The 143,342-nt window shown below is 43.2% G+C and overlaps 6 protein-coding genes across 9 annotated transcripts in view; 3 read left to right on the top strand and 3 right to left on the bottom strand.

Moving 5' to 3' along the window:
* The window catches only part of FAM13A (family with sequence similarity 13 member A), a 161,113-nt gene extending 152,740 nt beyond the window's left edge, over nucleotides 1–8,373 (top strand). For all 3 annotated transcript variants that reach the window (XM_087724101.1, XM_087724102.1, XM_087724103.1), the window contains 4 exons: nucleotides 883–966; nucleotides 4,000–4,196; nucleotides 5,044–5,145; nucleotides 6,820–8,373. In XM_087724101.1, coding sequence (XP_087580227.1) covers nucleotides 883–966; nucleotides 4,000–4,196; nucleotides 5,044–5,145; nucleotides 6,820–6,946 — 510 coding nt within the window. In that variant the 3' untranslated portion in view covers nucleotides 6,947–8,373. The remainder of the gene's footprint in view (nucleotides 1–882; nucleotides 967–3,999; nucleotides 4,197–5,043; nucleotides 5,146–6,819) is intronic.
* A 13,445-nt stretch (nucleotides 8,374–21,818) lies between these two features.
* LOC106541283 (putative E3 ubiquitin-protein ligase HERC3) lies at nucleotides 21,819–84,129 on the bottom strand. 2 transcript variants are annotated; one of them, XM_087724096.1, is made up of 26 exons: nucleotides 83,996–84,129; nucleotides 80,375–80,507; nucleotides 70,267–70,531; nucleotides 64,173–64,332; nucleotides 63,142–63,218; nucleotides 60,808–61,029; nucleotides 57,914–58,005; nucleotides 55,925–56,055; nucleotides 54,713–54,873; nucleotides 52,941–53,017; nucleotides 51,250–51,374; nucleotides 49,763–49,822; nucleotides 45,469–45,580; nucleotides 44,002–44,191; nucleotides 41,226–41,389; nucleotides 38,836–38,949; nucleotides 37,579–37,602; nucleotides 37,401–37,490; nucleotides 32,610–32,780; nucleotides 31,460–31,603; nucleotides 30,435–30,601; nucleotides 28,743–28,809; nucleotides 26,668–26,750; nucleotides 24,811–24,994; nucleotides 24,101–24,203; nucleotides 21,819–22,071 (listed from the first exon to the last, which is right to left on the bottom strand). In XM_087724096.1, exons 2-26 carry the CDS (start codon nucleotides 80,402–80,404, stop codon nucleotides 21,863–21,865), a joined length of 3,222 nt encoding a protein of 1,073 aa, XP_087580222.1. In that variant the 5' UTR covers nucleotides 80,405–80,507; nucleotides 83,996–84,129; the 3' UTR covers nucleotides 21,819–21,862. The 2 variants fall into 2 exon arrangements, with proteins under 2 accessions (XP_087580222.1, XP_087580223.1); XM_087724097.1 differs by lacking the exons at nucleotides 80,375–80,507; nucleotides 83,996–84,129 and adding an exon at nucleotides 78,095–78,209 and having other exon boundaries at nucleotides 49,763–49,825.
* Nucleotides 84,130–87,549: 3,420 nt separating this feature from the next.
* Nucleotides 87,550–130,429, bottom strand: LOC106544239 (E3 ISG15--protein ligase HERC5). The gene is made up of 24 exons (XM_087724098.1): nucleotides 129,911–130,429; nucleotides 126,852–126,972; nucleotides 122,673–122,749; nucleotides 121,663–121,884; nucleotides 119,284–119,375; nucleotides 117,969–118,099; nucleotides 114,679–114,827; nucleotides 113,838–113,911; nucleotides 113,410–113,510; nucleotides 111,047–111,106; nucleotides 110,101–110,203; nucleotides 108,197–108,371; nucleotides 105,675–105,841; nucleotides 103,567–103,668; nucleotides 102,185–102,223; nucleotides 100,966–101,070; nucleotides 100,781–100,888; nucleotides 96,248–96,391; nucleotides 94,128–94,294; nucleotides 92,876–92,942; nucleotides 91,349–91,431; nucleotides 89,532–89,715; nucleotides 88,899–88,998; nucleotides 87,550–87,984 (listed from the first exon to the last, which is right to left on the bottom strand). The coding sequence occupies exons 1-24, from the start codon at nucleotides 130,269–130,271 to the stop codon at nucleotides 87,770–87,772; spliced, it is 3,147 nt and encodes a 1,048-aa protein (XP_087580224.1). The 5' UTR covers nucleotides 130,272–130,429; the 3' UTR covers nucleotides 87,550–87,769.
* On the top strand, nucleotides 97,995–99,411 carry PYURF (PIGY upstream open reading frame). Its single transcript, XM_087724100.1, has 2 exons — nucleotides 97,995–98,216; nucleotides 99,270–99,411. Exons 1-2 carry the CDS (start codon nucleotides 98,029–98,031, stop codon nucleotides 99,409–99,411), a joined length of 330 nt encoding a protein of 109 aa, XP_087580226.1. The 5' UTR covers nucleotides 97,995–98,028.
* Nucleotides 99,453–100,397, top strand: PIGY (phosphatidylinositol glycan anchor biosynthesis class Y). The gene has a single exon (XM_014060463.2). The coding sequence runs from the start codon at nucleotides 99,453–99,455 to the stop codon at nucleotides 99,666–99,668; it is 216 nt and encodes a 71-aa protein (XP_013915938.1). The 3' UTR covers nucleotides 99,669–100,397.
* Nucleotides 130,430–136,987: 6,558 nt separating the features above from the next.
* The window catches only part of LOC106555465 (putative E3 ubiquitin-protein ligase HERC6), a 35,086-nt gene continuing 28,731 nt past the window's right edge, over nucleotides 136,988–143,342 (bottom strand). The window contains exons 19-23 of the mRNA XM_087724094.1: nucleotides 142,691–142,757; nucleotides 141,920–141,990; nucleotides 138,787–138,970; nucleotides 137,978–138,080; nucleotides 136,988–137,320 (exon numbers count right to left, since the gene is read on the bottom strand). Coding sequence (XP_087580220.1) covers nucleotides 137,097–137,320; nucleotides 137,978–138,080; nucleotides 138,787–138,970; nucleotides 141,920–141,990; nucleotides 142,691–142,757 — 649 coding nt within the window. The 3' untranslated portion in view covers nucleotides 136,988–137,096. The remainder of the gene's footprint in view (nucleotides 137,321–137,977; nucleotides 138,081–138,786; nucleotides 138,971–141,919; nucleotides 141,991–142,690; nucleotides 142,758–143,342) is intronic.

The raw sequence follows: 143,342 nt of genomic DNA, 5'->3' as shown, positions 1-143,342 counted from the left end.
AGGCCTTGAGTTTGACACCCCTGGCCTAGAATAATGATACCATACTAGCGTGTTGATGTGGGAATTACCGTATTTTTCAGAGTATAAGACGCACCTCCCCCCCCCAAAAAAAAGAGGGTGAAAATTTGGGTACGTCTTATACACTGAATGTAGCCCCACCCACCCACCGGCCCCCACGTTTTGGCCTCTGCCTTCCAGCAATTTACCTCTTTACCTCTGGTCAACAGTGGGCTTGCAGAGGCTTCAATAGGCTATAGCAATCCCTGCAGCCTGAAACAGCTGATGATCGAGAAATTGAAAGTGAAACTTGCTGTTTGCTCCACAAGGCAAATTGCTGGGAGGCAGATTTTTTTTTCATATGCTAATCAGGCTGTTTGCTGCAAGGAGGTAAGTCAATAACTATAAATACCTATAGAATGTTCAATTTATTAGATTTCTTTTTTAAAAAACTGCTTTATTATTATTCTAGACAACTTAACAAAATTAAGAAGCATTTTAAAATACTGTAAATGCTTGATCTGGAGAGGCCCAGTGCTATTATTTTAACAAGTGCTATTCTTTTAAATAGCAGAGAATAACTATACTTCCAGAAAGCACATCAATTTTAACAGCATCTGTACAAGTATAGTCTGAAATATAACACTACAAACAGTATATATTATCTGTTCTGTTTGCTGTTTGTTGCAAGGTGGCAAATTGCTGGGAGGCAGAGGCAGATATTTTTCCCTTGTTTTCCTCCCCAAAAGCTAGGTGCATCTTATACTTAGAAGCGTCTTATACTCCAAAAAAGTACAGTAATGTGCTGCAGGATGTGGGGAGAGAATAAAGTGGAAAAAGTACAGGTTGTAATATAATATAACCTATTTGAATACCTATTTGCAGGGTTCTCCCTCTAGCAAGCGGAGAAGTCCTTTGCTACAGCCAATAATTGAAGGAGAAACTGCTTCCTTCGTCAAGGAGATAAAGGTAAACTGAAAGATGGACTTTGCTCTCCCCTCTCACATTAATTCATTTGTTCCATTTACATCAGTTCTCCTTTTCCACTGTGGGGGATGATGATAATAATGCTTTTCCTTCATCTCCATGTTTCTAGGAAGCAAAATCAATAGATTGGAATAACTGCAGCTCAGGGTTGAACTGGAGGGGTCCTTGGTGCGCTCTGAGCTGGGTTGTTTTCATGCCGACGTTTCATTACCAAACTAGGTAACACCCTCAGTGCACCAAGGACCTCACAGCAAAAGCAACAGCTGTTTTTCTCAGTTTGCCCACATTCCAATTACTGCTTTTAGAACGTACTTTCCGATATAACAGTTTTGTATCCTAGTTCCTGGATTTCTAAAATCACCCCACCCATAGAAGGTAGAGATCAACTAATACAGTCTGATTTAGAAAATTATTTTATTTAGTGATATACTGCAACATTACAATTTCTCTAGACTTTTAATCTATGTAAATGATGCAAGACCCAAGTTTGTCTAGAACAGGGGTGTCAAACTCAATTTCTTGGAAGGGCCACATCAGGGCTGTGGTTGGCCTTGGAGGGCCGGGCAGGCATGGCTGACTGGGTGGGTGTGGCCAGCTTGACACCACTCATTGGGTGTGGCCGACTGGGCATGGCCAGTTTGATGCTACTTCCCAAACTACTGGCATGTTTTCTATTCGCACTGGGTATCCTGGGCCAAAGCCACACAGGCCCAATGTTTCCTCTTCGCATTGGGTAGACCTCAGTGGTGGGTTTCAAAAATTGTTCGAACCTACTCTGTGGGTGTGGCCTCCATTGTGGGAGTGGCTTGCCGCCCATGTGACCGGATATGAAGATGCCAACGACACTTGTCAGAACCACCTTAAATTACCTCACACACAGCACTGGCATGCATAAGAATATGATCTAAACTTGTTTTTTAAAAGGCATCTTTGGTTTGCTTTAAAACAACTTCAACACACACAATGTTCTGATTGCACCACAAACGCAGTAGTCATCCTTACCTTTCACAGAGGCACTGAGTTTTATAAATATGAGCATGATAGTGTAGAATAATCATATCCAAGGACCAGTGGTGGGTTTCAAAAATTTTGGGAACCTCTTCTGTAGGTGTGGCCTGCTTTCCGGGTCCACTGGTGGAACCTCTTCTAACCAGTTCGGTAGATTTGATGAACCGGTTCTACTGAATAGGTGTGAACTGGTAGGAACCCACCTCTGGTAGACCTGGCCGAAGTGTCGTGGGCCAGCCCCTTACATTTTCCAAGACAGCCCCATAAGCCGGATCTGACCACATTGCAGGTTTGTGTTTGACACCCCTGATCTAGAAGAATGTTCTGAAAGTTCTAATATCATTTTTTTTTAATCTTCATGCTCTTGCAGTTCTGTCTAACCTCATTTGCCCACTGCAAAAGGACATATTCTGGCAATAAGATAGTATAAATTGTTATGTTGTCCTTTCCCTTCCCCAGTTTTGGAGTAGCGTAATGCAAAAGTTACTTGGCGTAACAACCACAATTTGTCAGTTTCAGGAACCTTCTGCTTCTTATGCCAGACATTCAATTCAGTAAGTGGTAAAAGTAGCAAAATAGTCGCTTTACTCATACAAGGTTCCAGATTTATGTTCAGCTAAAACAGGGGTGTCAAACTTCCACCCAGCAGCCTGGATGCATCACACACTGGCCACACCCACGTTTTAGTGAAGGGGGGGGGACTCGTGATACGTCACATAACGACGTGACAATGCGCGTTTGACACCCCTGAGCTAAAAGGATTAAAAGCAGCAGAAATAGCCCAAGTCCTAAGACAGCCATTACTATGTCAAGTAAACCATTCTTCTCCAACACGGATGTCCTCCAAATGTGGGCCCTTCAGAATTTTCCACAGTGGACATACTGGGTGTAGACTTACGAGAATTAAAATCTATCCAGCCAGAGAGTGTCTAAATTGGGAAGAGCAGAATAGGCAATGCCTATTGTCTAGATGAATAAATCCTAGTTCCCTAAAATACTTCCTGAGTTCAGGGTCTCCTATGTGCTATTTGGGGATGGTAACATCTACTGTCTTTATGGCATTGTCCTGTTCCTAGAAATAGATTATTTGACAATTAAATGTGGCCACAGTATAAATACTAGGTTCAGTTAACCCAAACGGAAGGTATATTTTGGGTGCTGTCTTAAGTGCTGTGGTCTTTTCACTTGCTGGATTCCAGCTGGCAAAAGAAAATAAAACATTGGTACATCCTTTAGAATGGGGGGGGGAGGTCTGGTCAACGTTAGTGCGTTTTTGTTGTTGTTCAGTTGCTAAGTCGTGCCCGACTCTCCGTGACGATATCCTCCAGAGCAGGGGGTCTCCAAGCTTGGCAACTTTAAGCCTGGAGGACTTTAACTCCCAGAATTTTAGGAGTGGAAGCAATGGTGAAATCTAATTTTATTTCCCACCGGTTCTGTGGGCATGGCTTTGGGGGTGGGGGGGATGTCATGTGACTGGGTGGGCGTGGCCAGCTTTTTTTCACTTTTTAAAACATTTTTCCCCTGCTGGTTTGGCTGAACTGGCAGGAAAAATGCTTTGCGATTCTCGGAAGCTCTTTTTTATTATTATTACCAGTTCACAGAACCAAGGGCAATTGTCCCTACCAGTTCGGCTGAACCAGGAGGATTTCACCCCTGAGTTGAAGTCCTCTAGGCTTAAAGTTGCCAAGGTTGGAGGCCCCTGCCCCATAGCACACTACCACCACCCTTCCATGCCCGCTGTCCTCTATATCGGCCTACTAGCTCCTTTGCAAATCTTAGCCACGTTCACTGTATATTTCTGTATGCCAGCTTTCCTCTTGGTTCCGACAATCCCGGCTATTTAGAAAGCAAGCTAAAGAAGCATTCACAGGATTGCAACAGGTCGATTGCTCTTTCCCATGCTGTGTTTGAAAGTATTTGGTCCATATTTTTTTAAAATGTGAACCGTTTGGATAATGTGCCCCCTACCAGAAGCTAATAACAATTGAAATCAAAATCTCTCCCCAGGAAGAAGAGGATGGATCTGAGGATGACAGCAATGTGAAGCCTGATTTGACAGTCACCGTAAAATCTGACTTAAGCGTACGAAGTTTTTTGGACCAACTAGAAGATGACGTCGATGGTTTCATTTCTCCAGTGGATGATAGGAACCCTTCGAGAAGTAGCCAGGACAGGGGCTTGTCCAACCTTCATGCTGCTTCTATGTATGTCAGATTTTTAGTAAATCAATTCCATGTTCTGGGTATAGTTTTCTTTTTATTGGCTGAGATGTTAACTAAACTTTCACAGTGATATGTGGTGAAATCCTTGCCGTTTATTGACCACTCAGCCAAAGGTTGCATTTCAGTTTTTTCTTGAGAGGGAGGGAGTAGACAGCGTCCTTGTGGAAGTCCCCTCCCTCACATCTCATGCAGGGGGCAGAATTGAAAAAAGCTCTGAACTGCAATTTCTATGCATTGGCCTTTGCACTCTGTGAAGTCAGCCGGTTTCCTGTTCAAAATTGACTCATTGCAGTGTGTTGCAGCAAGAAAATGGAATACCTGACATTTCCCCCTGAAAAATAGGGAAAATGTTGCAACAGTGGAATGGAATGGAATGGAATGGAATGGAATGGAATGGAATGGAATGGAATAGAATAGAATAGAATAGAATAGAATTTCAAGTAAACTGAATTTCATTCAGTTTTAAATTGTTTGCATTTAGTCAAGTATGATTAACTTTATATAATCCAACAGGTACTGGTTAAGTTAGCTAATTGGAATTGGGGAAGTTAAGTGAACTATCACATTGAGAATTAAGCTACTGAAGTCTCAAACTCCATAGGCTTCAGTATGATAATTTAATAGACTTAAAATATAAAGCCCTTTGCTATGTTCACTCTGGAAACCTAGAAGTTTTATTTTTTAAAGAATAAGCCAGACACTTTCTTGTTTTCTGACGAACACAAACAATACTTGGGAGAAATGTATCTTTACTGGCTTTATTTTCATGCTCGTTGGCCTTTTGTCTCTTTTCTAATATCGCGCTGCTGGTTTTCCTTTCATATTGTAGGCGTGAACTTGTGGAGCAGCTTCAAGAAGTCAGGGAAGATAAAAAGAGGATCAGGAAAAAATTGAGAGATTTTGAAGACAATTTTTTCCGACAAAACGGAAGGTAACTTGATATCCTTTTTTTATTACCCCCATCCTGGACTAGTTAATATTGCATGCTATCAGTGGTAGTTTCCGGATCCCGTTGCAACTGGTACGGCGTCCTCCACATGAACGTGTACAGTGCATCTTACCATCCAGCGACGCCTCTGCGACACTCCAGCTGCTCAGCGGAGTGTCGCGCAGGCGCTGTATGTGCCATGCGAGTGCGCAGAAGCTGAGAAGGGTTTAAAGACAGGTAGGGAGCACAGGCGGACGGGTGGGCCCTCTGGAGCACTGTACCGGAACGGTACCGGTGCTTTGGGCAAGCTTCGGTACGCCCGTACTGGGGCGTACCGCCTGCAACCCACCATTACATGCTATATTCTTTTTAACTTCTTGCAAAGGTCCTGCTTACTAATTCAGGAGTCCCAACGAGCGTGTGTACGTGTGTATCCCCACTTGCACGAGCGGCAGGCAAGCATGTACGTGCCCGCTCCATTTGCACAAGCAGCAGGTGTACCTGCCACTCACACAAGTGGAGCTGCACATACTTGCCCGCCACTCATGAGGAACCACAAGCAGCTCTTTAAGCGCTGTTTTCGCTGGCAAAGGCACTGCAGGTCGGTCCTTCGCGGTTTCCAGGGTGGTCCCGCGGACAACATCTAAGTTTTGAGTTTGACACCCCTGCAGTAGAGGTTATTAATATCCAGAAGTCCTTCAGATAGTCCTTCACTTACAACCCCAATTGAGCCCAACATTTCTGTTATTCATTTAATACTGAAGTTTATCCCCATTTTACAATCTTTCTTGCCACAGCTGTTAAGTGAATCCCTGCAGTTGTTAAATTAGTAACACAGTTGTTAAGTGAATCTGGCCTCCCCGTTGATTTGGCTTGTCAGAAGGTCACAAAAGATGGTCACGTAATGCTGGGCCACTGCAACCATCACAAATTTGAACAGGTTGCCAAGTGTCCGCCCTTTGATCATGTGACTATGGGGGCGTTGCAATGATCATAAGTGTGAAAAATTGTTTCAAGTCCCTTTTTTCAGTGGCATCGCATTGTAAATTTGAACAATCACGAAACGAATGGTTGTGATTCAAGGACTACCTCTACTTCCTTTCACTAAGGGATTGGACACACACTTGAATTTTCCTTTTTGTAAAATTCCCTAAAGCCATGATGGCAAACCCGTGGCACGCATGCCACAGGTGGCACCCAGAGCCTGCTCTGCGGACACACGAGCCTTTGCTGCAGCTCAGTTCCACCGCACAAGCACACAGCCCTCCCGCCAGATTTTGGGGTCTCTTCTGCACATGTGTGGGGGTGCACACGCATGTGTGGGGGGTGGCACCCCCTTATGGCCCATTTTTGGTCCCAGGAAGCTCAATGGAGGCCTGCTAAGCCAAAAACGGGGTGCTGGGGGGGGGGTGTTGCGCACACATGCACGGGGAGGTGGGGGGAGCGCGCGGATGCACAAGGGGTGGGGCGTGCAGGGCGGTGTCGCACGAGCATTGCATTATGGGTGCAGGTAAGGTTAGCCATCATTGCCCTAAAGCGTTTTCCCCCTTCCCCAACCAGGACATGCTAAGTTTAGCCTTCTGTTTCTCTCCAATTCCAAAAGGTGAAAAGTGTCCCTTTAAAGGACATGATCCTATACAGGAAGCTGATGTGTTTCATCTGGTTGTGCTTTTTCAGAAATGTCCAGAAAGAAGACCGGCTTCCCATGGCTGAAGAATATAACGAATACAAGCAAGTTAAGGCCAAGCTGAGGCTGCTAGAAGTCCTCATCAGCAAAAGAGATTTAAGTTCCAAGATCATGTAATAAAAGCTACGCTGGATTTGCCACTAACGTTAAGACGTCGATGCAGCCAAATAACACAAAAGAACTCAGCAAGAAGCTGTACTACCACGAAGGGCTTTAGTGGCTCTCCTTGACTGTCGTGGGCAGAAGGTGGCAGTGTGAAGGAGGGATGGTCCTGCATCTCTTGTCACAGACTCGTGACCTGTCCTACTATCAGGACTGGCAAGACCAGAATGGGGGTTGGCCCACTAAAACGACACCGCTTCCCAAGTTTCCTTTTGCTTTTCATCCGTTGGTGGCCTGCAGTTGCTTGGACTAAAACAACGACAAAACAAAGAGACCTCAACTTTGATCTTCTTTGGAGCATCAGTGTAAGGAAGGTGATCCAGTTACAAGTTCTCACGAATCTCCAAATAATAGCCTGTAATTTTCAGACCAATAAAAGCAATCAGGTCTGTTCTAATAATGGGATGTATGTTCTGAGACCATTTGGAGAGGGTTGGTAGGGTCCCTCTTGAAAAATCTCATCTTTTGAGCGCAGGGTTTTTCGTTGTTATTGGTGGTACGTAATTCTTCTCTTAACATCCTCCAACTGAAAGTGGAATTGCCAATTGGTGGAGAACTGTTAAGTGTGGACTGCCTTGGCTTTCAATACAGCTGCTTTATTTTTATATATATAAATATATAAAAACGAAAATACACTTTCTTACTAACGAGCTTTTCAGAAATGTTATTACACAACTCCTACATCCGTTCGACCTGGAGGACAGAAAACATTGTGGAAGTGGACCTTGGAGAAATTGGGTTTGGTTGACGGGACCCTACACAAGAGTAGGAAAAGGAATGGGGTGATCTTGGTAGCCAAGGTATTCTGATATAACCCATAATATAATGGATTTCAGACAATGTCTGGGAAGGGTTTATAATGTTTTATCTTTGTCCTTGATGTGAAGATCGGGAATAATGGACAAGTGTCCTCGAAAAGCAGAACATTGTCACTGGAGTTTTCTTCTGCAAGAATGGCGTTTCCCACAATCTGCTCTTGATTTGTGTCCGATCGTAATGGAATCCACTTTATTGATGCCCATAGTTCTGAGAATTTTCTCTTGCACATTACTGGGGCAAAATGCGCCGAGGTTTTTCAACAAGCTGATTTCATGCAAAAGGTTTCCATAGGCTTAGAAAGCATCAAAATGTGGACTTTTAAAATGAAATGAATGACAATGCCCGTTTGTCTCATACCCTTATAATTTTTGTAACCCAAATGAGGTGGATGTGGTACTGATCTTGGGCAAAAAAATATTTCCCGTTCATGTTTAGTTGAAGCTCTGTATGGCTTTGACGTTGGTGTATACTTTCAAATCTCTTGAGCAAAATGGTAGATCGTAGAACAATGCACTTTAGAAAGAAACTTATATTTTTTTAGAAAATGGAAAACAGATTTTTTTTTTAAGAAAAGTAACCAAATCTGTACCTAAATAAAGGAGAAAAAAAACATTTCATCTACCTGACTTTTCTGTTATGCCATTTTTAAAGGAAGGAAAAATATGTCTTAAAAACCTTAAAATTTGCCTAGACAAATAGGCAGCTGATTGGAAAGTGTGTTTATAGATGCATTCCTTTCGAAGCACCAGCATTAGGAAATCCTTACACGTGTGCTTGATACAATGAATAATATCAGCATTTAACAGAAATGATTTCCACCTCGAAAAATCATGTTAAAAATATAATTATCAAATCCAAAACGATTAATTTAATGCTCAACCAACCAACCAAAATAATTGAAATGTTGGACCCAAATGAATGAAGAAATATAGCTAAAGATTCTAAAATCTAATTCTCTCAGCTTAAAGTAGCTTTAGACTTGTTTTTTTCTCAACAATTAGCCTATTGTGGCACATAATAAGCTGCTTGTGAAAGCAAATACACTTCAAATGAAGAACCAAAGGAAACACTTTGTGCTCTAATAATAAGTGCTTTAGCATAACTCTATATAAAGTTTCCTTTTTACAACCCTGTGATCCTTTAATTCAGGGTGACTGGATGAAGCTGAGCATTTACTGGCCGGATGCCCTTCCTGATGCCATGCAAAGTTCACAGCATTTATTTTTGCTTTGTGCCGTAGGAAAGAAATATCTGCCACTGTGCAGGATTGAACTCTCAACCTTCCAAATGGAAGGCAAGCATCTTTACCACTAGGCCACCACGCTGCTCAGGATAACACTATATATTAACCCCAAATATTTCATGACTTCACTGAGATGAGCTAAGTATGAGAATTAACAGGGGTAATTATTTTCATACTTTTATTTTTAACATGACCTCTCCCAAAATTACTGTTTGTGTGAAAAGAAAGATGAAAACTGACTTATTTTTTTAATTTTTATTTTCAGTGTCTAGATTAAGACTTTAGTCGGAAACATATCAAGTGATAACAGCTTAAGTCAAAACGATGTTGAGGTGTCTGCTCCTTGTCTTTTGAATAATTAGGCATCGCAAGGTGCTAAAACGATATGCAAGCCTCCATTTTAAAACGAAGATTAACAATGAAACTTTTGCAGATAGAAAATTATTCCCAGAATTAAAAGGGAAAAGCTTGTAATTTGCCGATGTGCTTACTCTTGAGTGAACAATTAAGTCACTTTTCCCCCACACACAAAATAAACATGACGCAACCAGCATGTCTTCTAATCTTCGTTAAGCTTTTGAGGTTTAATTTCTTTATGATGTGCTTGTGTCCGTAGCTAAATTTGTCTGTAATTAAAAGGTCAAGTGGCAAAGTCTATCTGAATTAGGTGGCAGCTGGACTTCCTGATAAGTTGGCAAGAGGCAGGCTACCATTTTACCACCAGAATACCAAATCCATTTGCCTTTTTATATGCATGCAATGAAGCAATCTGCAGCAAGAATTTTTTGGCATGTTTTGAGATTCTCCTACTCCTTTCCCTATTCTTCTTGCGACTACTGGGTGAAAGGAGTGGCCAAAATGCTGGCATTATGCAGTTAGTCCTCAAGGTACAACCGTTCTTTTAGTGAACATTACTTTTAGTGATCTGGGTGAGATCATTCGACGGCACGGGATAAAATATCATCAGTATGCGGATGATACACAATTGTATCTGTTCGCCCCATGCCAACTCAGTGAAGCGGTTGACGTGATGTGTCAGTGCCTCGAGGCTGTTAGGGTCTGGATGGGGGTTAACAAGCTTGCACTCAATCCGGATAAGACCGAGTGGCTGGTGTGTTTCTCTCCCACCAATTGGCCAAGTATTCCATCTCTCAGGCTGGGGGGTCAAACAGTACGCCCCTCAGACAGGGTTCGCAATTTGGGAGTCCTGGACCCACAGCTGACTTTTGAACATCATTTGTCGGCTGTGACCAGGGGGGCATTTGCCCAGGTTCGCCTGGTGCACCAATGCGTCCCTACCTGAACTGGGAGGCCCTCGCAACAGTCACTCGTGCCCTTGTGACCTCAAGACTGGACTACTGCAACGTGCTCTACATGGGGCAGCCCTTGAAGAGCATTCGGAGACTTCAACTTGTCCAGAATGCAGCCGCGCGAGCAATTGTGGGTGCACCTCGGTACACCCACGTTACACCTATCCTCCGCGAGCTGCACTGGCTGCCTATTGGTCTTCGGATACGCTTCAAGGTACTAGTCGTCACTTATAAAGCCCTTCATGGTATTGGACCTGGGTACTTGAGAGACCGCCTGCTGCCAATTACCTCCAACAGACCAATTAGATCCCACAGATTAGGCCTTCTCCGAATTCCATCCACTGGCCAATGCCGACTGGCAACCACCCGGAGGAGGGCCTTCTCTGATTCACGTAACAGTGGAGGCAAGACAGTTCTTCAAATGGGACAAAGTTCACTTAACAGCAGTCCCACTTAGCAATAGAGATTTAGGGCTCAATCGTGGTCGTACATTGAGGACTACTGTACATGGTTGAGAATGGGGATCTTGTCAAGATCCTGTGGATAGAAAAAGACACTGAGATCTCAGGATCCCATTGGTCAGCTCTGGTGATGAAGGGTAGCCCTGGGATCTGGATCAGGTTTCTCTCCACCAATTATAAAGCAAGAACAATTATCATCTCAACAGAATTTAATAATCCTATATAGGAAGATGCATACTCTAGAACACGGGTCTCCAACCTTGGCAACTTTAAGACTTGAGGACTTCAACTGGCAGAACTCTGGCAGTTGAAGTCCACAAGTCTTAAAGTTGCCAAGGTTGGAGTATTCGTTAGTCACAAAGTCATGTCTGACCCATTGCAACCCCGTGGAAAACATTCCTATCCTCTACCATCCTCTGGAGTCCATTGAAGCTCACACCGACTCCTTCAGTGACTCCATCCAGCCACCTTATTCTCTGCCGTCCCCTTCTTTTGCCTTCAATATTTCCCAGCATGAGGCTCTTCTCCAGTGAGTCCTTCCTTCTGATTAGGTGGCCAAAGTATTTGAGTTTCCTCTTCAGGATCTGGACTTCTAAAGAGCCATCAGGGTTGATCTCCTCTAGGACTGACCGGTTGGATCACCCTGCAGTCCAAGGGACTCGCAGGAGTCTTCTCCAGCACCAGAGTTCAAAGGCCTCAATTCTTTGTACCTCAGCCTTTCTTAGTTTGTAGGTTGGAGACCCCTGCTTTAGAAGCCTACAGATAATTTCTCAACAATTTCATGTTGACGTCTGTAGTGCAGACATATAAAAAGCTCTCAAGGCTGACTTTTGTCCAGACTTTCTTGCCTGCTTGGTTGAGATTTCTGATTCATGGAACTATTGGTTAAAGAAACACGTTGATTGCATTTTAGCCAAGCCACTGAGGCAAAGAAATGATTGTACAGGTAGTCCTCAACTTACAACAATTCACTTAGTGACTGTTCGAAGTGACAACGGCATTTTAAAAAGCGCCTGTTTTTCACACTGAACGACCATTGCAATGTTCCCTTGGTCACCTGATCCAAATTCAAGCGCTTGGGCAAGTGACTCATATTTATGACGGTTGCAGTGTCCTGGGGTCCATGTGACCACCTTTTGCAATCTTCTGATGGGCAAAATGAATGAAGAAGCCAGATTCACTTAACGCTAATTTAACAACTGCAGTGATTCAATTAACTGGCAAGAAAGGTCGAAAAATGGATATAGGTACAAAACTCATTTAACAACTGTATCAGAGCAGAAATGTTGGGCTCAATTGTGGTCGTAAGTCAAGGACTACCTATTTTAAAATTGTTTTATGAAAGCACAGATTGTTACCACAGTCCCTGCCTATTTTTAAGCTTTCAAATGAACAGAAGCGTGTATGTAAGTTCAATTGCTTTTTCCAAAATGTATTCAGGCAGCTAAACTGCCTTTTTTTCATTCCTACTTTTCCTTCCTGGCACTTATCCTGCAGAATCAGGGAAACTGGGACCTTGGAACTCTATTGCCCCTTTCTATGGTAATTCTATAAATAGAGTGCTGTCCAGGGGTGGGCTTCAAAATTTTTAGCAAGGGGTTCTCTGCCCAATTGCTGGGTGGGCATGGCCTAGTCGGCCTGCTGCACCACAGTGTGGGGGGGGGCATTTTTGCCCTCCCCAGGCTCCGGAGACTTCTTGGGCCTCCGGGAGGGCAAAAATGGTCTCCCCAGGCTCCGGAGGCCCTCTGGTGGCTGGAAACGCACCCGAACGTCCATTAGGCCCATTTTGCACCCTCCCCGAGCCTCCCCACGCGCCCTGCACTTACCTGCATCCAAAACGGGCCACGTGGGGACTCCGGAGAGGGGAGGGGCCAGCCAGGAGTGGAATTTGGGGGTTCTCTGAACTGCACAGAATTTTAGCTAGATGTTCTCCCGAACCCCTGCAAACTCCTAGCAGCCCACCCCTGGTGCTGTCTTTCTTTTTTTTAAAGAAGCCACTATGCCCTGATCAAATTATGTTTCTGCTTCTCTTCTGAAGGGCCACAAAATATTTTTAAAGCACCCCGTAATTACCATTTTAAAACACAATAGAAGGTACTCCGAGCAAATCCTTCCCTAGTATTCTTATTAGTAGTTATCCTACAGGTTGTAAGAAATTTTGCCATGGCAAAATAACTCATAACAGGAGAGGTCCATAGGCCTGAAAACTTCAGTATAAAGTGGGTGCGTTCCGTTTGTTTGTTTTTTCCTTATAAAAAGTTATTTTCCATTCTGTGGAACAATTCAATAGTATTGCTAAGGTGTTCAACAGTGGCTGAAAAACATTTTCAAAGTTGTCTTTTTTGTGTGTGTCTGTTCAACGATCTGTAGGCATGCATGCATGCTTTGATACTTCACTAGTCTACATCTATGTATATTGAAAGATCTAATTGTACTTGGAGCAGGCTCCTGAAGATATTCTGTATACAGACTGTTGAGAAGAGAAAACCATCCCTTACTCTGCAGTTCCCAGTAATTTTTGACAAACCATGTACCAAAGAGATTCCATAGTATATGTGTGCCTTTTTATTTTAGACATACAAACCGCCTCAATTACCGTAGAAAAGTTAAAAGCCAATCATTCTTTAATCATCCAGTTGTAGAAAATCCCTTTGTCAAAAGGCATCTGTGGTTTCGGATATAACGCTACATTTTTTGTGGGTCTCTGAATGATCATTTACTTTATCCCCCTGGTGGGACTTAATGGACACCGTTCTATGTTTACATCACGATAAAATTAACATTTCATTCACCGCAATTTTTTTCAAAATGCAAACTGATTGACAAAACTATATGTGTGCATTTTCGTACATGATGGTATTTTGTATGGAAGAAAGAAATAAACTATTTTCGAGTGAATGTCTCCATAAATCCTTGCTAACAATGGAAGGGGCCCCCAGTACTTCTCAAAGGAATTTATAATCCTCCATCTGTCTGTTTTCTAGTTTAGAGTGAGTACAAAATGTTCGGTTCTCCGTCAACCAGCCATAACGTTAGTTATGGGTTCTCCCAAACCTGGGCAAACCCATAGCGGCCCATCCCTACTCCTGTGGTAGGGTGAGGAGAACTGAGCACAGTTCAGAGGTGGGTTTCCTACCACTTTGGACCGGTTCGGCCGAGTAGGTAGTAATTCGGCCTGCCACGCCCCTGAACTGCTTCTCTCAGCAGAGCTGTAGGCACCACCATCTTGTTTTTTTGCTTCTGCGCATCTGCAGAAGCAATTTTTTAAGTACTGCGCATGTGCACGCAGCGCGTCCCTGAGTGAACTGGCAGTAGCAACAGCTGGAACCCACCTCTGGCACAGTCCTTGTTTAGTCCTCGCACTTACGACTGACAGCCGGCAACAGCCAAGCCGCGCCTGATTGGCTAAGGCGCGGCTGGCTGAGCGCGGGCTGTCAGAAGCGTGCCTATTGGTCGCCCTGCTTGACAGCTCCATATAAATAGCTGTCAAGCAGGCCGAGGTGCTGAATCGCTACTTTCTTGTTATCGTTGCTTCTCTGTTTGGAATAAAGCTGTTAAATCTACCTCAGGCACTCCTGTCTTGTCAATCCCTTGGTTCACTTCAGTCCTATTATTACCAACACTGGAGCCCAAGATCTCCTTAGAGTGAATTTCCACCTTTGGTAAATAGCCTTTCCGGAAACTCATGGGGCTTTTAAGAATGATTGTAGCCACTGTATCAGTGTTTCTCAACCTCGGCCACTTGAAGATGCATTCGCTGGCTGGGGAATTCTGGGAGTTGAAGTCCGGACATCTTCAAGTGGCCGAGGTTGAGAAACACTGCACTATATTAACACTGTCAGTTCAGTATTTGCATTGGTTTCTGTTTTCAGTTATTTGAGGTGGATGGGATTAGTTTGGAAACACGACGATGGACTTTGAAATTTCTCCATGGTACATTTTCCATTCCTGTAAGCCATTAAGAGTTCTGAAAGATTCGCAGCAAACAGAGGGAATAAATAAATCACTAAGTATCCCCCTTACTTAGCCCCAGGACACTGCAACCATCATAAATATGGGTCGGTTGGCAAGCATCTGAATTTTGATCATGTAACCAGGGGAGATGCCACAACCATCGTAAGTGTGAAAAATGGTCATGTCACTTTTTTCAGTGACATTGTATTTTCGAAATGTCACTAAACGAACTGTTGTAAATCTAGAACTCCTGGGGTTTTCTTAGCAACAGAACTGAAAAGCCGGATGCCGCCTTCTTTCTGGAACTTTCCCCAAATTCCCAACATAGCTTGCAGCCCCCAATTTCTCATGGGCTTTCACTCAGGCAGTAAACAGATCTGAGCCTGCTTAACTTTTCCAATTGGCCAATGTCAAACCACAAAGCTTATGCACCTGCCTTCCTCGGAGTTCTGCATGCTCGGAGGCTAAATCATACAGGAATTACTTTACTTTTGAGTTATCATTGTATTTTGTAGCTAAAGCTGTCCTCTTTAAAGCCAGCCACAAAAATAGTAGATCACAGCAGTTCATCTGACTCATTTCTCATCTTTTCCATCTTCTCATCTTTCGTACTATCTTTTATTGGTTTCTTATGATTTATCAGTTGTTGTTTGCAGCTTATGATTTATGATCTATGACCTATGACTTGCTCTTTATATGTACACTGTGAGCTTAAGCACAGGAAATAAATCCCTTGTGTATCCAATCACACCTGGCTAATAAAGAATATTATTATTATCGCAACAACAGAATTGTATCACAGTGGCCAGTTGTTTCGCCGGATTTGGCATTGATTACTAGTCGGGCCCCACCCAGGGGCCTAGGACGTCGTAATGTATTTTCGTAATATGCGTGCAGATCCAAGCAGTGCAGCTTTTTGCATTTGACTGATGGTGATTCTGTCAATTTTTAACTGTTTTAAATGTAATTCCAGTGCTTTTGGAATAGCACCCAGTGTGCCAATTACTACTGGAATTACCACTGCTGGTTTGTGCCATAGTCGTTGAATTTCGATTTTTAAGTCCTGGTATTTTGCGATTTTTTCATGTTCCTTCTCGGCGACCCTGCTATCACCTGGTATTGCGATGTCTATGATTGTGACCTTATTTTTCTCAACCAGTGTGATGTCTGGTGTATTATGCGCCAGTATTTTGTCCATTTGTATACGGAAATCCCACAACATCTTGACCATCTGATTTTCGGTGACTTTTTCAGGCTGATGTTCCCACCAGTTTGTTGCTGTTTTAATATTATAATTTTTGCACAAATTCCAATGGATCATTTGTGCTACTGAATTGTGCCGCAATTTATAATCAGTCTGCGCGATTTTTTTACAGCAGCTGAGTATGTGATCAACAGTTTCATCAGCTTCTTTGCAAAGTCTGCATTTGGCATCATCAGAGGATTTTTCGATTTTGGCCTTAATGGCATTGGTGCGGATAGCTTATTCTTGCGCAGCCAGGATTAGTGACTCTGTTTCTTTCTTTAATGTACCTGTTGTTAACCATAACCAAGTTTGTTCACTGTCCACTTTATCTTTTATTTTTTCCAGAAATTGGCCATGCAGTGCTTTGTTCTGCCAACTCTCCATTCTTGATTTTATCACATCTTTTCTGTATTCTTGTTTCGTCTGTTGGGCCTTCAGTAGATTTTTGTTTTTTACTTCGATTAATAGATGTTCTTGACTTTCTTTTAAATAATCAGCCTGTTGTTGTTGTTGTTGTTGTTGTTGTTATTTGGTTAATCTTTGGTGAGATTCACAGCCTTTGGTTGGTAGCTCAACAGCTCGAGTCCTAACCAAGGACATAGGAACTGTTAAGGTAACGTCGAAGGATATAGATTGTTCCAAGTAGGGTGGTTTTTTTGCAGAGTCAGAAGTCTGATAAATTTAAAATTAATCAATGAGTGCCCCAGGAGGTAAGGACACATGCGTGTGCTGTGCACATGTGCATGCGTGCTGTGTGCGTTCATGTGGTAGATGCCAGGCCCCATTGCACCGTACCAGTTGCACCATTTTGCACACGCAGGAGTCACTTCTGTGTATATGTGGTGTGGTGTTCTGCTCTGCTGGGATAGAAAATTGGAACTAGAAATGATGTTATGGCAAAGTCCCTCAATTTTTCACAACTTTGCTGACTTTTGCTTGGGTTGTTGATCTGTGTGATATAATCTCACAAATCAACGCTCAGATGGGTGTTTTGTATCCTGGAGAAGCTTAGTTGCAACCATCCAACAGATACCCATTGTGTTTCCAAAAGTAAATCCTGCCAGAAATGAAAGCTTTGAGGTATTACGGGAAAATGGTAAGAGCGTTTCTTGGGATTATTGTGTGCTTCCCAGCACTGGTGCTCAACAGGGAAAGAGAGGTTAAAATTTCTCTCAATAATGCTGGCATGTCATTCAGGGATTAGTAGAGCTGAAATCTGCCTTGGAAAGAGACTAAAAAAACATGTGATGTTCCTTTCTGCCAAAATGGGTATTTTTCTGGTTCCACAAATGAAGGTCACCGTGTTAAAGTCTTCTAAGAGCCGTGGTGGCACAGTGGTTAGAATGAAGTACTGCAGGCTAATTCTACTGACTGTCAACAGTTCGATCCTAACCGACTCAAGGTTGACCTCAGCTTCCCGAGGTCAGTAAAACTAGGACCCAGATTGTTGGGGGCAATATGTTGGCTCTGTAAACCGCTTAGATAGGGCTGCAAAGCACTGTGAAGCTGTATAGAAGTCTAAGTGCTATTGCTAATGCATATCTCAGTTTCCCCAACCTAATTTTCTGCAGTTCCATTGGACATTAACATCCAAAAGTCCCAGTCAGCACATGGGAGGAAGAAAGGCTTAATGATTTTAATCTGAGACCAATTCAACTAGTTCGGACACGATAGCCGTGTTCCACTATCTAAGGGCCTGCCACAAAGAAGAGGGGAGGGAGTGTCAACCTATTCTCCAAAGCACCTGAGGGCAGGACAAGAAGCAATGGGTGGAAACTAATGAAGGAGAGAAGCAACTTAGAACCAAGGAGAAATTTCCTGACAGTAGGAACAATTAACCAGTGGAACGTCTTGCCATCAGATGTTGTTGGTGCTCCATCACTGGAAGCTTTAAAAAAAAAAATGACAACCATCTGTCTGAAATAGTATAGGATTTCCTGCCTGAGCTGTGGATTGGACTAGAAGACCTCCAAGGTCCCTTCCAGCTCCATTATACTAAAGGCAAAAGCAAAAAAAGAGCAATAATTAGCTCCAAATATGCACTGGAAGTGTAGAATCTAAAAATGAATTTTGGATTTTCTGAAATCCCGACAGTTGAAAGCCTGCAAAAGTATCCTTACCAGTAACTTGTGTGTAGAAAGCTTAAGGGCTGTGTCCAGAGGTGGTATTCAGCAGGTTCTGACCAGTTCTGGAGAACCGATAGTGGGAATTTTGAGTAGTTTGGAGAACCGGCAAATGCCATCTCTGGCTGGCCTCGCCCCCATCTATTCTCTGCCTCCCGAGTCCCAGCTGATTGGGAGGGAATGGGGATTTTGCAGTATCCTTCCCCTGGAGTGGGGAGGGAATGGAGATTTTACAGTATCCTTCCCCTTCCATGCCCACCAAGCCACACCCCCATGCCCACCAAGCCACACCCACAGAACTGGTAGTAAAATAATTTGAATCCCACCACTGGCTGTGTTCTTAATCCGTTACCTCAGAAGTTTAAAACAAACAAACACAAAATCTGAAAGTAAAAGAAAAGGATGTTAAAAAACGCACTCTCCTTTCCCTCACAGATCTCACCTTCATCTCTCGTGGCACATATCAGTGCTGGTAGAAAAACACACCCCTATTAGTTCTATTATTTAACATTCCTTCGTAACACCGAGAACTTATTTTCTTCTTGAAGCATCATGAAAGCAGTATAAAGCCTGAAGGAAACATTCCATTTATTGCATAATATCGAGCTATGTACACACACATACAAAATAAGCATTTAATAAAGTCCTTTCAAAGTTGCAGTAAAAAGAGGCCCGTTGGCTCCCCAAATAGCAAAGTGACCCTTTAATGCTTGGTTAAAGCTTTTCATGAGGGAAAGTGCAAAACATGGTTAAATTAAAAGGTACACAAGTACAGCAGCTCCATGCCAACCAAAATTGAATTACGACTAAAGTCCACCTTGCTCGCCTGACTGAAAAATATAACCCTCTTCATGGCTGCGCTGGATCAAGATTGCAATTAGCTTTTACCTCCATCAGACCCAAATGGACTAATTCCATTAGTTTCCATGGATTCCGTCATTATCAACTTTATCAACTAAGCTGGAACCATCATATGATAAAATTATTGGGGGCAAGGGGGGGAGGGAATGTTCATTGTGACTTCTATAATAAAGTGTGTGGGGCTGAGAGAGAGATGGGGGAAGGGGTGGGGGAGAGAAAGGAAGCCGGTCATCTTTTTCCTTCCTTTCACCCCACTATCATTTGGCTCTGGATCTACCTCCGTGAGGCAGAGAAGGCCTCCTTCTAAAACAAAAAAACAAAGCATCATCCATTGATAAGACAGGCAGAATGGCAAAGATACGTTCAGTCTGCAAGAAACACATCTTGAGAGACCGCCTGCTGCCAATTACCTCCACTAGACCGATTAGATCCCACAGATTAGGCCTCCTCCGAATTCCATCCACCGGCTAGTGTCGACTGGCGACTACTCGGAGGAGAGCCTTCTCTGTGGCTGCTCTGACCCTCTGGAACGAACTCCCCATGGAGATTCGAACCCTCACCACCCTCCAGGCCTTCCGCAAAGCCCTTAAAACCTGGCTGTTCCGACAGGCCTGGGGCTAAAGAGCTGTTGCCCCCGTCTCAAATGGTATGACTGTCGTGTGTTTTAAATTATGCACTGTTATGTGTCGTTTTTAATTTTTTGTCTGTATCCCCCTTCCCTGGTTTGAGTTGTGAGCCGCCCTGAGTCCCCTTCGGGGGAAAAGGGCAGCATATAAATATAATAAACAAACAAACATCTGCACATATCTGCATACCGAGATGGGAGGAAAACATGGACCGTGCCGGGGGGGGGGGGGTTCCAACTCAAGGCGCTTAAATCTGGCCTGTGGGGCCGCTCTGGAAGCAGCAAAGGACCAGCCTACTGCGCCTCTGCCAGTGAAAATGGTGTGCAGTCCTCCTGGGCTCCGTTTTCGGCCACGACAGCCTCCTGCAACCATCTGCCGGCAAAAATGGAGCTTGCTGCCCCAACCCACCCCAAGCTCCGTTTTCACTGGCAGAGGGCTAGCAAAACAAACTAAAAACAAACTAAAAAGAGAAATATTTTTCCTTTTACATTTGAGCATCCAAGAAGGGATAGGAAAGGAGAAAGGGAAAGGAAAAGACAAAGAAGAAAAGATGGGAAGAGAGCAAGGAAGGGAAAAGGGAAGAGGGGAAGAAGAATGAAGAGGAAAGGAAAAAGGAAGGAAGGAAGGAAGGAAGGAAGGAAGGAAGGAAGGAAGGAAGGAAGGAAATAATGAGAGGGAGGGTCAGAGGGAAGTCATGCCTTAGAACTTGGCCACCACAGGGGCTCCCGATACGAGTGACGTTGAGTTGGCCACGCCCATCCTGGCCCTCCTGAGGACAAACACAACCCTGATGCGGCCCTCAATGAAATCAAGTTTGACACCCCTGGACTAGTCTGTGAAATTCCCATCCCTAGAGGGAAATTAAAAAAAAACACCGCACAGAAACACTAATTGAGCAATTCCTTTGAACAATTAACCCAAAGGCAAAGTATTCAGATCCCGTAATCCAATTCTGCATGATCTCTGCTGCCTCGCAAGCTCTCAGAGAGGAAGCTGTGAGGTCAAACAGAAGATTTAACCTCAATGATCATTTTCTGCAGACGCTAGGAAATGGAGAAATTCTGCAAAGGAGAGAAACGTCTCCGTTTTTCATTTCCTGTCACCGCTCTTCCAATAACAACCTGGGTGCCTTCGAGGCATGAAGAAATTATTCCTGGAGCTGAGAAAGCAGGTGTGGGAGTGAAGAAGGAACTTCTGAGCTGGTGGAGAAGAAAACGGAAAGGAATTCACAGTCACATAGATAAAAAAGACATTCACAGTAGGGCAGAATTTACTTTTTGAAAAAGATGGAGACGCCTCAGGAATATAAAGGTAATTTCCCAGACTTTAGAGAAGGGGGGAGAGAGGGAGGGAGGGGGAGGGGGAGGGGGAGGGGGAGGGAAGGGAGAGAGAGGGAGGGAGGGAGAGGGAGAGGGAGGGAAGAGAGAGGGAGTGAGAGAGGGAGATGGAGAGGGGGAGGGAGGGAAGGTGGAGGGAGGAGAGAGGGAGGGAGGGAGGGAGGGAGAGGGGGAAGGGGGGAGGGGGGAAGAGAGAGAGGGAAGTAGTGAGGGAGATGGAGAGGGGGAGGGAAGGCAGAGCACTCGGTCCACCACAGGTGCTCCCAACACAAGTGATGTCAAACTGGCCACACCCACCCTTGCCATGCCCATCCCAGCCCCCTGAGGCAGTGGTGGGTTCCTCTCCCCAATGCTACCGGTACAATGCTCATGGGGCCATGTGTCCTTTCATGCACACGCACTGCGCACACAAGCGCACTCCACCACCCCTGCAACACCCAGCTGCTTGTCAGAGGTCGCGCAGGCACCGCACGCTGTGCGTGTGCGCACAATTGGCCGATTGCTTTAAAAACTGGCATAGAACGTGGGCAGGAGGGTGGGCCAAACGAGCCACCATACCGTTACGCTGTCAGCTGCTCCCAGCTACTACCGGTACGCCCGTACCGGACCGTACCGGCTGGAACCCACCACTACCCTGAGGTCAAACACAAACCCAATGAAATCAAGTTTGACAGCCCTGATTTAAGAGATAGGTCAAACCTGTGAACGTTAAAATCCCAAGAAACATCAATAGAATTTTTTCAGTAACCTTTATCCTCTCTTTCCCGCCAGTTCCCTCCCCCCCTTCCCCCTGGCTTCCCTGAGCAACGCGTCGCATTTCCCTACAAAAGGAAGAACAAGACAAGAGTTTTCTTTCAGTTTCAAATGGTCTCTGTTGGGGGTGGCTCGTGCTCAGGCCAAGCTGAAGCCCTCGTAGTGGTCGATGGCTTGAGTCAGACGCGTGCTCAGGGTTTCTTTACTGCTGTACTTGGGCAGGTCCAGGAGGTTGTAGCAGGTGTGGGCCACCGGCAGGTACCGCTCATCACTGGAGGTGGACTGAATGACCATGCGTAAACTGGACATGCCGTAGATGGGGATGCGGTCACTGCCAGTCAGGAACACTGTCGGAGGGACACAAGCAGAAAAAAATATCACGTCAGAAAGTCATCAACCAAACAATACCTGCAGAAAACACGCACTCTCCCCACTGCCTCCATTCAAATCTGAGAATCTGCACTCTTTTAAAATACTGTATTTTTCGGCGTATAAGACGCACCAAGGTTTTGAAGAGGCAAATTTGAAACAAAAAAATTTTGCACTCTGCAAACCTCCCCAAAATGGCCCATTTTTCACGAAAATGGGCACCTTTTTTCAAAAAAAAAAGGGGGGGAGGTATGAATAACCCTTAGGAGGCTTATAGAGTGTTCCTGGGGGAGGTGAGAGGGCAAAGAAGAGCAAGAAACAACCCATTTTTTGTAAAAACAGGCCACCAAGTGAATTAGAGGGAGATTGGGAAGCAGAGGAGAGAAGAAAGATAGGAAGAGAGGGATAGGAGAGAGGGTGAAGGTGAGGTGTATAAGGAGGAGTGGTAAGGGGAGAGAGGAGAAGGAGAAAGGAAGGGGAAGTAGAGTAGAAAATGATGGAGAGAAGACAGGATGTAGAAGAGTGGGAAGCAGAGGAGGGGAAGAAAAAGTGTCGGATAAGGTATAAATATGGTGTATGGAGAGCAGAAGAGCCAATAACTGGGTTTTTCTTTTTTTTTTCTTTGGTAGTTGATGGTAAGATGAATTGATGTAAGTACTTAATAATACAACTTGATATTGACTGTGTAATAGTATACATGTGATTGATTATATGCTATGAAAATGGAAAATAAAAACTTTTTATGATGAAAAAAGGGCATTGGGAAGCTTATACAGTGCTCCTGGGGGTTGGGAGGGAAAAAGTGAGCAAAAAAACGGCCCATTTTTTGCTTATTTCTGCTCTCCCCAGCCCCCAAGAGCTCTCTGAAAGCCTCTTACAAGCTATGCACGGACATTTTGGAGAAGGGGGCGGGTTTTGGGAGGCAAAAAATGCTGCATTCAGTGTATAAGATGCACCCAGATTTTCAGCCTCTTTTTTGAGGGAATAAGGTGTGGCTTATACTACGAAAAATACGGTAATTTACCATTTTAAAAAAATTCAAGCCAGAAGAAAACCAGCAGTCTAATTGCTATTTTTCTACATGGAAGAGCAGGAGAGTTATCTAAGCATTTTTCTTACATTTACTTCATTTACTTCACAGTTAAGCTAGAACAGCGATGGCGAATCTTTTCGGCACCGAGTACCCAAACCAGAACTTGTGGGCACCAAAGCGCCAGAAACTCGAAGAGCTGGGCTTCAAGTTTCTAGCACGCGCATGCATGCCAGCCAGATGGTCTTCTCATATGCCAGAGCACCGGAAACACGAAGGCAAGCTGGCCGGTGCACAGATGTCTATTTGGGGGGGTGTTTGGGGGGCATTTTCAGGCCATTTTTTGAGGGGGAGCATTTTCAGGGTGTTTTCAGGGGCTCTGGCACCCGCAAAGGCCAGCTTGCCAGTGTGCATGTGCCCGCTGGAAACCAGAAGAGCAGCTGGCATGCTTGCCATAGTTTTGCCATCATGAAGCAAGAAGAATTGCCCATTACATGGTAGAAATCTATCTTCTGTGTGGTTCCACCACAAATGCGCGAACGAGAAAAGCGCGCCTCACTAAACCGCGGTGACAAAACCGCGCCGACAAAACCGTGCGACGAAGGAGCGACGAATGAGCCCTGAAGCGCGCCGACAACAGCGCGCCGACAGAAGCGCGCTGTAACCTAACCCAAAACCTAACCCTAACCCTAACCCTAAACCTAACCCTAAACCTAACCCTAACCCTAAACCTTACCTTAACTTAAATCGCGCTTCTGTCGGCGTGCTGTTGTCAGCGCGCTGTTGTCGACGCGCTGTTGTCGACGCGCTTTTGACATGGCAGTTTTAGCGCCGCAGTTTTGTCGGTGCGCTTATGACGTTTGCGCTTTTGTCGGGTCACGCTTTTGTGTTATGTTACCAAAGCTCAATGAGAGAATCACCAGTCTGAATTGGGTCTCAGATGAAGAGAATAGTGATAATTCTACATAAATACTTACAAAGAAATTTCTTCTTCTTTTCTAAAGGGAATTCATGAAATGTTTCCCAGAACATTTGTACAGTCGGGTGTGTAGCTGAATAATCTCCCTTGTAACTTGCACTCTGTAAAATAGATACAAATGCAACATGTTCTTTAGGAACAAGAAGAAGAAAAAGATGATGATGATGATGACGACGACAACAACAACAACATCTTTCTTATTTTACAAAAAACCACCCTACTTAGAACAGCTTATATCCTCCGACGTTACCTTAACAGTTCCTAGGTTCTTGGTTAGGACTTGAGCTGTTGAGCTACCAACCAGCCCCAAAGACTGTGAATCTCACCAAAGATGGTGGTGATGATGATGATGATGATGATGATGATGATGATGATGATGATGATAATAATACCACCAATTATGGCACAAACCAGCAGTGGTAATTCCAGTGGTAATCGGCACACTGGGTGCTATTCCAAAAGCACTGGAATTACATTTAAAACAGTTAAAAATTGACAAAATCACCACCAGTCAAATGCAAAAAGCCGCACTGCTTGGATCCGCATGGATATTACGAGAAAATACGTTACGACGCCCTGGGCTCCTGGGTGGGGCCCGACTAGTAATCAATGCCAAATCCGGCGAAACAACTAGCCGCTGTGATACAATTCTGTTGTTGCGATAATAATAATAATAATCTGGGTGGGATTGGTAAAGAGCCGACTAACCTCTTCCAGCTCCTTCCAGTTGTATTTGCTGCTTCCCACGATCATGGCCCTCAGCTCAGTAGGCTGGAAGAGTTCAAGCACCTTCCCACCACACACCTTCAAGAAGCCACTTGAGAAAGCGGTGTACCACTCATGCACTGACACGTTGAAGACGTAATTCACGTAGGCATCCACAAATTCCTGTCTGGGGGATTAGAAGGAGCATCATGTTTCTTTATTTATCCTACAGGTTGTGGGACTTGCTACAACCTATTTCTCTCCAAATAGAAATGATCCTTTGTTGAGCAGGAATCTAATGCTTCTACAGACAGTCTTGAGGGAGCCTATGTGCTGATATGGCTACCAACTCGAGGTTCATGGGAATTGCAACAGAGGTGCAGCCTAATTTTTCATCCCTTAGTTTTATCAGCCAAAGTAAGCTAAACAAGCAGTGCAAAAGATTTTTTAAAGGATGCCATTTTGCTGATATTTTATCTCTTTAAATTGTGGCTAGCCTTCTTTTTTCCCCTTCCTGTGTGCATCTACTACATGACCTATTCTTTCAATCTGGCTGGATTGAAAGGGGGAGATTAGATGGGATCAGGTTTCTCCAATCTGACAATGCCTACTATCTGTTATAAATGCCAATCTGGCACGGCTGGAGAGCACAAAGTCGAACAAGCATGTTCTGTGGAAATCTAAAAATGCAGCAGAATACAATATGCGCTAGAAAGAACAGAAGCTTGAATCCATGTATCAGCATCTGATACAGGCGGCGCGATAGCTCTGTGGTTAAGACGCTCGGCTTGTCAGCTAGAAAGCTGACAGCCCAGGTTCAAGACCCGAGCGTTGCACAATGGGTGAGCTCCTGTCTTTGCCTAACTCCTGCCCACCTCGCACTTTGAAAGTATGCAAATGCGAGTAGATAAACGGGTACCACTTCTGTGGGGAGGAAACAGCGCTCTCCAATGTCATGCTGGCCACATGACAGCGGAAATTTCTTCAGACTGTGTTGGCTCAACAGGCTTGAAATGGAGGTGAGCGCTGCCCCCTGTGGTCAGCAATGACTAGACGAGGAAAATATGCACAGATTCCTTTCCTTCCATTTCCTTCCTCCATCCTTCCATGTCCCCTTGGACGGAGCAAAATCTGAGATAATGAAAGAGGCCAGAAGCAAAGAATAGAACCTGGTCTTTCTTAGATCTCATCATCATATCATCGATTAATTATCGATAGGAAACATGTTTCCTCGTGGCTCTTTTTTCCTTAAGTTTCATTTTTAGACGCATGCCTTCCTACCTGATTAGGCAAATTTGATACTCTAAGAATTCTAAACTGAAGCTGTTGGCCTGGTTCCACCACAAAACCGCGGTCGACTAAAGCGCGCTCGACGAAACCGCGTACCTGACGTCATCACAGCGCGACGAAAAAAGAACGCTGTGAGCGGTAAAGCTAAAATTAACGCGTAAACCTAAACCTAACCCCCCCAAACCTAACCCTAAACCTAACCCTAACCCTAACCCTTAACCTAACCCTAAACCTAACACTAAACCTAACCCTTAACCTAACGCTAAACCTAATGCTAACCCTTAACCTAATCCTAAACCTAACCCTAACGCTTAACGTAACCCTAACCCTAACCTTTAACCTAACCCTAACCCTAACCCTTACCTTTACGTGAATCGGCTTGCTTTAAAAGCGCTTTTTAAAGCGCCCTTTTTTCTCCGCGGTCGTTGTTGTCGGCGACGCGCTTTAATCGGGCGCGCTTTAGTGGACCGCGGTTTTGTCGTGCCACGGTTGGCCTGATGGTGAAGGATCCAAAATCATTCAGATTCCATCATTTAACTTTCTTCAACTTCATCATCACCCAGCACTTACCTATTATTGTTCTGCACAGGTATTTTGTCTCCATCCGGAACAAGATTTTTCTGCTCCACTACTCCATAACTTTCTTTGCATATCTGTATTTCCAACCCAAAGAAACAATGGCAAAGCTGCATTATTCTTTTATCTCTTGAGCAACAGCATCTGAATTATTATTTTCCACCAGGGGCACATTTTAAACAAAACCTTTTTGTCTTTCCAACATGCCTAAAGTAAGAAAGTCTTGATTTATTGCAAATGACAATATCTAATCTGACATACTAGGGTTACGGAAGTGTCATCTTTGAAACAACTAAGTATACAATTCATTCCAAAATCTGTAGGACAAATTTTTGAAACCTGAAAATTCTGCAGATGTATTAAAAGTCCCAGAATTCTCAACTATTTATTCAATCTTGAATTTTCAGGATGGCAGTCAACATTTTTAGAGAGTGCCCATTTAGGAAAGATGGGGATAGGATAGGTAGGTTCTGAGATACTTTCAGATTAATAAAGTTTCCAGTTTGCCTCCGTCTCTTTTTTCGCTTTGCGATAATCCAGTGTGAGGAAGTCGAATTAGGACTTTCAAAACATGCATCCATGAACATGAATTAAAGAACTAGAAGAGACTATCCAACCTATAAAGTTCAACCTTCTGCTTAGTACAGGAATCCAAATTAAAGTCCTAAACAGGCGGCTATCCAGAACCTGCTGTAAAATTTCCAGTGAGGGGATGATTGGTTAAACATGTTCTACAGTTGTAGCTAAAGGTCCATGGAGATTCTCCGTCATCCAGGTCATGGTTGTCCCAATGGTGGTTTTTTCAAAAGGCAACTGGACTTTCTTGTTTTTCTTTGAAGATGTTTTGCTTGGATGAGAAACGAAACGTCTTCAAGGAAAAACAACAAAGTCCACTTGTCTCTTGAAAAAAGCACCCTTAGGATGTTCTACAGTTGAGACATTTTTCTCTCCAGTCAGAATCTGCCTCTTATACTCCAACACGACAACAGATCAACTCCATCAGTGGTGGGACTCAATTTTTTTTACTACCAGTTCTGTGAGCATGGCTTGGTGGGTGTGGCAGGGGAAGGATACTGCAAAATCTCCTTTCCCTTCCCACTCCAGGGGAAGGATACTGCAAAATCTCCATTCCCTTCCCACTCCAGAGGAAGGATACTGCAAAATCTCCATTCCCTTCCCACTCCAGAGGAAGGATACTGCAAAATCTCCATTTCCTTCCCACTCCAGAGGAAGGATACTGCAAAATCTCCATTCCCTTCCCACTCCAGAGGAAGGATACTGCAAAATCTCCATTCCCTTCCCACTCCAGGGGAAGGATACTGCAAAATCTCCTTTCCCTTCCCACTCCAGGGGAAGGATACTGCAAAATCTCCTTTCCCTTCCCACTCCAGGGGAAGGATACTGCAAAATCTCCTTTCCCTTCCCACTCCAGGGGAAGGATACTGCAAAATCTCCATTCCCTTCCCACTCCAGGGGAAGGATACTGCAAAATCTCCTTTCCCTTCCCACTCCAGGGGAAGGATACTGCAAAATCTCCTTTCCTTTCCCACTCCAGGAGGTTACTGCAAAACTCCCTTTCCCTCCCGATCAGCTGAGACTCAGGAGGCAGTGAATAGATGGGGGTGGAGCCAGTCAGAGGCGATATTTACCGGTTCTCCGAACTACTCAATATTTCTGCTACCGGTTCTACAGAACTGGTGAGAACCTGCTGAATACCACCTATGAACTCCATTTATTTTCAGACTTGCAGTTGAAAGAATCCAAAAATAGAGTGTTGGGAGATATAGGGCCGAGAAGAAAAACTACACTAGGAAGAAGGATACAACTTTTCAGCAATATATTCATCCAACGTCTTTTTTGCTATATCCCAAATGCACAAATATCCCCTAATGCCTTCAAATCTGAGCTTTAAGAGAGGCCATCTTCTCTTGATGTGTATTTCCTGGAAATGGGAGAGCAGCGTGTAGAAAAGCTCCTATTTCCAACCAATGTGGAACAAATATTGCTTTGAAGCACTGGCATTCGTTAAGCTTTCACAAACACAAAAAGTGGCTATGAATTGTCCTTACTGTAAAGGAGAGGCAGAATGTTTCTTCAATGTCTTCTCCGGGATAATCTAAAAGCTCTTGGAGGCTCCTAAACAGAAGGATAAAAATAACAGGAAGAAAAAGGGAGGAATTTACTGGTTGTTTTAACTATGTGCAGGTAACCTTTGGTTTATGACCACAATTGAGCCCCAAATTTCTGTTGTTAAGTGAGATATTTGCTAAGTGAGTTTTGCCCCACCACAAACGCCATGTTTGTCAAAGGAATCCCTTGTTTTTCCTCACACTTAGTGAGGTACATTGGGCCAAACTCGACGGGTGAGATTAGGCCAAACTCGACCAGTAAGCCAATCCATGGCAGACAAGAACCTGAGTCTCCTCATTCTTCATCCACTATCTTTCTTACAGATAGTCCTCGACTTACCACAGATCATTTAGTGACTATTCAACGTTGCATGTGCTGGAAAAAGTGATTTATGACTGTTTTTCCCGCTTACCACCTTTCCAACCTCCACATGATCACGTGGAGCCGAGGTGGCGCAGTGGTTAGGGTGCAGTACTGCAGGCCACTTCAGCTGACTGTTATCTGCAGTTCAGCAGTTCAAATCTCACCAGCTCAAGGTTGACTCAGCCTTCCATCCTTCCGAGGTGGGTGAAATGAGGACCCAGACTGTGAGGGCGATATGCTGACTCTGTAAACCGCTTAGAGAGGGCTGCAAGCCCTATGAAGCGGTATATAAGTCTAATTGCTATTGCTATTGCTATTGATCAAAATTCAGATGCTTGGCAACTGATTCATACTTATGACCGTTGCTGTATCCCAGGGTCATGTGATTCCCTTTTGAGACCTTCTGACAAGCAAAGTCAACGGAGATGCTGGATTCACTTAACAACCATGTAACCAACTTATCAACTGTAGTGATTCGCTTAACAACTGTGGCAAGAAAGGTTGCAAAAAGGGGCAAATGTCTCAGTTAACAACAGAAATGTTGAGCTCAATTGGGATCGTAAGTCAAGGACTGCCTGAAGTACACCAAACTGGTTGTCAAATTTTGCACATGTTGGGCATACATGATTCATGGCTCTTTTTCAAAGGTCCTATATATAATCACATGGTTTGCTTTTGATGTCACCTTGGGGGATGGAAAGCTTCGTCTCCAAGGAAATGTACTGAATTTCAGTCTAAAGTACTGTATTTTTCGGAGTATAAGACGCACCTTTTTCCCTCCAAAAAGAGGCTGAAAATCTGGGTGCGTCTTATACACTGAATGTAGCAATTTTTTGCCTCCCGAAACCCCACCCCCTTCACCAAAATGGCCGTGCATAACCTTTAGGAGGCTTCCAGAGTACTCAAGGGAGCTGGGAAGGGCAAAAATGAACAAAAAACAGGCCATTTTTTGCTCAATTTCCCCAGCCCCCAGGAGCACTCTACAAGCCTCCTAAAGGCTATGCATGCCCTTTTTTTGAAAAAAAAAAATGGGGCCATTTTTGTGAAAAATGGGTCGTTTGGGGGAGGTCTGCAGAGTGCAAAAACTTTTTTTTTTTTAATTTGCCTCTTCAAAATCTTGGTGCATCTTATACTCCGGTGCTTCTTATACTCCGAAAAATGCAGTACATGTTTTCTAACTCTTTGCTTTTCCCCCCACAAGAGAGGACATTGTAATTTTATGCTGACCATGCAAATTGGCCAGGATAACATCCCTGGGCAACATCTACCTTCCTTCCAAGGGAGAAAGCTCCTTCAAGTCATCCAGGTCAGGTTTCACATCCAGAAGCTTCTTATATAAAGCCAGTGGAAAGTGGAGGTCCACCACGGTGAAGTTGTAGATAGCCAGACCACAGATGATGCCAATTAGGTGAAACCAGTTGTGCTCAACGAAACACTTGAGGAAAAAAGAAAGCAGCATTAGGAGGAAGTCTAAAACTAAAATCATAGCTGTCAGGTTAAAAAGCTGCTAAATGTACTTCCAAGACTAATATTTGTTTTGCCCAGACTTTCTTCACCGGAGAACTCCAGATGTACTACTCCACAGAGCAATCTGAACTCTAGAGCCGTGATGGCAAACCTATTGCACACGTCCCACAGGTGGCACACAGAGCCGTCTCTGTGGGCACGCCAGCCATCACCGCAGCCCAGCTCCACGCCAATTGCAGATCGCCCTTGACTTACATGGAGCCTCGCCATCCCAATCTTTAAGTCACTACAGTTGTAAATCGGGTCATTGACCTAACTGACCCAATTTTATGATCTTTTCTGCAACAGTTGTTAAACAGACACAATGGTTGCAATGTGAAGCAAATGCCATGACCGTTAACCAAATCAATGGTTTGCTATGGGACATTTTGCCAGAAACTAGAGGAAAATGCCGGGATTTGGCATGTAATTTCTAATGTTGGATTTTCCCCCTTACCAAAGGAAGCCCCCTTGTGGAGTACTGTGAAGCCTTTACCATGGCAACTCCTCTGCACTGTACAGCAAAAGCCATTTTACGGCAGTACAGTAGAAGCCATTTTAAGGCACAACAGGCTGTATCTTAACAGAATACACACACACCGAGGGGTGTTAGAGGCCATAAGTGTTCAACATGAGTTCACATGACTTGGGGAGGGGGGTGGAGAAGAGATTGGCCATTGCAACTTCAGAACCAAGTCATAAATACTCCAGGGAAGTCCATTGTTATTTCAAACGGACGCTAAGCGAGGATTGCCTGTATTCAGAAGAACGCAGTAGCCATACTTACAGTATCCGAGAACCAGAGCAGATTTGAGTCTGAATAGCAGGTGAACATTCCGTAGATGGGATTCAAAAGCTCTTTCAGGAGCAGGAGAAAGAATTCCTTTGTGACACCCCCAGCATCTACAGCTTCCTCACCGTCAAAGATCACCTACCAGAACATACTGAATTGATTTCAACAAGGGCAGTTTTATTTAACTATTGGTTGATAATCTAGCATTCTCTGGGTATTTTTTTATAGGGGGAAAATGTCCGGACCAAATGTAATTTCTAATGTTGGATTTTCCCCCTTACCAGAGGAAGTACCCTTGTGGAGTACTGTGAAGCCTTTACCATGGCAACTCCTCTGCACGGTACAGCAGAAGCCATTTTAAGGCAGCACAGTAGAAGCCATTTTAAGGCACAACAGGCTGTATCTTAACGGAATACAGACACTGAGGGGGTGTTAAAGGTGTCTTACCCCCACAGTATTTTTTTCCAGAGAATACATCCTCTGTGTATCAAGTTTGGTTGAAATTGCTTGAGGCATTCCAGAGTTATGCTGGAACATACACACATACACACACATACACACACAAAGCCATTTTACATATATATAGATTAAACAAATGTATACGGCCATCCACCTCACAAACAGTGCCTTGAGATGGCTTTCATGGGCAAAAGAGTATGACCAATTGTCATTGTCTATGGAGATTCTCAGTCATCCAGGTGCTGGTTGTCCCAAAGATGCTTTTTCAAGAGGCAACTGGACTTTCTGGTTTTTCCGTTCTGAACTGAAGAAGCTTCTTGGACGAGAAGCAAAATGTCTTCAAGGAAAAACAAAGGAAGTCCAGTGGTCTCTTCAAAAAGCAGCTTTGGGACAATAAATTCTCACATTGAAAAATTGGGGTGCCAAGCCATGGCAGGGGATCTCTCACCTCTCTGAGAAAGTCATCGTATTTTATTTTATTTTATTTTTAAAATAAGAATTATACCTCACAAACGGGTTTACCCTTCACAGCATTCTTCATTCCAGGTGGAAGCCATTATTTTGAATGGGTGAAGGAGTCCCTCACGTGGAATTTCACCAGTAATCAGAAATAAAACTCACTGAAGCAGCCCAGATGCGAATCGGATGCTGCTGTGAGCATTAGATCACAGGGAGAGGAGCTTACCTTCAAAGGCTTTTTCAAATCAACATCCGAATGGATGCTCAGTTCTCTCAGAGCATCGCCAACCAAGTTGCTCCTGCGAACATGGAGGACGAGGAATGGGCTTCGAGCCAGAAGGGGCTCCAGGGTGAGAAACATAAAGACATTCTGAAGATTTGCTCCACTAATGGCCACCTAGAAACATGTGAGAAATGGCTATCAAGGGAGAGTTCCTCAACAATTCCCCACCTCTTGTTCACCTGACATCCAAGAAGAGGAGTTATGTTTCTTTAAGTAGATATAAATTGGTAGCTGGGTAGCACAGTGCTTAGAATGCAGTATTGCAGGCTAACTCTGCCCACTGCCAGCAGTTTGATCCTGATCGGTTTAAGGTTGACTCAACCTTCCATCCTTCGGAGGGTGGTAAAATGAATAAAAGGTTAATGGGGAGAATATGCTGACAGTGCAAACCACTAAGAGAATGCTGTAAAGCACTGAGGATGGTATGTAACTCTTACTGCTATTGCCATTATAAAGAGGCAATCTCAAAAGTTGAGGTTATTAGGGGTTTGCATGTATAAAGGTAAAGGTTCCCCTCGCACATATGTGCTAGTCGTTCCCAACTCTAGGGGGCGGTGCTCATCTCCGTTTCAAAGCCGAAGAGCCAGCGCTCTCTGAAGATATCTCCGTGGTCGTGTGGCCGACATGACTAAACGCCAAAGGCGCACGGAAAACTGTTACGTTCCCACCAAAGGTGGTTCCTATTTTTCTACTTGCATTTTTACAGGCTTTCGAACTGCTAGGTTGGCAAAAGCTGGGACATAATGGAAGCTCACCCCATTACGCAGCGCTAGAGATTCAAACTACCGAACTGCCGACGTTTCTGATCGACACTCAGCGTCTTAGCCACTGACTCACCACATCCCAGTGTACCGCATATATACTGAGCTTTAAATATTAACCTTCTAAAATAGGAAGCAGTTACTTAAGACTCTCAACGTTGGCAATTTCCAGTTGGGTGGATTTCTCAACTATGAACATGCTGGTTGTGAAGTTTTGGAAAACTGGAATTGCTGCCCATGGATAGAAAGAAAGGCAGCCTCTGAATTCCTCCATTCTTTTCAGAGCTAAACAGCAAGAAGAATTATACCTGCTATGCTAAAGAGCAAATTTTTGTCTAATCGTCAACACTTTGAGCTCAAATTATTCTTCTTTCCCCGCAAAATCCTATTCCCTAAAGTGTCCATATGCAAATGGAAAGAAAGAAGGGGAAAGGAATATTTCTCTACCTTTAGAAAATTCTATTAATGTTTATGGGATTCTTTCATACTAGATATCAAACATGCATTAAACCTGCAAAATACATTCAATAAGGTTATGTGGGAATTTATCATCCAGCCCTCTCCCAGAAAAATGAAATATCCTAGGAAATATTGAAAAGGCAGAATATTTCTCTGGATGTGAAAAGAAACATGTTTTAAAAGACAGAATAGTTGCCTATAGCTTTCTGCCCATCCCCAGCTAATGGGCCATTAAGATGGCCAGGCTAGCCCACTTTACATAATAAAGACTTCTCCTCACTGCAGCTGTAGGGGGAAGGAACATTACTCAACTGACCACAAGGCAACTGAGAACTCATCACAGCCTAGAGAGTAGCCCCCTGCATGGCACCATGGGAGTCTGACAACCAGTCAGAATACATTTCTTACACAGGAACAGGAAACAGAGAGGTGGGACTAAACAGGGTATAAAAAGCCTAGCAAGCCCCTCCCTCAGCCCTTCTCTTCTTCTCCATCAACATTGAAACATGTGATCCCCTTTTCTGTACAGGGCTCAAGCCATGTGGCCCTGTCCAACAATAAACCATCTTTCCAAGCAGCCTCCATGTCTCCAGTGTCTTCTTCCCCACTTGGAGCTGAACCCAAAAGGACATTTCTTTCAACAGTTAAGAAAAGATCATTCTCAAATCAAATCCAGCCTTCTTGAATGCAACAATTGTACAGCTCTTAAAGGATAGCAATAGCAATAGCACTTAGACTTATATACCGCTGCAAAGTAATTTACAGCCCTAAGCGAGTCAGCCTTTTGCCCCCAACAATCTTGGTTCTCATTTCACCAACCTCAGAAGGATGGAAGGCTGAATCAGCCTTGAGTCTGGTGAGATTCAAACTGCCAAATTGCAGGCAGCCGGTAGTCAATCTAACCACTGCACCACCACGGGTAACAACATACTGTGTGAATATTGAGAGATGCAGAGCCTGGCCATCTCTGCTTTGTTGGCTACTACCAGAAACATGTACCAATAAAATTTAGGCAGCAACAAAGCCAAGAAGGTGGCTTCACTCTGGCAGTCTAAAGTTTTATGAAGATGATGCAGGAGGAGCAGAAGGATTGTACACTTTCCTATGTTTGTTTGTTTGTTTATTGGATTTATATGCCGCCTTTCTCCCAAAGGATTCAGGGCAGCGTACAACATTAAAAAAAAAAACCACATATTACAAAAGTTTAAAAAAAATTAGACAGAGTATCCAAAAAACAAACCCAATTAAGATTAACAATAACATTTTAAAAATTCAATTAAAATTAACAATAATCAATCATTTATTTTATTTTGTTCAGGCCAGGCCGGCTTGCTGGAAAAGCCAACTTTTTAGGGTGCGTCGGAAGGACCGGAGGTTGGGGATTATACGAAGCTCCGGGGGCAGCTGATTCCAGAGGGAAGGCGCTCCTACAGAGAAGGCTCTCCCCCTGGGGGGTTGCTAGCCGACACTTTCTGGTCAACAGCACTATGGAATTCTCCAGTTGAGTGGGGCGCACTCAGGGGTGGGTTTCTCGCCCCGTTCCAACCGGTTCGGTTGGAACGGGGCCGGCGGCGTCCTCGTGCATGCGCGCAGTGCACGCATGCATACTAGCGTCTGTGCGATGCTCCAGCTGCTCCTGGAGGATCGCGCAGGCGCTGTATGTGTCCTGCGCATGCGTGGAAGCGCAGAACTTGTCAAAACCAGGTAAGGAGCGCGGGCGGGCAAGTGGGCCCTTCGCCGTTCCCGGAAGTTACTTACTTCCGGGTTCGCCAACCAACCGGTTCGCGGGGACCGCCGCAAACCGGTTGAAACCCACCCCTGGGCGCACTGTGTTAACCTAAAAAACCTAACCCATTCCTAGGATAAGGGACCACCAGAAGCTAAATCAATTTGTACGCTACAGTAACAAATTGGGGGGTGGGGTGGGGAACCCAAGGTACTGGGATGCCACTTCTATATTGTTGCCACGAAAATCTACATGTCCACAAAGTCATTAAAATAAGCGCAACTTTAAAGAACTGAGATTACTAGTCTTTAAGCCGTCTTGTTAAAAAAAAAAGTCAACTCGTCCTTTTGACTAGGTTCTCTCCAAATAATCTCCCCAGTGCCACACAGGTTGGCAGGAAAGATCCTATGACCATAATTTTCTTTTTTTCCGAGCGGCCTTCTCTTTGGAGGAAAACAAGGTAGCTTAGTCTTTGCACTAGCGCCCTCTCCTGGGAAGTGCAAGCAGTAACTCAGGATGAATTCCTACCCAGGAAAAGCAGAATTCGGCAGTGGATACCGCAAAATTATTGTTCTGCCTTCCAGCGTCACTTCTGACATCACAGTATTTTATACATACACAATGTGGAATAATTTCCAAAAAGGACGGCATTAAGATTTCACAAGAAGAGGACTCCATTCCTCTGCTCACAATAGAATCCCTTATGCCGCCAGGATCGAAATTTTGAACTTGGACAATCTGGAACTGTGCCGCCTGTGATCGGACCTAAGCATAGTACAGAAAACTGTCTGCTACAACATCTTGCCTGTCAACGACTATTTCAGCTTCAACCACAACATTACTCGGGGCAAACAATAGATACAAACTCAAGGTAAACCACTCCAAACTCGATTGCAGAAAATAGGACTTCAGCAAGAGTGGTCAACGCCTGGAATGCTATACCTGACTCCATTGTTACATCCTCAAACCCCCTACAGCATCAATCTTAAACTGTGTACCGTGGACCTCACCACATTCCTAAGAGGTCCGTAAAGGAGGCGTGCATAAGCGCACCTGCATGTCTTCCATCCCTGCCCTACTCAGTGGTGGGTTCCAGCCGGTATGCCCCGGTACAGGCGTACCGGTGGCAGCTGGGAGCAGTGGCCACCATACCAAAATGGTGTTTTGGTGGGCCCGGCCACCTGTGTTCCTCACCTGTTTTAAGCCAACCGGGCCATTTGCGCATGCACACGCAGCGTACGGCACCTGTGCGACCTCCGCCAAGCAGCTGGAGCGTCGCAGCGCAGTAGGTACATCCGGTCCCGTCACAGCATACCGATTGCGACAGGATCTCCGGAACCCACCACTGGTCCTACTGTCTCCATTTATTTGTATTCATTTATTTTGTTCATGTCCATGTTGATACTTATAGCTGCTATCTCTTATATGTTTGACAAACTAATAAATAAATAACAATAAATAAATAAATATTCCACACTATCTCCTGGCTATTAGTTGGAAATGCAGACACTCATTGTTAAAGGACAGAGCATCCCACTTTTTCACATCCAAGATGGGAAGGACTGTAGGTGACTCAGGTTGGGCCCAGCTGATGTAAATGAAGATCCACCTTATTTCAAAGGCAAATCAATCCATCTAATTTAGCCTGGATTGGAGGAAGGAACTAACGTTTCCAGCCTATTGCTCCCAAACACATTCGTGATGTTGGTCAGGTGGCCAATTGTCACATCTGGAGGAGCAAATGCTTCCAAAAGAAAAAGACAGGCAAAGTGAAAGGCGGCACCATACCTGCATCTGCAGCTTAGCATCTGTCTGCAACATCTTTGTTTTGGCTTGTGCATCAAAGATAAAAGGATAAGAGCACAGAGTCACAGAGTCCTGGAAAAAAAGGAACAGTTCACCTGAATGGTGGCAGTGTTAAATTCCACTGAAAACTGCTCCGGCAAAGAGGAACTGGAATATTTACCTGCATGATAGATGGTCTTGCTTTCTGTGCAAGGGAAAAGGGAGAGAAGAAAAAAGAAATATAAATAGCATGAGCTTCCAACAAGCCTGGCTGTAGCCATTCCGTTAAACTTCATCTCATTCTAACAATCACACATACCTGCGGATATAAGATTTAGTACCATCAAAAAGTGTTTAAATTGGAGTGTCCAAACTTTGCAATTTAAAAACCTATGGACGTCAAACTCTAGAATTCCCCAGCCAGCATGGCTACCTGGAGAATTCTGGGAGTTGAAGTCCATAGGTTTTTAAATTGAACACCGCTGATTTAGATATTTTCACCCGTTCAGAACAGGCTAAAAAAATGCAGTACCCCACATTTCCTTTAGGGGACTGGAGGCTAAAATATATAAAGAACGGTTGCAGGAACTGGGTATGTCTAGTTTGATGAAAAGAAGGACTGTGGGAGACATGATAGCAGTGTTCCAATATCTCAGGTGCTGCCACAAAGAAGAGGGAGTCAAACTATTCTCCAAGGCACCTGAGTGAGGGCAGGACAAGAAGCAATGGGTGGAAACTAATCAAGGAGAGAAGTCTGTAGAGATTCTCAGTCATCCAGGTCATTGTCCCAATTTTCAGAAGGCAACTGGATTTTCTTGTTTTTCCTTTTGAAGGCATTTCGCTTCTCACCCAAGAAGTTTCTTGGATGAGAAGCGAAACAACTTCAAACAAGAAAGTCCAGTTGCCTCCTGAAAAAGCACCTTTGGGTCAAGAAAAGAAGCTACTTAGAACTAAGGAGAAATTTCCTAACAAACCAATTAATCCAGTGGAACAACTTGCCTCCAGACGTTGTGGGTGCCCCAACAATGGAAGTCTTTAAGAAGAGATTGGGCAACCATTTGTTCGAAATGGCATAGGCCCTATAGGTATACTGTAGGGTTTCCTGCCTGAGCAGGGGGTTGGACTCAAAAGACCTACAAAATCCAACCCCCTGCTCAGAGAGGAAACCCTATGTTTCTATTCTGTTCTGTTCCTTTAATTTATTAACTACTACTTTGCTTCTTCAATCTATTGCACATTTCCTTTAACTATTTGACATAGTCCAGGTAGTTAAACCTGGAGGGTGGGGGGACTATATGCATACAAGTAACTTGCATAAAAACCTTTCAGAATTCACAGTCGAGTAGTGTTTAATTTTGATTCAAGGCGAACAGAACATTCTAATTTAACTAATTCCTGGAGCATTGCTGAGTTTAGCAATTAAATGAGAGCTTCTTACCACTTTTGCTTGATGCAAAAACCACATCAGGTAGTCTTCTTGAATATCTATCAGATTAGAAATCTCTGGGATATAAAATTTGTCATATTCTATGTGGTTAGCTTTCTGATTTACCTGATGTGGAAAAACAAAAATATCAGAATCACACAGTAAACAAGTTCTTCATAGAATTATTGCAAATCCCCAACCGAAGGCCGATTGTAAGAAAGGCAGACTCTGCCAGATTTGGTTTCCCATTAAGTTAATACCCTCTAGCACAGTGTTTCTCAACCTTGTCAACTTGAAGATGTCTGGACTTCAACTCAGCATTCGCTGGCTGGGGAATTCTGGGAGTTGAAGTCCAGACATCTTCAAGTTGACAAGGTTGAGAAACACTGCTCTAGCAAAGCTGACTGGGGAATTCTGGGAGTTGAAGTCCTCCAGGCTTAAAGTTGCCAAGGTTGGAGACCCCTGCTCTATAGATAGTCCTCAGCTTATGACCTCAATTGGGACCAGAACATCCATTGCTGAGCAGGGAGGTGTCGAATGAGGAATGCCCAATTTTATGACCTTTTTCACCATGGTTAAGTGAAGTACTGCAGTTGTTAAGTGAATCACATGGTTGTTAAACAAATCCAACTTCTCTCGTTGACTTTGCTTGTTGGAAACTAGCTGAGATGATTGTAAAAGGGACTCCAAGACAGTAAAACTATCATAAATACATGATGGTTGCCAAGCAACCAAATTTTGATCATGTGACCATGAGGGGGGGCTGCCATTGTTGTAAGGCCATAAGTTACTTTTTTTCACTGCCACTGTAACTTTGGATGGTGGCTAAAAGGATGGTTGTAAGTTGAGGACTATCTATAGTTTGCATATCAATTTGCATAATAGTTTTTTCAAAGTCAAGACACAAAAATGCATTCCTGTTTTTCAACCACTTCTCTGTTAATGGCACTTTTTTTTTTTTGCTAATAAAATAGAGCATTTATTCATTATCTGGCCTCAATAAATATTTTTAATTTTGGCGGAAATATCTTGTACAATTCGGAAATGTCTAAACATTGAAATTCCTTGTTTCATTTTTCGAATGGGTTCAGGAAAGGCAAAGTAGACATACAATAACAGCAATCAAAACACCCCTAAGAGTCCTAAAATCAATTTGCGGACAGATTATTCTAAAGAAAAATCTATCCATGCATTGTTTGAGAGTTAACAGTGACTTGATGGCACTTAACCAACCAATCAAACAACCAATTAATCTATCTATCTATCTATCTATTTTTCACTCAGTTTAATTTAAAAGTGGCATTTAACTAATGATGGAACTAAAAACAGTAGACAATAAAATCATGACATTACTGCCCACCACAAATCTTATGCCAGCTGGCATAAGTGCAGACACAAGTTGTAATATTGCACCATATATGTAGATCAGGTGTTAAAACTGGTGGCCCACAGGCTGGATGCATCATGCGCAGCCCACGCCCACTCCAGCTCCGCAAAGGGGTAAAATGTCACGATAAGTCACATGACGGCAATGTGAAGCCACGAGTTTGACACCCATGATATTGATGAACATAAATCTGCAGAGTCAAATAGGCAAGGTCTTCAGATTTATACTCTGCATTATATATCTTCCAAGAATGGAAAACCACACAATTCAGAACTTAAGGTATTCCATATACCGTATTTTTTGGAGTATAAGACACCCCGGAGCATAAGACACACCTTAGTTTTTGGGGAGGAAAATAAGAAGAAAAAGAATTCTGCCTCTGCCTACCAGCATCCATGGTATTCGGCTGACACATGGTAACAAGGTCAGCCAATGAATAGGCACAGCAACTAAGTCAGCCAATGAGGGATATTCAGACTCTGAAATTTGCTGTGTGAGCAACAAGGAGACAGGAAGAAGCCTGGCTTAGCTGAGAACTGAAAGTGAAACTGCTTGTGTTTTGCTTGTATTTACTGCTATCTTGAAAAACCTGCTTTTGGTAATGTATTGTATATTATTATTATTTTGAATCTTGCTGAATCAGTTACTGTGCTTTCTGAATGTGATTGCTGTTGCAAACTCTGACCAGCCAGGTCAGCTTCAGCACTTATTGCAGCCTGATTCAGCACAGCTGATTGGCGGGTGGATCGGACTGCCGGAATTCCTCAAATCAGCTGTTCCAGACCACAGACCATTGTTGCCTCCATGCCTCGTGTTTTGGCTTCTGGTGGGGGGGCTACATTTGGTGTATAAGATGCACCCAAATTTTCACCCTCTTTTTGGGGGGAAGAAGGCAGGTCTTATACTCCGAAAAATACGGTATATATACAATGTATAAAATGTTTGGTGGAAAGACCATCAGGGGAATCAACGTCATTAAAGAGCAATAAACAGAGTCACAGAATTATTTTCTTACTTTATGTAATTTCTCCAGAAGTTTTAATGCAGCTGTGATGTAACTGCTGTACAGGACTGGGATCTGGAGTGTTTTTTTCCCGTTCAAGAGATAAACCACGGCATCTTTATAGAGATCCACTAGCCTCAAAAAATACTCTGGGCATACCTGAGACCACCAGTTTTCTAAATAAGGTTACATAAAGCAAAATGGGTTATTGATTTCAGCGTTTATAATAATGGAAACTGAATGAAAAACCAACATGATGGCTGGCTGGGGAATTCTGGGAAATGAAGTCCACCTATCTTCAAGCTGCTGTGGTTAAGAAAGACTTTCACAGATCCTGCAGGTAAAAAAGGAGGGCATCAGCCAGATCCTAGACCAGTGTTTTCCAGCGTTGGCAACTTCATGTGTGGACTTCAACTCCCAGAATTCCCCAGCTAGCCACGCTGGCTGGGGAATGCTGGGAATTGAAGTCCACATATCTTTTTAAGCTTCCAGGGTCTAGGATCTCAAGTATGTTCAATGTGATCAGAGATGTACTTTTGGAAAAACTCAAAAATATTAGATGTAACCCAATCTTAGGGAAGTGAATCCTCCTGAATCAAGCGGATTTACTGGCTACACGAACCAAAGACTTCACTCTTAAATCCAAATGCCTTCCAAGAGTTTTAACACTATCATGTTGTTGAAATGCCTGAATAAAGGGGGGGGACCAGTCCATATTGTCCAATTGGTATGTGGAGTCCTAAAATGAATCGCAAAAAATGAAGAGGACGGGGAAAAAAGGGCTGCAAATTGGATTAGTGATTCTTCCGGCACGAAGGACTATTTCTGTCAAGCACCAGGAAACCGGGAGATCCAGGTAATTCAAATGTGTAAAAGGATTGATTGTAAGCTTAAGCTGTCTACAAGAATCTGACCAACTAACAGTCAAGGGAAATTAGCGGGTGTTAAGAATAAAAAGGAATTCAAAGTGAGCTGAACTTAGCTCTCTTGTGGGCACGAAGGGACTCATGACTGATGAGGTGTTTGACTCCTCCCTCAGACTCAGCCTGGTCATTTCCTACATATTAAAAAATAGTCCTATAGGATGCATTGAAAAGCATTCTTCACCCAGGTATTAATCAGGCTAACAGCAACGCACCATATTGCAAAGGGGACATTAACATTTCTTAAAAGGGTCAGTGAAATTTGGCACTTCACTGTTTTGGAAATCATTTGGTGATTTGGTGAAATCATTTGGTGCCTTCTGTTTAGCTTCTTGATTCAACATTCAACAACAAAACTCCTCTTTTATATTTGTTTTACGAAACAAAGCTGAGGGAATGGTAATCTGGAAGAGATTTGAAGGGCACTGGATGAGACTATTTGCACGCCTTATTATTGTGAGGTTAAAGCATCAGTTAAGGTCCTAAATCAGTGTTTTTCAACCTTGGCAACTTGAAGATGTCTGGACTTCAACTCCCAGAATTCCCCAGCCAGCAAATGCTGGCTGGGGAATTCTGGGAGTTAAGGTCCAGACATCTTCAAGTTGCCACGGTTGAGAAACACTGTTCTAAATGATGTCTCAAGTGATGCTGTTATCCAGGTCATGGTTGTCCCAAAGGTGCTTTTTTAGGAAGCAACTGGGCTTTCTTGTTTTTTGAAGATAACTCTTTGAAGATCTTTCGCTTCTCATCCAAGAAGCTTCTTCCACTCTGACAGGATGGTGGGGAATGGAAGGCTTTAGATAGCTATGCAATTTGGGATGAACACCCTTCAACAATGGTGTGGGAGCTTGAATGGATTTCCAGAAAAAAATTGCAGACTACAGGAGCCATTAGCACTACTCAGGTGACCCTGAGGACACAGATAAATATCCAAGTGCTTCACCGACCCTCAAAAATGACCAACTGTCTGCAAGGAATGTAAATCCTTCCATTCCCCACCATTCAGTCAGAGCTGAAGAAGCTTCTTGGATGAGAAGCAAAAAGTCTCCAAAGATAAAACAAGAAGATCCAGTTACCTCCTGAAAAAGCACCTTTGGGTTCTAAATGATGATAAAAATGCAAGATAAAATGCAAAAAAAAAATGCAATTTGGAAGTGCCATCTAAAAAGGAACTTATAGCTGGAGAAGGGGAATATTGTGAATTGTCTACCACTGGATCCCTCAATTTTGTCTCCTTTACTCATCTTTGACCCCTTAACATAGCCCTTTTTGTCCTCCTCCCCCTGGAAAAATGTGTTGGTTGATGCACACGCAAGTAAGGTGATGATCAGGACAGGTGAAGTGGAAGATGTCCTAAAAGCACCACTGATGATGTCCACAACCAAGGAAGACGAGCCGAGGTGGCACAGTGGTTAGAGTGCAGTACTGCAGCCACTTCAGCTGACTGTTAGCTGCAGTTCAGCGGTTCAAATCTCACCGGCTCAAGGTTGACTCAGCCTTCCATCCTTCCGAGGTGGGTAAAATGAGGACCCAGACTGTGGGGGCGATATGCTGACTCTGTAAACCGCTTAGAGAGGGCTGAAAGCCCTATGAAGCGGTATATAAGTCTAACTGCTATTGCTATTGCTATTAAGACCACAATATTACAACGTGGTTTCTACGAGGAAGTTTTCTCCTCAAGAAAGGGCTATAGCCATAGATGTTAAGAGAAAGCACTTTAGAAGACTTAACTGGGCTGAAGAATAAGTGGTAGTGTTTCCTGGCATTTCACAGGGCTGATATATAAAACCTGTTTTGTGACTTATTTGGTCCTCAAATCAGTGTAAGGCAGCCCGCTCCCAGAAAAAGAGGTGCGCATCTTCTACCTAAAACTTTACTGGGATTTTTCTCCAGGCGCTGTATGGCCGTTGCCAAAGGAAGCGTTAAGGTTACGTAATATTTTGAGTCTTGAAAGAGAGGGAATTCTGGAAGAATTAGATAGATCCTCATGGCTTCAACATCTGGTGGAGAGCTAGGCAGCTGGGGGATCAAGTAGCTTTCAAAGCTCTTCAAGATCTGGAAAAAAGAAGACAGAAAATTAGGCCTGGATTATAGCCCTTATTACTAGCAATGCCACTTAGACTTATATACCGCTTCACAGTGCTTTACAGCCCTCTCTAAGCAGTTTACAGAGTAGTATATTGCCCCCCATCAATCCGGGTCCTCATTTTACCCATCTCGGAAGGATAGAAGGCTGAGTCAACCTTGAGCCTGGTGAGATTTGAACTGCCAAACTGCAGTTAGCCGGCAGACAGCAGAAGTAGCCTGCAGTACTGCACTCTAACCACTGTGGCACTGCGGCTCATGGCTCTTCTATTATGCTTGTATAGTTTCTAAGACTTAATATAGCTTAATTCTGGTAGCAGGAATTCAACCCCAAAAAACTGAAACAGGTAAGTTATTTACTTGGTTCTTTGAATTCTGTGAAGGCATGAGACACCTCAATTGTTCTACAACCCTGTCCATAAAGACGAGGCAGTGAGAGGTACAGGTAGTCCCCAACGCACAATCACAATTGAGCCCAAAATGTATGTTGCTACGTGACACATTTGTTCAGTGAATTTTGCCGCATTTTATGACTTTTCTCAACATATTTGTTAAGTGAACCACCAAAGTTCTTAGATTAGAAACAAGGTTGTTAAGTGAACCTAGTTTTCTAAAGTTTTTTTTAAGAATCGTACAGAGAGTAGAGTAGAGTAGAGTAGAGTAGAGTAGAGTAGAGTAGAGTAGAGTAGAGTAGAACAGAGTTGGAAGGTCTTCTAGTACAACCCCCTGCTCACGCAGAAAACCCTGTATCATACCAGACAAATGATTGTCCAATCCCTTCTTAAAACTCTCCAATCTTTAAGCACCCACAATTTCAGAGGCAAGTAGTCCCACTGATGAATTGTTCTCACTGTCAGGAAATGTCTCTTTAGTTCTAGACTGGTTCTTTCCTTGATTAGTTAATTTCAAATTTGAGATTAGTTTCAAATTTTAAAACCATGGGGGAAAAACAATGGGATGAGTACCCAGATATGCGTAAGAGGTAAAATGCATAATTCTGTTTTTACTTATCAAGGGGAAACAACCGATATGATTATGTCAGAATTAATCCCAACAGTTTAATACGCACTAATGAATCGATTCTTTGAAGTTTCTGTTCAAGCTTTTTCAACCTAATGTCCCCCCGGACATTCCCACAATCTACCAGGCAGCAAGTTGAGAAAAAGAGTTTAATCTTGAGCTTTCGCCTTAAGTATTCCCAGAAGGAAGCAAACCCTCGGCTTAATACTTTTACTACATTTCAGTACCTGATCACGCAATGTAGAATGCTGAGATGCCATTAGCTTATTAAACATCACTCTGGTGCAACTCAAGTCAATCCCTGGAGTTTTGGGACTCGTTTTAAAATGTTCATCTATTCTAGAAAAGAATACAAGCAGATTTATATCATTTGGGGATGGGGTGTTGGAGCAGAGAATTTAATCATGCAATGCACTGGATGTAAAAATAGCAACCTGCAACCTATAGCAATAGCACTTAGACTTATATACCACTTCATAGTGTTTTTACAGCCCTCTCTAAGCGGTTTACAGAGCCAGTGTATTGCCCCAACAATCTGGGTCCTCATTTTACCGACCTCAGAAGGATGGAAGGCTGAGTCAACCTTGAGCTGGTGAGATTTGAACTGCCAAATTGCTGGCAGCCGGAAGTCAGCAGAAGTAGCCTGCAGTGCTGCACTCTAACCACTGCGCCACCTCGGCTCTTAAGTATATACAACTTAAACTTCTCATACAGATATCATTTACAGGAGCAGAACCTTATCCAAAGTAGTAAAAAGTTTCTGATCAGCAACCTAATATTAAGGCATTTTCATTTTTCTCAGGATTATTCTGTATTCCTAAATACCAATTAGAATCCAGTCGGCTACAACGGTTTTCAAATGTATAAAGTTCAACTCAAACTATTTTGAATTCAGAGTATCTTTTCCATACATTGAATAGTCAATGGATTCAAAGAAGTTTGAATTGAAAATAGTTCACCCTTCCTTAATGAGGAGATATAGCTTTATATTTTTTTCAAATTTAGGGTCCCCCCCCCCTTTCCTTTAGATCTGCTCAATTTTGAAGGCAGAAACACCATCATACCAACTAAAAGCAAAATGCAGCTCTTGGCCCAGAGCAAATTGTGCCAACAAATGGAATAAAAGGATCAATAATTGATCCAGTTAAGAAGTTTGGATAGGTCTCTTTATGGAACAAATTGTAATACCGAACGACACCTTCATATCAAATACTGTATGAGGAGACCAGCAAAAGAAACTGCAATGTTACAAATCATGTAACTGAACTGTATATACCTGATGGGCTGTATTAGAGGTCTCCACAAATTAGTGTCTACAACATTTTGCAGTGAAAGAGAATTTGCAGTACCAAATACCAACCTCATGTGAGCTGGTGAGCTTGCAAGTAAATCACTGAGTCAGCTATTAGGAGCTGCAACTACAGCCGATGTTCTCTTGACAGAAGAGGAGGCTCCATTTAATCATATATTTTTACCAATTCCCTGATAAAGCATGCAGATACAAAGAGCTAAACATAGCTTCGGAGACATAAGTACTATTGCCATAACAACACAAGACAAGAGAAATAAGCAGGAAGTCTGTGTCAACCAGTCTGGCTATATAGACCTCTGGCAACATGGCAATTCAGCCAAAATCTGACTCACTGCCCCATCCCCTATACCCATATATTAGATATACAGTATTTTTCGCACTATAAAATGCAACTTTCTTCCCCCAAAAGTGGGTGAAAATGTGTGTGCATCTTATAGAACAAGTATTGTGGTGGGGAGCAGGAAGAGAGAGCAACACTTGAGCCTTCACTGCCGAGCAGCTGATTGGCTGTTGGATCGGCCTCCCAGAATACCGCAGATCAGCTGGTCTAGATGGCGGGGATTGCCACTGCTGCTTACCACCGCCACTGTTCATCGCCGTTGTATGGCAATCGGCAGCAGCAGCAAACAGCGACAGCACCAATCGGCGGCAAATGGCAGTGATAGGCAGTGGCGATCCCAGCTGCCTACAACAGCTGATCAGCGGTATTCCGGGAGGCTGATCCAACTGCCAATCAGCTGCTCGGCAGCGAAACCTCCGGTGTTTCCTGGCGGCGGTGGCAGCTCAGCTCAGTTGACCGGTGGTGGGCACAACGGAGCAAAGCCCTGATGAGCCACGTGCTGGGGCTGCGATAATGTGCTGAAGCTCACCAGGCTGTTTGCTGTTTGCTGTAAACAGATGAATATCAAATGGATGCTGGAAGGCAGAGGCAGATTTTTTTTCTTGATTTTCTCCTCTAAAGCTAAAATGTGTCTTATGCTCTGGAGCATCTTATAGTGCAAAAAATATGGTTAAGTTATCACAGGAATCTTTTGCTTTTCCCCATAAGATATGAAGAACGGTAACTCCATGAGATGCAACATTTTTTCCCCATTTTTAAAAAACCCTGCCTCCTCCTTCTATCAGGATGCTATAGTCTAACATTGGATATACTGAAGAATATTTCTGAACAACAGACTCAGAGGATATTTTTAATACCGTCCACAGAGACATCTGTCTCTATGGAAAGTTTGTGTCTAAAATATATTATGATGTAGGATCATCTTCTCCCTAATAAAGACTGAGTTGAAAATGGATTTACAAATGAAAGCCTACAAGAATGACATGGAAAAAGATGTTACACTAGGTATAAAAAAGAAACTGGCTTAATAATTAAAGGGAACGTGCCAACAATAAATCAAGAGAGCGACCTGAATAATTTCCCTATATTGGATTTACAAAAGAAACTTGGTAACATTTTGAAGAATCTCAAGAGAAAGGATAATGGAGAAAATGAAAAAAAGACAAGTTCTACAACATGATTTGAATGGATTGAAGATTAAGATTGTTAGAAGTAAAAGGAAGGGATATAAAATAGCTTCATTTGATCAGGGTTAATATTGATGTGTGATCTCTGTAACACTTCATCAGTATCTCCTGACACCAGGACTGAAATGACAATATTTTTTGTTGATTTCTTTACAAATAAAAAATGGAATATGGGAAGAAGAGCAGTATTTTAAGAAAAGCTTATAAGTTACTAAAAAAATTATATTTGTGAAAGTGAGAAGTCATTTCTATGTCTTTTTGCTTTTCTTTTCTCCTTGTATTTCTTTTCTTTTCTGCTCTTTCTATTTTTTCATTTTATTTTTCTACATTTTTTAAGTGTATAGTGATTTTTACTGTTGTAATTACAAGTAGTCCTCGACTTAAGACCACAATGGGGCCCAAAATTTCCATTGCTAAGTGAGACAGCTGTTGAGTGAGTTTTGCCCCATTTTGTGACCTTTCCTGCCACAGTTATTAAGTGAATCCCTGAAGCTGATTAGTAAGCCAGTTGTTAAGTGAATCTGACTTCCCCATTGACTTTGCTTGTCAGAAGGCTGCAAAAATGATCACATGACCCCGGGACATGACAACTGAAACTGTCATAATACGAACCAGTTGCTGGCATGTTAATTTTGATCATGTGACCATGGGGATGCTGTAACGGTCATAAATGTGAAAAACTGTTATAAGTTACTTTTTTCAGTGCCATTGTAACTTTGGATGTTCACTTAATTAATGGTTGTAAGTTGAGGACTACCTGTGCTGAACAGGTAGTCCTCAATTTACAACACCTCATTTAGTGACTGTTCAAAGCAGTGGTGGGTTCCGGATCCTGTTGCAACTGGTAGGTGCAACAGGGCCCGGGATCCCCCACATGCACGCGCGCAGCTTGCGTATGTGTCCTTACCTCCACGACGCTCCAGCTGCTCGGCGGAGCATCATGTAGGCGCCGTACGCTCCATGTGCGTAAGCGCCGAAGAGCTCAAATACAGGTAAGGAGCTCGGGCGGGCAAGTGTGTCCTCCGGAGTACCATACCGAACGGTACTCGGTGCACCCGACAGGCACCGGTACGCCCATACTGAAGCATACTGCCTGCAACCTATCAGTGGTTCAAAGTTAAAATGACACTGAAAAGAGAGATTCATGACCATTTTTCGCAGTTATGACTTCTGCACCATCTGAGCATTCCATCGTCATGTGATCATAATTCAGACACTTGGCAATTGATTCCTATTTGTGATGCTTTCAGTGTCCTGAGTCACCTTTTGTGATCTTCTGACAAGCAAAGTCAGTGGGGAAGCCAGATTCACTTAACAACCAAGGTACTAGCTTATCAACTTGAGTGATTCACTGAACAACTGTGGCAAGAAAGGTCGCAAAATGGGGCAAAACCCACTGAGCAAATGTCTCACTTAACAACAGACATTTTGGTTCATTCATTGTGGCCGTACGTCACGAGGACTACTTATAATCACAACAGTAAAAATCAGTATAAACTAAAAAAATGCAGAGAAATAAAATAAAATACTATAAAAGAGGAAGCTACAGAACCAATATCTCTCTTCCCTGAATCAAATCCATTCAATTATCAGTGATCCGATTTTAGTGATTTATATTGACTGAACATTTCAAAAACTGAACTTAGCCAAATGTTTTTTTCCCCCCATTTTCAGCTACTTACTTCTTTTCAAGGAAGCTTCCATTCCAGCAAGCTGGTGAAGATAAGATCTGTGCAACCTCACTGCTTAGGACAGCGAAAACGCAAGTAAGCAAAAGACAAAGAAAGTGATTAAAACCTACTTTGCTTAGGAATCACATATAATTATTCGTATAACTGCCTTGATTTGCTCATCCATGGTTACTTGACTGAGCTGACATTGGCTGTGTTTACATAACATGCTATAAAACGCTATTCCCAAACTTTAACTGAGTTCATATGACACGATAACCAAAACTAATCAAATCAGATTATGGATTAATGTAGCAACTGAGCCTAATTGTTATTCACCCTTATTCTCTCTAATCTATTCAAGTGCCTTTGCTCTTAACACACCGACTTAAAATATACCACACAGAACTCATGTAGAAATGCCAAATGGGTTCTTTAGTTCAGCAGAGAAGAATTTGATGTGATTGAAAATATGTGGGCTAAAAATCTGATGAATAAACCTTTGGCTCAAAAATAATAATATTTATACCATGCCATTAAAACATGTTAAAGATTCTCTAGAACAGCTTGACACCATTCTTCTAAATTATACCATTATGTATAAGTTAAATATTGGGGTGGTGCGGTGGTCTAGAGGTGGATCCTGGATGCACCCGGCTCACGGGCCACCAGTTTGACATCCCTGATCTATTTGGTAGTGCAGTGGTGAACTGCAGTATTGCAGGCAAACTCTGCCCACAGCCTAGAGTTCAATCCTGATGGGGCTCGAGTCTTCCATCCTTCCAAGGTCAGTAAAATGGGGTCCCAGATTGTTGGGGGCAATATGCAAACATTATAAACCAGCCAGAGAGTGCTGTAAAGCATTGAGGGGGGGGGCATATACTGTAAGTCTGAATGCTGGAGTGGTGCAGTGGCCTAGAGGTGGCGCTCTCACCTCACAATCAAGAGGCTGTGAGTTCGATCCTAGGTAGAATCAAATATTTCTCTCTCTGGGCACACTGGAAATATATCTGCTGAACAAAACTCCTCATTGGGGATAGGAAGGGTATCCGGCCATTAAACTAGCTCCATTCAGTTGCTCGGATTCCACCCTGCAAGGGATTATGGGGGTCGTTAAATGAAGATGATGATGTAAGAGACCCGGTTTGGTATCGTGGTTTAAAGTACCAGGCTGGGCATGGCATTCCATGAGGTCAAAAGAGCTGCTAAACCACAAATCCGTAATTTATGAAACTGATTATCATTTGGGATAATGAGTTGGACTAGATCAGGCCTGTCCAACTGGTGGCCCGTAGGCCCGATGCGTCACACACAGGCCACGCCCACCCCGGCTCTGCAAAGGCAAAAAGTATCACGATCCATCACGTGGCGTGACCGAGTTTGATGCCCGTGGATTGATTCAACAAACCAACCAAGAAGATATCACTAAGAAAGCCAGAAATCACATCTTTTCCCACCATCACAATAATTCTTTACAAATCGAACGGAAGTGAACCTACTTCACTGAATTAGAGTTATTTCTTTCAGAAAGCTTTTGCCTCCACATGTCTATTGTGTTGTCATTAATCAAACAGGTGTGGTCACTGTGATTTATGGTCCGGAAATCATCAGCTGGTAGAGAATTCTGTAAGAAGGTGCAGATTTCAAAAGAGGGTTTGACTGTGAACGGGAGGAGCACCAGAGACGTTGAGAGCAGGGGGGGGGGCTGCTGGCAGTTCGCACAGGTTCGGGGGATCCTCTAACTAGGATTCTGCCCAGTTTGGCGAACCCCCAAATGCCACTTTTGGCTGGCCACGCCCACAGCACCTTGCCCTTCCTGCCCCTCCCGCCCCAGGAATCTTCACGTGGCCCGTTCATCATGCCAGGTAAGTGCAGGGCCCACGCGGAGGCTCGGGGAGGGGGGGGAAACGGGCCTACTGAAGGTCCCGGAAGTCTGGGGACTGTTTCCGGCCTCCAGAGAAGCAGTTTTCGCCTTCCAGGAGGCTTGAGAAAACCCTCCAGAGCCTGAGAAGGACAACCCCCATGGTGCAAGAGACCGACTAGGCCACGCCCACCCAGCAACGGAGCAGCAAACCTGTTGCTGCAATTTTGGAAGCCCACCCCTGGTTGAGAGTAACTTTCAAGGGTGGCGGTAGGGCGGGATTTGGCCTGGATTGCTCTCTTTCACACCTTTCCCCTCCTCCAAGGAAACATGCAGTTTATAATCCTGGACAATCTAGATTACATACCCTTACCCCAAACTTCCTTTTCTGTGGATCCTTCCCATTTCATTTCATGCATCTGTCCATTCCTTACTCCGGGGGTTTCTCAATTTTGGCCACTTGTGGGACTTCAATTCCTCAGTCAGCAGTATTGAAGTCCACAGATCTTAAGAGTTGCCAAGGTTGAGAAAAATAACTGCCTTATTTCTTTCATTACATTTGGGACTAAAGATTCAAGCCTGATAATTCTCTGCTCTTTGTGGATCTTGGTTTTATGGCAAGAAACAAAACTTTTGTCAGTTTTATTTTATTTTTTTGCAGCTGAAAGTTGCAGAAAGAATGTAATTTGGTAAATAGGAAGAGGAGGCTGCAATATACTTTGCTGCCTCTTCTTTGAAGATTGGGAATTATTTAAACCTATTAGAAGTAGACCCATTTAGTTTATTTATTTTGTCCAAAACTAGTAAAGGTAAAGGTTCCCTTCGCACATATGTGCTAGTTGTTCCTGACTCTAGGGGGTAGTGCTCATCTCCATTTCAAAGCCGAAGAGCCAGCGCTGTCCAAAGACGTCTCTGTGGTCATGTGGCCGGCATGACTAAATGCTGAAGGCGCACAGAACGCTGTTATCTTCCCACCAAAGGTGGTTCCTATTTTTCTACTTGCATTTTTACGAGCTTTCGAACTGCTAGGTTGGCAGAAGCTGGGACAAGTAACGGGAGCTCACTCCGTTACGCGGCACTAGGGATTTGAACCGCTGAACTGCCAACCTTTCTGATCGACAAGCTCAACGTCTTAGCCACTGAGGCGTCCAAAACTAGAGCAGCATAAATTCAGGGGAGGGGCGGGGGCTCTTCATACAAAAAACAGGGCAGGGGTCGCACGAGCTTCAGCCCACACTGGAAAGGGCGCATGGCCTCTAAGCACAATTCAAAAGTTCCCTTCCTGTAACTATAAAAGATGGAATGGAAATCCATAAAGCTTTACGTTACCTCTTTTTCTGAGCAAATTACAAATGACTGGTCTCCTCCAGAGAATATATGTTTAACAATATAATACGGGCAGGCATCTGTTGAAGAAGATTGACAAAGATTAGTTAAAACCTTCAGACATCATAAACGTTCCCTTTGTCTTTCTTTTGGAAACCAAAATTCATATAGCTTGAAGAGTTGGGATCTATAAGCTGGGAAGCTATACATCCTGCTCTCTTCTAGTCACAAGAGGCGTGATGGGGCAGAGGCTTATTGACATTGGAGATGGTCTCTGCTCCGGCGGTTCAAGACCCGAGCGCCATGTGACAGGGGGAGCTCCCACCACTCACCTCAGCTTCTGCCCACGCAGCAGCTTGAAAGCATGTTCTATGCGAGTAGATAAATAGGTACCACTTTGGTGGGGAGCAGAGGTGGGTTCCTATGGGTTCGGACCAGTTCGGCCAAATAGGTAGTAACTTGGCGGCCTGGGTCGCTGGAACTGCGAAAATGTTTTGTGTGCCTAACCGGCAGTAATACCAGCAGCAACCCACCCCTGGTGGGGAGACGAGACAGAGCTTTAGGCGGCAGAATCCCGCTGACTCTGAATCTTCCTGGTTGTGAGACCGTTTACGCGGAAGCTCCGGGGGAGAACAGGAGCCTTCAAGGACCCTGCAGGGAAAGCTGCTCATCTTTCTTTCTGGTGCGAAACCAGCTCCCCCTCCTGTGGTGCATCAGAGCTGCTAAACAGGCAGCCAAACCACTACTCTACATTAGCATGGTACAGGCAGTCCTCGAGTTACAACCACGATTGAGCCCAAAATTTATGTTGCTCGGTGAAGCATTTGTTAAGTGAGTTTTGCCTAATTTTATGGCTTTTCTTGCCACAGTTGTTAAGTGAATCACTGCAGTTGCTAAATTAGTAACATGGTTGTTAAGTGAATCTGGCTTGCCTGTTGACGTTGAGTGTCAGAAGATCACAAAAGCTGATCACGTGACGCCAGGACACTGCAACCGTCATAAATATGAACCAGTTGCCAAGCATCTGAATTGTTGATCATGCAACCAGGGGAATGTTTTAAAGGTCCTAAGTGTGAAAAATGGTCCTTTTTAAAGTGTGGTTGTAACTTTGAACGGTCACTAAATGAACTGTTGTAAGTCAAGGACTACCTGTAGTGTTCTGGCTACTGTAACTACGCCATATGCTAAATAAAAAGGTAAAGGTTCCCTTCGCACATCTGTGCTAGTCGTTCCTGACTCTAGAGGGCGGTGCTCATTTCCATTTCAAAGCCGAAGAGCCAGCGCTGTCCGAAGACATCTCTGTGGTCATGTGGCGGGCATGACTAAACGCCGAAGGCGCACGGAACACTGTTACCTTCCCACCAAAGGTGATTCCTATTTTTCTACTTGCATTTTTTACGTGCTTTCGAATTGCTAGGTTGGCAGAAGCTGGGACAAGTAACGGGAGCTCACTCTTGTTATGTGGCGCTAGGGGTTCAAACTGCTAACCTTTCTGATTGACAAGATCAGCGTCTTAGCCACTGAGCCACTGCATCTTCTCCTATTGTACAACTTGCGATAGAGACCCTCCCTGGCATGCTGCAATCTCATTGGATCAAAACTGCTAGGTTGGCAGAAGCTGGGACAACTAAAGGGAGCTCACACCGTTACGCGGCGCTAGGGATTCGACCTGCCAAATTGCCGACCTTTCTGATCGACAAGCTCAGTGTCTTTGCCACTGAGCCACCGCGTCCCTTCTATATGCTAAATATACCAATACAATTCTAGCCACTTACCTGTTCTCCCAGAGATCTGCTCATCATAAGCTGCCCAGTGGCCTTTGACTGGGGAAGGACATTTGAGACTGCAGATGCCTCCAGTTCCCAGCTGGCCTTTAGTTCCACAGCCAAATGCATACATCATTCCTGAAGAAGGCACAAAGGCTAGAGTGTGCTGTCTGAAAATATCAAAATAACCAAAACGTTTGTAAAGCAGCCTTCTCCAACAACCAATTCTATTCAGTGCAAAGCTGAACATGAAAGAGGACAATTTTTTCCTCCTCCCTGACCATTCATCTATTTCACGGGTGTCAAACTCGCCGTGTCACGGTGCCGTCACATGACATTTGGCGATGGTTTTTTCCCCTTCACGGAGCTGGAGTGGGCGCGGCCTGCACGTGACACATCCACCAGTTTGACACCCCTCATCTATTTGATAGTGCAGTGGTGAACTGAAATATTGCAGGCAACTCTGCCCACAACCTAGAGTTCGATCCTGATGGGGCTCGAGTCTTCCATCCTTCCAAGGTCAATAAAATGGGGGCAAGATGCGTACTTTATAAACCAGCCAGAGAGTACTCTAAAGCATTGGGGAGGGATGGTATATAAGTCTGAATGCTGGAGTGGTGCTATGGTCTAGAGGTGGAGGTCTCGCCTCACAATCAGGAGGCTGTGAGTTCAATCCTAGGTAGAGATAGATATTTCTCTCTCTGGGCCCACTGAGAATATATCTGCTGAACAAAACTCTGCATTGGGGATAGGAAGGGCATCTGGCCATTAAAATACTCTGCTAACTCCATGCAGTTGCCCAGACTCCACCCCGCAAGGGATTATGGGGTCGTTAAATGGAGATGATGATGATGCTATAAGTCTGAATGCTATTGCTACTGCTAGTTACTCTTGCAGGATAGAAAAAAGCAGATTCCCTACTCCCATCCTTGCTCCAGTCTGTCCTTCTGCTACTATCATGACCAGCTCAGAGCAAATACAATATTGATGACTTTTCTAGCTAAACAATGAGACCTTGAAACGGGCAAATAAAACACCTCCTGCAATAACATTCTTCAGGAAAAACGGTGGACCAGGCTGGGCAATTCAAAATGCATCATCCCGCTCCCAAATTTTTAAGTGGCATCGCTAAAGAAGAGATCACGAATTTTATTTTCCATTGGCTTAAGCAAGGCTGGCAATCTTTGGCCTTGTGAAAGATTTGCCCAAAAGGCCACTCACCTACCACAAGCGATCTGGGAGACTTCACTGCCCATCAGTTCCAAAACTCTTCTAGGGTTGACTTCATTGTTCAATGAATCATGACCAAGTTGCCCACATGATCCTGCACCAAATGTAAACACTCCTCCACTCTGCCACAAAGACCACAAGAACGTGTTCACTTAAGAGTAAAGCATCCTTTTACCCCAAACAAGTTCCTTCTTCAAAGCCCTTAATCCAAACAGTTCCGATAGAAACCCCAACAATTTTGAATACAAACTTTTGGGGGTAATTTTTAATTGGCTATAGTATGCAAGAGGAAGAAATGGGGGGGGGGGGGAAGAAGACACATTTCTTAAGCACTAAACAAAGAACTAAGCCTACATTTCTTATGTGCAAAAACACCACCTCTCTGATGTACTAAATAATGGAGGAGCACTAAAATATATGCATAAAATTTTATACAAATTGTTTGTATACTTGGTTTGTTTGAGAGCCAAGGTGGCACAGTGGTTAAATGCAGCACTGCAGGCTACTGCTAGATCAGCAGGTCAGCGGTTCAAATCTCACCGGCTCAGGGTTGACTCAGCCTTCCATCCTTCCGAGGTGGGTAAAATGAGGACCCAGATTGTTGGGGGCAATATGCTGACTCTCTGTAAACCGCTTAGAGAGGCCTGGAAGGCCTATGAAGCGGTATATAAGTCTACTGCTATTGCTATTGTATAGTTGTATACTATAAATGAATAAAACAGTGCAAATCAGAGGTGGTATTCAGCAGGTTCTGACCAGTTCTGGAGAGCCGGTAGCAGAAATTTTGAATAGTTCAGAGAATGGGTAAATACCACCTCTGACTGGCCCCATCTATTCTGTGCCTTCCGAGTCCCAGCTGATCAGGAGGAAATGGGGATTTAGCAGTAATCTTCCCCTGCCATGCCCACCAAGCCATGCCCACCAAGCCATGCCACGCCCACCAAACCATGCCCACAGAACCGGTAGTAAAAAATTTGAATCCCACCACTGGTGCAAATGCCTAAATATTCTCCAAACAGGATTAGTTAGTTAATTAGTTTACTTTATTGTCACTGCATCTCTTACAAATAAATTAAATGCCATCTTCAGTGTACATCATACATAAGAAAACTATACAAATAAAACAAAAACACACATCTTCACGTTCTATACAACTGAATTCAAAACCAGCGATACTGCATTAATATTGCACTATATTCAAGACAGATAGTGCCCTGGGATAGAAGCTGTTTTTCAGCCTATTTGTCCTTGTTTTTATTATCCTGTACCGTCTGAAAGATGGTAATAGTTCAAAAAAATGGTATCCAGAATTAAATGGATCTTTAAGAATGTTTTGAACTTTCTTAAGGCATCGGGAGCTATAAAGCTCTTCCAAGGAGGGGAGAGGGCAACCAATGATTCTCTGGACAATGACATTGATCCTCTGGAGTTAACTGAGATCATTACCTGAGATCATCCAATTATTGAACTATGGAAAAAATTGTTTAGACTCCTAGCTGCATCATCAGGAATATTACCAGTTTAAATTGCTAGTGATGAACTTCCCAGTGGTACACATACACATATTATTTGAATAACGTGATTATTATTTATGCTCCTGGGATGGTATGTGCAATTAAGTTTTTCCTTACATTAGAAACACTACTCTCCATTTCAGTCCTATTCTTTGGGACCTACTCCTCTTTTGAAAGATATTTGAAATGCATACTCCTGAGCTTCAAAAATGCTCTTTATGAAGGGCCTTTCATTTCAAAACGTTTTCAACTAAACTGCAATATTCATTGTTAATACTTGCTTCTATTGGATTCTTTTTGGATCAATTTGCTTGTATACGCTAAGGTGCTAGCACACATCAATAGCAATACTACTTTTATTGGGTGGAGAAAGAATGTCCTTCCAGCCCTCAAGTATCAGCCAATTTATGATCAATTATAGTCCTGCCTTAGACACGTAGCCAGCATTTAAAAGATGTTCTCCTACCTTTGTCAAAACAGCAGTATGGTCATTTCCACAGCTGATGTAGACAACTTTTTGAGTCCTTAAAAGTTTCACATGGCAAGGAGAATCCCGATCTGCATTAGAGAATATCAATAATACTGCTTACAAAAATGAAACAGGCTGCCTCAGAAATAATCGAGTAAAATAAACTATCAACTATCTGCTCTAGATACTCTTCTCAAAAATCCCTCTCTATAAAAATGGTTGTGTGTGTGTTCCAGAATAACTCTGGAACGCCTCAAGCAATTTCAACCAAACTTGGTGCACAGATGACTTAACTCTCTGAAGAAAAAAAAACTGTGGGGCTAAGACACCTAACACCCCACGGGGATGGTGGTGGTGTTTTGTTAATATATAGCCCGTTGTGCCTTAAAATGGCTTCTACTGTACTGCCGTAAAATGGCTTCTACTGTACAGTATAGTGGAGTTGCCATGGTAATGAATTTACAGTACTCCACAAGGGGGCTCCCTCTGGTAAGAGAGAAAATCCAACGCTAGAAATTATGTTTGATCTGGGCATCGTTCTTCAAATGTGCAGACCAGTTACTAGAATTCTCAAGGATGGCCATGGTGCTTAGAAAATTTGAGGGGCTAAAGACAATGTGTAGAGTAATCAGATTGGGGAAACCTACTAAGGTTGCCTCCACTAAATTCTAGTTAAAAGGTCTTCTGGAATCTGATGGCTGCAGTATTTAAAAAGGCAATTTTTTTTCTGCGTAAGGAGGACTTTTTGCCAAATCTCTCTGTTGCAGCTACTCATAATTGATAATTGTATGAACAAGAGAAGGAAGCCCACAAACAATGCTCTTAATTCAAAGACTTAAAATCCTCCATAAGGGATCTTCCCCAGGGGAAAAGCAGAACTAATGGCTTCTACCCTGCAAGCATTTTGATTGAGTTTGTGTCAAGATCGAAGTGTGCTTATGTTGTTGCAACCATTATCGCTTCTCAGCTTGCCAAAGGACTAGCAGGGAGGGAAAGGTGAGACGGAATGCAGGCTCCAGTCTTCAAGGAGGAGAGCCCTGAGGCCCAAGGACACATCTGCAGGTGTCAGCCAAAACCAAAGACTCTTTCTCATAACAATACAGTGACACTCAATTAGACAATGTGACCTGCACTAAAAGGGGTGAGGGGGAATTCTATGTGGTAACTATGTGTGTTTGGGCGGGAATTAGATAGAGCTGATATTGCCTTCAATAGTACCAAAATGATGTACTCTATAAAGTTTTGCACTGAGACATTGGCAGGTTTCAAGTGTGCTTGCTTTAGTTGGGTTCGTCAGTCAGGATGTTGACAATTTGCTTTTCATAAAGGATTTTGGGTAAGCAGAGTGGCAATGTTTTAAAGCCATTCCACTAAAGAAAAATACGTGCCCAACTGCACAGTTGTGTTGGGCCTCATCTCAATTCCACCAGGCCGATTACATACACAGAGATGGTTTTCTAAATGTTAATTATCTGACCTAGGCAGAAAGGAGAAGGAAAAAGTTTTCTGAACTAGGCAGAAAGGAGAAGGAAAAAGTTTCATCTCCTTAAAATCTCCCTCTCAAAATAAAATGTGGAAGAAGAAATTTATTTTTATGTAAATATTAAGCGGGGATCGCTGGAATGCCACTCCGAAAATCCATCAGAGAAAGAAAATAAGCAAGGGCAACAACAGAAGGAGGAAGGAAGAGGAGGTAAAAGAGGGAGGGAGTAGGAGAGAGGGTAGGAAGGAGAAGCAGAGAGGTGGAGTGGGAAAGAGGGAGGGGAAGAAGAAAAGAGGAAGGAGTGGAGGAAAGAAGAAGGTAGAGAAAGGAGTTTAGGAAGAAGGAAGGAGTAGGGTTGTTGCAAAACAAGATGGAGATGCGGCGTGGCAAGAAAGTGATCCCAAGTGTGTCTTTTAGATTCTTAAGCATATTGTGATAAATGCTAGAAATCAATAGACAAATTTTAACAGTATCTACAAGAATGTATATTTGTGAATGTACCGTATTTTTCGGAGTATAAGACGCAAAATCTGGGTGCGTCTTATACACTGAATACAGCATTTTGTGCCTCCCGAAACTCCGCTCCTTCACCAAAATGGCCGTGCAGAGCCTGTAGGAGGCCTTAAGAGAGCTCCTGGGGGCTAGGGAGGGCAGAAATGAGCAAAAAAGGGGCCGTTTCCCACCCCCAGCTTCCAGAAGCACTCTAAAGCTTCCTAAAGGCTATCCATGCCCCTTTTTTTGTCAAAAAACAGGCCCGTTTTTGCAAAAAATGATTTGTTTTTTGCTCATTTGAGGGGGGGGGGCATCCTCCAGGAGCACTCTACAAGCCTCCTAAGGGCTATTCATGCACTTTGTTTGAAAAAAAAATGGGCCGTTTTTGGGAGGTTTGCAGAGTGCAAAAACTTTTTTTTAAAAATTTTCCTCTTCAAAACCTTGCTGAGGTGTATGGAGAGTGGAAGAGGTATATTGGGTTTCTAGTTGAGTTTGAGTTTGAGTTTCATTTTATTTATATTTGTGGGGGTATTGTTGACAAGAGGAATTGCTGTGATTATTGTTTAATGTTGTATGGCCCCGGTTATGCACAGTATATATGTGACTGTATGAAAATGAAAAATGGAAAATAAAAACATTTTAACAAAAAAAAAAAAACCTTGCTGCGTCTTATACTTCAGTGCGTCTTATACTCCAAAAATATGATATATGGGGGAAAAAATAAAACTTTTTTTTAAAAAAAAGTATCTCCCTCTTTTCCTTTCCATTTCTGTAGCCGTTCAGAGATACGCTTGGGCTGAGGGAGAGAAGAAGTATGAAGAAATCTCTGAGGAAAAAAAACATGGAAGAATTGAGTCGGAGGCTTCTGCAGCATCTGCAAAAAAGACATCTTTTAAAGGATGTTTGTCACAATTACCTTTCTCGTCACTCAAACCCAGCTGTCCGGAGGTGTTTTTCCCCCAGCCAAACACAGCTCCGGAGAGGGACAAAGCAAAGCTATGTGTTCCACCTGCAGCCACCTGAGAAAGAGGGACCCCATCAAGCGATTTGACACGCTGCGGGGTGTCCTGTGAGGGGAATTCTTTCCCGAGCCCAAGTTGTCCGTGGTTGTTCTGTCCCCATGCGAAAAACTGTCCATCTGGGGGGAGACGGGGGGGGGGGGAGAGAAATAAGATCCAGAGCTCAGAAAACAAACAATCTTTTCACCTCCCAGCATACAGGTAATAGCAATAGCAATAGCAGTAGACTTATATACCGCTTCATAGGCCTTTCAGGCCTCTCTAAGCGGTTTACAGAGAGTCAGCATATTGCCCCCAACAATCTGGGTCCTCATTTTACCCACCTCGGAAGGATGGAAGGCTGAGTCAACCCTGAGCCGGTGAGATTTGAACCGCTGACCTGCTGATCTCGCAGTAGCCTGCAGTGCTGCATTTAACCACTGCGCCACCTTGGCTCTTGGTAGTCCTCGACTTACAACCGTTCATTTAGTGACCATTTAAAGTTACAGTGGCAGTGAAAAAAGTGACACGATTTTTTCACCCTCGCAACCTTTATAGCATTCCCATGATCATGTAATCAAACTGGTTCATACTTATGACCACGTCCTAAGCAGTGGTGAATTCTATTTTTTTTTTTTTTGGTCCATCGGTTCTGTGCGCATGGCTTGGTGAGGGGGGTTGGTCATGTGACTGGGTAGGCGCCGCCAACTTTTTTTCACTTTTAAAAGCATTTTTTTCCTGCCGGTTTGGGCGAAAAAGCAGGAAAAGAATGTTTTAAAAAGCGGAGGGAAAGCTCAGAGTGATCCACGCGATGTTTGGAAGTTCTTTTTTTTTCACTTTTCAAAGCATTTTTTTCCTGCTTATTCGCCAGAACCGGCAGGAAAAAAATGCTTTCAAAAGCAGTGGGGGGAAGGGAAGCTTCCCATGATCGCGCGGCTCAGCTGTGAGCCGTGCGATCATGGGAAGCTTTTTTTTTTTTACTACCGGTTTACATAACCAGGGTTAACCGGGAGGATTTCACCCTTGGTCCTAAGGTCATGTGATCACCTCTTGACAAGTAAAATCAATGGGGACGCCAGAATCACTTAACTGTGTTACTAACTTACCAACTGCAGTGATTCACTTAAAAATGGTGGCAAGGTCATAAAATGGGGCAAAACTCACTTAATGAACTTTTCGCTTAACAACAAAAATGTTGGGCTCAATTGTGGTCGTATGTCGAGGACTACCTGCATTGCAATCATATGGAGAAAAGCTAACATTATTTATTTAAAACCCATCTTATATCGATATATATATATATATATATATAGTTAACTGATAAAGGAGGAGCACCTGTGGCCTAGTGGCTAATACAGCTGCCTAATATGTAATACAGCCCAGGTTCGAATCCCAGTAAGGGTATGGCTAGCTGATGAGAGCTAAATAGCTTGAAATAGATCTATACTAGTCTCCCTTTATTTATTAGCACAAATGCAACATATAGATAGATAGATAGATAGATAGATAGATAGATAGATAGATAGATAGATAGATAGATAGATAGATAGATAGATAGATAGATAGATAGATAGATATAGATATAGATATATAGATATATAGATATATAGATATATAGATATATAGATATATAGATATATAGATATATAGATATATAGATATATAGATATATAGATATATAGATATATAGATATATAGATATATAGATATATAGATATATAGATATATAGATATATAGATATTCAGATATTCGAGATATTTAAAGAGAGCCAGTTTGGTCTGGTGCAGACCTGTCAAACTGGCAATCTGTGGACCAAATAAGGCCTGTGCAGGCTACAGAAAGGCAAAAAACATCCCGATATGTCACAATACATCAGGATACAGCCCACAATGTGTCTAACCTTGGAACTTTAAGAATTGTGGACTTCAGCTCCCAGAATTCCCCAGTCATTAGAGCTCCATTACAGTTGCATGTTAAGAACTACTTATAGTGTGCCGAATAGGCATATGTTTGAGAACTTCTATTGTTGAAACTACTGTAGTGTCTTTCAGATATTACAGAGAATTGTCATTTTTAGAAACATTAACTTCTTCTGTTGACAAGAAACAGAAGCGAGGATCATCCTCTTTTTGAAACTTTTCCCAGAACTGTTGCTATCGTTGAGCAGAAAATTGTTTAACTGGAGGGTTAGTTTAATGTTGCAGCCCTAGTCAGAAAAGTTAAATTATTAAATGTTAAAAATTCTAAATACCAGCTGCTAGAGCGAGACAATGCCAGTTCCCACACGAGACTTGCAGGATCGTCTCTTGGTTCAGCTTCTTTATTAGCCTAAGAAAAGAAAAGAAATTACACGCTTTAACAAAGTTGTGGAGGTGTAATTAATTATCTAGTCTTCATTATTATCATCTCTATTAAAGAGATTGTCACAGTGAGACTGGATTAGACAATATTATCATAGTCCTAAAACATTATTGGTTTGAATGTTAAAGCAAGAAAAATATGAGTACTTTTATTAAGTGGGATGATGTACTGGAAGCCCCAAGTATCTATCACAGTGGAAATGAAATGAATCAAGATGTCCATGAAATCACTTGCATGTAACAGAATAACAGAGTTGGAAGGGACCTTGGAAGTCATCTAGTCCAATCCCTGCGCAGGCAGGAAACCCTATACTGTTTCAGACAAATGGTTATCCAATCTCTTCCTTAAAACTTCCAGTGTTGGAGCATTCACAACTTCCGAAGGCAAGTTGTTCCACTGATTAATTGTTCTAACTGTCAGGAAATTTCTTCTTAGTTCTAGGCTGGTTCTCTCCTTAATTAGTTTCCATCCATTGCTTCTGTCCTGCCTTCAGGTACTATGGAGAATAGCTTGACTCCCTCTTCTTTGTGGCAGCCCCTGAGATATTGGAACACTGCTATCATGTCTCCCCTAGTCCTTCTTTTCATAAGACTAGACATATCCAGTTCCTGCAACCGTTCTTCATATGTTTTAGCCTCCAGTCCCCTAATCATCTTTGTTGCTCTTCTCTGCACTCTTTCTAGAGTCTCAACATCTTTTTTACATCGTGGCGACCAAAACTAGATGCAGTATTCCAAGTGTGGCTTTACCAAGAATATTGACACGTGATCTTGATTCTATCCCTCTGTTAGTATATCTACAACCTTCCACTGTTTTCCAATTTTTTTATGGAAAAACAAATTTCCCTGAAATCACTTGCATGTATCTGCAATCTTCCACAAGAATGGGAAAAGTCCCACAAGCATAATCTCTCATATTTACCTTGGAATTGTTACAGCATCTTCCGTCGTTGTAAGCCCCAACTGGCCATCACTTCCTGCGCCCCAGGAAAAAAGCTGGCCTTGGTCACTAAGAGCCACATTATGAGACTCACCGCAGGCCACATGGACAATATGCTGGTCAGCTAGAGCATCAATTTGTTCTGAGGAAAAACAAGAGAAAGGTTGAACCTCTCCAAGAATCTTTTACCTCACGCAACCCTTCGAAGCAGAAAGAATGGAAGGGGAAGAAGAGAGTTCAAAATCCAAGACTTGTTAAAGCAATCATAGCTGAGTTGACCATGAGCCTAAACTCCTAAATACATAGAGAATAGTATCTTGTAGGACACCTGAAGTTGTACAAAACTACTGCAAACTTTTGAGTTTTCAGAACTCTCCATCAAGCAAGTGGACTAGAACGGCGGTCTCCAACCTTGGCAATTTTAAGACTTGTGGACTTCAACTCCCAGAGTTCAAAATTTTGGCAAAGTTTTTGCACGCACCAAACCGGCATTAATGCCGACAGCAACCCACCTCTGCTGCAGGCCTTGAGTTTGACATCCCTGGTCTAATCCATGCCAGGCATGCAGTGAAGGCCAGGAGAAGCAACTGGTTCTGTAACAAGAACTGTAGTGTTGCCAGTTTTCCATAATGCTAAACTGCCAACTAGCCTCCATGAGAATCTTTTTCTCTAGACAGCAAGGAGAAGGTCTTGTTTCTCCGTGAGACTGGGATAACACGGGCAGTGATGCTTTACCAGTATTCAGTGCGCTGTTCCTGACAGATCTCTCAAGCGTCAAGCTAAAAACAATTTAACAGGAGACAAGGACCTTCAATTAGCATGCAAAGCCGACTAAGGCACGCACTTTCACTTTTCAATTCCCCAAAGCTTTCTAGGAAGGTGCAACAAAGCAGTGAAAAACATCTCAGGGATGATCTCCAGTTAACACTCCAACATTACGATCAAGAACTTGTTAGACTGAAAATAGCAATTCAGGAGAACAGCCTCTCCGAGTTTCCTTTAAGAGGCTGTACAGAATGTCAAAGCAGATGGATCAGCAACCTTCCAGATGGAATGCAATTTTGGGCGGTGCAGCTTGTTCCTTTTAATGCCACTTGAGTTCCAGAGGAAGTAGAAAAGAGATGCAGAAGTCCCTTAATTGGGCCATGCCAGACTGTGTGAGTTGATGGCTTCGGGGTGCTGACCCAATGCCTAGGAGCGGTGAGGGCATAAACAGGGATAAACTGATTGCAACTCAAAACTGAGCATCTCTGTGTTTTTGAGCCCCTTGTTTGTGGAGATTGTTAGGAATATAATCTAACAGTTGGGTTGGCAATATATAAATCATATAGCAATGCTGTACCTGTTTCTTTAAATCATATTGTAAAATGTGATTGGTTGCTGTTTCCTCAATCGGCCATAAGAGGGAGCCAGAATGACTGTTAGCTCTCTGTTTGTTAGATGCTGGGCTGATCTGATCTGAGTGTTTTGGAAGCTGGCTGTTAGAAAGGGCCGTGAGCTATTGTAAGTTTTGCAACTGCTAGCAAACTATGAGTACCGGACTGTTTGTATGTTTATTGATTATGCTATTTGGATTATCCCTTAACTGAAAGACATTGATGACTGATTGTCTTATCCATGTATGACTTGGACTGTTTGATGGACTTTGATACCTCTATTTCCACGAAAGTAGAAGCCTACTTAAACTGCAGTGTCACTGTATGCTGGTTTGTGTGTTCTCCAACAACACTCTCATAACGCTTCTCTGAACGTACTCGCTCTCCCAACGCTTACGTAACAGAGATGATACATCTATAACAGGGCTGTCAAACTCAATTTCATTGAGGACTGCATCAGGATTGTGTTTGACCTCAGAGGGCTGGGAGGCGTAGCCGGGGGGGGGCGTAACACAGGGGCGTGGCCATGGTAGGCGTGACACAGAACTCGTGTCAGGGGCACCTGTGGTGGCCAAGTGCTAAAGTAGGACTTCCCTGAGACCCTCCCTCACATTATATTCTTCCTTCCTTCCCTTCCTTCCTTTTCTTCTTTTTCCTCCCCTCTTCATTCTAATTCCTTCTTCCTTCCTCTCTTCATTCTAATTTCTTCTCCCTTCCCCTCTTCATTCTAATTTCTTCTCCCTTCCCCTCTTCATTCTAATTCCTTCTTCCTTCCCCTCTTCACTAATTTCTTCTCCCTTCCCCTCTTCATTCTAATTCCTTCTTCCTTCCCCTCTTCACTAATTTCTTCTTCCTTCCCATCTTCATTCTAATTTCTTCTCCCTTCCCCTCTTCATCTAATTTCTTCTTCCTTCCCCTCTTCATTCTAATTTCTTCTTCCTTCCCCTCTTGCCTTCTTTTTCTTTCTCCTTTCCCTTTCTCCTTCCCTATCCCTTCTTGGGTGCTCAAATGCAAAAGGGGAAAATTTCTCCTTTTGTTTTTAGTTTGTTTTGATAGCACTCTGCCACCAAAAATGGGGGGGTTGGCGGTACGTGCAGCCCCCCTTTGGACCATTTTCAGCCTAGACAGCCCCCTGCAGCCCTCTCCCAGCGAATGCCGACTCTGTAAACCGCTTAGAGAGTGCTGTAGAGCACTATGCGGTGGTATGTATGTCTAAGTGTTATTACTATTGCTAACACTATGATGCTACTCCTGGATAAGCTGTGCTTTCGTTTAGTAGATATCTAACTACAATTCAAGATGCTAATTATCATCCTTAATGTTGTGCACTGGGTCAGTTACTTATGGGACCATTTGCCTCCAGTTGTCTCCCACTAGATCATATTGGGTGGGCCTGCTCCAAAGCCCCTGGGTGAAAGAGTGTCATCATGCAGACTTCAGAAAAACATACCTTGTCACCCTATGGAAGAGCCTCCTCTCCAAGATCCAGATACCCCAACCTTGCTGGACACCTGAAATGTCATGAAACTCGAGGCTTGATAGCCAGGTAGCTAGTACTGCCCAATATGTGTGAGTTTGGAGTTGTAAATTGTTTGTGAGATACCTTGGCTCTTGTATTTATTGGTTTTGTTTTTAATTATACTGTTCACTTTGCTATATATTGGCTTTGCACAGTATTGTCAATCATTCAGAGTTTTTTTTGTTTCAGATGGACAATCATATACTGTATACATTTTGAAAATAAAAAGGAAAATTCCAGATCCAAAAGTATTTTGGTCCTTTCAAAGGGCCACCCTTTTAAAATTGTTGATTTGGAAACACACATGAATTTAGTGGAATAAACAATTATGAATTATGGAAGTTTGATCAAACTACCCTCAAGTTAGTACACGTGTTTTGTATTTCTTAACCAAGCTAGAAACCAGACTGTATTCATATTGGAAAAGTACAACACGTTACAGGCATGTTTCCAAAATCTACTCTGCAGATGGCAAAATATAATTATTTTCCAAAAAACTCAGTTTGGGTGGGAATAATCTCTAGGGGATATCAGTACTAAACTGGACTGTTGGGTTTTGCAAGCAAATAGGTTGAGAAGGAAAATCCATGTGAAAATGATTGTAAAAGGGGAAATTTATTTTTAAAACTTGCCTGTTACCATTGGTGCCACTTCAAAAGATAGACCAAAATTTGCCCAATATGCATATCTGCAAACTTTTTCACTTCTCTACCTTTGGTAATTCATATAGAAACACTTAGGGCTTCCTTTTGTACTTCTTCAATCATCAATGTTTGGAATGCTAGCTGGCAATTTCTTTATTTCCATGGTTTGGGGTATCTTAAAGTAGCTTAAGGCTTAACAGGAAAAATACCCAATTACATTGATAAAACAAATATTTAAAATACCATATTTTGAAATCAGCCCAGTAAAAAAATGTAAGACAAAAATGATGAAACATACTGAAAGTACCTAAAACTAAGAGATCTCCAAAATGCCTTCCAATTCTGTTATTCTGTTATACTCTTTCTTCCTCTCCTTTTCCCCACAAAAACCACCACCTTGTGAGGTGAGTGATGCTGAGAGAGATTGGTTGTTAGTTGCGAAGTCGTGTCTGACTCATCGTGACTCCATGGGCAACATTCCTCCAGGCCTTCCTGTCCTCTACCATCCTCTGGAGTCCATTTAAGCTCACACCTACTGCTTCGGTGACTCCATCCATCCACCTAATTCTCTATTATCCCGTTCTTCTTCTGCCCTCCATCTTTCCCAGCATGAGGCTCTTCTCCAGTGAGTCCTTCCTTCTCATTAGGTAGCCAAAGTATTTGAGTTTCATCTTCAGGATCTGGCCTTCTAAAGGGCAATCAGAGTTGATCTCCTCTACAACTGACTTGTTTGTTCACCTTGCAGTCCAAGGGACTCGCAGGAATCTTCTCCAGCACCATAGTTCAAAGGCCTCAATTCTTAGACTAGCTCAAAGTCACCAGCCAGCTTTCATGCCTAAGGCGGAAATATGACGCCCTCATGTCCCACTCACATCCCTGAGACTTTAACAAGGTTTTATAAAAGCAAAGCACAGTCTGTGGCCATAAAGAGACTTTGCCATCCCTGCCTTTTGGAATATGAAATGGAGTCCATAACATCTGTATCACCTGAGGCTTTCTATCCCCAGGAGAGAGAAAGCTGCTTTAGTGATTTTGGGAAAGCCACTGTTTGCAAAGCTGCCAAAATCTGAATGAGTAAGAGACTACTAGCATTCTTTCAGCTCTCTGTCAACATCATGGACAAATTGAAACAGGGTGCTCTTTTAGCTGGAAGTGTAAGGAGAAGGAGATAATTTGAACAAGACACACTCTGGACATGTCACTTCATGATTCCTGACAAATGTTATTTTGAGGTCAGACAGAAAAAGCAACAAGCCAGATCTTCTAGACGAGAAGAAAATCATCAGTGTGAACTATAGAGACTCTTAGTTCACCATTAAAAAGTCCCAGCATCTTAAGTTTTCTTATGCATGTCACACCCTTAAATAATTTAAATAATCTACTATCAAACACAGTATTAATAATATCGCTCCCCAAATTTCCACCGTTTGGAGCACGTGTTACAGCAAATCCTGTTGTGAAAGTGTCCTCTAACTTGCTTTCAAAAGTTCAGCCGAAAAAAAACCCAAAAAACATTTGAAACCCCTGATTAACAGATCAGGGAAAGATCTGGCTTGTTGCTTTTTCTGTCTGACCTCAAAATAACATTTCTCTCTCTCTCCTCTATCTCTCTCTCTCTTCTTCCCACCCCCTTTCTCTCTCTTCTCCCCTCTTTCTCTTTCCCTCTTTCTCTTCCCCCTTTTCTCTCTCTTTCCCTCCCTCCCCTTCTCTTTCCCTTCCACCTCTCTGCCTCTCTTTCTCCCTATCTCTTTCCTCTCTCTTCCCCTCCCTCCTTCCCTCTTTTTTCTCTCCTCTTTCCCTCCCTCTTTCCCTCCCTCCCTTCTCTCTGCCTCTCTCCTTCTGTCTCTCTCTGTGTCTTTCTCTCTTCCCCCCTCTCTCTTCCCCCTCTTTCTCTCTCTCTTTCCCTCCCATCTTCTCTGCCTCTCTGTTTCTCTTTCCTTTTCTCTCTCTCTCCCCCCTTTCCCTCCCCCCCCACTTTTGCCCTCTCTTTCCCTCCCCCTCTCTCTGCCATACAGAAAAACCAGAAATATAAGAATGATAATTCAAAACTATTCATCTTCTTCTTGTGCCATTATCTGGCATTGGCGATTATGTTGGTGGTCCTATTTTTATCAACAGCCACACAAAAAAAGTGCTGTTGAGTTTTGTCCAAACCAGTCCCGATGGTTCTTTTTCTGCCTGGATCTTGTTTGCCTTCAATTTCCCCCTCAAAACTATTAGGAGCAATAAATGCCAACAGAGACAAACCATGAAGAGAGCCGAGGTGGCGCAGTGGTTAAATGCAGCACTGCAGGAAACTTCAGCTGACTGCAGTTCTGCAGTTCGGCTGTTCAAATCTCACTGGCTCAGGGTTGACTCAGCCTTCCATCCTTCCGAGGTGGGTAAAATGAGGACCTGGATTGTTGGGGGCAATATGCTGACTCTCTGTAAACCGCTTAGAGAGGGCTGAAAGCCCTATGAAGCGGTATATAAGTCTAACTGCTATTGCTATGAAAAAAATGAAAGGATTTGGGATCAAGCACTCAAAATCAACCCACCTGGCTTGCCTCCTTCTCTCTCATGACCGAGTTGGCCTTTGGTGTTCACCCCACAGGTGTAGACTTCCCCATCTTCCAGCAAGAACACAGAGTGGTGTTTCCCACAAGCCACTTCCTTGACACTCCTCTCGTGAACAAATTCAGTGGTTTGAGGTTCAGGGATGACCGCCTGCAGAGTCGTATCTGAGCCAGGAAATCCAAAAGACCAATATCCCCAACATAACATCTTCTCTGCTTTCAGCAAGGCATGGATCTTGAAATTTTCCTGCAGGTGAAAGGAGAAGAAATATCTCTCAAAAAAAAAAAAGAAATAGGGGTCATCTGAAGTTCAAACAAAGCGAAGTGGTGTGGTGGCCTAAGATGTGGAGCTCTTGCGTCACAATCAGGAGGCTTTGAGTTATTAGGAAGCTGTGAGTTCGATCCTAGTCAGAGGCAGATATTTCTCTCTCTGGGCACACTGAGAATATATCTGCTGAACAAAACTCTGCATTGGCAACAGGAAAGGCATCTGGCCATTCAAACATTCTGCTAGTTCCACAAGGGGTTATGGGGTTGTTAAAAGATGGTGATCTGCAGATCAAACAAAGAACAACAAAAGGGGCATCCAGTTTTTTTTAACAAAATTATTTCACAGGTAAATTGTTGACTTACAACAGTTCATTTAGCGACAGTTCAAAGTTACAATGGCACTGAAAAAGCGACTTGTGACTGTTCATCACACCTATGACCATTGCAAATCAAAATTCAGATGCTTGGCAATCGATTCATATTTATGACGATTGCAGAGCTCTGGGGTCACGTGATCACCTTTTGTGACCTTCCGACAATAAGGAAGCCCGATTCAGTTAACAACCATGTTGCTAACTTAACAACTACAGGGATCCATTTAACAACTGTGGCAAGAAAAGTCATAGGATGGGGTGAAACTCACTTAACAACTGTCACGCTTTGCAACAGAAATTTTGTACTCCATTGTAGTTCTAAGTCGCAGACAACCTGCGTATCAGTAAATAACATTCAAGGGAGAAAAAAAAATCACAGTTCTTCTGTTTGGTAGTCTCAGTTTCATGAAACAGCTATCCAAAAGCTTAAAACTCTTTTCCTAAGAAAAGAAGCTGGCCCATTTAATTGATCGTTATAAGCATTTTTGACATGTGGAATGCTGCTTTGTGGGCAAATATCTCAAGCCTGGTGACGTCCAGGATTGGTTTCCAATGATTTCCTGCCAGCATGGGAGTTGGAGTCAGGTTTCAACAGTCCAAGGGCAACTTTTCAGCAACTACATGAGTGAACTGCTTGAGAACCAATGTGCCTCCAGAGAAGATGCTCTACAGCCTCTGAAGCACTTCCCTAGTGCCGCGTAACGGAGTGAGCTCCCGTGACTTGTCCCTGCTTCTGCCAACCTAGCAGTTGCAAAGCATGTAAAAAACGCAAGTAGAAAAATAGGAGCCACCTTTGGTGGGAAGGTAACAGCATTCTATGCGCCTTCTGCATTTAGTCATGCCGGCCACATGACCACGGAGACGTCTTTGGATAGCGCTGGCTTTTTGGCTTTGAGACGGACATAAGCACCACCCCCTAGAGTCGGGAAGCTAGCACATATATGCGAGGGGAATGCTTTACTGCATTCTAACCACTGCGCCACCACACTTCCTATTCACTTCTTCATCCAGACGTCCCTGCCAGTTCATCTGCCCATTGTGGGACACAAATGAAAACCAGAGATTTTATTTCTTCTTCTGATTCTTGAGAAAGAGCTGCAGCAACAGTTGTGCTGAAATCTCAGGTTGCCACTTTTGAAATGGCAGCTTCTTCTCTGCCGAATCATTACTGCCTAACTGCAAATTTCTCTTATTCCCTTCCCCACATTATCAGTGGAAACAAGACAAATGTGCTGAACTATGAACTATACTAACTAAAACAAAGAAGAGTGGAATTCTTCTGCCATTTTATGCCTACCCTCAAGGAAAACAGATTTGCTGCTGCTGCTAACTGCTTGTCCTCAAGTCATGCTTAATTACCCCATGCTGAAAAGAATAAATTATATAAGATGCTGTGAGAGCATACAGTACATGTCGCAGAAGTACTCCTCTCAACTTCAGAAAATTAAAACCTACAGGTTTAAAACCTTCAACTAGGAAGAAGCACTTGGGAAAAACCAGGGTGAATCGTTGCAAAGTTGTAAAAGGAAAACATTTCTAACACGCTTCATGCCAGCTGGCAAAGCAACCCTCAGGGCAAATAAGTCTCAGTACTGTTGTTGCTTGGACATTAATGCCAGAACAAATGTGTTTCTCTAGACAGGGTTGGTAATTTATTGCTTGCTCATGCCACCAGAAGCTGCGCAAGGAAAAGCACAGCACATCCTTCTATTTTAGGATAATCTTTCAATAGAAAGCATCCGGTAACATTAGGATTACCGTGGATAGAATTAGGGATTTACAGCAGAGCAGCCTAACTAATAGCTCAATTCACGTAAAACCGTTCCTAAGGGGGGGGAAATGAAATGGTTAAGGGAGTGAAGAAAAGGCACTTGTGTATAGGTAGGTAAAAGACCCGTTATGAAATCTCTTGAGTACAGTTTATTCCAAACTGAAGCCGGCTGAGAATATTGTGCTCCCAAACAGAGGCTAGGAAAAACAGAGCCGGCAGCCTTCTGACAGCAGAAAATAACCAGGCTGTGCCAGGCTCTTCTCTACGAGAGAGGAAAAAATCAGAGCAGGTCTGTACCGTAAAGCAGGGGTCTCCAACCCCCAGTCCGTGAGCCGGCACCGGGCCGTAGCACACTAGAAACTGGGCCACGCAAACAAGCGAAGCCCCATCCGTGGGATCCAAGCAACATGTGAAACCACGCTCTCTCCAGGCTACGGGAAAAACCTCTCTCCACGGAACCGGTCCCTGGTACCCAAAAGGTTGGGGGCTGCTGCCTTAAAGAGCTGACTAAAAAAGTTCCTATTATTCTTTGTAATAAGTACAGAAAACATTTTGATATTAATGTGACTGTCATCATCATCATCAACATCATCATCATCATCATCATGCCAAATATTATTGTCACTTTCCTTCATATTTTTTGAAGGACATTATGATGTATTACCTCACTTTACTGCAGTTTATATGATTACATAAATCCTACAAACGATAAGTTTAGGCATACTAAGGTATCTCCATGAAGCAACATATAAAGTACAGTATCACCTTGTTAAGTTAATTTGGTTTCTTGAAGAGATTTGGATATTTGAAATGGCTCAAAAATAGAATATTCCATTTAGATAGTTACACGCCTCTATCTTCATTCAGAAATGTACAACATGAGCAATAACAAATACCTTCAGCCTACCCAGGAGCGTCAATCTGGATGACTAACCCAGATTGGATCCTGCAACATTAAACCTTGTTTGAACAGACCACAATGGAAATCCACACCATTCTCTACAAATGGAAAGAATGTAAAAAGGAAGGTCCTTCTATCAGCCTAACCGTTTTGGTCACCACAATATAAAAAAGATGTGGAGACTCTAGGAAGAGTGCAGAGAAGAGCAACAAAGATGATTAGGGAACTGGAGGCTAAAACATATGAAGAACGGTTGCAGGAACTGGGTTTGTCTAGTTTTATGAAAATAAGGACTAGAAGAGACATGATAGCAGTGTTCCAATATCTCAGGGGTTGCCACAGAGAAGAGGGAGTCAAACTATTCTCCAGGGCACCTGAGTGTAGGACAAGAAGCAATGGGTGGAAACCAAGGAGAGAAGGAACTTAGAACTGAGGAGAAATTTCCTGTCAATGAGAAGCATTAATCAGTGGAACAACTTGCCTCCAGAGGTTGGGAATGCTCTAACACTGCAAGTTTTTAAGAAGATGTTGGATAACCATTTGTCTGAAATGGTATAGGGTTTCCTGTCTAGGCAAGGGGTTGGACTAGAAGACCTCCAAGGTCCCTTCCAACTCTGTCATTCTATTCTATTCTATTCTATTCAATCCCTAACCCTGTCACGGATCCTATTGTGCTGACACCATTAGCCGAGGTGGCACAGTAGTTAAATGCAGCACTGCAGGCTACTTCAGCTGACTGCAGTTCTGCAGTTCGGCGGTTCAAATCTCACCAGCTCAGGGTTGACTCAGCCTTCCATCCTTCCGAGGTGGGTAAAATGAGGATCCGGATTGTTGGGGGCAATATGCTGACACTGTAAACCGCTTAGAGAGGGCTGAAAGCTCTATGAAGCGGTATATAAGTCTAACTGCTATTGCTATTAGGAGGAAAAGGCTATTTGCACACAGTCACGTACAATTACACGCCTACAATTGACGAGTGAGGTTTCATCACAGGCCATTGCAAGATAAGTATCGCAAACACACTTCCTTCTCGGATTCAGGCAAAACAACCGATTGGCAGACAGGCAGAGAAAGGCTTCTAGTCTGCTATTTTCATTTGTACTGGACAAAGTTTGGAGACTGCATGAGCCTCACTCAGCACTGTGATTTATGGCAGCCTTCCTGAGCCCGACATGCACATTGCAAAACCTTGAAAGCCTGGATTGTGAATTGTGGGGATTAAAGTCCACACATTTGGAGTAGGGACAGATCAGGTCTACATTTATGGACCATGCACATTTACCAGCCAGATAATATTTTTTTCAGGTAATATTTTTATAGTACAATCCCCACCCCTGGTGGGATTTTACAAAAACTCCAGATTATTTTATCTTCCAGTGGAACATATTTTTCAGCCAATTGGTCCAACTCTTTTGTTTTCCTTATCACCCGAAAATCCCTTACAAAAGGGAAAAGGAGCAGCTGCACAACTGATAAAATTAGCAGCTCTCCACCAGGGAACACTCCAAGGATAATATTCCATCCAGACCAAGATTACTGTCATGGCAATAAAGAGTGAGGGAGAACAATGCACCAAAAACAATAAGGTTTGTGTAGCATAAAGTCAAGAATTCTTTATTGTACTGCATTCTGCTACTAACTCCTTGGCTGCCTCCCATTCACTGACACACCGAGAGAAATCAGTAGTCAGGTTTGTATACAGCACCATTACCAGTCTGCAAAAATATATCCTATACTCAAACTCACAAAAACCAAGCTCCAATTCATGAAAGCGGCACGCTTCTCTGGGTGTTGTTGTGGCCTGCCAGCAGCCAGCAGAGTCGGACAGTGAGGAGGTTGGAGAGGAACATGGGCCAGTCCTGGAGGCTGGGGAAGGCTTGGGCGAGGGCTCTGCGTTGGAGGCAGAGATGGGGCCAAAGCCGTCTGGCAGTTCTCAGCTGCCTTTGGAGCTAGACAGCAGTGAGGCAGAGGAGCAGCTGGAGCCTGTTCCCAGTGTGTGCATGCGCAGAGCTGCCAGAAGAACAGCTAAGAAATCAGGGTTGGCTTGGGAGTAAAGCCACGGGTAGACGGTAAATGGCCCCTCCCATAGGAAATAAAAGAGGAGCAAAAGGGGAGTCGGCTTTTGCAGAAAACAATTCGTTTGTTAGTTTGTTTCAGGAGTGTGAAGATCTGCCCGTGAATCTCAGAGACTCTGTGCCAAGTCTTTCCTTGCACAGCACTACATTTGGTAAATATTTACATGGCAGCTTTCCAATAAGGTCTGTGGTCATAAATTCACCTTTGAAAGACTGTTTACCAGGCCTCTGCTGAATGTGAATGAGAGGAATTCACATTCGTTTAATAAGAGGGGTTTTGTTGGGACCAGGAATCTGCTTCGTGCTTTTGGGGGGAGCCTTGTTCAGAACGTGTGTGTGTGTGTGTGTGTGTGTGTGTGTGTTTACCTCTATGCTCTTTTTTGCTTTCCAGAAAGCTGTGAGGTAGATTTAAACTTTCTGCTGTCCATTCCCTCCCATTCTTGAAAGAAGCTGGATGCAATGCCATCCTGCCCACCCTTGCTTTGCATTGGGAGAGATGATGTGCACACTGAAAAGTATGTGTCACAGAGATAGCAATAGCAATAGCAATAGCAGTTAGACTTATATACCGAATAAAAATGGGGACTTCCATATTCAAAACCATAGATTTGTGTCCCCCTAATAAGCGCAATGTTTATAACGTGTATAAATGGAGATCATACAAGACATGCCAGGAAGTTAAAATAGAGCAGCCTTCCTTATCTATCCCAAAGGGGCTTTTCACGTTTCACTTCTCATCCCAGAAGCTTCTTCAGCTTCAGTGTTCAGTTCTTGGAAATTTGTAGGTAGGACAGATTTTGGGAAAACAGTCACTGAAGAAGCTTCTTGTGGATGAGCAGCGAAAAGTCTTCAAGGAAAAACAAGTTCCTCAAACACCATTTTTTAAACCTTAAACTGTCCACCGTGGACCTCACACGTTTTCTAAGAGGTCGTGCATAAGCTGTACCAGCATGCCTACCATCCCTGTCCTACTGTCCCCATTGATATGTTCCCGTTTTATGTGTTCATGGCCATGTCATACTTATTTTTATCCATCTATTTGTACCAATCTCATGCAATCATGTACAGGGCTATATTAATACCTGTTACCTTATACATGTTGACATACATACAGATAGATGGTAAGTAGATGGGTAGGTAGGTTAGGAAGATAGATAGGTAGGATAGGATAGGATAGGATAGGATAGGATAGGATAGGGTAGGGTAGGGTAGGATAGGAAGATAGATAGATAGATAGATAGATGGATGGATGGATGGATGGATGGATGGATGGATGGATGGATGGATGGATGGATGGATGGATGGATGGATGGATAGGATAGGATAGGATAGGATAGGATAGGATAGGATAGGATAGGATAGGATAGGATAGGATAGGATAGGATAGATAGATAGATAGATAGATAGATAGATAGATAGATAGATAGATAGATAGATAGATAGATAGATAGATGTAGGTAGGTAGGTAGGTAGGTAGGTAGGTAGGTAGGTAGGTAGGTAGGTTAGGATAGGATAGGATAGGATAGGATAGGATAGGATAGGATAGGATAGGATAGGATAGGATAGGATAGGATAGGAAGATAGATATAGGTAGGTAGGTAGGTAGGTAGGTAGGTAGGTAGGTAGGTAGGTAGGTAGATGATAGATAGATAGATAGATAGATAGATAGATAGATGGATGGATGGATGGATGGATGGATGGATGGATGGATGGATGGATGGATGGATGGATGGATGGATGGATGGATAGATAGATAGATAGATAGATAGATAAGGATAGGATAGGATAGGATAGGTTAGGATAGGATAGGAAGACAGACAGACAGACAGACAGACAGACAGACAGACAGACAGACAAATAAGGTCCTTTTGAAAAAGCACCTTTGGGACAACCGGGACCTGGATGACTGCAGGTCTCCATAGAAACTTTCTTCTCTGCTATGCTCCGGAGATCTTGGTCTACCACAGAGCCGCAGAAGGACCCTATCTCCAAAAGGCATGCAAGATCTCACCTAGGAGGGGCAGGAACCGTGGCACCTGGGGACGGCTAGGCTTGGAAATTAAGAACCAGATAAAGTCCACGGTTTCTTTTCCTCCCGCTTCGCTCGTTGAAGTGAACGGGATCTGCTTTTTGCGCCCTCCCATCCTCCTCAATGCTAAAGTTGGGGATGCGAACCCAGCGAAGCCCGGATCAGGAGACACGCATGCATGCATGCATGCATGCATACATGTATACGTGCATGCAGATGGAGTCCGGATTAAAGGTCGGGGGAGAGAGAGAGTCGACCTAGCTAGCGCTTCTTTAGGATCGATCCTAAAGGAAGCCTGCCCCGACGAACCCGCGACCACCCCAAAACTGGACCAGACAGCGAGTCCAGCCCCCTCCCCAATCCCCAGCAAGGTGGAAAGGAGGAAAGCACCTGGTCACCGGCTCCAGCCGGGGTTCCCCAGCCGCCGCAGACTCGAGGGATCCGGCCGCGACCGCAGACTCCGGCAGGGAGCGTCGCCCCCAAACAAGGAAGTTTTCCTTGCTCCTCCAGTCCGTCCCCCCCCACTCCCGTGAGCGCCAGTCAGACAGACAGCCGATCGGAGTGACCCAATGGGTAGACCTCCTTCCTGGGCCAATCGGAACCTGGATAGATGATGACGTAGAGGAGAGGCGGGGCTACGAGGCAAGTTTTGGGGCGGGCGAAGGAGAAGAGGGGTCATTCGCCCGCCAGCGGCTGTCAGGAGAGGCGGCGACGCCTCTGCCGTCCAATGGAGCGCAGCAGGCGAGAGGCGTGCAGCCCGGGCATTTAGGATCGCTCAGGTGTGATTATCCCCGTTGGAGAAAGCCTGAGTCACAGCGAGCCAGGACAAAAATCGGAATAAAAGGTGACACCATAGCAGAATCCCAGTATTTGAGGGGCTGCCCCAAAGAAGAGGGGGTCAAATTAGTCTCCAAAGCACCGGAGGGCAGGACCAGAAACAATGGTCGGAAACTAATCGAAGAATTAATAAAATAAACCTGGAATTAAGGAGAAACTGCCGAACAGGTGAGGACTGTTAACCAGTGGAACAGAAGTTGCCTTCAGAAGTTGTGGGTGATTCATCCCTGGAAGTTTTTAAGAAGATACTGAACAGCCATAGGGTCGTGATGGCGAACGTGGGGCATGCAGAGCCCTCTCTGTGCGCATGCGCATGGCGGCCAGCTGCTCTTCCAGGTTCCAATGTGTGCAGCTGTCTGGCACTCATGCCAGTGGTGGGATTCAGCCAGTTTGCACCCTTTCGGGAGAACCGATTGTTAACTTTCTGAGAAGTTTGGCAAACTGGTTGTTGGAGGAAATCATTAGGGCAGAGAGCCGGTTGTTAAATTATTTGAATCCCACCACTGGCACATGCATGTGACGGAACCCGGAACTGCAGCTAGCCATTGCGCGCATGTGCACCGGAAAGCTCCTCTCTTCTGGGTTCCGGTGCTTTGGCACGCACACATGTGCCCTCCAGTATCAGCACTCCGTGCCAAAAAGGTTAACCATCACCATTACAGGGTCTCCTGCTTGAGGGTTGGGGTAGAAGACCTCCAAGGTCTCTTCCAGTTCATTCATTCTGTTCTATTCTTTTTTTAAATATATATATATATATATTTTAACACACATGTAAAATACACACACACACACAAAACCTAGACATACACCACATTTACACAATACAATACGAACAGGAGCTTCCTGTTCTATTCTAAAGTTCTCAACTTACAACCGTTCATATTGTGACCGTTTGAAATTAACAAGGGCACTGTAAAAAGTGACACAATCATTTTTCATACTTATGACCGCATCCCCAGGGTGATCCAATTTATAATTGGGATACTTGACCACTTACTCACATTTATGACAGTTGCAGTGTCCCGGGGTCACGTGATAGTCTTTTGCAACCTGACAAGCACAGTCAATGTGGGAAACCAGATTCACTTAACAACTGTGTTACTAATTTAACCCCTGCAGTGATTCACTTAACAAATGTGGCAAGTGAACGGGGCAAAACTCCCTTAACAAATTTCTCACTTAGCAATATAAATTCTGGGCTCAATTGTGGTTGTATGTCAAGGACTACCTGTATAGTGATAGATTCTGTTGGATGTAATGCCTCCCTCGTTGTATTGCTGACAGGGGGATCTTAGGATTTTTAACTCGTTACCGTGTTTCCCCGAAAATAAGATAGGGTCTTATTTTCTTTTGATCCTCAAAATAAGCACCTGGCCTTATTTTCAGGGAGGTCTTATTATTTTTAAGGTACAGGAGATGGCAAGCGTGGTCACCTCATGGTTGCAATATTTTCAGGGAGGGGTTATTTTGGGGTTATTTTAGTGCATGCGCTCAAAAGCCCGATTAGGCTTATTATCAGGGCAGGTCTTATTTTGGGGAAAACAGAGTACATTGCAATGGAAGTTAATGTTATTGCTGTTCTTTATACATTTTGTTCTTGAGAAAGGTTTTTAAATGATCACTGTTTTTGAAAAAATAACTGCTTTTGGGAGTTTACTTTGTTAGATTGTGATTGTAAAGCTACCTTGAGCAAATGTCTTGATTTGAATACAGCTGTGCATAAATCTTGGGTCTGCCTTCAGTTCCAGGCAGCTGGTTCAAAGTTGACATTCAGATGAATTGTCTGTAAATTAATTCATTCAAAGCATTGGTCCAGAAAAGCACATGACTCACCTTATTCCGTGAGAGGAGATTGAAGAGCATAGCCTTTAGAAATCTTCTAGGAGAATATATGAAGGAAAGCTGAAGTCCAAAGAGACTTTATCTTTAATGACGTGGGATAATGTTCAAAAAGTTGGATTGTCTCCTATAAATAAAAATAGATGGAAATACATACTGGAATCACCCAGAATATTTGCATGCACCCAGAAGCTAACAGAACAACAGTTGTTTTAGTGACTTTTTGAAGTTATAATGGCACTAAAAAAAAGTAACATGGCCCTTTTTTCACACGACCTTTGTTTTGTATTCTGGAGGAAGGAGGACGCGATAGCCAGGGTTCCGAACAACAACAGCTTTATTAACATTAGAAGAAGGTGACAGCGATTCCAAGGGGGAACCGCGCGCCAAAGGTATTTATATAACTATGTTAACCAATCAGCGGCCGAGGACTGGGCAGCAACCGCTGACGTCAGTGCCTCGGCCAATCAGTAAGTAACTGTGGCCGGCAACAGCCTCTGCTGCGTCCCAGCCAATCAGGACGCAAGAGGCTGTTGCTGGCTTGAATGTAATGCATACTTAAATCCAACTAATGAATATTTAACACTTTGCAGCACCCCATGGTCATGTGAGCAAAATTCAGATGTTTGGCAACTGAGTCATATTTATGACAGCTGATGTGTCCTGGGGTCTTGTGATCACCTCTTCTGATCTCCGAACAAGCAAAGTTATGGAGCAAAATAAGTTAATGGAGAAGCCACAGCAGTGGGCTGGTGCACAAATGCCCTCATGCCCGCCGCTATCTGCAGGGCACCAAGAAAAGGAGAAAAGACTAACTTGTGAAAGCTTCCAACTTCAGAGATGGATTAGTGTTTAAACAGAGACTAATTTTATGTTCTGTTGCCTAAAGCTCCTACAGCAGGGGTGTCCAAATTTGGCAACTTTTAAGACTTGTGGACCTCAAGTTCCAGAAATCCCCAGCCAGCATGACTGTCTGGGGAACTTTTGGAATTGAAGTCCACAAGTCTTAAAGTTGAGAGTTCAGCAACTCTGTCCTAAGCAATGGATATGTCACCAATCAGTCAATCAATCAGAATAGGGCTGAAAGGAACCTTGGAATTCTTCTAGTCCAGCCCCCTGCTCAAGCAGATGACCCTATGTTGTGGCCCAGCAGGAGCCATTGGAGCTGCCACCAGACTCCGACAGCAAGGGGCCCTATGAGTCGGCTCTGGAGGATGTGGAGGACTCTGGACAGGACGCAGAGAGGCTGGTTGGCCACCAGGAGGCGCCTGAGCCTTGGACCAGTGGGGAGGAGTCAAGGGAGTATGATCATGACATCATGCATTGGAGCAGTGGGGAGGAGACAAGGGAGTTGTTTTTGGATGCCCGACAACAGAGAGCTAATAGGCGTAAGGAACAGTTACGCAGTTACGGGAGATAATTGCACTCAGCTGGTGGTAATTAGGCTCCTCTCAAGACTATAAAAGGAACGATTGTGTACACACCCTTTGCAGGAGTCAACGTATTCACTAGAGTTGGAGAACTCTCGTGGCTAGCTTGGCAGGCTGGATTGTTGCCAAGGTTAGTCTGTGCTGGATTGCTGCCAAGGTCCTGTCTGTGTGTTAATAAATCCTTGAAGTATCTTTGTCTCGGCATGCTTTGGTGTAGGACGAGGGGGGTCAGAACAGGGGGTAATGTGGCCAAAACTGGATGCTGTATTCCAGATGTGGTCTTACTAAGGATTTATAAAATGGTACTAATAATTCACATGATTTCGATTCTATGCCTCCGTTTATACAACCAAGGTTTGCATTAGCTTCTTTGGCTGCTGCCGCACCCTGCTGTATTTCGTGGCATTGAGAATCCTGTAATCAGATGCCGATGATGCTGATGATTGCAACTCAGGAAACACATTTGGAGTATATGATTATTAGTTGGGAGCAGCAAAGTGAAAACGCTGAGAAGCTATTCTAACATTGGGCATCAAACCAATCTGAGAAGATTCTGACTGGGAAAAGACAAATGCATCACAATGTCTACTGATAATGTTCAGGCATAAACGTTCCAAAGGAACGTCAGAATTCCAGGACTTATAGCAAGGCAAGGAACCTATCCCTGGCAGCTGTTAGAACAATATATTTGGCGTAGTGTGTAAAACTACATGGATTTAATCATCACAAGGCATCCCGCAGAGCGCCAACCGAGACAATCCTATGATTTTATGGAGAATGAGAGAATGATTGGGGGGGAGCAGATGATGGAGTACAATGATTGCTCCCTTCCCAGCTGTTCTTGAAGTTTGTAGCTCTTTATTTCTTTTGCGTGGCATGACCTGTATTCCTTAAAAGTAACCTCACGAAAAAAATTGAAGTAACACAACTACCAGTTCAGTGCTCAGCTTCAGCCACTGGACAACAAAATACCAATAAAGAAGAATATTTGTAAGTCAGGACGTTTCATTATCCAACTAGGTAACATCATCAGTGCACTGATAGAAAAGTAATTTTGAGGTAAGCAAATGAGTAAAGTGATTTTTGAGGTAAGCAAATGAAGCTGTACTATGTATAATGACTGAAGGAGGACAGAAAGAACCGTTTCCTGTTTAAATATACATATTTGTAGTCATGTAGAACAGAGTTCTCCAACCTTTCTGGTCTTGTGGACCAGTGGGGAGGGGGAGGGGATGATTCCGCTGTAGTGGCAGGCAAGTGTGCACATCCGTGGTGGGTTCTGGATCCCGTTGCAACCGGTACAGTGCCATGGGGCCGGGCGTCCAGCACATGCACGCACGCAGCCCCGATTGGCTCAAATACAGGTAAAGAGGGTGGGTGGACGGGTGGGCCCTCCGGAGCACCGTACCGGAACGGTACCTGGTGCTCCCAACATGCACCGATACACCTGTACCGGGGCGTACCGGTCGTATCCCGCCACTGATACACATGTGCGCAACTCAATTTGCACAAGCAGCGGGGATGCACGCCTGCTCATCTACCACTTCTGTGGCCTGGTTCCAAACGGCTCAAGGCCCAATAATGCGCCACAGCCTGGGTCGGGTTGGAGACCCCCCAGTGTAGAAAAGTCACTCTGGGCTCATTAAACCTTGTCCACTACAATTACTTCAAAAATTGGCCCATACTGCAAACCCTCTGAGGTAAACCAGGCGGGAAACATGACTAGATGAGCTAGTTCTACTTTATTGTAAAGCTGCATTAATAGAGTCAGACATCAGTGAGGCAGAGAAACAGCTGGAGCCTGTTCCCAGAGTGCGCATGCACAGAGTTGCTAGACGAAGGGAACAGCTAAAGAACAGGGGTCGACTTGGGAGTAAGGCCACAGGTGGACGATGAATGGCCCCTCCCAGAGGAAATAAAATAGGACCAAAAGGGAAGTGGAGTTTGCAGGAGACAATTAGTTCTCTTAATTGGTTCGTGACTTTCCGAGACTCCTTGCCAAGTTTTGCAGATATCGGCCTGGCAGCTCTCCAAGCCAGATAAGGTCTGTGACTGTAAATCCTCCCTTGAAAGACTTTGGTGGATGTGAATGAGCAGAATTCACAGTAAATTAATAAAAGGATTTTTTGTTGGGACAACGAGTTTGATTCATACTCTTGGGAAGCCTCGGTCAGAACACTCTTACCTTATCTGTTCACCGCATACCTGAACACAAAGGATGCGTTACTGTATTACCACATATTGCCAACTCCCTAGGTGACATGGGTCTTCCAGGCCAAATGGTCTCCTACATTCAGGCCAGCTACCACCCTCAGAGGGGTCTGTAGTTCACTCTGACCCCATTAAGTGAAAAAAAGATGAAGTCAGTTAGGTCACAAAGGGGTTACTTTAGTAGTAGTAGTATGAAGTCATCTAATGACTTCATAGATGTTTGGTTTTGATTCAACAATACAAAGACATTGTCTATCGATTGGTAGTTAAGGAGCAGGGCAAAAAAAGTGGTTTTCCTCAGTTAGTGGAATATTTTGTATGTCCGGTTGACGTAAAGCATATTCCAGATGATTCAGCTCTATACTTAGACCTATGGAAGTAGACGTGACCCGTCAAATGCGCGCCTGACAACAGCACTGACAAAACCGCAGCGAGAAAACCGCAAGGTCGAAAGCGCTCCCACAAAAGAGCGCCGACAAAACCACACCCACAAAAGCGCGATTAGGGTTAAGGTAAGAGTTAGGGTTAGGGTTATTACGTTGTTATTACATTGTTTTCGCGTTGTTTCTTGATCGCGCACTTTCATCGGCGCGCTTCTGTGAGTGCGATTTCGACCTTGCGGTTTTCTCGCTGTGGTTTTGTCGGTGTGCATTTGTCGGTGAACCAGAAGTAGAAAGTGGATAACTTTGAGTTAGCAGAGATAAAAATAATTACTTCATTGTAGATTTTGACTTTTTAAAAATGTTCTTGCTGATCCTGGAGCAGGAGGAACAGACACGCACGTATTAAAACAAATATCCTTTCATCTTTTAAAAAGGCCATCAGACTGCAGAAGCACATTGATTTTTAATAAACTGGGTCTATTTCTGTATGGATTGTGGCCAACTTCCTGGAGATTATGGAGAGCTGACATTTTGCATTTATCAGCAACACAAAGTACAATTGAATGAAAGCTTTCTGCCAACCTTCCCTCTCCCCGGCATCAATACCTTTCATTCATTGGCTCGCAGTTTGTTTTCAGTTCGATTATCTAGTGCCTTGGGCTAAGGAAATATTAAATTGTGGCAAGCAGGAACTGAATTTCTTGCTTTGCAGCATCCGATCTCAGCTGCGGCTTAATACAAAACAACGTTAACTCTAATACATATTTTTTAAAGGCCACACCCATTGAGCGAATGAAGCCAACTTTTCTGGTTTAGAAATGAAAAGCAGCACAACGAAAACAGTAGCAATGGAGCAGGACATGATTGCTTGGGTGAGAAATGGAAGAAATGCTGGAAGTGCTTGATTTTGATAGCTCTCTCATACAGGAAAGAACATTAGACATATAGGATATAGAACAGGGCTGTCAAACTCGTGGCTTACGGGCTGGATGCCTCGCGTGTTGGCCATGCCCACCACCAGTTTAGTGAAGGGGGGGGGGAAAGTCATGATATGTCACATGACAACATGATATAGAAGAGTTGTAAGGAGCCTTTGAGATCTTCCAGGTGGTTAGGGTGCAGTACTGCAGGCCACTTCAGCTGACTGTTATCTGCAGTTCAGCGGTTCTAATCTTACCGGCTCAAGGTTGACTCAGCCTTCCATCCTTCCGAGGTGGGTGAAATGAGGACCCAGACTGTGGGGGCAATATGCTGACTCTATAAACTGTTTAGAGAGGGCTGAAAGCCCTATGAAGCGCTATATAAGTCTATCTGCTATTGCTATTGCTATTGCTAACCCTCTGCTCAAACAGGAGACCCCATAGCAGGGGTGTCAAGCTCTATTTGATTGAGAGCTACATGAGAGTTCTTTGACCTTGGGAGGGAGTTTGTGGCCAGCTCAACTTCACTCATGTCGGGGGGCACCTGTGGTGGCCAAGTGCTAAGGCAGGACTTCCCTCAGACCATCCCTCTCTCTCATTATAATCTCCTTCCTTCCTTCCTTCCTTCCTTCCTTCCTTCCTTCCTTCCTTCCTTCCTTCCTTCCTTCCTTCTTTTCCTCTTTATTCTTTCTTCTTCCTTCCCCACTTTCCTTATTTTTCCTTCCTCGTTCTCTTCTCCTCTTTCGACCTTTTTCTTTGGCTTTCCTTTTTCCTTTTCGCCTTTCCTGTCCCTTCTTGGATGCTCAAATGCGAAAGGGGAAACATTTCTCCCTTTGTTTTGTTTCGCTTCTAGTTTGTTTCGCTAGCCCTCCAAAAGCAAAATCGGCACTCAGGAGGGACCCATTTTTGCTGGCAGAGAGTTTTAGGAGGCCGTCAGGGCCAAAAGGAACCCGGGAGGGCTACGCGCAGCCTCCCCGAGCTCCCTTTTTGCTGGCAGAGGCACCGCGGGCCAGTGCTTTGCTGTTTCCAGGGTGGCCCCATGCCCCCCCCCCCCCCCGGATCTGGACCATGCGTTTGACACCCCTGCCCTATACCATTTTGGAGAAACAGACATGGTACTTTATTGCAGATATATACAGTCTGTTTTCATGATGTGTGGATGCTCTGACATCTTGAAGACAATGATGCTTTGCTGTTTAGTTAGCAATTCTACTACACAGGATAGGGGACGTGGTGGCTCAGTGCCTAAGACGCTGAGCTTGTCGATCAGATCGGCAGTTCAGCGGTTCGAATCCCTACCGCCACGTAAAGACAAAGGGAATGTTTATGATGTCTGAAGGTTTTAACTAATTTTTGTCCATCTTCTTCAACAGATGCCTTCCCGTATTATATTGTTAAACATATATTCTCTGGAGGAGACCAATCATTTGTAATTTGCTCAGAAAAAAAGAGGTAAAGCTTTATGGATTTCCACTCCATCTTTTATAGTTACGGGAAGGGAACTTTTGAATTGTGCTTAGAGGCCATACCCCTTTTCCAGTGTGGGCTGAAGCTCATGCCCTGTTTTTTGTATGAATTTATGCTGCTCTAGGTTTGGACACGGTGGCTCAGTGGCTAAGACGCTGAGCTTGTCAATCAGAAAGGTTGGCAGTTGAGCGGTTCAAATCCCTAGTGCCACGTAACAGAGTGAGCTTATTTGTCCCAGCTTCTGCCAACCTAGCAGTTCAAAAGCACGTAAAAATGCAAGTAGAAAATTAGGAACCACTTTTGGTGGGAAGGTAACAGTGTTTCGTGCACCTTCAGTGTTTAGTCATGCTGACCACATGACCATGGAGACGCCTTCGGACAGCACTGACTCTTTGGCTTTGAAACAGAGGTGAGCACCACACCCTAGAGTTGGGAACGACTAGTATATATGTGTGAGGGGAATCTTTACCTTTACCTTACTACACAGGATAGGAATTGCAATGCAATGATGTACTATTTCATTACAATATCTTTATATCAAGCTATCACCCTTCTCCAAAGACAAATAGAGCAGATTCAGATTCAGATTCAGATTTAGTTTATTTGTATGCCGCCCTTCTCCGGGAGGGACTCAGGGCGGCGAACAACTCAGGAGGGAAAAAGGGGACACAGACACAATACACGTAGTTAAAATACACAAGAGTCATACAGCCATACAAGTCGAGAGGGGAGGGGAACCCCAGGCCTACCGGCACAGCCGGGGTTTACATAATTATTTATTTATTCTTTTTTTCTTCAAGAATCACTGGTCTGTACAAAGGCTCATTGCTCTTTTACCATCATGCCAACGCGTTCGTTCAAGATCACTCAGGAAAACTGCATGGCGATGCAGGATACTGAATTTAAATATTCTAGCCCTCCTCGGCATAAGAACCAAATGTCCAAGTATCGTAGCAGAATGAAGACCACACCTGGCTTTCAGGCCAGGCCAACGTCTCTAAAGTTCTCCATAGGACACAATAACATTTTTTTAAGAATGTGTTTATCGGTGTATCTCGGGAGATACAAACGTCTGGTGCAACTGTGAATTTTGGGGAGTGCCTGGTCTGGATTGGCTTCATTTACATTAACAATAGTTATGGAGAAATTGTCCATCCCTCCTCCTGGAATGTGAACAGTTCCTGTGAGAAAAGCTGAAGAGGGAACAGAAATCAAACAATGCATTGTAGTAAGAACATCACTTAGAGACCTAATTTTACCCTGTTTACAATATTTTTCGGACTATAAGACGCACCGGTGTATAAGATGCACCAAGATTTCAAAGAGGTAAGTAAGAAACAAAAGTTTTTGTCCTCTCTGGCTCCCAGGAGCACTCTGCAGGCTTCAGCAGGGCTAGGGGAAGGCAAAAAGCTGAGGTGGCGCAGTGGTTAGAGTGCAGCACTGCAGGCTACTTCAGCATGTCTGCAGTTCTACAGTTCAAATCTCACTGGCTCAAGGTTGACTCAGCCTTCCATCCTTCCGAGGTGGGTAAAATGAGGACCCGGATTGTTGGGGGCAATATGCTGATTCTGTAAACCGCTTAGAGAGGGCTGAAAGCCCTATGAAGCAGTATATAAGTCTTAACTGCTATTGCTATAAAAATGCCGGGAAAACGGGCCATTTTTTGCACAAACTGGCATTTTTGCGGTCCCCCAGCCATGCTGAAGCCTGCAGAGCGCTTCTGGAGGCTGGGGGACGGGGCTTCGGGAGGCCAAAAAATGGGTATATTCAGTTTATAAGCAGCACCAACATGCTCTTTGGGGGAGGGAGGAAGGTGAGTCTTATATTCTGAAAAATATGGTAGCTTCAATATTTTTCCCAATAGCGCTGAGAAGATAACAGGTTCACTTTCCCTATCTTCTCTCCATCTGTACCTTTTTGAGGAATTGATGTAATATACACATTTATTCTGTGATTATATTCTCTATGATTGCATGTTAAGCTGCCTGTCAGAGTTTCTACATCAATGATCATTGTATCAGAATAGCTTATTTGGCTTCTTTGTTTCTTCTTGTTAGAATAATGATATTATCTGGTTTAGTCTTTTTTAAAAAGAAAGAGTTATTACCAAGAAAATCCTTCTTGTTTTCCTCATGAAAGTCATGGAAGACTGTCCAAAAATTCTTGATGGTTTCATCTGACGCTTCAAAACCTTCGTATTTGGCATTCTGTAGAGAGAATGAACATGAACCTCTCTGTTAATGGTTCTGGATAGGATCTAAGGCCACTCTGCATTTGAAGCGCTAAGGATTCCTTTTGCCAGAAACATAGTTTCAAACAATTGGCCCTCTCCCTCCGTGTCTGTAAAACTATAGAGACTCAAAGCTAACTCCAAGCATTTCTGAACCCGAGAAATGATGGACATTGGACTGGGATGCAACTCCTAATTTTGGCCTTAGGAACATTTGCTGATTAATATTCATGGGTCAAACGATACATTCTGCCTTTATTTTCAGTGTTATTAGGCATAAGAAATCCAGCCCTGTTATATATTTTGCAGTGCTTTCAGTGTGGATCAGCTCACAGTATCTATACAGGTAATCCTAAATGTATAATATTTATACATATTTAAGGATTGATCAAATTCTATGTCCAAGATTCAGCACTCCTGCAAATTTGAAAAAACAATAAGAAGAGTTCCACAAGGACACTGGAATAAAGACTAGTAATGTAAGGATTGAGGCAGAGGAGCACATTCTACCTTTTCTAACTGGTCCCAGTTGTATGTGGTATGTCCAAACAGGATATTGCGGAGCTCAAGAGGAAGAAACATTTTCCACGTTGCACTTGGGCAACCTCTTTGAAATCCACGTGCGAAGTCCTCAAACTGCTTCTTCACGGAATCATTAAATATGTAATTCACATAAGCATCAACGTATTCTCTTCTGTAAATACGTGCAATTTGGTTATTTAGCAGTTTATAAAAGCAAACATCAGCTCAAAGAAGAGTGACTTGCAAAGTCTGAGGGAGAGGGAACAGTACAGGCTGCTTCCAAGTCGTAGCATCCCTAGGCTGTGTCACTCTGTCCCGGAAATGGGCACAATTCTGGATCAGCCAAAATTCATTGCAGCTGCTCAAAAAAATGGTTCTGCCAATTACCTCCCTGCGACCAATTAGATCTCATAGATTGGGCCTCCTCCGAATTCCATCGGCCAGCCAGTGTCGGCTGGCAACTACAAGGAGGAGAGCCTTTTCTGTAGTAGCTCCGACCCTTTGGAACAAGCTCCCCGTGGAGATTCGTACTCTCACCACCGTCCAGGCCTTCCGCATAGCCCTTAAGACCTGGCTAGCCCGTCAGGCCTGGGGACAAAGATAGCCGCCCCTCCCGAATGATGAATGAATGTTGCTCATTATTTTTATTTATATGTGTCTACGTCTTTGTTTGTATTCCCCCTCCTGATTTTATGTGAGCCGCCCTGAGTCCCCTCAGGGAAAAGGGCGGCCTATAAATGTTAATAAACTATCAAACTAACTATCAAACTTCTCGTTTCCGGGACAGACCCACACGGCCTATGGATGCTAAGGTGTGGAGCAACCTGCTGTCCTCCTCCAGCGTGATCTCCAGAACGTCCCTGAGATCTACAAGAAATTAAGTGAGCGATTATGACAGGGTGGGGAGGAGAATGGGACGGGAAGCAAGCCCAAGATCTTCAGGAACGGGAGGGGTAGAAAGTGAAGCATGTGGTGCCTCCGGGTAGGGGAAGCCTTGAGAGACCCAGGACAAATGGACCTGCGCTAGGCCCCCCCTACCCCTGAGGCATCTCATGCTCTTCTTAACAACATTGGAGAGAGAAAGGATGGAGGTTGCTAAGCAAGCTGTGCCATCACTTGTGACCTTAAGGAGCAAGCTCCATTACAGTCAAAAGTTGAAGACTACCAATAAATCAGCAGTAGTCTAAAAGACTGATTTGGGAATTTAAAATCCTCAGGTTTGATTTTCTTTTGATACTGAATTTATAAGTTTGGTAACCTACTACTTCAACCTATAAAATTATTAACACCACTGAATATCTTACAGGAGGGTGTCAAACTCAAGGCCCGCGGGTCATATCTGGCCCACGGATGTTTAAATCCGGCCCACAGGGCCAGCCTGAAAATATCAAAGGACCAGCCCGCAGTGCTTCTGCTGGCCAAAACGGGCTGGGTGCGGGTTAGGGTAGGGTTAGTTAACCCATTTTTGGCTGGCAGAGTGTTGCTAGAGGCTGGGGAGGGTGAAAACGGGCCGCACAGAGGCCTCCCACTCTGCCGGTCTATTTTGGCTAGTAAAGTGCTGCAGGAGGCTGTTCAGGCTGAAAACGATAATTACACAATTATCATTATCGAGTAACTTTAGCTGATGGGAGATTTTTAAGACTTCCAACAGAGAATGATCTTTTCTACCAAGAGTCTAAATTAGCCAAGTCCTATTCAACTATGTTTAGATTCTATGTTAAAATGTCATTGAGAAAATTTATATTCTATCCAAAGGTAATTGTAATTAAATGTCAACGAACAAACCCATTCCTGGGAAAACTTGCCTGTTGTATAAAGTAACAGGTATGTTGGCACCGTTTTCTTTCAATTCAACCTCAATTCTGGATCCTTTACGCTCTTCAACTACCTGCATAACAATAAGAGTATAAGATATGTATGGATGGTTTGTTTTCAGAACATTAGGCATTCTATGCAGATGGGTGAACTATAGAAATGAACATTTCCCCTCATATTATAGGGCTGGTATTTCATATCATTGTAAGACACTTTGGAAAAGGCAGATGATAACAAGAGAAAGGACTTCATGTTGTATTTGGGTGTCAGTTCTGGAACTTCCAGACCAAAATTGCTTGACTTGATTGATCATCGGCAGCAAGCTAATTTCTAACTGCAATTGATTACTATGGCTGTGTGGGGAAAAATGGTATACACATATTATCAAACACGGGCCACAAATGATATTCCCACTATCCTGTCAGAACTAATGAAGCTTCTTGAATGAGAAGCAAAATGTCTTTTTCTTCATTTCTTCAGTCAAGAAAAAAACATAATCCAGTAAACTTTGTCGGCTGGGTTGGACTAGATGACCTACAAGATCCCATCCAACTCTGTTAATCTGTAACTTTTGGAGGGGAGGGGGAAAGCACCCTTGAGACAACCCTGACTTGGATGACTCAGAATCTCCATAGATATTTAGCATAAATTCAGTAAAAAATTACATTAAACCATGGTTTGGCCAAATAACAATTGGATGAGCTCAAACAACCCCTTGAATCTGAAGTAAAGGAAATTACATAATAACGTAGCAGTTTTCCCCAACCTGACATTCTCAAGATAACTAAAAACTGTAGAGCAGTGGAAGGTTCGTTCTCCGAGCTTGTGGGTTGGTTTCTGAACGTTTTGTTACCAGGCTATGTAATATCTTCAGTGACATTAGGGAATGTCAGCGTTGGTACTATTCTGCTTATGAGGGCTTTGTGTGGTCAGTAGGTCTTTTGATGGGAGTATCACATCAAGAGTCCAGAGGGTCCAATGATGGGTCATGAGGGGTCAGGTGTGAGTCATGTCAGGTGACGGTCTTGTGCTGGGTAGGTGAGGGTCATTGGGAAGCCCTTATAAGCAGAAGATCAACATTGACATTGTAACGAAACACTAGGAAACCAGCCTCCTCTCATCCTATACCCGAGCTACATGACCCGACAAATGCGCGCCCGACAAAAGCGCGCCGCCAAAACCGCAGCGAGAAAACCATGACGTCGAAATTGTGCCAACAGCGCACCGACAAAACCGCGCCCACAAAAGCGTGATTAGAGTTAAGGTAAGGGTTAGGGTTAGGTTTAGGGTTATTACGTTGTTTTCGCGTTGTTTGTCGGCGCGGTTTTGACCTCGCGGTTTTGTCGCCGCGGTTTTGTCGTGCGCGCATTTGTCGGTGAACCCCCGAGCTACAGATATTCCCCACTATTGCAGAGCATGCATTGTTATATAACAGTCAGTTGAAGTTATCTTTTACTCTGATGTTTTCAAGAGTAGCAGTAGAGAAAGGCTGGTTTAACCCAGCCAGGTTGTCCTACCGTGAAATCCAACATCATCCCTTTAAAGTTGTCATCATAGCGTTCATCCAGTATGAGCTGAAGAATACTAAACGGGAAAAGAATAAAGTGAAACAAACTGCTTCCCCCAATATTAAAATAATTTGCTTATTTATTCCCATGTCAGTTTTAACAGAAATTGATTCTTAAGAATAGTCTTAAGCCTCCAGCCTAGTTTTTGTCTCTGTTCAGTTAAACTAAGACTGACACCCAGTTTTCTAAATGGAGAAAATAAAGGAGACTTCATGCCAAGAACAACTCCTGGGGGGTTCCACCACAAAACCGCAGACGACAAAATCGCGCTCGACGAAAGCGCGTACGTGACGTCATCACAGCACGACGAAAACATTGCGCTGTGATTGATAAATGTAAAAATAAAGCGGAAACCTTACCCTAACCCCCCCAAACCTAACCCTAAACCTAACGCTAAACCTAACGCTAACCCTTAACCTAACGCTAAACGTAACCCTAACGCTCTAAACCTAACCCTAACCCTAACCCTAACCCTAACCCTTACCTTTATGTGAATCGGCTTGCTTTAATTTTATTTTTATTTCAATTTTTAATTTTTTTCGTCGCGCTGTGATGACGTCAAATGCGCGCTTTCGTCGAGCACGCTTTTGTGGACCGCGGTCACGCTCCTGGGGTTATATTCCTGCACTTTTCTTGGCAGTATTGCAGAACTAGTTAGGCATTGCCTTCTTCACTCTTCTTTTAAATGTCCCAGTCTAGCCAACACCTGATTCTCAGATGTCTTTCATTTAAGTATCAACCAGGACAGACTTTGGTTTAGCTTCCAATATTAGCTTGTGTAAGGTAAAGGTTGTTGTTGTTCCTGACTGTAGGGGGCAGTGCTCAGCTCCATTTCAAACCCGAAGAGCCAGCACTTGTCCGAAGATGTCTCCGTGGTCATGTGGCCAGCAGGACTAAATGCTGCAGGTGCACAGAACGCTGATACCTTCCCACCAAAGGTGGTTCCTATTTTTCTACTTGAATTTTTACATGCTTTTGGACTGCTAGGTTGGCAGAAGCTGGGGCAAGTAATGGGAGCTCACTAGGGATTCGAACCGCCAAACTGCCAACCTTTCTGATCGACAAGCTCAGCATCTTAGCCACTGAGCCACCTATCAGCTTATGTATATCCAAGCAATTTTGGATCACAGAAAAAGAAGAGTACTTGATCGGCAATATCAATTATCACCATATGGTTCTGAAAAATAATGTTATGCCATACCGTCCAATATCAGGAGAGAGTTCTTTTAAATCTTCCAGCGTTGGCTCTATATTTGCCAATTTCTTGAACAACGCAAGAGGGAAGGGCAAAGCAATTATCGACTTATTTTGGAGCGCTATTCCAAACAGGTTCCCAATTAAAAAATATATGTCTTCCTCTGTTGATACCTAATTTGAAAAATCAATATGCAAGTAATGAAAAATACACTGTAAATTAATGAGCGCCTACTTACAAAATAAATGTTGTATTTCTGAGACTTCTATGCTATTTCAAACTCATTTCCCATAATTCGGCTTTAGCTGCAAGAGGTTGCCTGCCTACATCCCCTTTCTACAACTCTGCTTGCCAATTTTCTCTCTGGCTGTTCTTTGTTTTCTCCAGCAATGTAGATCATTATAGGCATATGGACTCCTCAGATAAGCGCAGGATAAAAATGGGTCTCTGCTGAATGCGTCATTCAGAAGCATTCTAATTATGGCTCCCTCTATCTCAACCCTGCTAACATTAACGAACATTGAAGGACTGTGAGCCCTTTCATCTATCACAGAGGTGTCAAACTCGAGGCCCGCGGGCTGAATCCGGCCCATGGGGTGCTTAGATCAGGCCCACAGGGCTGCTCTGGAAACAGTGAAAGACTGGCCCATGGTGCCTCTGCCAGCAAAAACTGAGCTATCTGAGGAGGGCAGTCCGTGGCCCTCCTGGGCTCCGTTTTCACTGGCAGGTGGCTGCAGGAGGCCATCGCAAACAAAAACAGAGCGCAGGAGGACCTCATGCGGGCTGCAGGACATTGAGCTGGTCACACCCACTTGGCCCCATGAGGTCAAACACAAGCTGATGTGGCCCTCAATGGAATTGAGTTGGACACCCCTGGTCTATGATATTTCAACAGGGGTTGAACCTGAGATCTTTTGCATGCTGAGCAAGTCACCTGCCATTAAGCTATAGTTCTTCCTGTACAGGTAGTCCTCGACTTATGACCACAGTTGAGCCCACAATTAATGTTGCTAGGTGAAACATTTGTTAAGTGAGTTTTGCCCCAGTTTGCAACCTTTCTTTATCAAAGTTGTTAAGTGAATTGTTAATTGAGTTGTTAAGTGAACCTGGCTTCTCCATTCACTCTGCTTGTCAGAAGGTTACAAAACTTGATCCCAAGACCCCTAGACATTGCAAGCCCTGGACATTGCAATATGAGTCAGTTGCCAAGTGTTTGAATTTTGTTCAAGTGACCATTGGGGAAGCTGCAATGGTCGTAAGTGTGAAAAATGATCATAAGTCATTTTTTTCAGTGATGTCATTTTGAATGGTTGCTAAACAAAGTACTTCAAATCGAGGACTATCCATACTGGAAAGAATGGAAAGCACATGACTCTTGATTCTAAAAAGGAAAGTACAAATAAAGGAAACCAACATCTGAATAGTTCACTTGCATAATCTACTTGTGTGATTTCTACCATATTGTTTCTTCATAGTTTTTTAATAGGAATATCTTTTCACACCAGAATAAAGATACAGCTTGATGCAATATCCATATTACAAGCTGAAACGGTTACGTTTCATCAGATGGTGATCAAATCTAGCATTTATTAATGCTAACAATTTCCCCATTAATAGAGGAGAAATATATCAACGCTTGCTATCCACAAAAGCTAAATGGATAACAAATTTCCAGGACTACAAATAATTTATCCCTAAATAGACAATGCCAAAAAGAGGACAGAAATCATCTCCCATCTCTTTTACAGGTCAATCATGCATATTTTCTAACCTCTATTGAAAAGTCAATGGTCAAAGAGATCAATTACCTCCAAAGCAATTCCTATTTTTATAGCTAATAGCAGAAAGCATAAATAAATGCAGTACATATATAGCAATAGCAATAGCAGTTAGACTTATATACCGCTTCATAGGGCTTTCAGCCCTCTCTAAGCGGTTTACAGAGTCAGCATATTGCCCCCAACAACAATCCGGGTCCTCATTTTACCCACCTTGGAAGGATGGAAGGCTGAGTCAACCCTGAGCCGGTGAGATTTGAACAGCCGAACTGCAGAACTGCAGTCAGCTGAAGTAGCCTGCAGTGCTGCATTTAACCATTGCGCCACCTCGGCTATACATGTACGTACCTCATGAGAGAACCAAATATGGTGCGAATCTTCAAAGTGCCTAAATACTTGTGCTTTTGGAATACACAGTTGACTGCTGATGATTGTGAAGAAATCCTGGATCAGGCCCCCATACTTGATATCAGGTTGTCCTTCAAAATACACCTGAAGAATTAAGTAAAATTAGCCAGATATTTACACTAATTTAGACTGATAAACTAAATATAAAAATATTTCTGGTTGCTCACAAATCAGAACATCTTTACTAGTTTTTTCCCTCTGAATTAAAGCTATAAAGGTAAAGGTTCCCCTCACACATATGTGCGTTCCTGACTCTAGGGGGCGGTGCTCATTTCCATTTCAAAGCCGAAGAACCATTAGTCTCCAAAGACGTCTCCATGATCATGTGGCGGCATGACTAAATGCCAAAGGTGGTTCCTATTTTTTTTACTTGCATTTTTACATGTTTTCAAACTGCTAAGTTGGTAGAAGCTGGGACAAGTAACAGGAGCTCACTCCGTTACGCAGCACTAGGGATTCGAACGGCCAAACTGCCGACCTTTCTGATCGACCACCTCAGCGTGTTAGCCACTGAGCCACCTCAAAAAGCTATAACTCTAAATCATTCAGAACATCCCTGAAACAGCGAAACCTCTTTCAGACATGCTAGCCTTTCAAGAACAAAGCCTCTCAATTTATCCTTGAAATAGAAAATAATTGCCGAAATTAAATTGTGACACATCAGAAATCAGTGAAATTCTCAAGAAGAACAAGCAGGATCAGGATTTACTCAATTGATACCTCGCCTTATCAAAACCACAACAACCCAACAACAACAACAAAAGAGATCCATGTAAAATATTATTGGTTTATTTAGAACAGGGTTTTCCAACCTAGGCAATTTGAAGATGCATGGCCTTCAACATCCAGAATTCCCCAGATCTCATGTTGAATTCCAGGAAAATACGAATTCAGCAACAGAGTTGTCAATGCTTGGAATGCACTACTTGACTCTGTGATTTCTTCTCCAAACCTTTAACCTTAAGACTGTCTACGGTTGACCTCACCCCATTTCTAAGAGGTCTGAAATAGCAATAGCATAAGCGCACCAATGTGCCTACCATCCCTGTCCTAATGTCCCCATTTATTTGTATCCATTTCATGTATTCAAATGGATACATCATATCCATGATGTATCATATTTATACTTATATATGTTATCTAATACATGCTTGACAAAATAAACAAACAAATTAATAAAATACAATAAAATTCTGGGAGTTGAAGTTTCCTGACTGAATCTTTTTCCTGTTGTCACTCAGGTTCAATTCAGCTTCCTGTGAATATTTTTCTTAACATGGACACTTTAAAAACCAGAGGGATTAATCCTTGGCACACTTTTTTAAGATTTGTGAACTTCAACACCCAGAATTCTCTCAGCCGCCATGCTGGCCACGGAATTCTGGGAGTTGAAGGCTGCACACGTCTTCAAAGTTGCAAAAGACTTGAACTTAGAAGACGCTTCGATAAAAGCCTTGGCTGCGGTAAATCCACCTAAACTGGGCTGCCAGTCTACCCAGCCATCTCGTTCCTCCTTTCCCGAACCGCCCAAGTCCATCCTCCTCACGTACTGCTTTGAGGAGGAAAACCGGCAGTTCAAACCGCACCCGGAACCAAAGGCATAGTGCTTAAGAAGTATACCGGAGTTCTATTTTAAAGCGCTCTGCTGCCCCGGAAGGAGTTTCCGCAAAGGCGGCTTCCACTTCCTGCCTGGTTCGACCTTTCGCGCTCCGCAGCGAATCATGCTCGCCCTGCGCGGCTTGCGGCTTCTGACTCGCCTCCCGCGCCAGGGGCTTCTGCGGGCCAGTCGGGCGGCTTGCACGGCGGCGGAGAACGGGGGGAAAACGACCGACCAAGGACCGCAAAGGCCGCCCTTCGACGCCGGGTTGCTGGAGATCCTCGTGTGTCCCCTGTCGAAAAAGCCGCTCAGGTCTTTTCTAGTATCTTTTGCCCTTGTTTTGCTCTCCGCCCGGTCTCGCTTGCCCATCGCGGCTTTTGCCCCGGTTGCCGAGTGCGTCGGCCTACGCCCGTTCCCCCATGGCCAGCACGTCTTCCCTGGTGGCAATGGGTTATGTAGTCCAAGGCGGCGGCTCCCCGCCAGGATGGGAAACTCATCCTATCCTCCTTTCCCTATTTTATTTCCCAGTAGTTTGGAATTGAACTGTTTATGAAGCATAGGTATTTATATGCTTAATAATATATGATTGCTTCATAGAAATGATAGATAGATAGATAGATAGATAGATGATAGATAGACTAGGGGAGGAGTAAGCATTTATCTCTCCCCCCCCCCCCGTCTTTATCTATAAGCATCTTATTTCTTTCCTCCCCAGTCTTTATCTATCTATCTATCTATCTATCTATCTATCTATCTATCTATCTATCTATCTCAATCAATATATTTATCATCTGTCTATCTATCTGAGATTTGGGGGAAGGGGGAAGGAGTAAGCGTTTCTGTCAGAAGCATCTTATTTCCTTCACGGATCTTCATGTAAGAGCTATCAAATCATGAAATCTCTTGCACGTTATAGATTATTCAATTCAATCATTAGTTTAATACAGCTCAATAATTCCTATTTCTAATAGTTGGTTCAGAAGAGTCATGGTATTTTTACAAATGGCCCCTCAGAAATCCTTATCAAGATTACATAGATTTTCTTTCTTTCTTATATTGAGTGGTTTCTCCCCCTCCTAATCGCCAATAAAATATTGGTATTCTAGATGTTGGGCTGCTCTGCAGCTTTGCACTGAGCGACTTTGTCCATCCATGAATTGACCCACAACTAAGGAATTTAAGCCAGTGAATTGAAGTCCTTCCCATTCAGGATCCCCCTTGCAATGTATGCATAGTTCCTCTTCTCCCAAGTGCTGAGTGTCCTTCCCAATAGCCTGTCCTAGTTTACTATTTATGTATACAGTATATTTCTTAAATCAAGAACAATAATAAATCTCATGAGTCATTATTTGCTGTATTTTCCAGGTATAACGAATCCACAAATGAGTTAATTAATGAAGAACTAGGTATAGCATACCCCATCATAGATGGCATTCCTAATATGATACCTCAGGCAGCAAGAATGATTGGCAAGGAGAAGCAGGAAACGGAACCTGAACAAACCTAGATTATCCTCTTGGAAGGAAGTTGGAAGACAAGTAGAGGAAGATGTTTCCCTCGTTTCCTACCATGACTGTACTTGTCCCGCTGTTGTCTTTAGCTGGCCTCTTCTATTCAGCCAGTGTAGATGAAAACTTCCCCCAGGGCTGCACAAGTACAACAAGCATATGTTTCTACAGCCTGCTGCTTCCAATTACAATACCAGTTTATGTATTTTTCCATCTTTGGACGTGGATGGGCCTTAAACTTTTCCGCCACAACTAGATTGTGCTTAACTCTAAGAAGCCTCTTGAAATAAAGAATGGAGTGAAGCTTTCTGAATATTCTGACCCTTACAGTACACCTGAAATGAAACAGAGGCTAACTGTCTTCAGATGCAAGTACATCCAAGCAAATTGAAAAGTCCCTTGCCCTTTAGGGCATGCCTACAGTACCAAAGTAGCATCAAAAGCCACAGGAATTTCGAACAAGAAATCAAATATAGACATCAAAGAAGCAATATGAAGTTATACGGGCAAATCTTCTCTCAATGAAGGATCTTAGGCATGCAACAAAACAGTTTAGATGTGTCTGCTTGTGTAGGAAATGTCATTTTTCTAGTCTTCAGTGGAAAAAAAATTCTGCATAGTTATTCCAAAAGGCAGTTTCATTACTTGATGATTACAGACAATTGTTTATATAGACTGAGTGCAAAATAGTGCTTTGCCAAATTGATAGATTAAAAGCTCCGAATGAATACTAACGTTCAAATATATTTCAGTTCTGAATGTGTAACACGGTCACAGGTATACTATATAGAGTTATTGGCTTGCTGACAATGTAATATTAGACTTTATTTCTCTTTGATGAAGCTGCACTATTGTACTGCGCAGACCCAGAATTTTGAATTCAGATCCACAAGTAAGAGTGCTGTGTCCTGAAACTTGACACTAAATGAAAAATAATGAAATTGAATAGGAAATGGTTTCTAATAAAGCATCTGCAGTGCCTATGTATTTTGTATACTTACTATTATATTTTTATATATGCTGCGGAACCTCCTTTTTTAAAAAGTACACAATATTTCTATTCAGGTTTTATAAGGAAAGCATCAAAATGAAGTATCAGCTAGAATTACTCCAACACTGCAGTTGCTTCCATGCCAAAATGAGCCTCTACATAACGGGTGACAACCTTGATCGTGTCACATGTTTTGTTTGCCTTTGTGGGGGTAGGGTGGTAGTGTCCTGCGTGTGACACATCCGGCCCACGGACCACCAGTTTGACAGGCCTGCTCTAGATTGTTACATCTCAGGTGAGAGACAAATGCCTTTCACTGTCTTATATGTGTCACTTAATTGTAGCTTGATTATAGATATACAAAATTGGATGCTTACTTGAAAAGATTGCCGAAAGCAAATTTCTTCTGCATTTCTTAGATAGCGCCAGGTATCCTGTAGTAAATCCTGCTCCCTTACAGTCATTGTCGAGGGTGGATTGTATGTCTAGGATGGAATAATTGGGTTAAAAGTCATTTTGACAAATTTTGTTAATGTTGCAGTATGTTCCTAGGTATACATACCGCTAGGTATTCCAAGTCCAATATTTTGCAATGTGTTTCATGAACCACAATTTTATCTTCAAGATTCAAGATGAAAGGAAATTGGCTGAACACATATAAAGCCAGCTGAAATAACAAAGAGGAATTATTTATGATTTAAGACATGTACATTTTAAAGTTGACTTATTATAAACCAAAACCCATCTAATCATTATAGCTCAAGAATAAAGGCCACTGAATCAATCCACAATAAAGGCAACCATTTTAATAGAATATCTGTAACTCATGGCTAAATTCTGGGGTTCTTGGTGCTCTGATCTTAGTTCTTTGCTTGCAAATGTTTCATTGCCCAACTAGATAACATTATCAGTGCAAGTGTGTGTGGTTTATTGCTTGCTTATATAAGTTTACCCTGCCAGTTTTGGGGGGGGGGGTGTTGATGTATTCCTTGGGAAGGGGCGGTCCTTGATTATAATGTTTTCTGCCTGAATGGCGTTAATCCCTGCGTAAAAACTCTGCATTTCAGAACCCACAATTATCTAGCACAATAGGCACAGACCATGTCATTAAACTTCATGTTCAGTCCACAGTATTGATGTAAATGGCCAGGAAACTCCATATTAATTTTAAGATATCTCCAGCAAAACACTTCCCTCTCTTGATAGAAATGAATAAAAAAAAGGATAGAATACAATAACAGAGTTGGAAGGGACCTTGGAGGTCTTCTAGTCCAACCCCCTGCCTAGACAGGAAACCCTATAGCATTTCAAAAAAATGGTTGCTCTACCTGTCAGGAAATTTCTCCTCAGTTCTAAGTTGCTCCTCTCCTTGATTAGTTTCCACCCATTGCTTCTTGTTCTACCCTCAGGTGCTTTGGAGAATAGTTTGACTCCCTCTTCTTTGTGGCAACCCCTGAGATATTGGAACACTGCTATCATGTCTCATCTAATCCTTCTTTTTATTAAACTAGACATGCCCAGTTCCTGCAACCGTTCTTTATATGTTTTAGCCTCCAGTCCTCTAATCATCTTTGTTGCTCTTCTCTGCACTCTTTCTAGAGTCTCCACATCTTTTTTACATTGTGGTGACCAAATCCGGATGCAGTATTCCAAGTGTGGCCTTACCAAGTGGTATTAACACTTCACGTGATATTGATTCTATCCCTCTGTTTATGCAGCCTAGAACTGACATTTGACCAGAAAAAATATAAACTTAATGAAATAATATCTATACAACTTACGTTTATATCAGAACATGCCGACTTAAACCGTAACAAGAACTGCTCCCAAAAACAAAAAAGCAAAAATAATTAGTAAGCTACATTGCAATTATGCTTAAAGAACTGTCCCTTGCTGGAATAAGTACCAATGCTCCCTGGGAGCCATTCTATGCAAAAATCTGCTATCAATTTCCACTATAGTTACAGATAAATAGACACATGTATTTTTTATTTAGAGTGGCATTTTAAAATAGCTCAATGATATATGCTGAACATTCTGAAGTGTAAATTGCCCTTCAGTCTTGCAGTTTCATATCTCCAAATTTAGATCTGGTAAGGAGGATGAAGTGTAGGGAAGATAATTTTAAATTCTTCGTCATGTATACTTTACCAGTAGTAGCTCGCGCAACCCCCCCTCTCCAGCCGTGCAGAGCGCCATTCACTGGCAATTGGAAGGCGCCAAGCCGCGGAAGCCAGGCAGTGGCGAACAGGCGCTCACGCGGCTTGGTGATACCCTATGTCAGTGAATGGCGCTGTGCCCGGCTGTAAAGGGGGTTTGCCGGATGGCTGCTCGTGAGCGTGGTCGCTTCATGGCTGTTGTGTTGCGCTGTTGCGACAGCGCAACACAGCCATTTGCCCATGAGGCTGTGCCCGGCTCTTTGGGAGCCCACTCGGAAGAGAGCAGCCGCCCGGCAACCCCAAAACAATAAACTCTCCCGCCATAATAAAGCCCAAGTCATATTTTGTAGGTAAAAAGAAAATAAGACCCTGTCGTATTTTCGGGGAAACACGGTATATAGGCAGTCCTTGACATACAGCCATTCATTTAGTGACCATTCACACTGAAACTTTGACCATTTTTCACACTTCAGACTGTTGCATCCTCACAGCTTATTTCAGCTGTTCCTTTCAAAAGGAAATATATAACAAGTCACAGAGTGGTGAAATTCAAAATTTTCTACTACCGCTTCTGTGGGCGTGGCAGGGGAAGGACACCGCAAAATCCCCATTCCCTCCCCACTCCTGGGGGAAGGATATTGCAAAATCTCCATTCCCACCCCACTGGGGGGCCAGACAGAGGTGGTATTTGCCGGTTCTCCAAACTAATTCAAAATTTCCGCTACCAGTTCTCCGGAACCTGTCAGAACCTGCTGAATTTCACCCCTGAAGTCACGTCAATGAAATACTGTACAGGAGTGTTGTGTGATTTTATTTGAAGAACTGTTCCTAGTCAATTGGCTAATTTCAAACACTTAACCCAAAGCTATTCTCCAGTTTAATACTATTCTACCACTTTCAGATATAGTGGAAGCAATATGTTGTTTTAATTTGAAGACCACCCAGAATCGTCAGAATTCAGGCAAATTTAAATTAAAAAACAAAACAAAAAAATAAGCGCTTACATTGAAATCCAATGGGAACCTATCCAAATTTAAAATTATCTTCTTTACTTCAGGTACATAAAAATTGCTTTCATGAATTTTGAAGCCAGACCTGCAATTTACCTGTATTTATAAACAGAATTAAAGCAAATGTTAATCTGGAGACAAGATAATCAGTTAAAACACAAACCAAAACAAATTCTACACTTGTCAAAGTAGCAGCATTTGCACCTAATTTTAATATAAAAACAAATACACAGATATTTTAGGAGGTGTTTTTTTTTCCTAGACAAGGAAGTTCCCAAGGGCTGCGTAACTTTTAAGAAGTTTTTCCCCAAATCCATTAAAGGTTAGTCTTAAGGAAATCAGTGCCTAAACAGAACTTTTCCAAAGGGTTTTTTTTTTTAAAGGAAGCATTTTTGTTCGGCTTCTGTGCTCTTGTAGTTTTGATGCAACCCAATCAAAATGCAGAACGAAGGGCAAAATAACCATGACCCAACAAAAGTGCGCACAACAAAAGCGCGCCGGCAAAACCGCGTCGCTAAAACCGTGAGGTCATCACCGCGGCGACAACAGCGCGGTGACAGAAGGGCACTTTACAACAGCGCGGCGACAGAAAGCCGATTTAAGTTAAGGTAAGGGTTAGGTTTAGGGTTAGGGTTAGGGTTAGGGTTAGGGTTAGGGTTAGGTTTAGGGTTAGCGTTATGTTTAGGGTTAGCGTTATGTTTAGGGTTAGCGTTATGTTTAGGGTTAGCGTTATGTTTAGGGTTAGGTTGAGGGTTAGCGTTATGTTTAGGGTTAGAGTTAGCTTTTGAATGCTAGTAAAAGCATTTTGCTGAGTGCTTCGGAAGGCGCAGATTTGCCCTCCGCGGTTGTGTCGGTGCGCTAGGGTCGCCTTTTTCCTTAGCACTTCGGACGGCGCAGATTTGCCCTCCGCAGTTATGTCAGTGCGGAAAAGGGCTTCACGGTTTTGTCGATGAACCAAAATAACAGGAGTGTGAGGCAAGGGGTCAGCATTGAGGTGATTGTTGTGGCCCACTGGTGGCCAATGGAGCTAGCAGCGGAGTCGGACAGTGAGGAGGTTGGGGAGGAACATGGGACAGTCCTGAGATCTGAGAAAATCTCAGACAAGGGCTTTGTGTTAGAGGCAGAGAGGCAGCTAGACAGCAGTAAGGCAGAGGAACAGCTGGAGCCTGTTCCCAGGGTGCACATGCACAGAGCTGCCAGAAGACAAGAACAACTAAGAAAGCAGGGTCAATTTAGGAGTAAAGCCACGCCCTGGAGGGAATTGGCCTCTCCCATAGGAAACAAAAGAGGAGCGAACGGGGCTTTTGCAGGAAACAATTCGTTCATTTGGCCGTTTCAAAAGTGGAAAGTTCTGTTTGTGACTATAAGAGACTGTGCCAAGTTTTGCCTTGCCCTGAATTTGAAAACTAGTTATCGGGCAGTGCTCCCAACGAGATAAGGTGCGTGTGGATTCCTCTGAAAGACTGTTTGCTAAGCCTTGCTGACTCTGAATGAAAGGAATTCACAGTCATGTAAATAAAAGAAGTTTTGCTACTGCAAAGAAAAAAAAAGTGGTGTTATTAGCCATCAAACCTCAAAAAAATACACTTTTCCCAAATGGTTTCCACAATTTTGGCCACTACTGTATGGTGACCATCTCAGATTGGATCTTGCAATACATCTATTGCCCTTCATTCGCAAAAGCTCACCTCCTTCTCAATCTAATCTGATCATGGTTGAAAGAGCTGAGACCTAGTTAAGTATAAAGGAGGCTCTTCCTATCTCAGAAATGTGCCCTCCTGGTTTTCAAGCGGGGCTCTAGCCACGGCTTTGGGGCAGGAGTGATGAGGTGGCGATTGTTATAATTCAGGAGTTTCTGGTTGTCCTTAGGGGCACTTAGGAGCCAGACACAATACCCTGTAAAGTTGGGTTGCAGGGATCAATCCTATTGCTTGTACTGTTTCAATACAATGGAAGAAAGGGAAACGTACAAAATATGAAAAATACAAAAGGGGAAGGGGAGATAATTGGAACTAAAAAACAAAATTCAAGCTGAATGTGTTGAAAAAACAAACCCAATTAAACTTACTATTCATTCCTTTCAGTCAAAATCTGTTTCTTACCTCATAAAGCATTTGGAAAACCTTAAGAGACATAATACATTCCCTTTTGTTGAAACACCAATCGCTGTTCTCTTTATACTTCAAAAACATGTTAACACCAATAAACCTTTGAAACATGGACACCACATCCTTAAAGAAGCACACTTCTAAATTGGACCATAGAGTCTCTGAAAAAAGAGCAGACAATCAAGAATGCAATGAGAACATTTTCCTTTACCTTCACTCTGATTTACAGTGAAATAGACTATAGCTAGGGATTTGCTCTGGGTAAGGCTAGAATCTGGGCAGATTAAAATTAAAGCAAAAACATGGGAAGCTGTTGTGGCCCAGCAGCGGCCGGCTGAGCTGTTGGTGGACTCTGACGGCGATGAACATTATGGGACTGCTCTGGAGGATGAAGAAGACTCTGGAGGGTGTTTGGAGTCAGAGCAGGGACTAGAGAGGGCCTGTTGGCCACCAGGTGGCATCTGAGTCAGGGAGCAGTGAGGAGGAACAGGGACAGGTTGTCCCTGATATGCGTGTGGGTAGAGCTGAGAAGGGTGCAGCTGTGGAGAAGACGTCGTAGAAGGGAATAGGGACAGGTGGCTACTGTTGTGGCCCCTCCCAAAGAGCTTATAGGTGGAGCGACGGGAGGGGAATCTTTGCAGGAAACAACAGTCCACTTTATTAGCCATTGAGATAGCATTCCGTAAGTCTAATCTTGGTTTCTTGAAGATAGCGTTCTAGGATCCTAGCCAAGGGATGGCTTTATCTCTGTCATTAGTCGTGGCAGATAGCCAAACCAATGTCTGCATATTCATTAGAATCATGGGACAGATCAGGAAGCCCTATTTAATTTGTTGTTTTTGTTGTTAGTTGCAAAGTCGTGTCCAACCCATCCAACGCCATGGACAATAGTCCTTCAGGCCTTCCTTTCTTCTACCATTCTCTGGAGTCCATTTAAGCTCACGCCGCTTTGGTGACTCCACGCCACTTCAGTGATAGCTACCATGCCCGCAGAGAGTGTTCTGTGTGTCACCTGTGGCACCCACACCATACATTCGCCATCACAGTCCTATCCCATACCAGAGACATGGCTATCCAATCTCTTCTTCAAAACCTCCAGTCATGGAGCAGCCACAATTTCTGGAGGCAGAATTTCTGTTTCTTTCAAGAAGGGCTCAGCTGTAGAGATCAGGTGTGCTGGGATTGCAGCAGAGATGGTGGTCATGAGATTGGAAAATCTGGTTCCTATTCTAACAGGAGTTATTGGAAGTAGCTTTATTACCCAAGAAAATCTTAGAATTGCTACCTGGGTTGTTTGGGTAACATTTGATTTGTTTATCAAACCGTTGCAACTATCCATCTCACAAATGTGACTTTGGTCTACATTCAAACAAACTATAAAAACATTCCTTAAAGCAACCATTAAAACAAGAAAATATACAAATAAATAAGAGAGCATTTAAAAGATTCACATATAACGAAGCCATCATATAGGTCCCCTATTTCCAAAAGATCCCTAGGATTGCTGGGGGGGAAAAAACATATGGAGGGATTTCTGGGAGGTTACTAGGGGTCAGAGCTAGTGGGAAGAAGGGAATTATGTTCCTAAGGATGGGTGCCATGACAGAAAAGGCCCATCTCCTAGATCCCATCAGAGGTAACTCCTTAAAAGATGGGGTCTGCAACAAGCCCCTTCTGGCTGGCCTGATAGGATTTGTTGTTGGTTTGTTGCAAAGTCATGTCCGACCCCTGGTGACCGCATGGACAATGTTCCTCCAGGCCTTCCTGTCTTCTACCATCCTCTGGAGTCCATTTTAGCTCAGGTCTACTGCTTTGATGACTCCATCCAGCCACCTCATTCTCTGTCATCCCCTTTTTCTTTTGACCTCAGTCATTCCCAGTATTAGGCTCTTCTCCAGGGAGTCCTTCCTTCTCATTAGATGGCCAAAGTATTTGAGTTTCATCTTTGGGATCTGGCCTTCTAAAGAGCAGTCAGGGTTGATCTCCTCTAGGACTGACCGGTTGGATTGCCTTGCAGTCCAAGGGACTCGCAGGAGTCTTCTCCAGCACCAGAGTTCAAAGGCCACAATTCTTTGCTTCTCAGCCTTTCTTATGGTCCAACTTTCACATCCATACATTGCAATTGGGAAAACCATAGCCAGAAACCATAGGATGGGCAGATGGAATTGGTTAGTTCCTCTAACCTCCATACCTTTTACCTTAAACTGTCTACCGTGGATGAATTTCTTGAGAGGTCCCTAACGGGGCGTGCATAAGCGCACCAGCGTGCCTACCATCCCTATCCTACTGTCCCAAATTATATGTACTCATTGTATGTGTTTATGGCTATGCTTTGCTTCTTTATATTCCTTCATTTGTGCCATTTTTCATGGGTTTTCATACATGTTTCATACTTGTACTTTTTGACAAATAAATAAATGAAATAAATTGGGAAGAGGTGATTCCCTCAAACAGTTTTGATGTTTCTCTGGAAGTTTGACATTTCAGTGAAGTTAGCAATTGAGCAGCTGCCTTACCAAGTGCTTGCTTGCCTTTCTGTGGGAGTTTGTAGATTGCTTCTGCCAGTTGACTAAGGAGATCGAAATCTTGATTTTGTAACAGTACGGGCACAACGAGGAAGAACCTGAGCGCTTCTGGCGAGGTTGGAGCGTGAAGGGGACAATGCAGAAGGATCTTCAGAGCGCTTTTCACCTAGAAGAGAAGAAAGGAAGAAGAAAGTGCATTTAACACATTTCTTGAGCCCAGTTTTCCTTTTTGCTTCCTTACACAGCCTTCCTCTAAGTGGTTTACAGAGTCAGCCTATTGCCCCCATCAATCTGGGTCCCCGTTTTACCTACCTCAGAAGGATGGAAGGCTGAGTCAACCTTGAGCCTTCGGTGATTTGAACTGCCAAATTGCAGGCAGCTGGCAGTCAGCACAAGTAGCCTGCAGTACTGCACTCTAACCACTGTGCCCCCCGTGGCTCATAAATATGTACCAATTGCCAAACATCTGAATTTTGATCACATGATCATGGAGATGTGTCACAGGCCACAACTGTGAAAAATGGTCATAAGTCACTTTTTTCAGCGTCGTTGTTTACTGTGAACGGCCACTAAGGGAACAGTTATGTCGAGGACTATCTGTATGAAATGTTTGAGAACAGTATCTTGATAGATTCCTTCCAACTCTTTCCTGATCTTTCTTACAGTGCACACATGGGACAAAACAGTGTGCAGTTCTGAACACAGCACAGGGCCTACTGTGGAGAATCATAGATAAAATATTTGAAATGTAAGTCAGGGACAGACTGAGAGTTATCTGTCAGAGATAGTTCCGCATTTATTTATTCTTTCATTTTCTATCATGGGAGACATTCTATGGTAACACATATGCCATGCACATATTCTGCAAAGGGGATGCATATGAATTGGCAGCATAATCTAGAACGGGGGCATCAAACTCAAAGCCGGGGGCCAGATCCAGCCCACTGGACTGCTCTGGAAAGAGTGAAAGATTGGCTCGTGGTGCCTCTGCCAGTGAAAACGGGCTCCCGAGCTCCGTTTTCAGCTGGAGCAGCCTCCTGCAACCCTCTGCCAGCCAAAACGGAGCTGCAAGCAGCCCTCCCAAGCTCCATTTTCACTGGCAAAGGGTTGCGGGAGCCTGTTTTTTCTGGCAGAGCACTTGCCACAGGCGCCCCAGATGGTTCCACCACAATACCGCGAAGCCCTTATCCGCGGAGACATAAGCGCGAGTGCTAATCCGCACTGTCTGAATCGCTAAAGCAAATGCGACCTTACCGCGCTGACATAAGGGCGGAGGGCAAATCCGCGCCTTCTGAAGCACTCAGCACCCTAAACCTAACCCTAAACCTAACCCTAAACCTAACCCTAAACCTAACCCTAAACTTAACCCTAAACCTAACTCTAAACCTAACCCTAAACCTAACCCTAAAGCAAACCCCTAAACCTAATCCTAACCTTAATTTAAATCGGCTTTCTGCCGCCGCGCTGTTTTAAAGCGCCCTTCTGTCGCCGCGCTGTTGTCGCGGCGATGATGACGCACGGTGATGACGTCGCGGCTTTAGCGACACAGTTTTATCACTGCTAATTTGACGAGCGCGGTTTTGTCGTGCCACGGCCCCAGATATGAGTGACGTCAAGCTGGCCACACACACCCTGGCCACCCCCGCCAAGATCAAACACAACCCTGAGGCGGCCCACAATCAAATTGAGTTTGACACCCCTGCTCTAGGTAAAAGAATTGCTGGTTTTGAATAGACTCTGCATTCTGCAACATCCCTAAATTACAGGGACACTCTTGGTATAAAAAGCTTTCTTACAAGCTTCTCGGCACACTCAGAATTATTTATTCCCCAAAGACAAACACCAGGAAATATTCTATTATATCCTATCTGTGAAATCTGAAGGGCACATTATACCTTTGCGAAGACTTTAGGCTTAGCGGCAATCTTCTTAAAGAAAAGAAGAACAGCTGACATATCAACACCAACAGTCTTTTCAAATGTTCTGAATTTTTCCTCCCTGCGGGAAACATACGGATCAATCACCATCATAGTCACTTCTCTACTTCATGGAAATTTACAGATTGTGAAAGATTTGGATTAGATTTGGGTATGAAGGTTACTCTGTTGATCACTAGGTTGTATCAACCAGACCCCTTTTATAATAACTAGCTGATAACCCGGCACTGCTGGGGTATTTATTTATCCCAACTCTCCTTCCATGAACGTTGCCGCAATTTCTAATGTTGGATTTTCCCCCTTACCAGAGGGAGCCCCCTTGTGGAGTACTGTGAAGCCGTTACCATGGCAACTTCAGTAGAAGCCATTTTAAGGCAGTACGGTAAAAGCCATTTTAAGGCACAACAGGCTGTATCTTAACAGAACATTCCCCTAAGGGCTGTTAGGAATGTCTTACCCCCCACAGTATTTGATTCCAGAAAGTAAGTAATCTCTGTGTGTATGTATGTATGTATGTATGTATGTATGTATGTATGTATGTATGTATGTATACACTAATAGCATGGTCCTAAAAGACTGATAACAATAGCAGTAGCACTTAGACATATATCACTTCACTGTACTTTACAGTCCTCTCTAAGTGTTTTATAGCATCAGCATATGGACCCCCAACAAATCTAGGTTCTCTTTTTACCAATCTTGGAAGGAGGGAAGGATGAGTCAATCTTGAGCAAGTCAGAATTGAACTGCTGGCAGTCAGCAGAATTAACTTGCAATACTGCATTCTAACTACTGCGCCACCACTGATAAATACACCTCCTTTTTAGTTTTGCTCTACATTAAGCATGTCTTCCTTAAACTATAATAACAGTTAGAAAATATATGCTTTATGGATGCAAGTTACCTCTGTTGTAGAAAGCTGCCATTGATGCAAGCTGCTGATGAGAAGATCAAGTTAATATTCCTGTTTATGGGAAAGAAACACAAGCAGTGTTTGTATTAGTTTGATTTCAGAAATTTATAACTAAGATGAAATGGTCAAGAATCGTTGATTATAAAGCTATCGAGCTGCTTCCAACTTTCTTTTGAAAATGGATTTTGTGGTACCTTCCCTCCCTTGCAGAAAGTCATATAGTACTGAAATCTTTGTAATAAAAGGGCAAGAGAGAAATGACAACGGCAAGACCACTTCTATCACATTCTCTATTGTAGGACAAACATAAAAGATCTGTTCTTCCATCAAAAGCCATAAAGTTACTCGCAGGAGTTCATGCATCCAGGAATTCAGACGTTACCAGTTATGTCCACAACAGTCTGCTCCAGTTTAGCATCTTCTAGATATATTGTGAACGCCAAAGTTAGATGCAGATAAAGATAGTAAAGGTAGTAAAGAAGACTTTACTTTTAATAAATTAAAAATGAAAAAAGAAACATTTAATGCTCTTGGAAAGTGTTTAGGTTTGGACTGCAATCTACATGACCCAATAAGGAGGTGCGGACAATTATTGTTGTTTCTGTTTGACATATCTATTAGGAAGTTGTTTGATTTGAGCTTCACATACGTTTATGTGCTCTTTGAAATGCCTATTTGAAAAAGAAATAGTGTAACATATGTTTGTATGTACTTACGTGCATATTTTTATATAAAATATATTGGTGGTTTTTAGGCTAAAATTAAGGACCAATGGCTTTAGTTTAAACCAAAGAATCCCTAAAGGTAAAGGTTCCCCTAGCATATATGTGCTAGTCGTTCCCGACTCTAGGTGGTGGTGCTCATCTCTGTTTCAAAGCCAAAGAGCCAGCACTGTCTGAAGACACCTCCGTGGTCATGTGGTCGGCATGACTAAATGCCAAAGGTGCACAGAATGCTGTTACCTTCCCACCAAAGGTGGTTCCTATTTTTCTACTAGCATTTTTACGTACTTTCGAATGGCTAGGTTGGCAGATGCTGGGACAAATAAGGGGACATCACTCCGTTATGCGACACTAGGGATTCGAACCGCTGAACTGCCGACCTTTCTGATTGACAAGCTCAGCGTCTTAACCACTGAGTCACTGTGCCCCTTTTGAGACACCGCATCCCTTTAAAGAATCCCTAAAGAATTTCTAAAATGAGACTAATACCATTAAATGGGGAAAGACATCAACCTGTTTTCCATTGACTGGATATCGCCCCGTTGCATTTGACCCTGGATTTATGAGACTGTTTCACAAATGCTAACTTACAACAGAGAGAGGTAATCCTCATTTAATGACCACTTATTCAGCAACAGTTTGAAGATACGATGGCACCAAACAAGGGGGACTTACAGTCAGTGCGCATAGCTATGGCTATGCAGTGTCCATTTGTGGCCAACATTGCTGACTTTGGACAAGCAAGTCTATGGGGAAGCCAGCAGGAGGCCACAAGTGATGAAAACATGACTGCAGGAAGCTGCATCCACATGGGATTTAACCAACAATGGCAATTGGGATTTGCTGGAATTGCTGTCATAAGCCAATGAGCCCACAATGATCTCACACTTTATGACCACATCACTTAGCAATTGAATTGAATTGAATTGAATTTTATTATTTGTATGCCGCCCTTCTCCGGGAAGGACTCAGGGCAGCGAACAATTCAAAAGGGGAAAAGGGGAACATAAAACAAAATACAGATAATTAAAATAAGCAAGAGTCACACAACCATACCAGTCGAGAGGGGAGGGAACTCATCAACCCCAGGCCTGCCGGCAAAGCCAGGTTTTGACGGCTTTTCGGAAGGCCTGGAGAGAGGTGAGGGTCCGAATCCCTGTGGGGAGTTCGTTCCAGAGGGCCGGAGCTGCCACAGAGAAGGCCCTCCCCCGGGTAGTAGCCAGATGGCATTGGCTAGTAGATGGAACCCGGAGGAGGCCAACCCTGTGTGATCTAATGGATCTGTGGGAGGTAATTGGCAGCAGGGGGTCTCTCAAGTACCCAGATCCAATACCATGAAGGGCTTTATAAGTGACGACTAGCACCTTGAAGCGTATCCGGAGACTGATCGGTAACCAGTGCAGCTCACGGAGGATAGGTGTAACGTGGGTGTACCGAGGTGCACCCACAATCGCTCGCGCGGCTGTGTTCTGGACGAGTTGAAGTCTTCCAATACTCTTCAAGGGCTGCCCCATGTAGAGCGCATTGCAGTAGCAATGAAGTTCCCAATCTCAATTACTGTGGATAAGTGAGGACTACCGATCTATTTGTTACAAAGAACTGCAGAAATCAGATTATCCATATGGCATTTACCATTTGATATTATTCCAGCAGCTGCGATCTGAATTGGACAACCACTTAACAACCTTCTCCTCCTCCACTGTGGCCAGTGTTTGCATTACAGTGTATGCATTCTGGGGGGGGAAAAGGTAAAAATTATTTTCACGTATCTTGTACAATGTTTAAGCCACAGATCAGAAAAAGCTGTAGATAAAGGTCTCCAATGCAACGAACAGCATTATAAAAATATTGAAATTATTTCATGAAAAATCCATGAAGAGCCGTGGTGGGATTCAAAACTTTTTACTACCAGTTATGTGGGCGTGGCATGGCTTGGTGGGCGTGACAGGGGAAGGATACTGTAAAATCTCCATTCCTTCCCCACTACAGGGTTCAAGTAAATGTTGGCATTTTGTATTAGAAATTATACATGTTTTTTGGCAAGTTCCCCATTTGGTTACCTTTTCCTCCAGGCGAAGCACAATACTTTGGTTGTCTCCGGCAATGATTTTAACTACCTTGTCCAAGGTACTTCCTTTAGTAAGAGACAGAAAAAAGAGTGACTCTTCCCTTAAGATTAAGAAAGATTTCTATGCAGAATCTGGTTAGTACAAGGCAGAGATGGTATTCTGCCGGTTCGAACTGGTTTGGGCGAACCGATAGTGGCAGCGGTGTGAGACTCCGCGCACTCACCCAGAGGTCATCACGGACCTTCTACACATGCACAGAACCTTCGTGCACACTCCCACTACCGAACCGGTAGTGAAGAAAAGAGAATACCATTACTGGTACAGGGGTGTCAAACTCGTGGTCCATGGGCCGGATACGTCGCGTGCTGGCCACACCCACCCTGGTTTAGCGAAAGGGGGGGAGTCCCAATACATCACATGACACTTCAAGTTTGACATCCCTGGATTAGTAGAACTTTGGCTAATGCTACTTAGAGTGCAAGCTACTTCACAAAAAGAAACTTCTCACTATCTCATCAGGATCAATCACTGCATGTCAAGAACCATCTCGGCACACGGAATTAGAATCTGAGACCTATTTCAGAACACCTATACTGCCAAAGCTGGATTGTCTAGTAAGGCAACATAATTATAATCACAAGCCAAGATCCCATCTCAAACTTTTTTTCTTTGACGTGGCCTTATTGTGTGTGTCTGCGTCACATTTTGCCCTACGACTCACATCTCTCCATATGCATCCGTTGTTGATTCTAATCTGAAACTTTATTTTAGGCTTTGGGATTTAGCTCGTCCTTTGCGTATAACGTTCAGCTTGAAAAATGGTGTGACTTACTGTTCTTCATGTGTTTATCATGAATAGCCAGACTGAGAGGAAGAGGAACCAGCTGGTCACTTGTTCTTCCTTCTCCATGTTGCCCTTCTGCTCCATAGCCAAATGAATATATTTCCCCAAGTGCCGGGACATAAACCAAAGTGTGCCATCTGTTTGGAGAATCATAGATAATTCACAGGTAGAAGTTTTATTGATCGCATCAGGCCCTTATAAACTGAGAAGATATTACAGCTGTTGACCAGAACATGTTCCTGTTCTGTTGTTTCTTTAAGACTCTGAAGCAGTACGGGTAGTCCTTGACTTATGACCACAATTGATCCCAACATTTCTGTTCAGTGACCTTTGCCCCTTTTTACAGGATTTCTGGCCTCACTTGTTAAGTGAATCACTGCAGTTGATAAGTTAGTAACCTGGTTATTGAGTGAATCTGGCTTCCCCATTGATTTTGCTTGTCAGAAGGTCCCTGGAACAGTGATGGTTAACCTTTTTGTCAAGGGGTGCCAAAAGCGTGGGGAACGTGGGGGGGTCACACCCACCCACACCCATAATGCAATGCGCTCCCCCGGTGCATGCGCGCACAACACCACCACTACCCGCATGCGCGCAGGCCTCACTGAAGCCTCCGGACTTCCAGAAGGCGTGTTAGGCTGTGGTGTTTTTGCCCTCCGCAAAATTTAGGAAAGCCTCCTGAAGTCTCTGGAGGGGGAAAAACAGCCCAATGGCCAATCCAGAAGTTCGTTCCCGATGGGTCCCTTTGGGTCATTTTTTGCCCTACCCAGGCTTCAGGGAAGCCTCCTGAAGCCTCTGGAGGGGAAAAAACAGCCCAACACACAAACCGGAAGTTCGGGAACAGATTTCCGTGTTGCCTGGTGGGCCGCTTTTCTCCCTCCGGAGGCTTCAGGAAGCCTCCGGAGGGACAAAAACAGCTGAAAATCAAGGCCGAAAATCACCTTCTCAGCATGTGCATGCGCGCTGGAGCTGACAGGGCAACGCCTCATGTGCCCTCAGAAATGGCTCCATGTGCCACGTGTGGCAGGCGTGCCATAGGTTCGCCATCATGGCCCTACAACATTGCAACCACCATAAACATGAGCCAGCTGCCAAGTATCCAAATTTTGATCACAGCCACCTATCTGAAATGTTTGTCTATGGTCCCCTGCTTGAGCAGGAGTGCTGGATTAGAAGACCCCCTATGGCAGGTGTGCCAGAGGTGGCATGCAGAGCCCTCTCTGTGGGCACATGCACTGTCGCCAGCTGCTCTTTCCATGAAGACCAGCTCGCCGGCACGCATGCGCATGCCAGAACCTGAAAGAGAGCAGCTGATCCTGGGCACATGCACATTTAAACAGCTGTCCAGTGCACATGTACACGATAGAATCCAGAGGTGCTTCTGACTGCCAGGTGTACACGTACCGGCCAGCTGCTCTCTTCTAGGTTATGACACATGAACTCCAGTTTCGGCACTTGGTGCCAGAAAGGTTAAACACCACCGCCCTAAGCCTTCATCTCTGATATATTTTATGACATCTAAGTAATGTCAGGACAGGCCATTGACCATCATCCTGGCCAAATGGAGGAAGTGGTCTAAATCTGCAAAAAAAATTGTTTTAAACCAGCTTTATTTGCAGCTGCTTTACTCGTTGGATTTCAGTCCGTTCATAATCTAACAAGCAAAATAAAAACAATATTCAAAATATATAGATAATATAATACCGAACCACTCAATACAGTTCATTTCTTTAAAAAAAAAACAACTCCATCCTACGGAGAGTTTCATCTACCCTACCCCAAGGCCTGAGATGCCTTCTTCAAGATGGGAGCCCTATGGATTTCAGAAGGAATCTCATTCCAGAGAAATCTCTCTGATCGTCATACATGGCATTGTTTCACTGGAAGGACCTGGAGCACACTGACTCTGTTGGCTCATGCTGGGTGGGGAGAAAGCGTGGAAGATAGGTGGGCCCTCAAATAACCTAGGGGGCCTGCTATGTAGGTTTTATAGGCAATCAGCAGCACCTTGAATCGAACCTAGAACAATAATGGGCACCAGTACAGTTCCTGAAGCACAGGCATCCAACAGACATGCTGAAGCATCATTTTTGCTTCTGTAATCTGGACCAGTTGAAGCTTCTAGTTGGTCTTCAAGGGCAGTTGAACAGCACATATTGATGTACCGTATTTTTCGGAGTATAAGACGCACCCTTTCCCCCCCCCCAAAAAAGAAGGTGAAAACCTGTGTGCCTCTTATATACTTAATACAGCATTTTTGGCCTACCGAAACCCCGCCCCTTTGCAAAAATGGACGTGCAGAGGGTTTGGGAGGCTTGCAAAGTGCTCCTGAGGGCTGGGGAGGGCAAAAACAAGCAAACAATGGGCTGTTTTCTGACCGTTTTTGCCCCCCACCCCAGTCCCCAGGAGCACTCTACAAACTCCCAAAGCCTCTGCATGCTTTTTTTTTTTTTTGCAAAAAAGAGGCGTGCAGAGGGTTCAGAAGGCCGTCAGAGTGCAAAAACTTTTTTTTTTAAATTTACCCCTTCAAAATCTTGATGCGTCTTATAGTCTGAAAAATACGGTATGTGTTTCTCTGGCTTCTGTTCCACTGAGGTACAACTTTGGAGGGCAGGAGCCCTTTCCTGATTTCATTTGATATTAGTTATCCTCTGGACACCATCAAATATTTGGAAGAAAAAGGGTTTTTTTTCTTTTTTTTAAATTGTAAATTGTAAATTTAATGAATTTTTTTAAAAATAAATTTTATTTCTCATATATACATTCACAATTATATAATCTCATAACTGTTGTTAATAATATGTATTTATAACAATTTTTCTCCCCTACAATTGACAATATAATTGAGATTGCTTTCTTACCATCCCATACACCCATCTTATTTTACAACAATCTACTTCTTCTTCCTTCCTTCCTTTCTTCTCTCCTTCCTTCCCTCCTTCCTTCCCCCTTCCTTCCCTCCTTTCTTCTCTCCTTCTCTCCTTCCTTCCCTCCTTCCTTCCCTCCTTTCTTCTCTCCTTTCCTTCCTTTCCTCCTTCCTTCCCTCCTTTCTTCTCTCCTTCATTCCCTCCTTCCTTCCCTCCTTTCTTCTCTCCTTCCTTCCCTCCTTCCTTCCCTCCCTCCTTTCCTCCTTCCTTTCCCTCCTTTCTTCTCTCCTTATCTCCTTCCTTCCCTCCTTCCTTCCCTCCTTTCTTCTCTCCTTCCTTCCTTCCTCCTCTCCTTTCCCTTCTCTCCTTCCCCTTCCTCTCCTCTGCTCTTCTTCCCAAAAAGGGTTTTCTTACCTTCCGCAGGCCACCTGGGTCACTCGTGCACCAAACAGCTCTGCCACAAGACGTGGAAACAGCTCGTTGCGGGTGGAATTGTGGCCAAGCTGTCCAAAGCAGCCAGATCCAAAGGTGCAGACTAATCCGTCCTTAATGGGAAAGAAGAAAACAACATGGCATAGTTCAACGCAAAGCCTTTGTCACTCAGCTGGGAATATTAAAAAAACTGCACACATTGTGAAGGGAAGGAGGAACGCCAGTACATAGTAGAAAATATATAGTCGATATTCTGCAACACACAGGATGCGGTGGCTCAGTGTCTAAGACGCTGAGCTTGTTGATCAGAAGGTCAGCAGTTCAGCGGTTTGAATCCCTAGCACCACGTAATGGAGTGAGCTCCTGTTACCTGTCCCAGCTTCCTGAAAAGCATCTTCCTGTCCCACTACTCCTAGAAGCCTTCGGCTTCCTCCCCACCCGTGCAGGTCCACTATGCATGTCCATTCACCTTCCCTTTCTGTACAGTTGCTGACAAGCAAACCCAGTCAACGCAAGGTAGAATAGAATAGAATAACAGAGCTGGAAGGGACCTTGGAGGTCTTGTAGTTCAAACCTCTACTTAGGCAGGAAACCCTACACAATTTTAGACAAGTGGTTATCCAATCTCTTCTAAAAAACTTCCAGTGTTGGGGCATTCACAACTTCTGGAGGCAACGTGTTCCACTGATTAATGATTCTGTCAGGAAATTTCTCCTTAGTTCTAGGTTGCTTCTCTCCTTGATTAGTTTCCACCCATTGCTTCTTGTTCTACACTCAGTCTTTGGAGAACAGCTTGACTCCATCTTCTTTGTGGCAGCCCCTGAGATACTGGAGCACTGCTATCATGTCACCCCTAGTCCTTCTTTTCATAAGACTAGAGATACCCAGTTCCAGCAACCATTCTTTATATGTTTTAGCCTCCAGTCCCCTAATCCGCTTTGTTGCTCTTCTCTGCACTCTTTCTAGAGTCTCAACATCTTTTTCACATCGTGGCGACCAAAACTGAATGCAGTATTCCAAGTGTGGCCTTACCAAGGCATTATAAAGTGGTATTAACACTTCACTTGATCTTGATTCTATCCCTCTGTTTATAGAAAGAGCCTCAGAACATTGGGTTGGGCAATGTTCATCTCAAGAGGTCTCCAAGACTCTTTCTAACCTTCAGGAACACCATGAGGACTGGCACCTCTCTCACTAGTTCTGAGACAAACTCCTAGAAAGTGAATCTGAGAGGAAGATAGCGTACAAGGTATTATACAGATCAGATGAAAAGTTTTTAAAATTAGTCAATATAAACCTTTGACAGAACTGCAGTATGCTCGCCACCACATGAAATAAAAACCGTCTTCTTATGCTCCAACGCCTTCACATATTCAGGAATGTATCTATCTGAAAGGTAAAAAGGAAAATTAAACATAACCACTTCCAGACATTGGCAACGTTTAAAAAAAAAACGTGAAGATTAGTGTTATGTTTGGGCTAACCTGTTGACTATATATCTATATCTATCTATCTATCTATCTATCTGTCTGTCTGTCTGTCTGTCTGTCTGTCTGTCTGTCTGTTTCTGTCTGTCTATCTATCTGTTTCTGTCTGTCTGTCTCTGTCTGTCTGTCTATCTATCTATCTGTCTATCTCTGTCTGTATGTCTGTCTGTCTGTCTATCTATCTATCTATCTATCTCTGTCTATCTATCAATCTCTCTGTCTATCTATCTATCTATCTATCTATCTATCTATCTATCTGTCTCTGTCTGTCTATCTATCGATCTCTGTCTGTCTGTCTGTCTGTCTATTTATGTATCTATCTATCTCTGTCTATCTCTATCTATCTATCTGTCTGTCTGTCTGTCTGTCTCTGTCTGTCTGTCTATCTATCGATCTGTGTCTGTCTATCTATTTATCTATCTATCTCTGTCTGTCTATCTATCTATCTTTGTCTATCTATCTATCTTTGTCTCTCTGTCTTCCTTTCTCTATTTAGGAACATATAGATAGTCCTCAACTTACAACTACAATAGAGACCCCAAAACGCCTTGTTAAGCAGTATGGACATTAAGTGGGACATCATGAGACTGCATCTGATTTTATAATTTTTCCCCATGGTCATTAAGCAAATTACCATGGTTATTAACTGGAACATCACATAAGTGTAATTTGCAACCTTCCTTGCTGGCTTCACCATTGAATTTGCTTATTGGATGAGCTTTCCAGATGTGTTGATCTCAATTACCCTCAGGACCATCTTCTCCTAGAACAGGGGTGTCAAACTGATGCATCACATGCAGGCCCCACCCATCCCAGCTCCGCGAAGGGGAAAACGTAGTGATACATCACGTGACAGCTCAGAGACCAATGAGTTTAGGTGACCCATTTCCTATTATTATAAATGAGCATATCTCAAACATCTCTGTCAGGTCTGCAGCCAGGGCCGGATTTTCCTATAGGCTAACTAGGCTTCAGACTAGGGCCTCAAGATCAAGAGGGGCCTACATTCAAATTGTTAGCAAAATTAAAATTACACTATTCTAAAAACAGTGAACACTAAAACACTGAACCGAAAATAAGGAGAAATTCTATGCATATGGCTAATAAACAAACATAAAAATGTATTGGTTAAGATCGTTCCAGCGCCGCGGCAGTTGGGGAGCCCGCCCACGTTCCCGGCACCGGCGGTCGGGCGAGAGGCGTGGCCGCTCCCAGTAGCCGCCCCGTCGACATGGAGGCCCACCAGCGGCCAGGCAGGTGAGGGTGAGGGGGCCAAGCCGGGCAGCTGAGCGCAGCAGGGGAGGCGGCTGGCCTCGCTGCTTTGGCCGCAGAGCAGAGCCGCCCTCCGTCGGGAGGCCAGCTATATATATTGATATATATTGATATATATCACAGTAATGATGTATTTTATTGTCTCTCATGTAATTTACAAACTTAAAAATGGGAGGTGAAAGGGCCTCATAAGTGGAATAGCATAGGGCCTCTTTTCATCTAAATCAGGCCCTGTCTGCAGCCATATTCCTTTTGGATCTTTGGCCTGCCACACTTTCTATTATTCTACTATGCCTTTTCAATTGTGGAAAAATGGGAGGGGGGATTGTACGGAGTTAGATGCTATGTAGCCAAAATAATTTAATAGCAGTAGACTTATATACCGCTTCATAGGCCTTTCAGGCCTCTCTAAGCGGTTTACAGAGAGTCAGCATATTGCCCCCAACAATCTGGGTCCTCATTTTACCCACCTCGGAAGGATGGAAGGCTGAGTCAACCCTGAGCCAGTGAGATTTGAACCGCTGACCTGCTGATCTAGCAGTAGCCTGCAGTGCTGCATTTAACCACTGCGCCACCTTGGCTCTTTTCTAGTAAGCCAAGGTCATCCTTTGTCTCTACACCTCTTTGTCTCTACACCTCTGCAACTGACCGGAACTGGATGGGAGGAACTGCCAGCATGGCAGTGGAAGATTGGACCATGGGATGGACTGGTGGGTGTGAAGGCAAGATCATGAACTTTCAACTGGGTGGGGAAAACCGGGAAGCTTTCAGATTCGGGTTTTCCCAGATGTGCCAACATGGCTCTCTTAATAAATTGGAACTTTGAGCAATACTTTGCCTTGGACTCTGATTTAATTTTGGATGCTCTTTGGAACCCTGACATTCTCCTCCACTCCATTTCCAGAATTTCTCCTCACCTTCTGTGTCTCCAAGGCCAAGTTGTCCATACAGATTCTTTCCCCAAGAGTAAACAGCCCCAAACAGAGAGACAACCATGCTGTGAGTAGATCCAGCTGCAATGTTAATCAAAGGAATGCCTTCCAATGCTTGTACCAGCTGCGGTTCCTTAATGTGACCCATCTCCTTTCCCATTCCAAGCTGGCCATGTTCATTCTCACCCCAGGCAAAGAGTTCTCCTCCTGAGTACAACACATAAAAGGAAGCCGTTAACCTTTTATATTTATCTATATGCTAGTAGATAACCCGGCGTTGCTTGGGTATTTATTTATAGGGGGAAAATGTCCAAATGACCAAACATAATTTCTAATGTTGGATTTTCCCCCTTAACCAGAGGGAGCCACATTGTGGAGTACTGTGAAGCCGTTAACCATGGCAACTCCACTGTGCTGTACAGTAGAAGCCATTTCATGGCAGTACAGTAGAAGCCATTTTAAGGCACAACAGGCTGTATCTTAAAAGAACACACACCCCAAGGGGTGTTAGGGGTATCTTTCCCCCACAGTATTTGATTCCAGAGAGTACGTCATCTGTGTATCAAGTTTGGTTGAAATTGCTTGAGGCGTTCCAGATTTATGCTGGAACATATACATACACAGAGCCATTTATAGATAGATAGATAGATAGATAGATAGATAGATAGATAGATAGATAGATAGATAGATAGATGGATGGATGGATGGATGGATGGATGGATGGATGGATGGATGGATGGATGGATGGATGGATGGATGGATGGATGGATGATAGATGAAAGATGAAAGAAAGAAAGAAAGAAAGAAAGAAAGAAAGAAAGATTTCTATCCCATTTTGCTTTGAGAGTTCAAAATGGTACATGTGGAATCTTTCTCCTTGATTTTATCTCTACTCCTTGATTTTATCTCTACAACAATTGCTTGTTGTTGACATCCCAACTGAAGTAGAAGACAAGTAAGAGAGTTGTTAAAAGAAGTGCACAAACAGCCAATACCTTTTGAAAGAGCCATGGAATGACGGTCACCACATGCAATCTGAACAATTTGTTTGTTTCCTAATTCTTTCAGTAGCCTGAAAAAAAAGAAAAAAAGGAATACATGCTGTTCAGTTACCAATACCTCTTCTATAAGAAGTAGACAAGGAAGTCAAGGATTAAAAACACCGGTCATTGAGAGGCGTGCTTCACAAATAGCTCTGTATTTTCATATTTAAGTATTTAAGTATTTAATAAACTTATATGCCGCCCAATCCCGAAGGACTCCAGGCGGCTTACAGAAATACATCTCTAAAAGAATAAAAAATTAAAAAATAGAGAGAAGAAAAACAGATTAAAAGATCACTTCATGCACTCAATCTAGGCGGGGCTGGACCTCATTCATGAGGTCAACAGCCCTAGGCCTGCCGGAACAGCCAGGTTTTAGTAGCCTTTCGGAAGGCCGAGAGAGTGGGAAGGGTCCGGATCTCTGGGGGTACATCATTCCATAGGGTCGGAGCAGCTACAGAGAAGGCCCTCCCCCGAGGAGCCACCAGACGACATTGTCTGGTCAACGGCACCTGGAGGAGGCCCACCCTGTGTGATATTACTCTACCAATCGTTCTCACTTGAGGCATACATGACCAGATTCAAACTGTCTTATTTCAGACACATTATGGGAAGGTCCAGTTCTCTGGAGAAGGTCCTAATGCTGGGGAAGATGGAAGAAAAGAGAAGAAGAAGATGACCAGCAGCAAGGCAAAGGGATTTGGTTACGGTAGCCATGACCTACATGATAGCATTGTTCCAATACAGGTATTGGAACTTATCCTCGACTTACAGCAGTTAATTTACTGAGGTTTCAAAGTTACAACGGCGCTGAAAAAAGTGACTTGTGACTGTTTTTCGCACTTAAGACTGTTCCAGCATCCCCAGGGTCATGTGGTCAAAATCCAGATGCTTGGCAATTGACTCATATTTATGGCGGTTGTAGCATCCTGGGGTCATGCGATCACCTTTTGCGACTTTCTGACAAGCAAAGTCAATGGGAAAATCAGATTCACCTAACAACTGTGTTCCCAACTTAAGTACGGCAGTGATTCACTTAACAGCTGTGGCAAGAGAGGTTGTAAAATGGGACGAAATTCAATTAACAAATGTCTTACTTAACAACAGAAATGTTGGGTTATATTGTGGTTGTGAGTCGAGGACTACCTGTATCTAAGGGATCGCCACAAAGGAAGTGTGTGTGTTTGTGTGTGTGTGTGTGTGTGTGTGTGTGTGTGTGTGTGTGTATGTGTGTGTGTTAAACTATTCTCCAAAGCACCTGAAAGCAGGACAAGAAGAAACAGATGAAAACTAATCTAGGAAAGAAACAATTTATTTATTTATTTATTTATTTATTTATTTATTTATTTATTTATTTATTTATTTATTTATTTATTTATTTATTTATTTGACTTATTTATTTGACTTATATACTGCTTCATAGGGCTTTCAACCCTCTCTAAGCGGTTTACAATTTTTTTTTAGCAAATTGAGTCAGCAACTTGCCCCCACAGTCCGGGTCCTCATTTCACCCACCTCGGAAGGATGGAAGGCTAAGCCGACCTTGAGCCGGTGAGATTTGAACCGCTGAACTGCAGATCACAGTCAGCTAAAGTGGCTTGCAGTACTGCACCCTAACCACTGCGCCACCTCGGCTCCTAGAACTAAGGCGAAATTTCCTGACAGAACAATTAATCAGTGGAAAGACTTGCCTCCAGAAGTTGTGGGTGCGCCAACACTTGAGGTTTTTAAGAAGAGATTGGGCAAGTAATTGTCTGAAATGGTACAGGGTTTCCTGCTAGAGCAGGGGATTGGACTAGAAGATCTTCAAAGACCCTTCCAACTCTTTTATTCAGTTGTTTTGAATGCACCAAGAAAAGGATTATCAGAGAGAAAAGCTATCTATGGAGCCAATAGGAGTCCATGATTGACTTCATGGCACTAATCAAATATTAAGATCAATCCACGGGTAGTAAACATGCTGGCATTTTCAATTACCGTATTTTTCAGAACATAAGGCACACTTTTCCTCCCAAAAAAAGTCAGTGGAAATATCTGTGCATCTTATACTCAAAATATAGTGGTGGGGGAGGGGGGTGGTATGGTGCCAATCAGCTGTTCTAGAATGGGCTGCAGCGGTGAACAGGCAGGTGAACAGGTGGCTGTGGAGAATGGGCTGTGGCGAACAGATGCCGGTGAATGGGCCATGCCTAACAGGCCACAGTGAACGGACGGTGGCAGTGGCAAATGAATGGCGGCGAACAGGGCGCGGCGAATGGGCCGCAGCAGTGGCGAATGGGCCGTGACAAATAAGCCAGATGAATACCGGAGGGATGCTTGGAGACAAAGGCAGGTTCCCCCCCCCTTGTTTTCCTCCCCAAAAGGTAGGTGCATCTTATAGTCCAGAGCATCTTATAGTCCAAAAAATATGGTAATCAGATGGCCGGTTATAGAATTTGAATGAAGGAATAAATAAATAAATAAACAAATAAACAAATAAACAATTGGAAAGAGATATTGGGCTGCTACAATGTTCAGTCCTAGGCCAAGGTCTCTTGAATGTTTATATTAAGAATCTGAATGAAAGCCTTTTGTAACCAACTGATACACTTTCTACAGTATGTAAAGAAGGAAGATTTTATGTGTTGTATTTGTTTTGGGGAAAAAATATATTAAAAAAAAAAGAATCTGAATGAGGAAGGGAAGGCAATACATGTTGTGGCACCTCTAGGTATGTGATAGTCTTCTTTTTTAAAATGTGACCTAAAATAGTGAGAATACAACTCTTTTTCTTTTGGAAGAAAACTTTCAGGTGGCTAATTGCATTCATGTTTATTTTCATTATAACAATGTTATAAAAAGCACAGCAAAAAGGAAAGCAGAAATTTGTGGAACAAAAATAACCCTGTTGTTTTAATCTTGCATTCTTCTATCAGAACTAAAGACACTTCAGGGATGAGAAATGAAATGTTTTCAAGGAAAAAGAAACCCAAAAAAGTCGAGCTGCCTTTTGAAAAATACCTTTCGGACAGCCATGCCCCGGATGACTGAGAATCTCCATAGATATTCTTCTATCAAGTTTATTTTCAAAAGCATCTGTTTCTTTGTATACAAGTCATGGAATCAGCAAATTGAATGATGATTATTCTCCCACTGATGAGCCTTGTTCATTCAAGTTTTTTTTTAAAAAATCCAACTCCCTTACCATTAATATATAATAAGTAATTTCCTTTTTTTAATAAAAAAAATTATTTTTAATTTTCAAAACAAACATCCTTTCTTACATACTGTAGAAAGTGTATCAGTTCGTTACAAAAAGACTCGTGCATCTCTTCCATAATCAACAAACATAATTCATATTAACCCAAGTATTTTAACTCAGATATTTATACATATTACTATCATCATATCTCCATTTTCATTTTACTATAATTATTTAAACGTCCTTTATCATAAAATATACCAAGATTTAATACATAACCACATACTGGCCTTTCATTTACTATTTCTAAAATCCTCCATTAACACGGAATCAGTGGTGGGTTTCAAATTTTTTTAGAACCTCTTCTGTAGGTGTGGCCTGCTTTGTGGGAGTGGCTTGCTGGCCATGTGACCAGGTGGGAGTGGCTTGGCAGTCATGTGACTGGGTGGGGGTGGCCAACTTGTAAAATGTAGTGAAACTCACTTAACAACGTTCTTGCTTAGCAACCAAAATGTTGGCTCAGAAACTCTGGCATTGAAGCACACAAGTCTTAAAGCTGTTAAGTTACAAGACCCTTGCACTCCTAACCCTTTAGAAAAAAAAAACCAGGGGTGTTCAAACTTGACAGCTTTAAGACTTGTGGACTTCAACTCCCAGAATTCCTCCTTTCGCTCTTCATCTTGATGATGTGCAGACGGGCGGGGGGAGGGAGCTGGAACAGGTTCTAAACGGCACGATAGATTTGTGGAACCTTTTCTATAGAAGAGGTTAGAACTGGCAGGAACCCACCCCTGCACTGAATCCTTATATCCTATTCTAGCTAAACTTCCATAATATTTAATAACAAATTTTTCTAATCCTCCTTTCCAAATCACTGTTTACAATTTACATCCAGTTTCCTTATGTTATACCCATATCTATATATACGGTGTTATCCTTATCCCTCCTACCTTATTTGTGTGGTTTTGGTTGTAATATCATGCTCTGAAAGTTTTCCATTTGATGAGAGAATAAGCAGGTGAGATGCTTCACAATCCAGTGAGTGTATCTTCTCTTTTAACTGGATGCTCCCTGCAAGACATAGCAAGAGAATGTCCACCATGATTTTCACCAGTGATTACCGTAACTTAATTGGTACTATGCCACACCAGGTATTCTGCTGGACTGAAAGGCTGGAGTCATTGTGAAGTGGGAGTTAGAGAGGAGCAGAGGCAATCATATTTTTATGCCCCGTTTTCTTTCCACAACTATTAAATGAATCACTGCAACTGTTAAGTTAGTAATATGGCCAAGTGAATCTGGCTTCCCCATTGACTTTGCTTGTCAGAAGGGTGTAAAAGCTGATCATATGACCCCGGGACATTGGAACTGTCATAAATATGAGTCAGTTGCCAAGCTGTAACAACAACAATAAAATGATACGCCGAGGCTGCTGGCTAAATTGAGAAGTTGGGGAAAAAATATCCCAGAAGCAGGAAAAACTTTTCATAAGATGGATATAGTCACCAGGCTTAACTCCAGAGGATGCCTTAGCCTTTTTTAATCAGCCAAGGTGCCAAATTGAAGGCGCCTCATCTCTTACCAACTTTTCTGTTTTCTAGAGAAAGCTGCAGTATTTAGGAGACAAAGCTAATATGCTGATAAACTTGCAATTTGTTTTGGTGGGGCTTGTTAGGAATATAATTCTGACGTTTGGGTTGGCAATATATAAATCATGTAACGATGCTATACCTGTTTCTTTAAAGCATACTGTAAAATGTGATTGGTGGCTGTTTTTCCTCAACCGGCCATAAGAGGGAGCCAAAACGACTGTTAGCTCTCTCTCTGTCCATTAGATGCTGGGCTGATCTGATCTGGAAGTGCCTTAAGCTATTGTAAATTTTGCAACTGTTAGCAAACCTTGATTACTGGACTGATTGTATGTTACTGGACTGTGTTATTTGGATTATCCCTTAACTGAAAGACATTGATGATTGACTGTCTTATCTGTGTATGACTTGGACTGTTTGATGGACTCTGGTACCTCTATTTCCACGAAAGTAAAAGCCTATTTAAATTGCAGTGTCTCTGTATGCTGGTTTGTGCATTCTCCAACACAACTCTCAAAACGCTTCGCTGAACGTACTCGCTCTCCCAACGGGGAGCTTACCTAACAGGGATTGTCATTTTTTAACAAGATAGGACACTGCAAACAGGCCCAGGGGCTTAGAACAGGGGCTTCCAAACTTGGCAACTTTTTCAGAGTTGTGGATTTCCAGAATTCCACAAATCAGCCATGCCGGCTGAGGAATTCTGGGAGTTTAAGTCCACAAGTCTTAAAATTGTCAAGTTTGAAGATCCCTGGATTAAGTGTTGGCCTAGGAGACAGACCCCATGGGTTAAAAGTATTGAAAGACCCAGGTTCAAATCCTCCCTCATTCACAAAGCTGACTGGGTTACTCCCTCTACCCTACTCACTGGTCGCTCACCAGAGGGCACACCAAAGTACACATACACAGTACACTAAAGAAGAGAAGAAATAGGGGTGACATGATAGCAGCATTCCAGTATTCGAGGGGCTGCTACAAAGAAGAGGGGGTGAAATTATTCTCCAAAGCACCAGAGAGCAGGACAAGAAGCAATGGTTGGAAACTAATCAAAGAGGGAAGCAACCTGGAATTAAGGAGAAACTTCCTAAGAGTGAGGGAAATGATTTACGAATTTATTTATTTATTTACTTATTTATTTATTTCATCAAGCATGTATTAGACAACATATATATGTATAAACATATATATGTATTTAGTGTCACAACCCCTGGTATGCCCAAATATGGGAGGAAGTCTACTGCTTCCATTCTCTGTCTATCGGCTCGTCACAAGAGACCATCCAGACAGAAACCCAATATTTTTTACTGTTGCCTTTATTACATTTGTGTTGTATTTGTGCTGATAAATAATGATGTAATACAGCACAGGTTCTAATCCCAGTAAGGATATGGCTAGCTGATGAGAGCTAAATAGCTTGAAATAGATCTATACTAGTCTCCCTTTATTTATTTATTAGCACAAATACAACAGAAAAGTAACAAAGGCAACAGTAAAAAATATTGGGTTTCTGTCTGGATGGTCTCTTGTGACGAGCCGATAGACAGAGAATGGAAGCAGTAGACTTCCTCCCATATTTGGGCATACCAGGGGTTGTGACACTAAATACATACCTATTTCCCTGGCTCAGCTGATAAAGGAGGAGAACCTTGTGGCTTAGTGGTTAACACATCTGCCTAAAATGTAATACAGCACAGGTTCTAATCCCAATAAGGGTATGGCTAGCGGATGAGAGCTAAATAGCTTGAAATAGATCTATACTAGTCTCCCTTTATTTATTTATCAGCACAAATACAACACAAACATATATATGTTTACATATATATGTATTTTGGATTTTGGATACATGAAATGGATACAAATAAAAAGAAACATAAGGACAGGGATGATGGTGCGATTAACCAGTGTAAATTAACCAATAAATTAATCAGTAAATTATCCAATTTACACAATTAATCAGTGGAATAGCTTGCCTTCAGAAGCCGTGAGCTGCATGGTTTTAAGAAGAGTCTAAATAGTCGCTTATCTAAATCGGTATAGGTTCTCCTGCTTGGGCAGGGGGCTGGACTAGAAGACCTCCAAGGTCCCTTCGAGCTTATTCAAGAGCCGAGGTGGCGCAGTGGTTAAAATGCAGCACTGCAGTTCAGCAGTTTGGCTGTTCAAATCCCACCAGGCTCAAGGTTGACTCAGCCTTCCATCCTTCCGAGGTGGGTAAAATGAGGACCCAGATTGTTGTTGGGGGCAATATGCTGACTCTGTAAACTGCTTAGAGAGGGCTGAAAGCCCTATGAAGCGGTATATAAGCCTAACTATTGCTATTGCTATATTCTAACATAAAAGGGTTTGGGGGTTGGTTGGTTGGTTTTGCTGCCATCTGTCGGCCGTCCGGGTTTGGAGGCATTTTGATTACGGCTACTACTCACTGTGACTTTCCACGAGGGGCTGATGCGCTTTGTCTTGCCCCCGGCCGAAAAGATGCACGGTTTTCGGCGTCTGCGCCACCGCTAGGTAACCTTGCTTACAGCTGATCTGGCAAACGGCTTCAGGATCCTCTTTGAAGATGCTGCGGTGGACCCCGGCCCTGGGGAACAAGAGCAACGGGGGTCCGAGGGGCGGAGGAGAAACCGCGGCAGAATCCGACCGATCCTCTTCTTGGGATCGCTGTTGGCGCACCTTTTCGGCAACTTTCCCTTCAGGCTCCCGGAGGCGGCGCGGGGGTCTGGAACCCGAGCCTGCCGGAGAACCAGCGGCGGAGACGGAGCGTCTCTTCCGTGCGCCCGGCATGGTTGAAGGATCCTCACCTCCGATCGCCTAAAGGGGAGAACAAAAAAAACGGGCAAGTTCTCCAGAACGACGCGCGTCTTGTCTCTCTCCGGGCTGCTTTTGGGCAGCTGGACTTCCCAAACGTAAGAGAAGGCGTGCCTGGCGAGGAAACCGAAACTGCGGCGCGGTCCGTGCCTGGAATCGGCTTTCGGGGGAAGGACGGCGGGGGGCCGTGGCTGGCAGAAGAAGGGCGGTACACGAGTGTCGCTTACCAGTGTTTCCCAACCTTGGCTACTTGAAGATGTCTGGACTTCAACTCCCAGAATTCCCCAGCCAGCGAATGCTGGCTGGGGAATTCTGGGAGTTGAAGTCCAGACATCTTCAAGTTGCCAAGGTTGGGAAACACTGGCTTAAGCGCTGGATTCGTCGTGGAGACGTTGGCGCTTTTTTTTTTTTAACCGAGGATGCAACCGCGGCTCCCTCAGCTTTCGGCGGCTCCCGAGTTTCGTTTTCGTTTCATGACTGACTGCACCAAAGTTGCTTTTTTTTTTCCTTTTCAGGAGGCAACTGGACTGTCATGCTTTCTTCCCCCCCCCCCCCCGCCTTCCTTTTGAAGACTGTCGCTTCTCACCCAAGAAGCTTCTCCCACTCTTGACAGGATAGCGGGCAGTGGAGGGGCTGGTATTTCTTGGGGACAGCTGGGTCAATGGCATGCTTTTTAGAGCAGGGCTGTCAAACTCGATTTCATTGAGGGAAGCATCAGAGTAGCGTTTGGCTTGGGGGGGGGGGAATCTCAATGTCGTGTGTGTGTGTGTGTGTGTGTGTGTGTGTGTGTGTGTGTGTGTGTATGTATTTATGTATTGTGTCACAACCCCTGGTATGCCCAAATACTGCTTTCTTTCTCTGTCTATCGGCTCATCACAAGAGACCATCCAGACAGAAAGCCATTATTTTTACTGTTGCCTTTGTTATATTTGTGTTGCAAGTCTCCCTTTATTTATTTATCAGCACAAATGCAACATATATATGTGTGTGTGTGTGTGTGTGTGTGTGTGTGTTTGTAGGTATAGGTATAGGTATAGGTATATGCATAATGTATATATGTATATGTATATGTATGTATATATATATATGTATGTGTGTATGTGTGTGTATGTATGTATGTGTATGTATATGTATGTGTGTGTGTGTGTGTGTTTATGTGTATATATATCTATATATCTTTGTTGTATTTGTGCTGATAAATAAATAAAGGGAGACTAGTATAGATCTATTTCAAGCTATTTAGCTCTCATCAGCTAGCCATACCCTTACTGGGATTTGAACCTGGGCTATGTTACATACTAGGCAGACATCTTAGCCATTAGGCCACAGGCTCTTATCCGTTATCAGCAAAGCCAGGGTGAAAGGTATCTATTAGATTTTTACAACCACCGGTATGCCCAAATATATCTATCTATGCCCAAATATATATATCTATATCTATCTATATATCTATCTATATATCTATATCTATCTATATATTTATATCTATCTATCTATATCTATATCTATATCCATATCTATATCTATATCTATCTAATCTATCTCTATATCTATCTATCTATCTATCTATCTATCTATCTATCTATCTATCTATCTATCTATCTATCTATCTATCTATCTATCTATCTATCTATCTAGTGAAATCCAGTAGGATTTCTGGAGAACCCATAGCAGAAATTTTGAGTAGTTCAGAGAACCAGCAAATACCACCTCTGGCTGCCCCTGGAGTGGGGTGGGAATGGAAATTTTGCAGTATCCTTCCCCTGCCACGCCCACCAAGCCATGCCACACCCATCAAGCCACACCTCGCCCACAGAACCGGTAGTAAAAAAACATTGAATTTCACCACTGGCTGTGATGGCCAAAGCAGGACTTCCCTCTGACTCTCTCTCACTCTCATTATATAATCTATCTTCCTTCCTTCCTTTCCTTCCTTCCTTTTCTTTTTCCTTCCCTCTTCATTCCACTTCCTTCCTTTCCCTCTTTCTTTCTTTTTCCTTGCTCTCTTCCTATCTTCCCTTCTTTGTCTTTGTCTTTCCTCTTTCCCTTTCTCCTTTCCTATCCCTTCTTGCAGGCTCAAATGGAAAAGGGGAAACATTTCTCTTTTTGTTTCGTTTTTAGTTTAGTTTTGCTAGCCCTCTGACAGAGAAATCAGAGCCTGGGGGGGGGGCACACGCTGTCCCCCCATCAGCATTTTTTGCTGGCAGAAGGCTGCAGGAGGCTGTGTTGGCCAAAATGGGGCCCAGGAGCTCCGTTTTCACTGGGCGAGGCACTGCAGTGCGGTCCTTTGCTGTTGCAAGGGCATGGGCGTGGTCTAAACACCCTGGAGGCCAGATCCGGCCCTCGAGCCTTGAGTTTGACACCCTTGTTTTAAAGGGTCATTGAAGCTTACTTACCAATGTCATCCACAGAGTAAACCTGTCTGTATTTCTAGATCTATCTTTGGAAGCCAAGTCTATAGTAATGGCTCTTTGGTTATCAGTGACTGAGGGTTCACCGACAAAAGGGCGAACGACAAAACCGCGCTCGACTAAACTGCGTCGCTGATGTCATCAACAGGGCGACAACAGCGCGGAGACAGAAGCACGCTGTAAACCCTAAACCTAAACTTAACCCCTAACCCTAAACCTAGCCCTAAACCTAATCCTAAACCTAACCCTAAACCTAAACCTAACCGTTAACCTAACCCTAAACCTAACCGTTAACCTAACCCTAAACCTAACCCTAACCCTAAACCTAACCTTTAACCTAACCCTAAACCTAACCCTAACCCTTAACCTAACCCTAACCCTAACCCTTAACCTAACCCTAAACCTAACCCTAACCCTTAACCTAACCCTAAAGCTAACCCTAAATCTAACCCTTACCTTAAGTTGAATTGGCTTTCTTTCGACGCGCTATTTAAAGCGCCCTTCTTTCTCCGCGCTGGCTGTTGTTGCCGCGTTGGTAACATCAGCGATGCAGTTTAGTCGGGCGCAGTTTTTTCGTTCGCCCTTTTGTTGGGTCACGGTGACAGAGCAAAGGGCCCTCTCATACTTTCCAATCTCCCTGCATATATTGGCCTCGAGCTATAGGGGATAACCTCTGTCTAACTTCATCTCCTCCAGGGTCCCCCCCAAAAAGCATCAGCTCTACAAAAATAGAGACTGCTGCCTGGTAAAAACATTAGCAACCCAGCCTCAGGAATGTCCACATCTTCACAAATTCCATTGCCTCCATCAACATTAAACACTACAGTAAAAAAAAAAAAGGCTTGTGGAAGAATATTATCTTCTCCACTCTGTCCTTTCACAACCTACTTCTTCTTGTTTATATATCTCTTCCAAGTCTGTGACTAAATCACACATGACTTTGGTTCCTTTCATTTCCCACCCCATTCTCATCAGGTCTTCTCAAATTCTTCTGCCATCAACTGCTAAATGATGTGGAATTGTAGGGAGCAGAGGGAATGGCTTGAGGAAGGAAGAGTGGCTATCAAAGACAGTGGTCAGATGAAATAAACCTGCATCCAGGGCAGGAATGTAATCTCAGACAAACCTAGTTTTCACAAAGGTAAAAGGAGGACGGGGGAAGCACATTCAGGCTTGCAAGATTTGTCTTTCTCTCTCTTTGTAATAAAATAGTACTGACATACATATCAATAACAATAAGCACAAGCCGAGAAACTGACCATTGATCATACACCAGAACGAAAGGATGAGAAGGAAAGGTACCTCTTCAAAATATGGGCTTAATTCCCCCCTCCAAATTTTAAAGAGATGTCTTTGAAGTTGTAGAAATGGGATGATTTGCTAGAATTCTATAATTATTGTGCGAATTGTTGGTAGAACCATAACATGCATGATGGTAGCTGTTATTTTATGTTTTTCTTTTTAAGAATCAGGAAATGTGGTGGCTTTGTCGACTGGAACAGTTTGGGGCAACCCCATGTGAATGGCAGATTTGCAACATATTGGAGATTTGGATCTTAAAAAATGTGGTGAGATTGAAGAACCTGAAACGAAACGGGTGCAGGTAAGCAGTTGTGTCGTATGCCTTCTCTCGCGCATCTGAAGCAGAGATGGGGTTCCTGCCAGCATTACTACCTGTTCGCTGCCTGAAAAATTTTGTGCGTATTTGCACAAGATCTGCACATGCGCACGTTAAAAAACGGGGGGAAATTACATTTTTTCAATGAGGATTGTTCTGCGCATGTGCAGAACAGAAAATAATAATGGCGCCGCCGAGGATAGAACCTGTTCGATCACATGTCGGGCTGAGTTACTACCTATTCAGCCGAACTGGTCCAAACCGGTAGAAACCCACCTCTGATCTGAAGGTGCAACAGCAATAGCACTTAGACTTATATACCGCTTCAGTGCTTTACTCTCTAAGCAGTTTACAGAGTCAGCATATTGTCCCCAACAATCTGGGTCCTCATTTTATCCGCCTCAGAAGGATGGAGGGCTAAGTCAACCTTGAGTCTGGTGAAATTCGAACTGCTGACAGCCAGCAGATGTATCCTGCAGTACTGCATTCTAACCACTGCGCCACCATGGCTCATACCAGATTCCTAGTCTGATCTTGAAGGACTGGCAGCCAGACAAAGAAATCAGAAACAACACACAGAGCTGATCAGAATGATATGTTTATTGCTGCTCACCTATAGACAGGTATATCATCAGACAAATGCACTATCTACTCTATAAGTGGTTCCCAACCTTTTTTTTGGCCATGCCCCACCATCTTTAAAATCCTGATGTCCCCTGTGACATCTAATTCTTACTTTACTCAAAAGGTGAACTCTTACTTACATGGAGGAAACCTAAAAGGCCATGAAATTGGTTTAAATAATTGCCCCCATTAAAAATCAAATCAATTGCCCCTGAAGCACTGTACTATAAAAACACACAACTTTTTGGGGGGAATCTCAGCTGCTTCCTTCCCACCACCAATTCAAGATTAGCCAGTTTTTTTCACTCCTCCCCTCAACTCACTCCCAGATTTCATCATATTAACAGGAATATAGAAATTCAGCAGCAATTTGTCCAATAGCTTCTTACAATCCAAATTGCAAATGGGCATTTTCAATAACATTTTAACTTTTCCCTTCAATATCCGTCAGCATCCAAGATGTCAGACGATACCTGTGGTCAGGTTTGAATCAATTCTTGGTCACTGGTAATTAAAAAGTATTCTAAAATATTCTTTAAAACTCTTAAGATCTAGTACATGATTAGGAATAAGATAATCTATTCTAGGAGTATTTTCAGACATAACCAGATTTGTGTGTGTGTGTGTGTGTGTGTGAGAGAGAGAGAGAGAGAGAGAGAGGGAGGATCTATATGAAATGTATGAAATATATATGAAATATATGAATCTATATGAAAATAAATATATATAAATACAGTATATAAATATACTGTATATAGCGAACTATTCTAAAAATGCGAGTTCCAGGTGTAGCTATAAAAGAAGAGACAGGCATTGCAATCTCCGGAACTTAAAACATATTATTCACTTAGCTTTCGTTAGCCTCTGCTAACATTGTGTAAAAACTACAATTGAAGAGATGTTTGTCTTTATGAATCATTGATCAATTTGGCCATTACACGCATGATAGGCCCATCTACCCGCCCCCCCCCCACCTGTAATTAGCTCTGTCACGTTTACTTCAGACATGTTAATCGATGGAGGCTTAGCTCCTGTTGCTTCCTTCCCTATCGCACACAGTTTGGGCTGCTCATCCCCAAGGAATGACGCTGAGCTGTCTGATGTTGCTTTAATGACATTCTCTCTGGCCCCTGCCAGCCCATTGAGGGTGCAAGTGGGACATCTGCGTGGAAGGTGCTGCCATATATATGAGGGGTATCCGAAACTGTGACACGCATCCTTTCAGCATGCTGGGTCAAACCGGATCAAACTCTGAGAATGAGAGTGATGCGCCCAAGAGAAACATTATCCAAAAGGAGGCATCCTAGGTGGCTTATTGCATTAACTGCCATAATTGTGCAAGCAACTATGTAGTGGAAATGGCTAAGTGGCTACAGACTACTGGCTGTCTGGCACAAAGAACAGCGCTCCCAGATCTGGGCACATATGAAGGAGCACAATCACGTGTTCAATTATTCAAGAGGCTGAACTTGTTGCCCACGATGCAAATAAAAGGGGCCTATTGAAAGAAGCCTGGTTGTCCAACAGTAACTCCACTAATAGACATATCAACCTGCTGCAGGCTTACCAAGCATTGAGGCACTGGGAAATATCCTACAGAATGAGTACAGACTGATTTTTATCTGGGAATAGATATTGATAATACCTCTCCCCTTTTAGACATGCAGATTTGGTCAAATGCAGAGGAATCCACCAGGACTGCCTCAAGCTGTAATCAACACGAACAATGAGGAACAAGCCTCATTGTTACAAGATCACAGTCGATCGATTAATATGTCTGAAGTAAAAACAGGCAGTGCTAATTACAGGTGGGAGGTGGGTAGATGGGCCTATCAGGCGCACAATGGCCAAATTGATCAATGATGTATAAAGGCAAACATCTCTTCAATGGTAGTTTTTACACCCTGACAATGTTAGCAGAGGCTAACGAAAGCTAAGTGGATAATATATTTTAAGTTCCGGAGATCACATATATGTATGTAGGTGTGTGTGTGTGTGTGTGTGTGTGTGTGTGTGTGTGTGTGTGTGTGTAAGTATGTATGTATGTATGTATGTATGTATGCATGCATGCATGTATGTATGTATGTATGTATGTATGTATGTATGTATAGGCTACAGCTTCCAAGGTGGCATCTTCAAGTTTCTGTTTCAGACTCTGGGCGCGAATCTGCCAAAGCCACGATTGTTGTCGATCGCTTGAAGAAGCTTCTCCTCCAGTTTTTGTTTTGTTGAGTAAATTGGCAGCAATATAAGATGCCCACAGGTCCTGGCCTCAGGGATACAATCCTCTGAGGATGAGTCATATGGAGAAATTCTTATCTTCCAAAATTCCATTCCTGTCACAGGGATCCTGTCATTTCCAACCACAAACACTAGAGAAAGGGGAAATCATCAGTTCAACAGAGAACATTAGGGGGAACATAGACAGATTTAAGAACACGGGATTCTTTGGCTCAGGTTAATATTGCCTCCAAAAGGATTTAATAAAACATCTGTTGCCCTACTGGGATAAATTGTAGTGATCCAGCCATATATTACAGGTAGCCCTCAGCTTGCGACCCCAATGGAGCCCAAAAGTTATGTTCTTGAGCGAGACCTTTGTTAAATGAGTTTTGCCCCGTTTTATGACTTTCCTTGTGATATTTCTTAAAGAAATCTCTGCGGTTGTTAAATTAGTAACATGGTTGTTAAGTGAATTTGGCCTCCCCCTTGACTTTGCTTGTCAGAAGTTCGCAAAAGGGGGTCACATGACCCTGGGAAACTGCAACCGTCATAAATATGAAGCAGTTGTCAAGCATGCAGATGTAAATCCTGTGAACATAGGGATACTGCAACGGTCTTAAGTGTGAAAAATGGTTATACGTCACTTTGTTCAATTTTGTTGTAACTTTGAACAGTGACTAAACAAACTGTTGTAAGTTGAGGACTACCTGTATAGAGGTGCTTCTCAGTTATCATTTCAATTCCTTGACTATCTGTTTTAAAAGATCTTTAGAGGAACAATGAAGTAGTCACATACAGATACTTACCTAGAAAACGTTTTTTATCCTCCAAACTCAGCTCATGAAAAACTTCCCAGAACATCTCTATGGTTGGGTGCGTTGAGCTGTATATGCCCCAATACTCAGCATTCTTCATTGTAAGAATAATCAGTCAATGTGCAAAAAAATCAAGAACCAATAAGAATAAAAAAACTAAATCACCCATCATATTATATGCATCTATCATTCTATAAGCCACTCAGTCACTTGAACAGTGAGAAAGAAAAGAAAAGCAGTGAAAGAAAAAGAAGGAAGCGAAGGAAGGAAAAAGAAAGAGAAAGAAAGAAAAAGAAAGAGAGAGAAAAAGAAAAAAGGCTTTAGTAGCTTTATGTGTAGCCATGCTCAAGTTCCTAAATGCCATCCAGGCAATTCTATCATTTACTTATTTGATAAGCTAGGAGTTGTGATGGAGAAAAATTAATTCCATTTACCAAACCCTATCCATGCCAATTGAAAATAATGCTCTAGCTAAGGGCATAGTTCCACCCCTCAAATCATGATCTCCTCATAAAGGTCCTTGTCATAAAATACATCTCTCCATCAGTGGTGAGATTCAAAATTTGTTACTACCGGTTTTATGGGCGTGGATCGGTGGTTCTGGAATGGCTTAGTGAGTGTGGCAGGGGAAGGATACTGTAAAATCCCCATTTCCTCCCAATCAGCTGGGACTCGGGAGGCAGAGAATAGATGGGGACGGGGACAGTCAGAGATGGTATTTACCAGTTCTCCGAACTATTCAAAATTTCTGCTACCAGTTCTCCAGAACTGGTCAGAACCTTTGCTATCCATCCACTTACCTTTTCGTACAAATCCCAATCATAATTGGCATTTCCAATTGCCACTTCCATCAGTTGTTCAGGCTCAAAAATGCCAACTATCTGTTCATCCAAGACTTTGTAAAATCCTCTCCTGAACTCACTGAAAACATCATTCACTGATTTGTTGAATATATAATCCACGTATTTGTCAACATAGTCTTTCCTTTAAAAAGTAGAAAATAGGACTCATTTTTTTTCAAGGTCTTTAAATAAATTTATCAGGGTTCAAAATCAGATCTCTTTTGGGAAAATTGGGTTAACGTGGGTTAAATCTAAAACTACGGTACCTGTTTACATTTATTTGTTAATATAATATATTTTCACATTATTAAATATTTACAAGAATTAGTTGGAGGTTAAGTCTTTGTACCACAAGGCAAAAAATGCATATATTACTCAACATTTAGGCCTTCGAAAGCGAACAAGCCTAAAATTTTATAAAGAAATAAGAATTAAAAGACTGGATTTGTTGCATTTTAGTTAGCAATGGTAATCCTGAAGTTCCGTTTGTTGTCGTAACTCCAGCCCCTCTTGGGTCTTTAAGCAGGAATAATACTGGGTAAGGAATGTGGGGATGGGTGCCACAAGCAAGCTGGCATCGGGCACAAGTCAGTGCCAAGGAGCATGGGCAAGCTGGCAAGGGTTTTGGGCAGTGGTGGGTTTCAAAAAATTTTAGAACCTCTTCTGTAGGTGTGGCCTGTTTTGTGGGAGTGGTTTGCCAGCCATGTGACCGGGTAGGTCATGTAACTGAGTGGGCATGGCTTAGCAGTCATGTGACTGGGTGGGCGGGCCAACTTGTAAAATGTGATGAAACTCACTTAACAACGCTCTTGCTTGGCAACCAAAATATTGGCTCAGAAACTTTGGCATTTGAAGCACACAAGTCTTAAAGCTGTCAAGTTACAAGACCCTTGCCCCTTAACCCTTTAGTAAAAAAAACCCAGGGGTGTTCAAACTTGACAGCTTTAAGACTTGTGGACTTCAACTCCCAGAATTCCTCCTCTCGCTCTTCATCTTGATGATGTCCGGACGGACGGGGGGAGGGAGCTGGAACCGGTTCTAAACAGCACTGTAGATTTGTGGAACCTCTTCTATAAAAGAGGTTAGAACTGGCAGGTTCTAACTGGTTTTGGGTATGTAGTGCTCTGGGGTAATAAGAGATGTGGCCAGGTGCTGGGGAGAAAAAGTGGTAGGAGCAGCATAAGGAAGTGACTTGCAACCAAATTCCCATTGACGTTGCTTGTGGGAAGGTGTCAGGGAAGATTGCCATTGCTGATCACCTGACAGTGGCTGGCTCTGATGTAATCATAAGGCAGGTGCCCTGTTCACGGTCACATGACCCCAGGGATATTGCAACAGCCACAACTTAACTTAATTCTTACAAACAGAGAAGAAGTGATAGAGGGAGTTGAAACTGTAGGAACCTTGGGTGAGTGACCATGTTATACTAGAATTCAACATAATGCAAATACAAGCAATAGAACAAAGATACCAGAGAGATTTTAAAAGAGCTGATTTAATAAACTCAGAGAGAACTTGGGAAAGATTCCTTGGATGAAAATCCTAAAGGGGAAAACAACTCAAGAATCTTGAGAAACTCTGAAAAATATGATAATAAAAGCCCAGACCAGCACAATACCACTGAGGAAGAAAAAACAAGAAATCTGAGAAGCCAGAATGGCTGCATAAAGATTTCTCTGACAAATTGAAAGACAAAAAGGACAAGTACAAAAAAAATGGAAAGAGGGACAAACAAATAAGACATAGGTCTACAACAGTTACAGGAACTGGGTGTGGCTACAATAGTGAAGAGAAGGACCAGAGGAGACATGATAGCAGTGTTCCAATATTTGAGGGGCTGCCACAGAGAGGAAGGGGTCAAGCTATTTTACAAGGCACCTGAAAGGATGGAAACTGATCAGGGAGAGATTCAACCGGAGAGGAGGGGCCAAAGTCACGACGACACAACGTGCTATTTCAATGCTCAGAGATCGCAGTCGACACTTTTGCCACTGGGGGGTCCAAACGGATCTAAACTGTCCCGAAGAGACAGTGAACAGGAAGAATACGTCTTGCTGATCTCGAGGATATCGCAAAATCCCCAAAAAGAGGCAAGAGAAGTTCTTCAAACCGGTGACAAAAAATCCAGCCAAGGCTGATGAGGTCGGGGTGGCTCCAAAATGGAAGGAATGGAAAGTGAAAGTGTTTCCAGCTGGTGAGGAATCTTTATTGTTTTAAAAAAGAGACTGCCTATAAAAACCTAAAAATTGATTTAAATTGAAGAATAGAAGAATCAAGCGGCGAAGTTAAATTTGTAATGGTTCTGGATTGTGGTTATCTCACTTTTTTAAATACTATCTTCATGGATGGAATCTTTACAAGCCTTTTAAAATAGATGGATTAAGTCTTCTTTTTCTACTTTTTCTTTGTGACTCTCTGTGATTTATAGACCAAAGCTTTCCTTTTTCATTGCTGTGGGTATTTTTTTAAAAATTCATTTAAAGATTGGACCTCTTTTCCTAATTTGAAATACAAAATAGATATAAAAAAGAAACATTTTAACAGTGCTACGCTGCTCGAATGCTGGGAGGTTTTGTTGATCGAAGCTTTGTGTATTCAAACGGAACCCTTTTTTTCTTCACGGTTTGTTGTTATGGCTTGGTTACAGAGCGATAGGAAGGGAAGCCAGATGTCCCTTCAAAGTGTGTTTTCAACCAGAGAAGAGTGGAAACAACAGCTTTTGTGAATCCATGCTTTAACTTTAATAATCTTCCAAGAGAGAGCAGCTGTGTTTGTCAAGATGGCACAATGTCAAAAGAATATAGAGGTCTTAACCTTGCAAACAATATTTTCAGAATTACTAAAATTATCAAATACAAATGAGAGAATAGAAGAAAAACTGGAATATTGGAGTATCTAACAGCAAAATATGATGAAAAAATTGACGATGTTTATCAAAAGCAAAATGAGGGGATTGAAATCCAAAAAATTGAAGTGGAAAATGAATATAAAGAGATTAAACTTGCTGATATTTATGCAATTGGTTTGTTTTTGAAAATGCAAAGAATGGAATATTGAAAGAGGAAATAAAAGGAGAGTCATTATTACATACTTATTGGCCTGGTTTACAGCTGTCAAAATGCCATTTTCAATCAAGTCTACATCCATGCTGTCCCAGGAAATCTGAAAAATAAAATTGTTGCAGGTTAGGCAAATCTGTTAAAGCTAAAATTAATGTGTTAGTAAAGTCTTTGTACTGAACAATGAAGAATGTCAAGACCTTCTATTTATGTCGGATAGTTGGCATCAATAGTTTCAGCCAATGACACAGTTTGAATAATGCTTTGACCATTTCACACATGGTCTCAAACCATGGTTTCCCATAACTGCATTTTACTGAATAACCAAGAAGACTCAGACAACGATCAAACTTTATAACAAGGTCATGAACCATAACAGCTGAATTCACATAGCATACCAACCCTAAACAAATCAGCTTATGACTTAATGTGTTGTGTGAATGAGATTTCAGCCTTTTGTGGCTCTTCTCTGGAGGGCCCAAGTGTGTCTGCAGGATATGGTAAAAAAAAATGTGATGCATATAAAAAAAAAAACTGAGCTTGGATTAAACTATCATTGATGCCATCTTGATCTATGCCTCTGAAAGACCACCTTTTCCTCAAGACAAGACTCAGAATGATGCCTCTAGCATCATTCACCTATTTATTCCAGCTTAATTTGTTCAATTGCAACAAGGTAAACTTTTCCACCTTTTAATTGATTTTACCAGCCCTGGTTTTCTTTCATTTTTAATACCTATTCCGAGTTATTAAGCATTTGGGGAGGCATCATGAAAGGATGCAGAGACTTGGCAGGTACTCACATGATAACATAGCCCAAACGCATCTTCCATATCATCATGTTCATACTCGAGAACTCTCTGCAAACTCCTTGATAACAAAAGGAAATGGAAAATAAAATATTATGTGAAGTTCTTTCAGCAGATATTAAAACATTGCCAATCAAAAATACATACTGGAATGGTTTCACATTTTTATAAGCTCGAGAATATGAACATGATTTCTAGACCGATCCATGCAACCATAAATAGACTCAAGTTTGCCCCTTTTGAACTATCATATCTAGTGAGCCGAGGTGGCGCAGTGGTTAGAGTGCAGTACTGCAGCCACTTCAGCTGACTGCTAAGCTGCAGTTCGGCGGTTCAAATCTCTCCAGCTCAGGCTTGACTCAGCCTTTCATCCTTCCGAGGTGGGTAAAATGAGGACCCAGACTGTGGGGGCAATATGCTGACTCTGTAAACCGCTTAGGGCTGAAAGCCCTATGAAGCGGTATATAAGTCTAACTGCTATTGCTATTGATGGGGCTGGAATGGTTAGATAGAGCCAGATAGTCAAGCATTTGATGAGAAGATGCAAAGAAGATATTTGCATGACTGCTCCAGAAAAACCTTTGGGTCCAGATAATTTTAAAAACTAAGCTAGTGGGGAATACCCTCTTTCCAGGCCAAATAGGGG

This window comes from Thamnophis sirtalis, unplaced genomic scaffold (assembly GCF_051295495.1).
Source record: "Thamnophis sirtalis isolate CommonGarterSnake01/CBP01778 unplaced genomic scaffold, rThaSir2_p1.2 scaffold_10, whole genome shotgun sequence".
In the NCBI taxonomy this organism is placed as follows: Eukaryota; Metazoa; Chordata; class Lepidosauria; order Squamata; family Natricidae; genus Thamnophis; species Thamnophis sirtalis.
The sequence above is the reverse complement of the archived record's forward strand: the minus strand, read 5'-3'. Positions and strand labels throughout refer to the sequence as shown.

Excerpts from the sequence above, each read along its gene's own strand:
- LOC106541283 (XM_087724096.1), bottom strand. The coding sequence starts at position 80,404 with ATGCTCTTCAATCTCCTCTCACGGAATAAG. Across the intron at positions 64,333-70,266 it reads GAGAGAAGGAGGCAAGCCAG|AACAAATTGATGCTCTAGCT; the intron begins GTGGGTTGATTT and ends GTTTTTCCTCAG. Across the intron at positions 24,204-24,810 it reads ACTGGAAGGAGCTGGAAGAG|AGTGCAAGTTACAAGGGAGA; the intron begins GTTAGTCGGCTC and ends TCTATTTTACAG.
- PYURF (XM_087724100.1), top strand. The coding sequence starts at position 98,029 with ATGCTCGCCCTGCGCGGCTTGCGGCTTCTGACTCGCCTCCCGCGCCAG. Across the intron at positions 98,217-99,269 it reads CTGTCGAAAAAGCCGCTCAG|GTATAACGAATCCACAAATG; the intron begins GTCTTTTCTAGT and ends TGTATTTTCCAG.
- PIGY (XM_014060463.2), top strand. The coding sequence starts at position 99,453 with ATGTTTCCCTCGTTTCCTACCATGACTGTACTTGTCCCGCTGTTGTCT.
- LOC106544239 (XM_087724098.1), bottom strand. The coding sequence starts at position 130,271 with ATGCCGGGCGCACGGAAGAGACGCTCCGTCTCCGCCGCTGGTTCTCCG. Across the intron at positions 114,828-117,968 it reads ACCCAGGTGGCCTGCGGAAG|ATGGCACACTTTGGTTTATG; the intron begins GTAAGAAAACCC and ends TTCTCCAAACAG. Across the intron at positions 101,071-102,184 it reads CGGCATGTTCTGATATAAAC|CTGGCTTTATATGTGTTCAG; the intron begins GTAAGTTGTATA and ends TTGTTATTTCAG.